The following is a 141,008-nucleotide window of genomic DNA, read 5'->3' on the forward strand; positions in this document are numbered from 1 at the left end:
GTTGTCAGTTAGTTACCTTAGTGTAAAACATTAGAACTTTTTCTTTCTCTCTCTCTCTTTTTTGGTAGGTTTAAACATATATATATATATATATATATATATATATATATATATATATATATATATGAATGTTTTGCTTGTATGTATGTCATGTGTGTGTCTGATACCCATGCAGGCCAAAAAATGGCATTGGATCCTCTGGAACTGGAGTTACAGATGATAATGAGCCCCTTGTGGGTTCTGGGAACAGAACCTAGCCAGTGCTCTAACCAATGGGCCACCTTTCCATCTCCCCCCTTGGTAGATTTTTGCTATTATTTTTATGAGACAGGGTTTCTCTGTGTAGTCCTGGCAGTCTTGGAACTCCCTCTGTAGACCAGGTTAGTCTCACAAGATCTGCCTGTCTCTGACTCCTGAGTGCTGGGATTGAGGTGTATGCCACCATGCTCAGTCCTTGGTAGACTTTTTTTTTTTTTTTTTTGAGGCAGGGTCTCATGTAGTAACTTCTAGAACCTTCCAGGCCAGCCTGAGCTGCTTTGGGTGAGGCTTTATCTCAAAGAAACAAACAGATTCAGGATGTGCGATTTCCGTGTCCTGTTCCTCACTGGCAGATTTTATCCATTCCTCCAACGAAGTCATGACACACATGTCCGCAATATTTCTGTGGCCACATAAGGCTTAGGGTTGATACAGCGTGGATAGGGCAAACATGGCTCCTGACTCCAGCAGACACCTGGGTTTCTCAGTGGTCACCCCACCACAGACATAGGTCACAGCAATCTTTAAAGCCAAGGGTGGGTGGAGGGACGCTAGGGCTGTGGGTCTGGTGTTGGCTTCACCTTGTGTAGTAAATGCCTGTGGTCGCCGGGGCCACCACAGGTTTCCTGGCTCCGTTCTTTTGTTCTTTTTTTTCTTTCCTGCATGTAGCTGAGGACTGTGGGTTGTTTTGACAGGTCCTGAAGCTCAAAGATACTTTGTTGTCCTCTGGAGTCACCCTGTTGGCACGGCTCTCCAGGGCAGGGCACCTGACAGGAAAGCGAGAGCAAATCAGTGCAAACTCCTCCACTCAGGGAAAAACAGCTCCAGGAAGTGGTGTTTCCCAGAGGATCCAGCCTCTTCAAAGGGATGGTTGCTGGGAACTTCAAGCACCATTTTCCATCAATACAGCAAGGAAGCTAGGTGATGGGTGCACACCATCTGCGGGTGTTACAGCATCATGCTGAATCATGCTCACACATACCGTGAATAAATACAAATAAGTGCATCACAAGGGAGCAAAGAGGGAAAACCGGGGACTTCCGGTTTCAAAGGTAGAATCCACTTCCTTAGTCCCACTTCCACTCCTTAAAGAAAGAAGAGATGGGGAACCCAAGGGGTGGGAAAAGGCTGGATTCTGGTCATGGTGATGGTGGTGGTGGTGTGTGTGTGTGTTTGTGTGTTTATGTGTGTTTGTGTGTGTGTGTTTGTGTGTTTATGTGTGTTTGTATGTATTTGTGTGTGTGTGTGAGTGAATGTGTGTGTGCATGTGTGTGTGAATGTGTGTGCATGTGTGTGTGTTTGTGTGTATGTGTTTATGTGTGTGCATGTGTGTGTGTGTGTGTGTGAGTGTGTGTGTTCATTCCTCAATAATAATTAGAAGCCAGATGCCTGGTGCACAGGTTCACAGGGAGTCTGGAGTCAGGCAGCCCCGGGGACAGCAGACAAAAGTAGGTTGCAAAGCTGAGTCGAAGGATGAGCAACGACAAGTCCAGACGAAACCCTGGCCCCGGGCCTAGTGTCTGTGATTATTGCAGAGGCTGGAGGACAACCTCTGTCTGTGTGTCCTTCCCTCTGTCTCCTCACCCACCACCTTTCCCTCTGTTCATTCCTCCACACTCGTATTCCTCAACTGTTCTGAGAACTCCTAGGAGCCAAGCTCTGTGCAGACAGAACTGATTTCTGACTCACGCTGGATAAGAAAGGTTGAGCAATTGGCTAACGTACCGAGTACAAGTATTGAACAGGAACCCGGGGACACAGTGATGCGTGGAATGGGGTGAGAGAGCCATCAGTCATACATAGGTGCCAGACCCTCTGCTTCCATTTTCTGTAAAGCTACTGAGTGTTTCAGTGGTAAACTAAGTTCCTGGAGAAAGGTACCCAATCGATCTGTTCTTCACTAACATGGGGAAAGATGCAGAGGAACAACCCGGATTAGTCAGCTCAAAGTGTGTAAGAAAATACTATAGAGTATGGTGTGTCTCATAGATGGATATCTCAACGAAGGTCTTGCTGGTGGGCCTTGGTCTCTGAAGGTTTCCCATCATGTCCTTTCTGTGTGGGCATCCCTGGTGTTTCTCTTAGTGTTCACATTTTCTCTTTCTTTAAAAAAAATGTTACAATGTTACTGTTACTCTTTTGAGAATTTCATACAATGCAGTCACTCCTAACTCCTCCTCCTACGGTCCCAGACCCACCTTCTCCTTCCTACCTCTACTTCCTGTCTTTTATAAAGAGACAAAGTAGCCATCCTGGTCCTTCGGCTGGTACAGTCTTTCTACCCCCTCTTTCTTCATGTTCCGTGAGCCTTGGTTGTAGGGATTGTGTTATAGATGTATCAGCTGGGGCTGGGTACCCTACAATCAGTTGTTCTCTTCATTTTCACAAGTTGTAGCTTCCTGTAATGGTCTCTGTCTGCTGCAAAAAGAACCTTCTTTGTTGAGGGATGAGACGACACTTACCTGTGGACATCAGGAGAAGAATCTAGGATGCAGTTAAGAAAGAGGCAGTAATAGTTCTCCTTTCGGCTCCACAGCCTACATACTTCCTCTTCTCATGAGGACATCACATTGTGGGAGGACCAACCCTCACAGCTTCATTTTAACAAAGGCCACCACCCCTAAACGGGGTCGAATTGTGAGATCTTGTGGGTTAAAGCCTCCACATAGGAATGTTGGGAAAGCACAATTTGTCCTGTAGCACAGATGATAGCTTTAAAACCAAGAACTCAACTACCACAAAAAACACACCCTTGATGGGTTCCCAGAGGGAAGGTGTGGCCTGCCTCTCCCACAGTGGAGCCAGAACTGACAGAAGCACATCAGAAGTGCGAAAACACAGGCTCACCACTGGGCAAACTCTGACTCCGAGGAGCCATGCTCATCTCTGAGAGGCAACCTTGTGATGATCCTTTGGGTCTCGGGAACCTGGTGACCTCTAACACACATCTCGGGGACTGTTGCCCTATGACATAAAGTTTCAGGCTTCCAATCTTCTGTCTCCCACAGTGGTACTGAGGTAAGGGTCTTCTCATTGCAGCGGACAGTCTAGCCACCCCAAATGGTGGTGGAAATGGGGAAATCCAATGTGGTGGGCAGGTCTTCCTCATCTGTGTACGTGGCAGTCCCACTGACCGACGTGAGGGAAGACACCTTAGGTAGACACACGCATGTGTCATTCCCTGAGTGAGAGGCTTTGGGACCCGAGGGACATTTGTGGACTAGCAGGAAGAGTGGCAGGTAAACTTGGGAGGACCCATGACTAAGGCTCTCTTGGGTAGGGGAGTGCCTACTATGTTGCATCACAGGTCCAGTGATAAATCTTCAGATCAAGGGGTATGGCCAGTCCTCCTTCATCCCTAGCCATTTGCCTAACTGCCACATCCACAGCTATGTTCTCAAGCTGGCTGGCTCTCACCCTCCTGGCTGTGCTGAGCTTGGATACCCAGGCCTTCAACAGCCAGCTCGTCAAGTGCTTTGAGGATCCCCAGTATGAGGAGCTGCTGCAGCTGGCCCGAAATGGCCTGGGGCAGACAGCAGAGAGGAAGCAAGTGGTGGTGATCGGGGCGGGCATGGCTGGACTCACCGCTGCCAAGATCTTGCAGGATGCTGGCCACCAGGTACGTGATGGGGCAGGGGAGAATCTCTTGTGGGAAGACTGAGCACTAAACAGGGAGGGAGAAGACCAAGCTGTGGACATCCCTGAGGAGCTGGGGCCAAAACGAAGCTCCAGGGCTCTAGGGCAGCTGGGGTAGGAGAGCAGGTAAGCTTACCCAGTGACAAAGAGCAAGTTTCAGAGGCAGGATGAAGCTAGGGCCATAGCTCAGTGATAGAGTGAGGAATGGCCTGTGGTTTCCATCTCCAGCACTGTAGAAGGAAGGAAGGGAGGGAGGAAGGGAGGGAGGGAGGGAGGGTGGGAGGGAGGGAAAGAGGATAGGAAGACTAGGGGGGGAGGTAAATCTGGGTCTGCCACAGGGGAGGAGGATGTTGTACGGAGGGTATGTGACAAGTCCCGTTGAGTTCATTAAAGAGCTGTTTGTCTTTCCAGGTGACTGTCCTGGAGGCCTCAGGGCGTGTAGGTGGCAGAATCGAAACCCACAGAGTTCCTGGAGCACACTGGTACATAGAGCTGGGTGCCATGAGGATCCCTATCAACCACAGGTACTCCTGAGAACAGCCGTAGCAAAGGAGGAAGGCCAGGATGAGAGCTATCACACCAAGAGGCCAATGCAGGGGACAGTGGATGGAGTTCTTTCCTGGAAGCCCAGGGGTTAGGGTCTGACTTAACTGATTTCCCAGCCCCAGGGCAGCCCAGGAGCATCTCCCAGCCTCAGAGTTTAATCCACGTATGGAGATAACTGTGCTAGGTTTGACTGCCAAGGAGGATGAGTTGAGGACATCACAGATGATAGGTGGTCCAAGATAAACCTGCTGGAAAGTCAAAAGCAGTCTACTGAGTTTGCAAACGATAAGGAGCCGGGTAGCCTTTCAGGAGATGCTTTCTGAAGGGATGAGAAGTTTGGAGAAGTTCGGGAGTGCTGAACACAGCCTCCAGGAAGGATGGCTCCACAGACACACTGGGCACACCACCTCTCCCTGTGCCTCCAGGAACTGGAATGTTCACACTTGACAGTGTGAAGGTGGCAGGTTCCACACAGAGTGGCAGAGAGCTCAGCCATCATAGAGGGCCGCCAGCAGGAAGTCCAGGTCCCTCTTGGAACTCAAGTTCTAGTCTAGTGTAACGACCAGGGTGCCTAGCATCCCTTTCATGGAGGAAGGCCAGGGGTGGTCTTGGTGAACCCAGGGGAGGCAGAAAGAAGGTCCAGGAAGCAAGAAGGGCTGTTTGGCTCTCAGAGCCTCAAGTCTCTGACTCCCTTCACAGGCTGTCTCACGAGCTCATCAGGAAATTTGGGCTGATGTTAAAGGAATTCTGTCCCTGCAACAACCAGACCTGGGTGCTGGTGAATGGAGTCCGGCAGCGCTCGGGGGCGGTGCAGGCTGACCCTGGCCTGCTGGGTTATGAAGTAAGAGCTGACGAGGTGGGAAAGACGGCAGAGCAGCTCTTTGATAAGTCTCTCAGGAAGGTAAGGCCGAGTGGAGAGCAGCTCACCTCTTCCCTCGGGGCCACCCTGCATGAACACCTTCAAGTTCCTCTGATTCCCCAGATCCTCGAGTGCAGGAAGCCTCCACCAGATTGACCGTTATTGGGCCCCACTCCCTCTCATGACTGTCCTGTGTCAGCCACTGGCTCTGCGGTCAGTATATTCTCAGACCCCAGGCGTCTGTGCGTGTACAGACATGTGCAAAGTCTGTGCATGTACAGACATGTGCAAAGTAGCTGCCATGAAACCATCGTGGTGAGACCAGGTTCATTAGAGAGAGAGCCCTACAAGCTCTAGGTTCGAATGTGCTGTGTGACTCCGGGTGAAATACTTACTGGCTCCCTTCTCTCTTCTCCATTAGTCCCAGAGCCTCTTGTGCCCGGGTTGCTGTGAGGATTAGGTGACAGGAAGGGTTAAAGCGATAAAATGGTGCCAGTTGTAATGATTGACAGTTTGTCGAAGAAGAACAGTAAGCACTCTGCCTCGACTGCCTGCCCACCTTTTCTACCTGGCCCAGCAGCGACAATGCCTTTGTCTTCTCTGACCCATGACCTGGAAGGACCTCACTGTGACAACTGAGCTCAGTGGGAACAGAGGGCATTCCCAGGAGGCCTCTTCCCAGTGTTGTCTTTCTGTGGCTCACTTGGGGTCAGCATACCCAGTCTCTCTCAGCAGCTCTGTGGGGACAGCCTCTGGCACCCGCGTGCTTCACAGTGGCTTAGAAGTCCACAGAAATGTCCTCAACACAGGACAAGAAGGTAGACTTCCCATATATAGCCTCAAGGCTGACAGGGGAGTCTGGATACCTACCTTTGTATACCTAGTGTCCATTCAAGAAGAGATGAAATTCCCACCATCCCAGATTTAGGACACAGTTTTGGAACCCAGGATTCATATAAAGTCATACACACACACACACACACACACACACACACACACACACACACACACACTGGTGAACAACTGAACAAGTGTGGTACATGTGGATGGATGGGCTAGCTTTGACAGTCTTTGTGGGCTGACCTTCACCACGTCCTCCCCGTCTTCTTCCCTCCCAAGATTGTGGAAGAGCTGAAGAACAGCAGCTGCCGTGAGGTCCTGGAGAAGTACGACTCCTTCTCCACCAAGGTCAGTTCTGAGACCTTCCGCCCTGAAACCACCCCGGCAGGACTGCTACCTGGGGCATATTGTGCTGCACTTTACTGTCTGCCCTGAGAGAATGCAAGCTCCATTAGGGGAGGGAGGGAAGAAAGGAAGGAAGGGAGGGAGGGAGGAACTAGACAGAGACCACTCTATGGAGGGCAATCAAGGCTACTTATTTCACCTTGCTGTATCAAGGGAGTCATCCATAATACCCACAGAGTCAAAGACAGACAGGTATAGGAAAGCCTTATGTAGGTGTGTGTTGCTTCACAAGGGGTTAATGTCTCAGAATGTATCTTTAGATGATTATATAGTTGTGCAAAAATCACAGCGTTTACTTGCCAAGATGGCTATGGTGTCACTTGGCCACACACTCCCTGGGAACCACTGGTATACGTGGGTCCCCACTGATGAAAACATCTTTTGTAACACATGACGACAGTGAAAAGTGGAAAAGCCTGGTCCTTCGGTACTATCCACTGGTGTAAGAATTGATGTGTCATGTGTGAGGCCCTGGGTTCAATACCCAGCACTGCAGATACAGGAACACAAGAAAGGTTCCAGATGTGGCCCGATAGGAGGCTGTTGGTTCCAGATGTGGCCTGATAGGAGGCTGTTGGCTCGTGGGTGCTGGGGCCGGCTCACCCATGGGCCTGGGGAGGGGAGGGTGGTAGGTATTCTTCGGCTGATTCTGAGAGAGAAGCTCATAGTCACTTCCAGGCCCTGACCATTCTAAGTAGGCTGTGGTTTGCCTCTGTGGGCAGCTTGCTTCAGATGTTGGGTGGATCAAAGCCTGTGGCCATGTGTGGTCTGACCACTGCTTACTCAAGGCCTTGGTGTGAAGAGAGAGATTAGAGAACAGACACAAGTCAGAGATCGCCAGGACCCACACCTGGTGAACACGCCCTCAGACTTGGGGCAGAGATAACCACTTTGAACCTTGAAGGTCCTAACCGATCCAGCGTGTCTTCGGGCACCCTGGTGTTGCTGTTCCTAGGATGTCATGGCCCTGTGGTTTAACCTCTGGTTTAAACAAGTGTGTTGAATAGTGGCATTTTACCCACCTGGCGGTGTCCGGACATGCGAACAGGCTCTTTTGGTGCCTGGCCTCTAGCCCTGCCTGTGCTAGTAACAGGCAGCAACACACCCCGGGGAAACTGGATGGTCACCCACGCTAACTAGTGAAGCCATTCCAGCCAGCTTTGTCACGTTCGTGCTGGCTTTATCTAAGAGGAGGAACAGAGACAGAAAGCACAGGGCACAATCAGGGTCACAGGTGCACCATGAGCCAGCTCTGAGGTCACTTGCTGATGGAGCGGCTGGGTCAGCAGGTGATGGGGCAGGAGTGGGAGGTCAGGATAGGATGAGAAGGTTTTTGGTCCTCAGATTCTTCCTAGCCTAGTCTTCTGGAGAAGCCGGGCTAGGTCCACATGGGCAGACACGGAGCCTGGGTCTCAGTTTCCCCATCTGCAAAGCAGGAATCCTTACCATTATTTAGAGGATTACATGAGTGAAAGTCTGCGAGTGTGTAGGCTGAAAACTATACCTAGTGTTAGCTATTTTCCCTATACAGGGGACCAAAGGGATCATGTCTGGACACGGTACAAGGCAGCCTTGGGGCCCAGAGGGTACACACTGGCCCTTCTACCCTGTCCAGGTCTGTTCCTTGCTGACCTTGGGTAGGAAGCGAGGCTCACATTAGCTCCTTATACATTCTCATCCACTTGCCTTATTTCCTCACGCACGAGGACAGGAGTACCTGATCAAGGTGGGGAACCTGAGCCGTGGGGCGGTGCAGATGATCGGTGACTTGTTGAATACAGATTCTGGCTACTACGAGGCCTTCACAGAGACCCTGCGTGGCATCATCTCCTTCTTCCAAGAGCCCCGGTGAGAAGTGGGGCAGGGACAGGGAGTCACTAGTTACTGATGAGGATAGAAGTGAAAGGAAGGACTAAGAAAGAAGGAGAAAATTCCTCCAAAATGGGAAGCTGAGTGTGGTGCTGTACACCACCTTTAATCCCAGTACTCAGAAGGCAGAGGCAGGTGGATCTCTGAGTTTAAGGCTAATCTCAAAAAAGCAGGGGAGGGAAGAAAGGAGAAAGGAAGGAATCCTGACTCCAAGAAATCCCAAAGTCACTGGAGTGGATGGGGGTGTTAAACACTTAAGGTGGAACCCGGAGACATGCCTTCTGATACACTGCCTACTTTGGCACCCCACTCTGAGAACCTCTTGATGAGCTAAAGGTCTACCAAGAGAGCGTGAGCCTCATCTGTGACAGGGACTGTGGCCTCAGCCCTGCTTCAAGGGACACTTGTCATCTTTCAGCCCAGGAAGACTTATCAGGGATGCAAACCTGAGGCTCCAGTCACCATTGGTCGCTGTGATCTGTAACTATAAAGATAAAAGGGCGCCAGGCAAGGTGGTGCACACCTTTAATGCCAGCACTCCCGAGGTAGGGTGGGAGGATCTGAAGTTCCAGACCCAACTTGTCTCAAAAAACAACAACAAAAAGATAAAGGCGAACTGGTTTTGTGAACAGCAACAGAACAGGCTACGGGAAGCTGAAGTGAAGCCTGGGCATTGATTTATTTAAACATTCTGGCCTTCTGGCACGGACTCCTGCCCTTCTTATCAATTTGAATCCAAGCCAAGAACTGCCTTTAGGGCGCATGGGAGGGAAGGAAGCTTTAGGACTGACCAAGTAACACAGCTCTGCAGTGTTTAGCTATTTTCCTTGAGTAGCCCCCGAGGGCATTACGGAAGGGGCTGTAAGGGCCCTGGACCGGGGCTGGGGTTCTGACTTAGTTGCTAGACTGCTTGTCTAGCACGCATGAAGTCCTGGGTTCCATCCCTAGTACCACATAAGACTGGGAGGAGCAGCAAACGCCTATAATTTCAGAACCTGGGAGGTAGAGGCAGGAGGACCACAAGTTCAATTCTGGGTGTTTGTCAGCTTATGACCAGGCATCCTGGGTGGCCATAGGAGGTAAGTGACCCAGAGGAGGGGATTGTATTAGCTCAGAGTAGATGCATGTTTCTGGTTTGGTCACTCCAAAGCAGTGTCTTTCTCTAGATCCCTGGCGCTAACGGACACTCCGCTTGCCTTTGGTTCTTTGCCGACTGTTTGTCCCTCTAAAACATGGCTGGCATATACCTGAGAAGGGACTGAGCCACTGTCCAGTTCCAACAGTCTGTCCTCCGAAGGCCCTGTCCATCAACCCACTCATTTTCCTCTCTTCTGGTTCACTCTCAGGTTTGATGAAATCGTTGGGGGCTTTGACCAGCTCCCCCAGGCCCTACACAATTCGCTCCTCCCGGGGACTGTCTGGTTCTACTCACCAGCAGAGGAAGTGGAGATGTCTGGAGACTGTGTCCACGTGACCTACAGGACACCTGACCCTCTGCAGCCCAGGGCACGGCTGACTGCAGATTTTGTGGTGGTAGCCATCACTGCCAAGGCTGCCCGGCTCCTCCGATTCCAGCCATCTCTCTCTCTAAACAAGCAGGATGCTCTGCGCTCTGTCCACTATAATAGTGCCACCAAAGTGATCCTGGCCTGCACACAGCGTTTCTGGGAACGAGATGGCATCTTTAGCGGAAAGTCGAGCACTGACCGGCCTTCCCGCTTCATCTACTATCCCAACCACGTCTTCCCCAATGGTGCGGGCGTCATCCTCGCTTCTTATACCCTGGATGATGACTCGGTGTTCTTCACAGCCCTGGACCACAATCGGGTAGTGGACATTGTTCTGGATGACCTCGCTGCTATTCACAGTCACAACAAAGAGGAACTCCGGACCCTCTGTCCCTACTTCACAGTCAAGAACTGGAGCCAGGACCCCTATTCCATGGGTGGCTTTGCCTTCTTCACCCCTTACCAATACGTGGACTATGCCCAGGAACTCAGCCAGCCGGAAGGGCCGGTCTTCTTCGCAGGTGAGCACACAGATATGCCCCACGGCTGGATTGACACTGCTATCAAGTCAGGGCTCAGGGTGGCAAAGAACATTCAGGAAGCTGTGGACTTGGCTTTGACAAGGAACCCCAGGAACACAAAAGAACACTTCTCCAAAAGCGAACTGTAAACAGCCATATGGGCGTCAGGAACTGGGGTGATTCCAAACAAGCTTGTCCCTCTCTCACCTATCTTCACCTTTGCTCAGAGATTTGACCCAAGACCCATGACTGGATCCCCAGGGTAACAGACCACGCATCACCCCTGCATTTATGACAATAGCTCAGGAAGCACGTGTGGCACGAGATAAAAAACAATAAAGCAACTGTTGAATTCGCCTATCACTGTTTTATTTTTATTTACAAATTTTTAAACTTAAATTTTATTTATTCAGTGTGGGGGGGGGGCACGCGCACGCACGCGCGTGCCAATGCCATGATTTGAGGCATGGAGGTCAGAGCATAACATTGGGGAGTCGGTTCTCTCCTTCCACCGTGTGGGTTCCAGGGATGGAGCTCAGACCACTGGCTTGGTGACAGACATCTTTAGCCCCTGAGCCCAAGTGTTTTATGACATTCTAGAGTCATCTAAATAAATTCAGAGTTGAGTCCTGAGGGTAGGAACCCTTGCCTTTCTCAGGCCTCTTCTTTTATCCTTTTTCTAGTCCTAACTCTCTGGCTTACCTTTGTATTGCTATGAAGACACCATGACCAAGATGACTTACAGAAAAAGGAATTTATTGGTGGCTTACAGTTTCAGAGGGTGTGGTAAGTAATCATCGTGGCAGATAGGCAGGTATGGTGCTGGAGCATATCTAAGAGTTCACATCCTTACCTGAAAGTAGGAGGGAAGGGAAAGCTAACTGGAAGTAGTGTTGGCTTTTGAAACCTCAGAGCCCACTGAAGTAATAAGACCACACCTCCTAGTCCTTCCCAAATAGTTCTACCAACTGGGAAATCAAGTGTTCAAACATAGGAGCTTATGGAGGCTGTTTTCATTCAAACCATACCTTCCCCTCCTCTTCTCCAGTTCTCTGCCTTCCATGACTGAATTTTTTTTTTCTAAAGCAAGATTTCTTTGTGTAGCCTTGCTGTCCTGGAACTCCCTCTGTAGACCAGGCTGGCCCCAAACTCATAGACATTCACCTGTCTCTGTCTCCAGAGTGCTGGGATTAAAGGCATGCACCACCACTGCCCAGCTCCATGACTGAATTTGAAGGGAAATTGAGATGTTGGTTACTTGAGGCTACTGTGGCCAGCAATGTGCTCCATGCTTTCCTGTGTTGTTCCAACAGCCTCAGTGGACAAATTCTAATAGTGTTGTTTCTGGGATTTTTCGGGGTCAAGACTTGGGTCCTGGAAGCCCCGATAAGTCAGACTTGTCCACCCATCCTTAATATACTGTTTAAGGGGACAAATAATGGGGCCAGCACGATGCCTCAACAGGCTAAGGCACTCACCATGAAGCCTGATGATTTGAGTTCAATCACCAGGTCCCAAGTGGCTGGAGAGAACTGACTCACAAGTTGTCCTCTGACCTCTGCACATGACCTTGGAACATACCCCCTTTCTCTCTCTCTCTCTCTCTCTCTCTCTCTCACACACACACACACACACACACACCCCTGTAACTCCAGGTTCAGAGGATAATCTTAGCTTAACACAGAAGAAGGAGATATAGTCAGTGCAGCCACACTAGGAAGAACAAAGTCAGTCCATCTTCAGGGTTGCTTACATAAGTGTAAATAGAAGGTACCAAGTTTTAATAACTAAGCAATCCTGTCAAGGTGTGGCCCTGCCCACACTGACCCATCAGTGTCTCAGCCCTTCCTGGGAGACAAGTTCCCTCTCTGCCTGGCCCCAGCTTTGGCTTTTCCCTCTCCCTGTAAGAGACTTCTAATTCCTTGGGGTCCATTGTCTCAATAGTCTATTGGCCAAAGGGAGGAAACAAGGGCCTCTCTGCAGAATACCTTCATTCTTAACAGAACCATATAGCTGTCATTCCAAATCCTCGGCTCTGTCTTATTTTTCTTTGTGCTCATATAACTAGTGATTCACACTGGGGACCTGTCACAATGAGTAGGTTGAGTGTTTGACGAATACAATGTCTCAGAAGGCACAGGGCTGAATTCTGACTTCTGTGCCTTACCCCTCCCTGTCCCCAGACCTACGTGTCCTGTAGACCCAAGAGGAGGAGTGTAGAGATGGCAGAGTTGACGCTGATGACGCCTTTTAATCAGAGAGATAACAAGATGAAAGGCATAGAGATGGATGCGTTCTAGAGGAGCCCATCATTTGGCAGTGACTTGGCCTGAATTTTGTCCTGAAGGGAACTCTTGGGGTTGTGAGTTAGTCACCCTGAGGGTCACAGGAAGAGATCAGGTGGCTATGTAGTGAGGTGACAGTTCAAAACCAAAGGGAACTAGGCACTGTCAAGAATCAGCTGAGCTGGGCAGTGGTGGCGCACGCCTTTAATCCCAGCACTCGGGAGGCAGAGCCAGGCGGATCTCTGTGAGTTCAAGGCCAGCCTGGTCTACAGAGTGAGTTCCATGATAAAATTTTCTTCAGAGATTAAGGAAGAGGGACAGGGAGAGAGAGAGAGAGAGAGAGAGAGAGAGAGAGAGAGAGAGAGAGAGAGAGAGAGAGAGAGAAATTTGGGCAGGGTAGGCATTATTTTATCCCCTGGAGTTGTTCATCAAACCACAACTCTAACAAACAGCTCCACCCAAAACTAGTCAGGACCTCACCTCCACAGCACACCCAGAGGCATGTGTAGAGACACTTGGACCACAGATCGTTTTTTCCCAGGACTGCTATAATCTCTCTCTCCCTGCAGAGAGCAGTGAGCTGCGTCCTCCCTGTGGTGATATTGTGTTCCCCAAAATATTGTGTACCCTAATAAATTTATCTGGGATAAGAGAACAGAACAGCCACTAGATATAGAGGCCAGAAAATGGTGGCACACACCTTTAATCCTAGCATTCCAGAGGCAGAAATCCATCTGGATCTCTGTGAGTTCAAGGCCACAATGGAAACAGCCAGGCATGATTACTCATGCCTTTAATCCCAGGAAGTGATGGCAGAAAGCAGAAAGGTATTTAAGGCATGAGGACGAGGAACTATAGCCTGGTTAAGCTTTTAGGCTTTCGAGCAGCACAGTTCACCTGAGAGGCATCCAGTCTGAGGAAACAGGATCACCTGAAGAATTGGCCAGGTGAGGAAGCTGGACTTGTCCTGCTTCTCTGATCTTCCAGCATTCACCCCAATACCTGGCTCTAAGATTTGATTTTATTAATAAGACCTTTTAAGATTCGTGCTACAGCAGTGAGCTGTGTCCTCCCACTTCCGTAGTTGGGTCAAAGCAGCTTAAGGAAGAGAGGGTACTTTAGCTCGGAAGTCTAAGTTACAGTCCATCACTGCAGGGGAGTCCAGGCAGGAACTTGAGCAGCTAGTCACAGTCAAGAGCAGAGACACGGCCTGGAGAGATGGCTCAGGGGTTAAGAGCTTGCTGCTTTCTCATGAAGACCAGAGTTTGCTTGCCAGGAACCATGCAAGGCAGCTCAGGCACATCTGGAACTCCAGCCCCGAGGGTCGGCACTCTTCCAGCTTCTTTGGGCTCCTGCACACACACGTGTGCATACATTCAAGAACACACACACACACACACACACACACACACACACACACACACCCCAAAACAAAACAACATGGGGCTGGAGACATGGCCCCAGTGGTTGTTCTTGCACAGGACGATGTTCTGTTCCCAGCACCCACATGGTGGCTCACAACCATCTATAATTCCAGCTTCAATGGATCCAATTCCTTCTTTTGTCCTCTGATGGCACCAGGAATGCACATAGTGGACATACCTACCTATCTATGGACATACGTGGAGACAAAACACTCATATAAATAAAATAAATAAATCTAAAAATTTTTAAATAAATAAATAAAAATTTTAAAAAAATCTTAAAAATAAAAGAGCAACAAGAGAATATATGAATGTATGCTTTGTGCTTAACAGCTTTCTCTATTCTTATAGAGTTCAGGGCCCCAAACTGGGGAGTGGTGCTACCCTCTTTCAGACTAGGTCTTTTCCAAATCAATTAAAGCAATGAAGATAATCTTCAGCAGACATGACCACATGTGTTGTTGTTCAGGGAGGCCTCAGAGTCTCTCACAATACAGCTTCCTGTTATTCCTCTTGGGTGCCCACCAGAACTAGTTGACAGGCTCCTGTTGCTGAAGACATAACACGCACTCAAGAAAAGTGACAGAGAAATCAAACTGGAACTGAGAAATCAAATCTGCTGGCCAGTTTTCATAGTGCAGGAAGGTGCAATGTAGGCTGCCAGGAAAGGAAAAGCATCAATGGTCTCACCTAGCTGAGAGCCCTATGAACTAAACTACCAACCTTCCAGCTAAGATGTGCCTACTAATGCAATAGTGGCATGACCATTACCGGGCAAACCAAACACTCTCTGATAGGTTTTGAGGCCTGCTCCACAAGAGGGAATTCATGCCTGGCATTGTAAACTTAGTTAAAAACCTATGGCCAAGGAGGTGACATGTCCTAGATGGGACTTACTACTACTGTTTAGCTAAATCAACATAACGCCAAGCTGTCTTCTATGTATTTACATTCACATTCATAGACAAATGCCACTCTCAGTCTTAGAGAATCGTCATAATGAGGTGGTGAAGGCAGAGACACATGGCTGCTCATGATGCTGAGATTAAGTGATAGTTGAATGCTCAGTTTAAACAGAACATGGACCCCACTCCTTCTAACAATGCAAAGAGAACAGTGCAGAAGAGGAAGCAGAAAGAATGTAAGACCACAAGACAGGGAGACGGGCTGTAGAATTCACTCTTCCGAGCATGACCGTTGCAACCATGACCTCAAAGCAGCAGTGCTGATTGCCAGGGGAATGCGTAAGGCTGGGTCTGCACTAGACGTCAGTCATAGGTAAGGGCGGGGCCATGTAGCTTTACCTCTTCCTATTGAACTATGGGGCTACTGCAGGATTCTAGGGGTGGGGCAGAATTGTCTTCAGTTGTGCACCTACTGGTAAACCCACCAGGCTCCAGTGAGCACTTTGAAACCCCTGGCCACTCAGCCCTAGTTAAATTCAGGGGTAACAACAAAACAGAAAGGCTTGAATGGGAAAGAGACTTGGGGTGGCAATAGGGGCGGGAAGGAAGAAAGAAAGGGCCAGGGAATCTTCAGAATGCATTATATGCACTATGAAATTATCAGAGAATTACATGAATAGACTACTTAAGAGGGAAATAGGGATTTTTTGGGTGTTTGTTTGTTTTTCAAGACAGGGTTTCTCTCTGTAGCTTTTGGAGCCTGTCTTGGAACTTGCTCTGTAGACCAGGCTGGCCTCGAACTCACAGAGTTCTGCCTCTCGAGTGCTGGGATTAAAGGCGCGCACCACCACTGCCCACTTTGGAAATAAGGAATTTTCAATCTCAGGACAGGGAGCTGCCTTCCGAAAGTCCACTCAAATACAACCACACTCAAACTGCCTGGGAGGCCAGGCCAGTGGATTCCTCTCAACTGCCGTGAAAAAAATCCCAGCCCCTCTCAAGGGAGTGATTATTTATTAAAACTTTTATATCAGTTCTCATCTGGTAAATTCTTTTGCCCTGATGCTCTGGGTCACTCCACCTACAACAGTCACCTGGGATTTCAGGCACAGCACTGCCTCCCAGACAGATTCCTGTGTCTGAGGTTACCCCCAAGTAGAAGTCATCATGAGGGAACCAGCTTGTTCCCTCAAGCAATAAGGACTTCTTTGAGCTGTCTTGCAGAGCCAGAGTGCATTAGGGATCAACTAGACTACACCTTGACCAAGAGCCATTATGCAGGCCTTGATCTCTGCCCAGTTCTCCTCTATTAAACTCTAAAGCTCACGTCAGTGCCACAGGGATGGGCTGGAATGCTCACCTTCCACCTTCCCCAGACTTGCACTGAAAAAATATTTTAGATTATTTTTATATGTAGTGTGTGTGTGTGTGTGTGTGTGTGTGTGTGTATGTGTGTGTATAGAACAGCAATAAATATGGCTGAGCAAGTATCTCTATTGTAGGATGTAGAGTCCTTTGGGAATATATCCAAGATATATTGGTGCGGCTGGGCCATGTGGAAGTTTTTTGGGAAATCTCCACACTGATTTCCGTAGTGGCTTATACCCCCACTAGCAGTGAGTAATAATGGCTGTCTCCCCACATTCTTGCCATCATTTGTATTTATTTTCTTGATAGCCATTCTGACTGGGGTGAGATGGAATCTCAAAGTAGTTTTAATTTGCAATTCCCTGATGGCTAAGGACGTTGAACACTTTTAAAAACATTTATTGGCTGTTTGTATTTCTTCTTTTGAGAACTCTGTTCAGTTCGTTAGCCCATTTTAAAAAATTGAGTTGTTTGTTTTCTGGTTTAGTTTTTTTTAATTCTTTGTATATTCTAGATATTGATCCTCTCTCAAACATATAGCTGGCAAGGTTTTCTCACACTTTGTAAGCTGGCTGACTGTAGAGAAGCTTTCCAATTTCACGAGGTTCCGTTTGTCAATTGCTGGCCTATTCCCTGAGCAACTGGAGTCCTGTTTAGAAAGTCCTTATTTCTGTCTAAGCCTTGAAATGTTTTCTTTTTCTTTTCCTCTATTTTCAGAATTTGATGTCTTAAATTGAGGGCTTTATTTCATTTGGAGTTGATTTTTGTGTAGGGTGAGAGGTAGGGGGTCTAGTTTCTTCTACAGGTAACACCCAGTTTTCGAAGTACCATTCATTAAAGAGACTGTCTTTCTCCAGTACAGACTCTTGGTATCTCTGTGAAAAATAAGGTGTGTGGGTTCTGTCTAGGTCTTCTATTCTGTTCCGTATATAAAGATCTAGTTTTTGTTTGTTTCAGTACCATGCTGTTTTGTTACGATGGCTCTGGATATTATATCAAATTACACTACAGTATAATTTGAAATTAGGTTTAGTAATGCCTCCAGCATTGAGAACAAAGAACTGAGGGGTATAAGGAGATTCAGAGGAGGAACTGGAGAGAGAGGACTTGAGGATGAGACAGAAAAGAGAAGAAAGAATGGAAGAACTAGATGGGTAACTGGAGAGGAATTAGATTGAAGGGCTAGAAGAGAGTACTAGAGGAATGAGATGGAAGGTGGAGAGCCAGATGGGGAAGAACAAGAAGAGAAAGAACAAGATGAGCACGAAGAGGGTCTGGAGAGATGGCCTAGCGGTTAAGAGCACTGGCTGCTCTTCCAGAGGACCCTGGTTCAATTCCCAGCACCCACATGGCAGCTCACAACTGTCTGTAACTCCAGTTCCAGGGGATGTGACACCTTCACACCAATGCGCATAAAATACAGTTTAAAAAAAATATGAGCTAAGATGGGAAAGAACCCAGATGGGGCAGAACTAATATGAGAGAGTTAACATAGAACTTTGAGAAGACAGCAAATGAATGTAAAGAGAAATCTGGCAAGAAGTGAGAGCAGAATAGAAGCTGTGTAGAGAGAGAACTGACTCAGAAGAATGAAGTGTATGGACTAAGGAGTTTTGTGTACGAAGATTCATTTCATCAAAGAGGAAATTGTCAGCTGGTTGTAGATGCTTCCTGGACCCTGGGTAGGGACTGTCAAGGGGCTGGGCCCCCATAGTCCCCGACAACGTTGCTGAGGATTTTTGCATCTATTTCCATCAGAGAGGTTTGTCTACAATATCTGTGTATTTGTCTGGTTTTAGCATCAGGGCAATAGTAGCCTATCAAAAAGAGCTTGGAGATGGAGCTTCCCTTCTGTTTTGTGTAGTAGCTTGAGAAGCACTGTTGTTAAATCTTTGAACTTCTGATATTAGCAAATTCTTTTTTTTTAGATAGGGAGCTCACTACATAGCCCTGGCTGGCTTGAAACTCACTATGATGTAGACCAGGCTGGCCTTCAACAGAGATTCAGCTGTCTCCACCTCTTGAGCACTGGGATTAAAGCGATGTGCCACCTTATTCAGCAGATTTTCTATTTTCTAGGCTAGTCAGGTGATCTCCTAAAGGCCTCTTGTATCTGAATTGCCACACTCCCTAATTTGGGAAAATTTCCACTATGATTTTATTGGAATGTTATTAAAAATGCTGTTAGATGAAATTGTGCTCCTTCCATGGCCATGAATCTTAGATTTGTCTTTTCAGTGTCCGTCCATCTAGGAAGCCCTGCTTCCCCTTTCCGGTTCTGCTACCCCATCTTCCAGCTCTCCTGTCCTTGATCCATTCTAGTGGCGAGGCTTCCTAAAAGCACCTTGTTTAATTTATTGTGGTTTTCAGTTCCAGTATTTCAGTTTGTTTTTTTCTTCAGTATTGCTATCTCTTTGTTGAATTCCTCTTTCTATATATTGTATTGAGTTACATTTTTTTTCCCCACTTAGTTGTTTGTGTTCTCTGGAATTCATTCAGGAGCTTATTTATGACTTCTTTCATTTCTTCAAACATACTTATAATCACTAATTTTTTTTAACCGGTACTCCATCTACTTCATTCTACCTGGAATCAGAACACAGGTGCTGTGTGCTATGTGCCACACCAGGCAGGGCCGCACCCAAGGCACAGGGCACAAGACAGAAGAGGCAAGCTTTAGGCCAGCAGGCGAACTCACTATGCAGCCCTGTCTGGCCTGGAATGCAAGAGGTAGACCAGGCTGGCCTCAAACTCAGAGAAAGCTGCTTGCTTCTGCCTCCCAAATGCTGGGATCAAAGGTGTGCACCACCACAACACCTGGTCCCTGGGAAGCCAGGTTTAAGTCCTGTTAATAATGAATTGGGAATGTTGGGTGGTGGTGGTGCACACCTTTAACACTAGCACTTGGGAGGCAGAGGCAGGCAGATCTCTGAGTTCAAGGCCAGCCTGGTCTACAGAGCTAGTTCTAGAATAGCCAATGCTACACAAAGAAACCCTATCTCAGCTGCCTTAGTGCCTGCCCTCCCCCAACCCCCAAAAAATAAAGAAAATAAATGGGTTTGAAGGTATCTTGGCAAGACAGAAGTTCTATTGTTGCAGAAGGGTGCACAGCTATGTCAGAGCAAGCCAGCAAGCTCACTCCAGGGACCCCCTGGATTTTTACTCCTCACACAAAGGGGTCAGAGCTGAGCTTCAAAATCTCATATAATCGGCTAACTGAAAGCAGGGGAGTTGATAAGCACACTGCGACCTTGACCATTGGAAGCTTTTCATTTCAGGACAGGGTTGACTCAGAAGGGATTATTGACAAATTTTTTTTTTTCATTGTTTTAAAATGATGTTTCTGGGGCTGGGAAGATGGCTCAGAATTTGCAGAGTTAATTTGCTAGCACAACACCCATGTCCGGTGGCTCACAATAGCTCCAGGGGGCTCTTGCCCTCACATGTACACACCCATACATGTGCACTTGCACACACATAGTTAAAAATAATTAAAAATTCTTAATGACAATCTCCCTTGTCATATTGAACTCTGGTAGAAAAGACAGCACAGGTCTGTTATAGTTCGCACAGTCCTGGGCACACAGAGTATACACGACGCAAACCTGGAGAGCTAGAGAAGGTGCCTAGGGAGAAATGAATACTTTGATTGAAAGCAACGGAAATTACTCATAGAGACTCCCGATCTTAGGAAGAGGTTAACGATGTTACGAACTTACCTCGTGAGGCCTGGAGACACAGCTCACCGAGAAGCACATGTCTGCTACCTGGGAGGCTTTGGGACTGAACTCCGCACTGAGGGCAGAAAAGGAGCCTGATATTTAGAACATAAATGCCATCTAAATACTTTCACTTGTTCATATGAATTCTTTCCCGCAGGCAGTGGGAATTCCTTGAATGAAAAGCATGAGCCCTGTAGAGGGCGCTCTGTACACGGCCAGGACGAGTTTGAAGGTGGCCTGGTTTTGACTGAAGTTTTGCACTAAAATCACAAAGAATGTAGGAGAACATGCTAATGTCAATGTTCTTAGGTGTCTGTGTGAAGTAGCAGTATGCAGCTTTCAAATGGTAGGACAGGGAGATGGACACCTGTGGATGTCTATCTATCTATCTATCTATCTATCTATCTATCTATCTATCTATCTATCTATCTATCTATCTATCTATCTTTTTGGTTTTTCGAGACAGGGTTTCTTTGTGTAGCCCTGGCCATCCTGGAATTCGCTCTGTAGACCAGGCTGACCTCGAACTCAGAGATTCACCTGCCTCTGCTTCTGCCTCCCAAGTAGTGGGATTAAAAGCATGCACCACCACCGCCCGGCTACATTTTATTTATTTTATTATTCATTTCTCATTTAGCTATCATTCATTTGCTAATCGATCTGTTCATGTATCATATCTATCTGTCTATCTATCTATCTATCTATCTATCTATCTATCTATCTATCTATCCATCCATCCATCCATCTATAGATATCTTCTGTTTGTCTATCATCTGTCTATGAATAATCTATCATCTGTCTACCTATCATTTATCTGTCTACCATCTGTTTGTCTATCTATCTTCAATAATCTATCCTCAGAGAGGCAAAGAATGTGACAAAATATTGACCAGCGTTGACTCTAGGGAAAGAGAACACCAGTGTCCGCAGCACTGTATGAATTACTTCTATTTATTTTCTAACTAGAAAGGCAAACGCTGGCGGAGCAGCTGCTGTGGGGCCACCCTGGGTGTAGCAAGGGGATGGGAATGGGAGTCGGGGAGGGTGGGGTTGGGGGTGCGGTGTGCTGCTTTGATTTGGTCTGAATACACTGTATTTCAGAGTCAATGCCTGGCTGACTTGTTTGCTGGTGTTCACAACCTCAGTACGGTTCTCTGTTAAAACAGAGTTACTGAACTCGGTTTCACTTTTATTTCTTAAGTGAAGTTAGTTTGACTTTTCCTAAATATTGGGAACTTTTGGAAAATAAGAAAACAAAAGCAAAACTGTCGCTTCCCTGACCGGGAATCGAACCCGGGCCGCGGCGGTGAGAGCGCCGAATCCTAACCACTAGACCACCAGGGAAGGCATGCCAAAGCGAGTCTAGCAGCACTACACTAGGTGAAGCCAGGGGTGACGGGCAACTACAGTTACGCCAGCGAACCGGCGACTAGGCAACCTGGCGACTCGTCGCCCTGGAGGACCCGACAACGCCTGCAGCTGAGAAAATCTTACAAGGGAGGGGCCGGCTCCTGAGTGGAGGAAAATTTAAATAATAACACACGAGAAAAAAAAAAAAAAAGGAATGTGTCAGAAGTGGGATTCGAACCCACGCCTCCATTCGGAGACCAGAACACCCGTAGGGAAGGCTGAATTACCTTGAGTCTGGCGCCTTAGACCACTCGGCCATCCTGACACTTCGAGAGCACTCCCTTTTCTGCTTCTCCTGAAGCCTGTGCTACGCGTGCTGCTACGTAGTCATTCTACAATGTCCCTCCCAGCTGGCTGCAGCGCCCAACAGTGAGCTGCACGCTGTCGCCGCCTGTAGACCCAGAAACGCAATGCCGGGAGAGACGCAGGCCGCATGGAGTGGCGGCCGCGGACCGAGCTGTCACCTTTGTTCCCCTGCAAACGCAGCCGGCGATCGGGATACAACCGGAGACCAGACTGGGAGCTCCGGGCTTCCCTCTGAGCGACCTGGGTTAGGTGAGGGTCGCTCCAGCAGCGGCGACACAACTCTCAGTGCTTTAGCTTGCAAAGCGAGGCTCAGGACCTCCCTGCAGAACAGTCCTGGATCAGCCGGCGGATGGCCGAGTGCTTTCCTCCCAGACCATCCTCTTCCCTTCCTCCCGTCCCCCGACTTCTTCCTCCATGCAACCCCAAAACTTCCCTTTGCCCTGGTGAGCTGATGAGGGAGATAATCAGTATAGCTATTCAACCTGCGAGAAAACCACCACCACCACCACCACCACCACCACCACCACCACCACCACCACCACCTCCACCACCACCACCTCCACCACCTCCACCACCACCACCTCCACCACCTCCACCACCACCACCTCCACCACCTCCACCACCACAACAACAACAAAAAACTACCACCAACAAAACCACACAAGCCTATGAAAGGTAGAGGGGTCACTGCTGGGGAAGATCTCATTAAAACAATTTCCTTTTGAAAAACTATTCTTCAAAAACTAATATACACAGATGGGATGTAGCCAACAATCCCATTACTCTGAGGTGGAGGCAGTGGGATTGGTTCAAGGTTATTATCCTCAGCTGTACAGTGAGTTCTGGAAACGTGAGACCTTGCTTCAAAAACAAAATGAAGCAAAACACTAACACACGACCCATTCAATCATGAGTTTTATATATATAGACATTCTATTCAATTAATGAATGATGCTAAGGAAAAACATCCTGCCCTTGTTCAAATGGAGAGGAAGATTATTCTATTCAGACTATCGCAGAAGCAGAGAGAAAGAGATTCTCTCTAATAAAACTAGCAAAGACAGCTGGGGTTTGTAGCCAGGGAAATGGTGGCCTGCATGAGTGAAACGTTTTTGTTTTTTTGTTTTTTCTTCCCGAGACATGGTTTCTCTGTTTAACAGCCCTAGCTATCCTGGAACTAGCTCTGTAGACCAGACAGGCCTCAGACTCACAGAGATCTGCCTGCCTCTGCCTCCACCACCGCCCGCGGGTGGAAAGTTCTTAAGGGCAGATGTCAAGGGCAAGGGAATTCCCACTAAACAGGCCCTATGGAATTCTTCCAAAAACCAAGCCAAAGACTTAGACATCAAAGGTGAGGGGTGCTGAACTTGACAGTGACAGAAGGCTATCTCTCAGAGCAGGGGCGAGGGAATTATCCATGCATGAATCCAGAAGGGTGGCTAATGCCAGATTCAGTTGGGGGTTAAGGTCCAGGCCTAATCAAATCAAGGGCTCAGAGGAGCTTAACTAAAAGTTGGTTAATGATGGATCTGTAGGACACTAAAACCACACTGAAGAAGAGTTTGAAGAGATTTTAAAAAGTAACCCATGTACCCAAATTAGTGAACGAATAAGTAAATACATGGTGTAAAGAGATTGCTTATAGATTCAGGTGAGTTCATGTCCTCATTGTATGTAATAAGTGATGCTTGATATTACTGCTTCTTCTTTGAAGCTGTCTTTTTTGTTTGTTTTGTTTTTAGAGACAGGGTTTCTTGTATAGCCTTGGCTGTCCTGGAACTAGCTTTTCAAACCAGGCTGGCCTCAAAATCATAGAGATCCTATTGCCTCTGCCTCCCCAGTGCTGGGATTAAAGGTGAGCACCACCACCACCAGGCAAAACTTTTGTTGTTGTTGTTGTTTGTTTGTTTGTTTTTAATGCCAGATCAAAAATTCTTTCATTATTATTATTGAGACAGGGTCTCTCTCTACATAGCCCTGGATATCCTGGAACTCACTATGCAGATGAGGCTTGTCTTGAACTCATAGAGATCTTCCTGCCTCTGTCTGTCTCCCCAGTGCTGGGATTAACGGTGTGCACCACTATGTCTGGTGACCATGCCTGGCTGCAGGAGATAAAAAACAAAACAAAACAACAAAAAAAAAAAAACCTAATTAAAAAAATTATATGGGGATGTGTCTGGGTGTGGGTTTGTGGACAGAAGTGCTGGTGCCCTCAGAGACCAGAAGAGAGTGTTGGGTCCCCAGGAGCTAGTTATGAGTGGTAGTGACCTGTCTGATGTGAGTGCATGGAACCAACTCTGGTCTTCTGCAAGAGCAGAAAGCACTTTTAACTACTAAGCCACTTTTCCAGCCCCATGAAGACAGTCTTTTAAAAAATTTTTGGAGACAGGGTCTCACTCTATAGCTCTGGTTGGTCTAGAACTTGATATGTTAGATCAGGCTGGCCTGCAACTCACAGAGAGCCATTTACCTCCACCTCCTAGGTGCTGGGATTAAGGTATGCATCACCACATGTGGTGATCATTTTTGGAAATAAAAATTAGTGTTTTGTATGTATGTAACATGTGTGGGCATATGTGCTATGGTTCATGTTTGTGGAGGTCTGAGGGCAACTCTGTGGAGTCCGTTTTCCCCTGTCACCCTTATGTAGGTTCTAGGGATTAAACTGAGGCCTCCAGACTTTCCTTGATGAGCTACCTCACAGTCTACGATGAGGGTCTTGTACACGGAGACAAGTCTCCCCAAACATTCATGTTCTCACTACTGGAATCTGTGAAAACTGCTTTCTGTAGCAAACACTTTGCAGAGAATTGTTTGAAGCATTGAGATGGGTTACCCAAGTGGAGTCTGTGTTTGGAAGAGGCAAAGGAAGGCTTGCCCTAAAAGGAGGCCATGTGACCTTGGAGTCAAGAACTGATGTGACATGGTTGGAAGTCAGGGAATGCTGAAGATAGAAAAGGAGAGGAGAAAATTCTCCCCTCCAGCTCTCACTTGACATGTGGCCTGTCAGCACTTTGGTGCTGGCCTTCTGACCTCCAAAACGGTAAGGAGTGAATGTCTGCAGTTGTGAGCTCTGAAGTGCATAGTGATTTGCCATAGAAAAGCAGTCAATAGCGCAGGTGGCTTGGAGTGAGGTTTGAGCTCAGTCCTGCAGCTGATCATAGTTGATATTGTACCAGGCACTACCCTACATTCTTTGTAAGCATGAAGTGTATTAACTCAGTTAATCATGGAGGGCCAACTAGGCAGTCAAAGGAGTCTGGAATCCAAAAAGGGTAGCCAGAAACATAAACCCGGGGCCATCAATGGGTGACCTAATTAGATCACCCCCAAAGAGCATATCTAAAAGAGAGGCTTGCCAGGGCCTGAGCCTGGAACACTCCAGCCTTTGGAGAGAGAAGAAAAGCCAGTTGAGGAGGGAGGAGACCGGGAGTAGGTGAAGTCAGAGAGCAGAGCTGAGGAGAAAGTGAGAGGAACACAGTAGCAGAGGAGGGAGAGTTAAAGTCTCCTGCAGTCTAGGGCAGAGAGGAAGCAGGATGGGCACTTCATTTAGCAATGCAGAGGTGCAGGCCCTGTAATCCTAGCACTTCAGATGTGGAGGCAGGAGTTCAAAGTCACCTTGGCTACATAGGAAGTTGGAGAATAGCCTAGACAACATGAAACTTTGTCTCAAGCAAAACAAAAAACAAAAAAGTGACCTTGGAAAGCCCCGTTGCAGTTGCTTGATGGAAATAACTCCATCAGAGCCATTTGTAGATAACGCGAAATGAAAGTCTGCATAGAATCTAGGCCACTTCTTGAAGGAATGTTGATAGCAGCAGGTTATGGGCTGCAGCTGGAGGGTGGTCTAGCGGTTCAGAAAGGGCTCTAGTTGACTTCTGGCGACGGATACTGCAGCTCGCTTTTGCTTGGTGGCAATTAATAGGCAGAGATGCTAGTAGAGAAAGGAGCGTTTACAGCAGGATCCCCTGACAAACATACAGGACCAGGGCTAACTACAATTCCCGGCAGGCTTTGCGTGGGGCGCACGGAGCGCAAGCGCAGGGCTCTGGCCTCCCGCTGCAAGTCCGGGTTGCAGCGACAGACGCCAAGGGGGACGGTTTCTTCTTAAAGGAGAAATAGCAGCGGCGCGCGCGCGGTGGGCCCCGGCCTTCCCGCGGCTCTCGGAGGGAGCACGCGGGACCGGGAGGCGCACGCGCAGTCTAGGCGAAGGCGGGTTGGGGTGCGCAGGTAAGACCCTGGCGTGGGCCAGCCTGGTGCCCAGGCAGTGCTGGGCGGGCCTCCCCTGCATTGGAAGCAGTTAAGAGGCCCAGGCGCGGCTGCACGCAGACCCCACCACCCATGGACAAGGAGGACAAGTTTCCCAGTGGAGGTCTCTTGCCCCTGTCTGTGACTTCCGTACCCCGAGTGCGCACCCTGGCTCTAAGAATGGGTGGCTGGATCCGAGAGCCGCGAGTGCTTTGGAGGCAGTGTGGTCTGGTTCCCATTCAGTGCAACTGGAGCTCAGGCTGTGTCTGTCCGGCACGCCCCGACGGCACTACGTCCTCCCGCAGGCCCGGGCGCGCATGGCCTCTCCGGTGGCAGAAGCATCCCGTCGGCGGCGGGAGAAGCGTAGGCAGCTGGACGCGCGCCGCAGCAAGTGCCGCATCCGCCTGGGCGGCCACATGGAGCAGTGGTGCCTCCTCAAGGAGCGGCTGGGCTTCTCCCTGCATTCACAGCTCGCCAAGTTCCTGTTGGACCGGTTAGGGGCCAGGAGGGACTGGGGTGGGCACCGAGGCAGAGCCCCCGACCTGTTCCTATAGCCTCGCGTGTCTCGCTTGGGCAGGGCAGGCTGCTCCTCCCCTCTCAGCCCAGCGAATGGGAGGTCCGTAGGGTTGGCCCCTAAGTGTGTGAGCGCCTGAGTGAGGGTGGTTGGCTTCCTGGGTTCTGAGCTGACCTCAAGCTCTTCTTTGGCAGGTATACTTCTTCAGGATGTGTCCTCTGTGCAGGTAGGTAAAAGATGGCAACAGGTAGTGGCAGCTCCCAGAAACTTATGCCCCAAGAGAAGGATCAGAGGCCTTTAATGTGTTTGGGAAGGGACGAGCCTGAAATAGCCTGGTGCAGCAGCCTTTGGGAAGGGAGCTTTGTCTCAGGACCTTGGGGCATGTGTGTCTAGGCTTAAAGCCAAACCAAAACAACAAGAGCAAAAAACAAACAAAACTCAAATTCTCCAGGGACTGGAGAAATGGTTGAGTGGTTAAGAGCGGGTGGGTGCTGCTCCGACAGAGGACCCAAGTACTTTTCCTAGCACTCATGGCAGGGGGGCTCACAACTGCCTATAACTACAGCTGCAGGGAGATCCAACACCTCTGGCCTCTAGGAGCATCTGTATTCATGTGCACCCTCCACACACACACATAAAGCTAATTAAAAATAAGATATTTTTTAAAAAGAACACTTTAAAAATGATAAACTAGATTTGGAATGAGGTTGCCCATGGGCTTTAGAGGATGAGGATGCTCTGAGTGGCTTTCTGGGTGAGAGGGGTTTCCAGCTTTGCATGACTGCATCATCTTACCCCCAGGTCCAGAGCCTCTGCCCCAAAAGGGTCTGCAGTACCTGGTGCTCCTGTCTCACAGGCACAGCCGGGAGTGCAGCCTAGTGCCTGGGCTTCGGGGGCCTGGAGGTGGAGATGGGGAGCTTGTGTGGGAGTGCTCAGCAGGCCACACATTCTCCTGGGAACCTTCTTTGATTCCTACACCTTCAGAGGTGCCTAAGCAGCACCCCCTTACACACACTACTGAGAGAACCTGGTGCTCAGAGGCCAGGAGGAAGCAGGAGCCTGAAGGTGAGTAGGGAAAAAAGGGTTGTGGAGAAGGAAAAGAGCTTTCCAATCTTCTTTAGCTTAGAACTGGTTTATAAAGATGATTGTTTTATTTGTTAATCTATTGGTTGACATAGGGTCTCATGTAGCCAAGTAGCCTTGAAGTCCTGGTCCTCTCTCTACCTCCCAAGTGCTGGAGTTACTAATAATGACCCTTTTATGCTAGCAAGGAAATCTATTCTCACATGCATTGTTAGGTATAGGAAGCAAAACCGAAGAGTGATGGTATGCTACCTTTGACAGAAACTAGAAATAAGGTTTAAAAGAGAATGCATTTGTAGAAAGTACCACCTAGTAAACCAGGTTACCACTGGGAAGAAACCATCCTCAATCTTTGAGCACAGGCCTCCTTCTCTTATGACCTGCTTCTGCCAACAGGTTTGGAATGTGAGCAGCATGAAAGAACTCAAGAAACCAGGCTGTCCAGGTGAGGATGGGAGGTGAGGGACAGGACAGACCTGCACTGGTAGTAGGGGTGAGGTGGCAGTTTCTCAGGATTGTCTTTCTTGAGCTTGCAGGGGAGTAGAATCCCCATTGGAGACCTTCCCACCCCCAGGAGAGGAACAGGATGTGGAAGAGGATGAGGATGAGGATGAGGATGAAGAGCTGCTCAGTGATGCCAGCCCATGGACCTACAGCTCCTCCCCAGATGAGCCAGTTGGGATTGAGGGAGGATGCTGAACAGATTGAGAAAGGGGAGAGGCAGCTGGCACCTTATAATTCAGAGATGTGTCAGCTGGAGGGATGGACTTGTAGGGTGGGCAGGGCAGATGCTGGGGAAAGGGAACTGTAGGCTTTGAATTGGGAAATGTGGAAAAGGGATGAAGTCAGGCTCTGAGGGACGCTGAGAGCATGAGAGCCTGCCGTGGGAGTTGGGATTTTTTTTCCCATTTAGGGGTTAGGACTTGGTTAGGGCTGATTGCCCAGAGGGATAATGCCCTCCTCCTCCTGCTTCTCTTTCCAGCAGTGAACCAGATGTCCCTAAGCCGCCTCCATCCCCTGTTACTCACACACCTAAGGAGGGAGAGGTCCTGCCAGCACCTGCGACTTTCCCCACCCCTTGTGCTGTTCTTGCCTCTTTGGGTTCCACAGCTGCACTGACAGCAGATGCTGAGGTGCAGCCGGAACTCAGCAGGACCCCCCAGATCTCTGCAGAGCTGCAAATGACCGAGTCTCTGGACAGGTAACCTGATGGCTGAGACAGAGAGGGCAGGGATGTCCTGGAATGTGTCACTCTTGAGGCCCTTGGCTACTTCTTTGCTACCCACAGTCCTGGGAGTCAGGCCCCATCTGCTCCAAACCCGACCTGGGATGAGGACACTGCCCAGATTGGGCCAAGGAGAATTAGGTAGGACTGGGGCGATGGGAACTCTGGGGAGAGTCAGGAGTGAGGCAGAGTAGACAAGAGTCCTCCCATTCTCCCCACAGGAAAGCTGCCAAAAGAGAGCTGATGCCCTGTGACTTCCCTGGCTGTGGAAGGATCTTCTCCAACCGGCAGTATTTGAATGTGAGGGACACAAGTTGAGGCTTGTGTGACCACTGGGGTTGGGGATGGGGGGAGGGGAAGGCACCCCTAGGCTGTGGTGTGAATATAGCTTAGTTGTAATGCAATTGTCTAGCATGTGCAAGGCAGCATACACAGCTTTTGGTGTAGAGGGAAAGGCCAATGCTCACAGTTAGTAAGAGCCTCTGGCCCCAAGTATAGAGAGGGCCAGAGAGATGGTGAGGTGTAGGTGGACAGGATGGACCTGAGAAGAGCATCTGCAGGTCAGATTTGAGCCCTTTATGTAGGAGACTGCAGCAACTGCTGCCATTAACTATGGGAACACAGGATTAGAATGCAGGAGGCATCCAAGAATGCATGATCATAACTAGATCACATAAGAAGGACTTGCTCATTGAGAAGTTCAGTTCGAAGCACCATCTGCCAGGTGGGGGTGTAGCTCCATGGTAGAGTACCTGCCTGCCATATGCCAGGTCCTGGATCAGAACCCCAAACTGAAAAAAGAAAAACAAACAAGAAAACCCCCCAAAAAACCCAAAAGAACCCTTTTCCCTCCATAGTGCTCTACTTTGAGAGCCTATGAGGCCTGAGTATTTCCAAAGCAGATTTAGGAGAAAACCCCACATTGGTATATATAAATAGCAGTAGCCAGGGCCTGCAGCACGTACTAATGTGGGTCATCATAGTCACCTAAACTACATTCTGTCCCTGACAGACAAGGTAGGATAAACCCCGCGTGTCACTTGGAGTGGCATTCTGTACAGGGAACTCTGTAGACATTGCAGTGATGGTGTGTAAGGAAGTGAGTTGGTGGGCATCCAGAGGGGACAGGTGAGGGCAGTTAGTGGTCAGAGTGGGAGGATAGTTGTGCTACTGAGGGCATGGGGGTGGGACAGGATGGTGGCCCAGACAGTGACAGAACTGTGGTGGGGAAACAAGGGTGGAAGAGGAGCCTGCCTGCTCACCCCGCTCAAGTCAGTCTCCCTGGGGAGGCAGCCATGCTCTTGCCCCTTCTCTCTCGTCTGTCACCCATTCTTAGCACCACAAGAAGTACCAGCACATCCACCAGAAGTCATTCTGCTGCCCCGAGCCAGCTTGTGGGAAGTCCTTCAACTTTAAAAAGCATCTGAAGGAGCATGTGAAGCTGCACAGTGGTGAGTGCTGGAAGCCCTCAGCTCCCCTGGGGAGGGCTGAATTCCTTAGTCCCTGGGTGCCTGATTAGCCCCTGCCTGCTTGAGCTTGAGATTGTTACTAGGTTCTGGGGAGCCTGACCCTTGTGAAATGTTTACTCTAGTCATGTAGGGCCATGAAGATATGGGAAAGAAGGGGAGGGTGGAGAGCAGGAAGGGCAGTTGCTTCTGTGGTCAAAGCCTTGCAGCAAGATGTGAGCGAAGTGAGGAACACAGGGCAGCACATGTGGAAAGAATCTATATGTTCCAGGAATGGAGAGGAGGCCTCTAAGGCCATAGTACGGATGATGTGGCTTCTACTTTGGGATGAGACCATTGTGAGGTCTTCCAGGGTGGTAAGATAGCTGACTTTCAGAGATGGCTGTAGCAGCTATGTGGAGAATCAGGGACTGTAGATGAGTAGAGGTGGGTGCACACTGAGGGTGATGGCCTGGGTTTGCCCATCATAGTTGGTGAGCAGTGGCTGAGGCGCCTATGAGAGTGCAAAAGGGCTGTGTGAGAAGGATGAGTGAGCCACAGATGGGACTGGCAGGGAGAGAGGGTGTCTAAGACAATACCAGCCTGGGCAGCTGGGTAAATGGTGATGAGTCCCTGAAAGCAAGGAAGGGGCTGGTGGGTAGGAATCTGAGTTAATACATGTTAATTCGATGTCAAGATGTGAGTATGGGATTTTTAGTGTTAGCAGAAATCTGTCATGAGCATGGGTAGTGTGCCTGCAGAGAGGGAGGGAGGGAGGGAGGTCTGACATGGTACACCTACCTTCAGAGGGTAGGCGCGGGGGGTGGGGGTGGGGTGGGGGTGGTGGCAGGGCGGGGTGTTGGCAAAGAAAGTGTGGCAATTGAGAAAGCAAGTGCAGAAACTGCTCCAGGAAGGAGGGAGAACAGGTTGACAGAAGCTGCAGGCCAAGGAAGGAGAGGGTACTAGATAACAAGACAGTGTGACAAGACTCTCTCTACTCTGGGGATGACAGCCAGAGTGGAGTGTGTTCAAGGCAAGCAGAGGTGAGGAAATGGGAGATGCTGGAGTTCTGCTGTGCAGATGAGCAGAGGAGTAAGGTCTCATATGGAAGGCTAAAAGCTTAAGGTGTAGAGTGGGAAAGGAAGGCTTACTGACTTTGATGAGAAGAGGTGAATTCTGAGAGACATGTGAAGGCATCCACATACTCGTATATATGGGCAGAGGGTACTAAATAACTGCTGGATTTGGGGGGCAAAGAATGGCACCAGGAGTGTTGGAGAGAGCTCTTCGGGATTCTGGGCAGTGGCCACGGCAGAGCCCATCAATGAGAGGAAAGACCATGGGGAGGGTTGAGTATTCATTCCCCATCTTACAGAGGCCAGGGGTTAGGTTGGCCAGAGTTGGACTTTCACCAACCAAGTACTACTAAGGGACAGGACAGATTGGTAATATGAAAGAAGGCCATAAAGACAGCTGTGAAAATGGGGCTGAAAGGGGAAGAGGCTATGAGAAGGTAGTAGGGACAATGAATGGTGGCCTGGAATCATCAGATTGTCACACTGAACAAGGCACAAGGATCTGGTTGGAGCCAGGATGCTGTTTGAGGTGGTATGGTGCTTGGTGATATCTGAGCAGAGTGGAGGATGAAGTGATGAGGAGACAGGAGTACAGTGCTGCCCTAAGATAGCAGATGGAGAGGAGAGGACTTGAAGCCAGAGCTTGTGGTGTGAGGATGGCCAGGTCTCCAGAGAGCTGGTGAGACAGTCTGAAGGGTACCACAAGAAGCAAGGACAGTGTTGCTGCTGTAGGCATTTAGCTTTAGTGGCACAGGAGAAGAACCACAGCAGCCTGAGAGCTGTTGATCAGCAATGAAGGTGACAGCAAGTGCTGCTGGAGTTAGTAGGTTCAGTAAAAGGAAGACTGGCCACTCGCAGACATGGTCCTGGGAGTGGCAGGATTTCTGGTTCTAGGGGTATCCTTGAAGCTTGGACTGAAACTGACTCCAGGCTTGTATGTGGTTGCTACTTGGTACTTCCTATCCACACAAGACTCCATCCAGCTCCCTATTCATTACTCCTTCCACAAAGATGCAGCCCAAGGCCCCAGATAGGGGAGGTATGCCTGTGCCCTAGGAGACAGTTGGAGCTAGGGACTAAAGGTGACGAGAGTGCAATTTTAGATGCCTGTCTATCTCACTTAGTTTTCAGGACCAGTCAGGTACAGGATGTCCAGATGCTTATTAGGACCCAAGACTCCTGAGCCCCAGTACTCACCTTCTGTTGGGGATGGTGGGCTAAAGCTTGAAGATGACTGAGTGTTCCTTGTGTGCCTACAGACACCCGGGACTACATCTGTGAATTCTGCGCTCGCTCTTTCCGCACTAGCAGCAACCTTGTCATCCACAGACGAATCCACACAGGAGAGAAGCCCCTGCAGTGAGTGCCAGGGGCCAAGGAGGGAGCTGGCGTCTGGCAGCCAGGAAGTGGGCAGCAGAACCTCCAGGGAGGTGAAGGTGGACCAAGGCTTCTTCCTGTCTCTGGCTGCAGGTGTGAGATATGTGGGTTCACTTGCCGTCAGAAGGCCTCTCTAAACTGGCACCGACGCAAGCATGCGGAGACGGCAGCTGCCTTGCGCTTTCCCTGTGAATTTTGTGGCAAACGCTTTGAGAAGCCAGACAGTGTGGCAGCTCACTGCAGCAAAAGCCACCCAACTCTGCTCCCTGCACACGAGTCACCTGGCTCTTTGGAGTCTAGTCCCAGCGCCTCTGCCACTGAACCCCTGCAATCTCCTGAAGGGGCTGGCCTCTTTTCCTCTTCTGACTCTAATCTTGCCCCCTCAACAGCCAGCTCTTCACAACCTGGTGAGCTAGACCCTAGGGATGCAGAGAGAAGTCAGATGGTGGTCCCCAGGAACTAGGTATTAGGAGTGAAGTGAAGGGTATGGCACAACTGGGCTCCAGATACCTTGTTTTAGCCTTCCTCAAGGAAACAATAAATGGTATTTTATACAAGTGTGGGCAGAACATATGCTTTGGTGCTACAGGTTTAAGAATCTGGGAATCTTTTGAAAAGAGGATGTTAGCTATGCCAGAATGTAGTATAAGACGACCCTGCTCACAAGCTCAACTTCTTTCTAGACCTTTCCTGTAGAGTGTAACATCTGCCTTGGTCTAGGGGCAGGCTGGTCCTGGAGGCAGATGACCTCTTGTCTAGCATTTGCCGGTGGTGGGCCATGCAGTCTGGCCTTCTGGTATAGAACCAAGCCCTACAGCAAAAGTTTGCACTAGTTTATAGTGGATGGGTTTTTGACAGGTAACTGGACTGTAGATCATGACTTGTCAAGGAGTTAATCCTTTGATAAGTTCATAGCTGAAGGCCTATTAGGTAGTGAGGCCACAGTCCTGGGGAAATGCCTTGAAGGGTAATCTTGTTCCTGTATACTTCTCATATTTCCTTGCCCTGAAGTGAGCGGCCTCCCATGCCTTTCGGCTTTGCTTCAGGCTCACAGAAGTGGAACCAGCTGACAATGGAATGACACTACAGAAACCACGAGCCAAAATAAATCTTTAAGTTGATTTTCTCAGGCATTTGTCACAGCAATGAAGAAACCACCACCAAAAGGGATGAGAACTTGGAACTCATTTTGACAAAGGGGTTCTTGGTGTCACAAACCCAAACAAATAGCAATGTTACCAGCTATAAGCAGTCATTGACCAATTCCAGGCTTTACATCCTGCCCTTGCCCAGGACTCCAGGGAACTTGTTTCCTCATGCCTTGAAGCTTCATCTGGAAAGAACATTCTTTTGTTTCACATGGTGTCACTGGGCTTTATGGACTTAGTCTTGGGCTGCATCCCAAGGCAAACATTTCTTACCTGGTTAGAGAAAATTGTTCTAAGAGGCATTTGTTGGGGGAGAGGAGGGTTAGTTCTGTGTGTGCACATGTGCCATGGATGGTACATGTGTGGGTTCAAGGGATCAAATTCAGGTTGTCAGCTGGTGCCTTTACCTGCTGAACCATTTTGCTGGGCCCTAAGAGGCATCTTGTACAAGGGCATATGGATGGCCAGGCTGATGAGTGCCTACTTTTGTGTTTTACCTCTTCAAGGGAGTAACTTGCCACAGATCTTGGTCCTTTCGTGAAGGGAGCCATTCCACCCTTCCATACTGCCTGTGTTTTACCTCTGCAACTACGTCTCAAGCAAGAGAAAGCAGTAGAGATTAACAGGCAGATAAGAAACAAGAGACCTAACTGACCAAATATGTCACCAAACAAGCCAAGAAAGAAGAGCTCAGGCCCAACACCAACAAGGGAGAGCAGAGTGGCAGAAACAGAACACAAAACACCTTGTCTGTCTTGCATAGGGCTGTGGTATTGATTCCTTGACTTTGAGCTGGGGAATACAAGAATGGATGATGGAAGAGCTGTTAGGGATCTTGGTTTAGAGACAAGGCAACCTAGGTGAGTACCTAGCAACAATGCAACAGCAGCAGTAGGTCTGGCTTCCAAACCATCTGAGCTGTCTTTTCCTCAGGGTTGAATGTGTTCACCCAGCCACCTTATGGGGCCTGCTTAGCAAGTTTCCTGAAATGGAGACACTAGGAGCCCTGATCTCTCCTGTTCCGTTGGCCCTGTGAGGGCAAGGGGAGGACCTACTGTCACCTCAGTGACTACAGCAGTGGTGGTAGTAGCTGCCATTGCAGCTGCTCTAGCACGTCTGTGGGACCGCTGGTGCTGTGACAGTGATCGGCCATGGCTAAAGAATTTGCCACACTCCGTGCATTCTGCTGTCCGCTCACCTAGGTGTGTTTTTCTGTGCAGTGCAAGCTTGGAAGCAACACTGAAGGACTTGCCACACTCTGGGCACTTGTGTGGTTTATGGCCAGCATGATTGCGCAAATGCACATTGAGGTTGGAGATGCAGGTGAATCGCTTGCCACACAGCTCACAGTGGTAAGGCTTTTCCCCAGTGTGTGTGCGCAGGTGTTTGGTGAGGTCTGAGCGGTCTGTGAAGCCCCGGCCGCACTCTGGGCACGGGAAAGGCCTCTCCCCCGTGTGGCTGCGCTGGTGCACCACAAGGTCATATCGCTGTCCAAAGCCCTTGCCACAAGTAGGGCACACGTGGGGCCTTTCACCCTGGTGGCTGCGCTGGTGGCGCAGCAGTGTGGAGCTCTCGCTAAAGCAGCGCCCGCAGTCGCTACATGCGTATGGCTTTTCTCCAGTGTGTGTTCGCTGGTGCCGCACCAGCGTGGCACTCTCCAAGAAGCCCTTGCCACATTCAGGGCACTTGTAGGGCTTCTCCCCTGAGTGCCTCTGGAGGTGTCGTGTGAGTGTGGAACTCTTGCTGAAGCTCTTACCACACACACCACACTGGTGGGCCTCAGCGCCAGGTTCGCTGAGGCTGAGGACCACGTGGATGCGGGAATGGTTCCGCAGCCCAGCACTGCTATGAAAGGCCCGTGGGCACTGTGTACAGTGGTGCAGCGGGCTGGGGGAAGGAGCGGTGGCAGTGGTGGTCTCTGGGGGGTGCACCCGTGCCAGGTGAAAAGGAAGAGCACTCTGCCGAAAGGAGCGGGCACACAGTGGGCAGCGGTGGGGCTTCTCAGGTGGGTGCTGTCGGACCCGATGCAGCAGTAGTGCAGGGATGTGAGGGAAGCGACGGCCACAGAGGCGGCAAGGGCAGGTGTGGCTACGCCTTCGGTGTGTCCCCAAGTGTAAGTCCAGCAGGCTGTTGTGACTGAAGCTCTGGCCACACTCACTGCAGACGTAGAGGGTCTGGCCAGCATGGGTCCGCCTGTGTGCACGCAAGTCTGAGGCTCGAGCACAGCGTTCACCACACTCAAGACAGCGGAAACGTTTGTCACCACCATGGGCACGTTCGTGCCGCAGCAGCACTGCACTGTACCGAAAGCTTTTGCCACACTCACTGCAGGAATAAGGCCTTCCGCCAACCGCCGCCACGCCAGGCGCTGTGAACATGATGTCCGCCTTTCTCAGTAATTTCTAGTTTTAAGGTCCGGAAAGTACCAGAGGGGGAAAGGCTGTGGCCTTGAAAACTGGTCTGCAGATTCCTGGGTTTCTTCTTTCAAGAGCAGATGTCCCTGCTGTTCCAATGGCAGGCAGCAGCTGGACTCATCATTGTGATCCCTGCAGGGAGGTCACCCTGAGTTCAGCACTGGCTGCAACAACTCTGGCTGGGGACACAGAAAGAACACCTTGAACTCTCTAGGCTTGTAACATATTAGCTAGTCTAGCTCTCGAGAGAAAAGCCATGAGACCCAGAAATTCAGAGGGGTGTCCCTGTAATGCTTGGAAAGGCAAAAGGGGCAGATCACAACTGTCCAGGAAACGAGCAGTTATAGATTCCAAGTGTGTGGGGTTCCTTGCTAGAACTAGGAACACTCAACACTGTTGGAGAGAGGAAGTGTCCAACCTGTTTTCTGGTGTGATTTAAGCCCCTAGGGAGTTCATTGCCTGCATTCCTCCTCTGTCCATTCCTAATGCATCCCGGGTGGGGGGGAGCCCCTATCTACCAGAAAATAGGTCTGGACAGTTGCCGATTCAATGGGTGACACAGCCACACTGACCTATGGATCATACCTCATACTGGGTGTCCTGGGCTAGTGACAGATCCCAGGCCCTGAGGGGAGTAGTCACTTGTAAAGTCAACCAGGTGAGAGGTCAGCCAGCCTGGTTTTATAGGCATGGGGCATCACACAACCTCTAGTTAAATGTGCTCTTCGATCATCGAAGAAAAGCAAACAAAATGGCCAACAGCCATTTTCTTGTGGGAAATGGAAATCTATCCTTAACGCCCAGCAGTGCTGGCTTGACTAAATAAACCCGACTGGGTGTCTACATCTGTATGTAAGTGGAGTCAAGCAGATGAAATGCTTGGCCAACAGCGCACCTGGGAGAACTCAGTATCTGCAGGTCCTCCATGCTGGGTGGAAGTATCACCAGGGATGTTATTTTTGTTCTTGTGTCTTTTTTTCTGAAGGACATTTTTTTGTTTTAATTTTTGAGGCATGGTCTGTGTACTTCTGGCTGTCCTCAAACTTACAGAGCTAAACCTGCCTCTGCCTCCAGAGTGCTGGGATTTCAGGAATGCACCACAATGCCCAGAGCGTCTGCCTCCCCAGTACTGGGATTAAAAGGGTGTATCACCATACCCAGCAGGAGGAAGGTATTTCTTAACATCAAAACAGGTTGGAGAGATGGCTCAGCAGTTAAGAGCACTGGCTGCCCTTCCAGAGGTCCTAGGTTCAATTCCCAGCACCCACATGGTGACTCACAACTATCTGTAGTGAGATCTGGTGCCTTCTCCTGGTATGCAGGCATATATGCAGGCAGAGCACTGTACACATAATAGATACATAAATCTTCAAAACCAAAACCAAAACCTGAGACTAGTACCACAAGCGATCATTTGCTACTCATCTTACCAGTGATACCACTTCACTTTTTATTATTTGTTGTTTCCCCTGCTGTAGCCCAATCTGGACTAGTCTAAACACCAGATACCTTATTCAAAGACAATTTTTAAACCCTGCAAAGCAGGGACACTTTCGCAGCCATAGAGCAGACTTCAGAGTAGCTAACTCTGAATCCTCTAGGGGTCTTGCTTCTATTTTTAACTTAATTTTAATATTTATCTTATTTTTATTTATGTGTATGCATATGTGTCTATGTAAGGATATATGCATGAGAGTGCAGGTACCCACAGAGACTAGAAGAGGGTATCAGATCCTCTGGAACTGGAGTGACAGGTAGTTCTGAGACATTTGAAGTGGGTGCTGGAAACTGAACTTGGATCTCATCAAAGAGCAGTATGTACTCTTAAATGCTGAGCCACCTCTCTAGCCTCTTAATTTTATTTTTGAGTCAGGGTCTCATTATGTTGCCTTGGCTGGCCTTGAACTCAGAGAGAACTGCCTGCCTCCCCCTCCCACGTACTGGTTATTTAAAGGAGTATCTGCCTTCATGAAACTAAAATCCAGTGCCTGGTATCTCTCAGCCCATGCTTCTGGGAGCTCATCCTCTCCCAGTCCAGTGCTTCCTAGGGAACATGTCCAAGGAAAGAAACCTAAATGCACAACACATACATGTGTACAAAAGGCAGATGAAAAAAACCATTCCATCTCTTCAATATAACAGACACGAGTGTAGGTTGTAAGCTTGCTGCTTGACCCTTTCACATCTCTTCCTTACCTCATCCCATTATATGAGCAAAGAGGTCTGTTCCTGGGGTAGAAACCTGTAAAAAAAAAAAAAAAAAAAAAAAAAAATTATAATGCTTAGATTAGAACACTTAGAAATCACCTAAATATCACTGATCTGAGTCTTTTTTTTATTCTGCTCACCTCCTAGTCCCTCCATATCCTCTCCTCACCCCTGCTGTGTCCCCCACAAAAGGAAACAAAACAAATAAGCAAGTAAACAAAAGCAGAAACAGAAAAACCTCTTTGCTTTTCCTTCTTTCCTGCCTCTCCAACACCTCTTCATCCATCCTGGTGGCATTGGGGGCTTCGGCGTGCCGTAGTAACCCATTTGTCCCATCAGCTTTACTAGCAATGTTCTTGGAGATCGTGTGGGTTATCATTCCACAGGACCAGTCCTTTCACAAGCTCCAGCAGGTCCTAAATGGGGTAGATGCTAGGGTAGGCCAACCCAAGGCCCAGCTGTGGGCCTGGCTGGTAATTGAGCTGGTCAGTCTGGGTCACCCAGGCCACCTGTCTTGGATGAAGGGGTGGAGTCAACTCTGCTACATGCATGCCCTCAGAGTCGGTTCAGCCATGCCTGTGGTAAGGGGTGTGGGCCATTTCTCCCAAGTGCTCTCTTGTTGTAGTGTTCAGCGAGGGGCAAGGGTAACTTTCCCATGGCCATTGATGGGTGGAGCTGGCTCAGCATGGCCCTCTGATTTCATCTCAAATGGTTTCTAAGCCCTCTTGAGGCAACACAGGACACAGACATCAACACAGACCCCAGGTGCAGCTGGACCACAGACCCAGACATGGCCCTTGGTGGCAGCTTGGGCCTGGACAACATCCTGGTTCTGGGTGGAAGGAATGGCCACTCAGGTGGACACCAGACACCACCAAGGCCTCAGGTTGTGGCCTCATCCCTGGGCCTCTATGTGACCTTTGGTGGCATTACAGGACCTGGACTTCAGCACAGACCACAGCCGAGGTAGGACCACAGATCCTGACATGCTCCTTGGCAGCAGCTGGGTCTGGATGTCACCACTGCCCCAGAGGCAGTATGGCCCATAGACACCAACATGGCCCTCCATCTCAGGTGTCTGCATGGCCTTTGATGGAGAGCATCAGACATCACCACAGACCCTGACATTGAGTAGCAGCACAGATCACTCAGTTCTTCATGTATCCTAGCCCTCAGACACCAACCTGTACTCAGGTGGCTGATCTGACCCTGGGAATACTCATGGCGCTCTGTGGTAACAGGAGCAACATTCATCAATCTGGCCCCTACAGGGCCATAGACCCAGACATGGCCCTCAGCAGCAGCCTGGAACCAGATGACACTATGGCCGTGGGGGGCAACACAGGACACCTATATCTGTATAACTCCTGCTGTGATGTGGTCCCCAGACTCCAATCAGTCCCAAGGCACTGGATCCTAGGCCTCTGTGTAGGCCCAAGTGGCAACCTGGGTCACAGACTTCAACAGACCCCAGCTGTAGCTGGGCCATGGACCCAGACATGGCTCCAGGAAGCAGCTAGGCCTAGTAGACATCCTAGCTCCAAGTGGTAGCCCCAGCCACTCAGATCAGGATGGCTCTGGCAGCAGCATAGCCCCTGTATACCATAGGTGGGAACGTGGGCCATGGACATCCCCATAGACCTTGGCTGCGGTAGGACTATGGATCCAGACATGGTCCTTGGCAGCAGCTGAAGTCTGGTTGTCACCATGACCCTAGGTGGTGGTAAAGGCCACCCAAATTGGCATGGTCCCAGTGTCAACGTGGCCTGTGGACCCAAACATTGCTCCAGGAGGTGGCCCAGCCCACTGGAATCAACATGGCACTCAAGGCAACAGGACCATGGACATCAACACTGACCCTGGCTTCTGTAGACTGGGGACTCAGACATGGCCCTTGGCAGCAGCCCGGCCTGGACATCACCATGGCCCTGGGTGGTGAGCAGACTTGCCCCCTCAGTTTACTCCTCACTGTCTTCACCATGGCCCCAGGTAGCAAGCAGGCCTCCAACATCTGCCCACTCTTCACCATCATCATTTCTTCCTTTCTGCATCTTTCCACAGTGTATGACCCATTCTGCTTCTCTATCTCTATCATTTCTCAACCACTTATTTCCTTATCATTATGAAGCCCACCTGCCCAGCACTGCAAGGCAGGCCTTGAGGACCCTGGCTGGCTAGTCCAAGACTGAGTGGAACTATATCAGGTGGGGGTGGCTGTCTTCCCGCCAGCCGAGGTGAGTCTTGAAGTGTTATATAACGAATATGTTTTGCTTTGGAAAAATGGTAAAAGGGTAATTACATAGGATGAACAACAAATCCTAACTGTTGAATATTTTACTATTTTAGTATCCTTCAAGCATACTTTATCATAACTGTAAGTGAGGAGTATGAAAATTAATCACAATTTAGTACATTTATTAACGATCCACTGTACAAATCCAGTCGGAATGGAGTTTCCGTCTGGGTTCATTCTGCCATACCAGTACTTCTTGGGTAGGCTGAGAGACCCAAGTTAGGAGTCATAGATGATATCTATCTTGAAGCCAGAGTTAAGTATAACTTGTTCGACCAAGTAGGAATGAAGCTGACGGTAACTGCTCAGAGCTGTGCTTTCTAAGAGCTGCATGTAGCTACAAGGCATTTCAAAGTGTTGTGATACTCAAATGCACTTATTTAAAAGTTTTAGCATGAAAATGACATGTAAAATCTCATCAACAAGGTTTAGGGATGGAGATCTAACTAGGTTGTTATATCATATGCATAAGGCCCTGGGTGCAATCCCTAGCATTTCATACACACGAAAAAAAATTTAACAATTGTCTACAACAGTCTCCATAGGCCCCCAACTCCACAGGTGCCTGGGCTCCAAATGCTGCTGGAGTTAGCAGCCCACTACCAGCTGGCTCTGCCTTCAGGCAGCTCTGTGCTCTCACTCCCTGCCCGTCACATGTACTGCGTCTACATGTTTCCTTGTGTTGCCCTTGAGATGACTGTCTTCTTGACTCCTTTTCCCCATGGGTTGAGGGCGTCCCCTGGACCCCCTCCTCAGGTGACTGCTGTCACACTAGGTCAGCTGCCTGGACACCAGCTCTGGCTTCTATTGTTGTTGCAATTACCACATACTCTCAGCTCACAACTCTGTGCAAGCAGCTGCAGCTGCACTCAGCCAAGCTGTGGATTGCCTGTGTTCTCTGGCCAGGCATGCTACACAGCTTGAGCCAGCCTCACACTTCACTGTCATCGTCCGCAGAACTGGGGAGACACCTGGGAATTCTTAAAGGGCGGAAATGGTTATAAAAAAACAAATTTAAAAAAAGAGAAGAGGTTTTTCACCCCCCAAGATAAAAATGGGAAACATTATGATGCATGGAGTTAGGTCTCTGTATAGTTCTGCAATGAATGGTCTGAAAATTGAACAATTAAATGAAGGGATAATTAATTAACTTAGCTGGGATTGACATAATGTCAATTATCATTTTAGCAATTCTTATTTTATTCCCCAAAAGTTGTTTGATATCAGTGCCAAATACGAAAAATTGACTGATAAGATAAAATCTCTATAAAGACAGACTAATGGAATTAAGAAAAATATTCACACACCGATAGAGGAGTTTAGAGCAGAAGTTACGACACCATGGCATTATGAAACCGAAGGGAAGCGGCCCAAGGTTATTAGAAAATAACCTTTATTTATCCAGTTACCATTCAAGAATGACCACCGGTGATAGGCATCCCCAAGGCTATTCAGAAGTTAACTGGGAACCCCTAGAAACTTTAGATTGAAGAGATTTAAGGAAGCAATAGTTTCATATGGTATGCATTCACCTTTTGTGTAGCAGATGTTAAATTCATGGTCCACTTAGAACAGAATTATTCCATAAGACTGGAAAGATTTATCTACAGCAATATTGGAATCTGGTCCTCAGTTACAGCGGACTACACAGTGGAGAGATGAAGCTAGAGCCATCAAACAGCAAGGTAGAGTTAAAGGTTATGAGATTTCCCAGGATCAAATCCTTGGGGAGGGCCGTTATGCCAGGTTACATTTAACAATCACATCTTATCCCCGTGCTGTACAGCAGCTTTGAATGCTTAGGACAAGATTGAACAAGCAGGAAAGAGAACTGAGCCATTTACTAAAATTATACAAGGCCCATAAGAAGCCTTCATCAGTTTTTGTTTTTTTTTTAAAAAAAAATAAAGATTGAGCCGGGTGGTGGTGGCACACGCCTTTAATCCCAGCACTCGGGAGGCAGAGGCAGGCGGATCTTTGTGAGTTCGAGGCCAGCCTGGTCTACAGAGCGAGATCCAGGAAAGGCGCAAAGCTACACAGAGAAATCCTGTCTCGAAAAACAAAACAACAACAAAAATAATAAATAAATAAAGGTTGACTTCAGCTGTAAATAGAATGCCATCAGATCCAGAAGTTAGAAGAATATTAATTGAATTGTTCTTTGGCTTTTGAAAATGCTAATTCAGAATGTAAAGCCAAGATCAGCATCCACAGATGAATGGATTAGAAATACAGCTAATATTGGATCTCACGCTTATCATGATACTTGGATAGAAGTGACTTCTAAAAACTTTAAGGAAAAACTTTAAGGTTGGATGTTTTAATTGTGGTAAACCAGGTCATCTGAAAAGGGTTTGCAGGCAAGGTGTTCCCAGGAACAATGTTTTTTCCTATAGAGATTCTAAACAGAAGGCCCTAGCCTTCTAGAATATGCAGAAGGTGTGGCAGAGGCTGACATTGGACCAATAAATGCAGATCAACAAGGGACAGGCAAGGTAACCCGTTGGCATTAGGGGCCTCTTGAAGTCCCCTGTATCAAATGTGGTTCAGTCATTCCCTGTCAGCATTTGGGAAACGCTTCCAGAGAGCAACTAGAAGACTTAATGCCTGTTACGAAAAACTATACTGCTCTGAATGACAGAACATCTTTAGAAGATAAAACAAAATTTTCAGGAAAAACCATAAAGCAAATATTTTGGCAAACTTATAAACTAACAAAGCAATGAATTTATGGGACATGATTGTTACAGCAATGGAATATCCAGATTAACATTCCTCCAGTCTCAGAAACAAACCATAAACTAACATGCTTCTGAGGAAAACATTAAAAGGTATAAAGAATAGTCACCGACAATTCAGATTGTATATAAACAGGGCACAACAGCTGCTGATCTTTCAGAGGTACCAAAAGCCCCATCTTTAAAATTGTTAACTGACAAACCTGTCTGGGTGGAACAATGGCCTTTGACATCAGAAAAATTACAGGCCTTAGAACAGCTGGTATAGGAACAGCTAAACGTTCAACACATTGAAGAATCCACTGGTCCTTGTAATTCTCCTGTATTTGTCATTAAAAAGAAATTTGGAAAATGGAGAACGGTAACAGATCCAAGAGCTATGAATAAGGTGATTCAGCCAAGGGGCTCTTTACAGCCTAGAATTCCCCTGCTTTTTCTATTTCCTAAAGGACAGCCTATTATAGTTAATAATTTAAAAGATTGCTTTTTTTGGGTTGAAGAGATGGCTCAGTGGTTAAGAGCACAAGCTGCTCTTCCAGAGGTCCTGAGTTCAATTCCCTGCACCCACATGGTGACTCACAACAATCTGTAATGAGACCTGGTACCCTCTTCTGGCCTGCAGGCATACATGCAGACAGAATACTATATACATAATAAATAAATAAATCTTAAAAAAAAAATGATTGCTTTTTTTTTTTTTTTTTTTAAAACTATACCTTTGTAAGAACAGGATAGAGAAAAATCTGCCTTCATAGTACCTACTTACAATAATTCCCAGCCTGCTAAAAGATATCTGTGGAAAATTCTCCCACAAGGAATGTTAGATAGTTCTACCTTGTGTCAATATTTTGTACAACAGCCACTAGAAATGGCTGTTTCTTCAATCTATAATTTAACATTATATGGGTGATATCTTACTAGCTGATTCAGATGCAGATACCTTAGATAAAATGAAGAAGTAAAGACAATTTTGCCTTGTTGCTCCTGAAACAAATTGCTCCTGAAAAAGTACAAAGAGGAGATTCTATTAGTTACCTAGGATATAAGATAAGTTTATAAAAAAACTCAACCACAGAAAGAACAAATCAGGAGAAATCAATTACGAGATCTTAATGCTTTTCAAAAATTTCTGGGAGATATTAACTGGCCATGGCCCACAATTGGATTGACAACTCAAGAACTAAGTAATTTATTCCAAACCTTACAAGGTAATAATGACTTAAATAGTCCAAGAAGATTATCAGCTGAGGCTGAGAGAGAACTGGCTTTGGTGCCAAGAAATTACAGGATGCACATGTGGATCATCTGGATCCACTGCTTGACAGTATTCTGGTTATTTTACCTTCTATGCATTCCCCTCCTGGAATTCAAATGCAGAGAGAAGATAATATCTTAGAATGGGTATTTTTACCACACAGAGTAAAAAATTAAAGACCTATGTAGAAAAGGTTTCTGAGTTGATTCTGAAACAAAAACTAAGATTTCATCAATTAGCAGGAATTTTACTAATGCTGAAATTTCCTCATTATGGACAGAAACTGAACACTGGCAAAGAGCTTGCAGTAATTTTTTTGAGAAGAAATTAACAACAAATATCCCCAAAGCAAGAGACTTCAGTTTACAAAGGGAACTGCCAGTGGCCATGAGGAGCAGCAGGTGGCAACTGAAGTTCAAGGTGTCAGCCCACTAGAAGGCTGTGGCGATATTTTGTGAATACTCTAACAAATGAAGCTTGCCTGAAGATCAGAGGGCAAGGCCAGCCACTAGCTAGCCATAGAGGCCAGGCAATTGTGGCACACATCTTTAATCCTAGCACTTGGGAGACACACACACCTTTAATCCTAGCACTTGGGAGGTTGAGACAGGAAATGATATGGGCAGGTGGAGAAATGTAAATTTCTAGTCCTTGAAAGTTATTATTACAAACTATTTAGGATAATAAAGAAATGCAGTTCAGTAGTTAGTCACTTATTACAATCAAACTTGTAGTCATGTTAGGTATGTTTTCAAAGTCAGAGACATATTTTAGGTAGACAGGTGGTCTTCAAATACCTCAGAGATCTACAGAATATGGCATTTAAGATGTTTTAATAACGTAAGTGGTTTTTTTATGATAATGAGACATGTCTGCTCCTGGCAGCACTAATCTACTTCAGAGATGATGGACATCAAAGAAACTCCATATGGAATTTACTTTCTTTGTGGCAGAAGTTAGCCACTGGGCAAGAAATTGTTCTTGCTTTGACTGGTGTCCAAAATGGACAAGCAGGACACAAAAGAAAGTGACCTGAACTCTGCCAAGACAAGGTGGGACAGTCCTTCAAAGTTCCTGCTTCACAGAAAAGTCTGTCAGATATTCTAGGCCGATAGGCTGAAGATGGATGCCCCAAAATTACAGTTATGTGCCTTGGGAGACTGTCCAGACAGCCAGCTGTTTCTGTCATTTCTTAGATTTGGAAGATGTTTGCTCTGCACTTTCTCTTTACTCAGGTAATATTATATCCTTCTCAGGTCTCTGATGGAGTTGAAGACTAGATAGTTATAGTTTTTCTTGTTACCAAATTCAGTAAAGAAACTCAGAAAAGAGGTGTAGAGTGTATAAAGTTGAGACATAAAAAGATAGTTTTGGCTTGGTAATACAAGTTAGGATAGAAAACAAATTAGGCACAACACTTTGGACTCACCAAAATAGGATAACGGAGCATTTTCTCTGAATTTGTCATATTCAAATGGACTGGACATTTTTAATGTAATTCTTACCTGTATATATTTGCATAAAGTTATTGTACTTATTATATATAGTTCTACTATGTTAGTTTAGTTTTTTTTTTTAGACAAAAAGGGAGAAAAATTCTGTGATATTCTAATAGTGTTCTGACAAATAAAAGTTGCTTGGAGTCTGAGGGCAGAGCTAGCCACTAACTGACCAAAATTAGCCACAGAGGTTCTGGAGGAATATGGACAGATAGTAGTAGTAGTAGTAAGGCAGGGCAGAGAGGGATCTCAGCCATTTTGGAGGAAGAAACAGAGCAGGTAGGAGAGGCCTGGTGGCTTCTCTGACCCTTCAGGTTCTTACCCTGATATCTGACTCCTAAATTTTTATTGATAAAGAATAATTAGGATAACCTTCACCCAAGATCAGCTACATTAATCTTAGGGCCCTGGCCCAGGAAATGGAACTCAAGTGATGGGACAGCAACTAGGACTAGTAATGTGGGCTGTGGCTCTCTCCAGGGAAAGTGACTCTTCTGTTGGATTCTTCCCACCCCTAGGAAGCTGAGACACTGTTGTCCTGGAGGTTCTGTGACCTTGACCCCTGAAATCAGGCAGAGGCCTATTACCCATTCCTTACTGGATGATATGTGAGTAGAAAGGTTTATGGCCAGTGTGACATATTCAAGGAGCTGGCAAAAATAGGAATGACAAAAGCTTCTACCTCAAGAACCAAGTCTGATCATGATCCAAATACAAACCCAAAGTTTTGCTTTTATAAAGATTGTGAATCTGGGAAGGTTAGAGATTAGTATGTAGGTAGGGAAAAAATATAGACAGCCAGAGCTTATCCTCTGTCTCTCTAACAAATGGGCAAAACTGAAGGCTAGAAATCTCAGAACAGGGAGAACACGAGAGAAGAGACTATTAGGTCTCTTGTACCTTCTCTGGGACTATCAATGAATTGGACATAAATAACATATTCTAGGGGGTAAAAAAAATGTGTAATCATTTGTCAATTAACAATGGGATGAGTCCAGAATATGTGGCCTTGTTACTGTGACTATCACACAATTTACTTACACAAATCCAATTATGACATTAAAAGGTGATTGAATCTTAAGGGATCACCAATATACAAACAGACTAAAATGTGTTTTGTGGCAAGTGGCTGTATTAGTTTAGTACCCAGCTCTTCCCAATCTGTTCTCTATGGTCCGGCTACCATATATATTATATATACTTTGCCTTGGATAACTGAGTTGGGATTGAAACCTGTGAAGTTCCCTGAAAAAGTGTACGTATGCAAACTGCATAGAACTTGCATTAACATGAAGACTTGGAATGCAGCAGATGGAGAGCCTATATCATCCTGTGTCATCTTTGGTCTTGTAATCGCCATTTGTCACCCACCTCTGCATCTGACCTAAGTTCTTTTAGAATTTATCAATTTAGGAGACTATTATCTTCTACCAACTTAGAAGCTAAGTATGTCACCAAGATAGTATCTAAAACCTATAGCCTGGGTAAGATGGCTCAGTGATTTTAAGAGAGCCTGCTCTTCTTACAAAAGACCAAACTTTGGTTGGTTCTGAGCACCCACGCAGGGTAGCTCACGTACCTTTAACTGTAGCTTTCTTCTGACCTCCAGGGTAGAGTTCATGCACATACATAACCAAACACATAAATAAAAATAAATCTTAAACCAAAACGAGTCTTCCCATCCCCTTTGCTTGCAGGTTTTTCTCATCTGCTACCTTTATGTTAAGTCATACTGTTTTTGGAGACAAGGTCTCATGTAGCAGAAAGCTGTCCTCAACTTGTTACCTGGATCATGGTGGCTAATAACATGATACAGGAACTTGTTTCTTACTTTTTTTGTTTTGTTTTGTTTTTAAACAAACAAAAAAACCAACTGTTACTCTGAGGCTGAAAGACTGGTAGGGGTGATAATCTTGGCTCCCCCCTCCCCCTTGAAATTCACTCTGTAAACTAGACTGACCTCTGACTCAGATCCAGCGTACTGGGATTAAAGGCATGCACCACCATTGCCCCGACATCTTCAGTCATCCTTAATAGTCATTTATCTCTCACCTCTGTATCTAACAGCCTTTGAAAGACATTAACTATACCATTAACTTCCACTAACCTGAAAGCTAAGACTATAATAATCACATAGCATCTAAAACTTACAGCAGGTATCTCCCCAATTCTGCTGTAGCCTGCCTACATCTCACGTTACCTTTGGGGAGTTTCGTTTTATGTTGACAAACCTGCTCAGAGAGAGCAGAAAGGCAAGCATCCAAATTCTGCTTCTTCCATGACTAATTATGCGACCTTGAGGACAGGACTTAGGTTACCTGTACCTACAGCCTGGGATAACTCAATACAGGAAACCATGATCGTTTTCTACGAAAAGAGAAAGGTCAGAGCAGTCATTAACCTGAGAACTCAAGTCGTGAGGCACTCGCGACTTACTCTTCAGGGCCGTCCTTATTTAAGCAGAGCCTGACTCGGGGGCCTACTGGCCGACTGCAGCCTGCCTGGTCTTTCTGGCTTTCCCGTTCGGCCCCCGGAACCCTTTCCCACCGCGTAGGCGCACGCGGCCCTTCCTTAGCCACAGGCGTGCGCCTGTGCCCCCCGAATGACGCCAAACTGCGGGGCGCGGAAGCACTGAGGCAACACGGCGCACAGCACCCGCTTCCTCGGGTCTCCCGAGGCCGTCCCTCCAGGCCCGAGGCTGTCGGCGCCCCGTGACCCGCTCCGTCGGGCGGACGACTCCGCGGGCGCGCGGCCGGACAGCCTAGCCGTCCTAAGCGGCCTGCGCAGGCGCACTGGCCCGCCGCGCCTGCGCCGTTCGTCGCCCTCCGGCCAGGCCGCTCGACCCCGGGTTGACGGGAGACGGCGGCCGTCGAGGGTCGCGGCCCCGCCCGCCCTGCCTTGAGGCCCTCAGTCCCCTCACCAGTCGCCGGAGGGCCGCTCCGAGCCGCGTTCACTTCAACGCGCTGCGGACGGCGCTGGGCTCGGCGTGCGGAGGAAGGGGCGGGCGCAGCGTGGGGGCGGGGCCAGAAGACAGCGTGCTGATTGGCCTGCTCTGCCCGCAGAGTCACCACTTCGCTGTGGCTGGTTGCTGGTGCAACGATCCCGCGCAAGCGCACTATTGACCTGACCGGGCTGAGTTGGAAGTTCATGTAGAGCGCCGACCTGGCGACAGGCTCACCTGCTATGCTCAACTAACCTGCCTCCCCTTTTGGATGTCCACACGTGGGCCCCTTCCTGCCACTCAGAGGAAAGAGCGCCATTCCCAGGGCCACCTGGAGACGGGTCAGGGCCGGAGTAGGATACCTGAGGGAGGCCAATCTCCCTAATCCGCTCCCAAGATAGTGTCTTCCTATACGGTGAGGCCAGACCGAATGTCCACTATCTTGATTAATCTTCCCCATAGACTAATGGCCTGCCCAAGAGCACTAACAGGGACAGCGGTACTCCTGTTCTGCTGGCCAGCTGCCTCAGGTTGAGACTAGGGTGAGTGGAGAAGGCTCCCAACACTGCAGAGCAAGGGCGTCCAACCCGCGGATGCACGCAGCCTGGGACGCCTAGGAGTTTATTTACCAGCACCACATAAAACGGATTGGTGGTACGCAGACCAAAAGTGGACGCGGGAGGATCAGAATTCAGTCATCCCTTGCCTCTGCAATTCCTAGCCAGCATAGGCTACCTGAGACTGTGTGATGGTTAGTTTTGTCAGTTCGATAGACTGTAGCATCACCTGAGAAGACAGTCTCAACTAGGAATTATATGGATTGGGTTGACCTGTGGACAAACCTGTGAGACATTTTCACCATTTCATGGATTGGGTTCTGCACTGTACAAGTGTTGAGAGGCGACTAAGAGAAAGCAAGAGGCATCCATTCGCTCTGTTCATGGCTGGATGTGGGTCAACCAGCTGCTGCTGTGACTCCTCCGCAATAGCGGACTATAACCTAGAGTTGTATGCGAAAATAAAATCTTGCTCCGTTTAGTTGCTCTTTGTCAGGGTGTTTTACTACAGCATCAGACATGAAACTAGGAAAGACCCTGTGTTGAAATAACAAAAGTGTAGCTTAAAAGTTGTTGTCGTGTGTGACTTATATTGTAACGACTCCACAGTTTACTCTTTAGACAACAAAGATTGAAATGTCCCACAAAATAAAAATATGACTTGTATGTAAGTATGGGTTCAGTTTTATGGTTGTTTCCAGGGTGTTATCTTTTAGGTACAGACAGTGAAACTGGCCACCACCGAATGTTACACATGCTTGTAGTGACTTGAGTGAAAGGCAGCGATTATTGAGGTATTAGCCTATTGTTGCAGAACAGGTAGGTTTTATTTGGGGATGGTCTCAGTAGGTAGCCCTGGCTGGCCTGGAACTGGCAACGTGGACTAGTGTGGCTCCAAACTCACAAGAGATCTACCTGCCTCTGCCACAGCAAATTAAGTAAAGATTAAACAGAACTCCAGAGACAAACTGCATATGAAGGATGGCTGTTCAGCAAAACATGGACAGACAGATGACTACGTTTTTGTCGAGGCACTCTGCTTAATTTGCAGAGAATTCATGCAAGTTTCCTAGGACTATGACTTGAAAGGCATTATATGCAAAGACACACTGCCAAATTAGGTGCTTATCAAGGGTTGTACTGTAAGGAAAAATAGAACTGGAAAACTTCATTTTGGTACACCTTGTCTCTTTTCAGTTACTACATTACCTGCCATTTTTCCAATGGAATGCAGAGTTGCAATCTGACATTCAAGTCAAAGGAAAATTTGATCATGTCTGACTTTTATAGGTTTTATCTTCCTAGATACGCATATCACTCACCTTAGGATCAAACCTTATTCATTTCAGCAGCTACATTTGAGCAACTAGTTTCAAGCATGAAGTACACTTAAGAGTAAAGTTAGACCCCAAATCTGATAAACACCTGAGTGTTGCTCGAATTTTAAAATAGTCTGATAATAAAAAACCCGGAGCCAGATACTGGGGTAAATGCTGGAAGATCGGAGAGACAAAGGAACAAGCCACTGCCACATCTCACCTCGCCAACTCCACAAATCCTGAGCCTCTGAATCCTCAGCCAAAAGGAGTCTAGCTGAAAAGGCAATCCTTTAGTTCCTGTCTCTGCACGCCTTATATACTTTTCTCTGCCCAGTCATATTACTTCCTTCCTAGTGCTGGGATTAAAGGCCTGTGTGCTTCCCAAAATACTGCTAGCAAAGGTATGAGATCTCAAGTACTGGGATTAAAGGTGTGTGCCACCATTGCCTGGCTCTGTTTCTCTCCTAGACTGAATCAGTCTCATGTAGTCCAGGGTGGCTTTGAACTGGCAGAGATCTTTAACCTTCCTGACTGCTAGGATTAAAGGTGTGTGCCACTACTGCCTGGCCTCTATGCTTAATCTAGTAGCTGATTCTGTTCTCTGATCCTCAGGCAAATTTTATTAGGGTACAACAAAATATCACCACACCTGAGAACTGAAACTACTTTCACTGAACCAAATACTATGTATTAGGTGTTCAAATATCCCACTATGCTTTAATTATTAGTGACTGCAAATCTGGGACCTGCCCAATGATTTTAAGACTCTGAACAGAGTGCTGCATAATTAGAATCATTATGCAAAACTTGTTTATATATGCTAGCAGAGATCATCAAAATTGTACATGGACACCCCCCTTTTTTGCTAGTGTTGTGTATTTACTGGGTGGCCCCAAATGATAGTTCCTGTCTAATGTGGACCAGAGAAGACAAAAGGTTAGATACCAGATATTAAGCATGCTGAGGGGAGCAGGGCAAGAGCTGTAGGAAGTGGAGTGGGTAAAGATTTTGGGAGAGTTAACAAATCATGGGATCCCTCTTTTCTAGTAGGCTAAGATGGGAACCCAGACCCTTAAATATAATTGGCAAATGCTCTATCTCAGAGCTACATGCTCAACTTTTCAGAAGTTTTCACTGGTGCCAAGGTGTCTGCAGATGGCTGGCTAATGGAATATAAATAGAACATCACATGCCCTATCCCATCCCCAAGAGTGTGAGCATCTCTCACTGGGGATGGCAGAACCAGCTGTATCACATGAGCCCTGTGAATGTAGAAGGCTTGCTGTTACTACTGTGTAAGGGTGAAGTCCAGTTTCATTCATCATGTTACTATATCACTAAATATGTTTTCCATTATGTGTTTCAATTTCAGTTCCACATGCGAAACATGTCTGCCTCCTGCTTCTAATTCTTTTTCAAATAACTTTATAGTGGTCAGCTGAGTTTCCAGTGGTGGGAAGGACCAAGCACAGCAAAGTGAAATGTTAACAATTTAGAACTAGAACAGAAAGACTGGGTTAACTAAGTCCTGAATTGCAGACCTCAGTTTTTTACAGAATGGTTTTAATTAATCTTGTTATTAATGGGAAAGCACATCAAAATAGATTTCAGGAAATTAAAGAAGCAAAAACTTACAAACAACATCAACCATACAAGTGATTCTAATTGCTTGACAATTATCTTTTAAAACATTAAGTTAGACAGGAGTCTTTTCAAGAAAAATATTTATTTTTAACTATGTGTGTGTGGGTATGAGTATGTGCGCTGACTCCCCTAAAGCTGTAATTGTGAGCTTCCTGACATGGGTCACTAGGAACTGAATTCATTCTGGAAGAGCCATCTCTCCAGCTCTTAGATAATAATAATCGAAAATGACTGGGGTTCCTGCTGCTTACAGGGTTTGGTCAACTTCAAGGTGTCAAACACTTATTCCAACAGAATGACTAATGTTTCTTTTCTAACACTTTTGTAAGTGAACTAACTGTGAAGAACCATCAATAAACCAGACAGGTAAGCGCCATGAATTTGGTACAGTGTGATGATGTAACGCTGGTAAGGTATTTAACGATCAGTCCTTTTGGAAACAAACTTCACTAGTTCATGATGGCTTAGTCTTTAAGGATGAAGTTGAGCAAATCATTAAGTTAGGGGGGAAATTGTGTCCCAAACTAATGTACACAGCAGTGCTTACAAAGCTGAGGCGGAGGGTCATGGCAGTTCCAGGCCTGGAGTACAGTGAAACCATCTCAAAAAGTTCCCAACAACCTGCTGCTGCGGCTGCTAGCCCTCTGGGGTCCTTTTTGCTACCTCTGGCCTGACACAGTTATGCGCCCCCTTCTCTCTTTAATGCTTTTAAACTTTATTTTTTTAATTTTTAAAAATTTATGTCTATATGCATGTGCACCACATGCACTCAGCGTCCACAGAGACCAGAAAAGGGTGTCGGATCCCCTAGAACTGGAGTTACAGATAGTTGTGAGCCACATGTGGCTTCTGGGAATTGGAGTCCTCTCCAAGAACAAATCAAGTTGTCAGGCTAGCACATCAATGCCTTTATCTGTTGGGCCTCTCCTCAGCCCAGACCTTTGTTGTCATCCTTTATTTCCCTCACAACATACCCTAAACTATCTTCATTAAAAACTAGTTTTTTTGCCAGGCGTGGTAGCTCATGCCTTTAATCCCAGCACTTGGGGAGGGGGCAGAGGCAGGCCAATCTCTGTGAGTTCCAGGGCAGTCAGAGCTACAAAGTGAGACCCTGTCTCAAAAAAAACAAATAAAATAATATTAATAACAATAACAACTACTTTTTTTGGGGGCTGGAGAAATGGCTCAGTGGTTAAGAGCACTTGCTCTTGTAGGGGACCTGAATTTAGTACCCAGTACCCACATGATGGCTAGCAACATCCCTACCTCCAATTCTAGGAGAGCCAATGTCTTCTTTTGACCTCTGAGGGCACCAGGCATGCATGTGGTACACATACATACATGCAGGCAAAACACTCATACACATAAACAAAATCTGAAAAGAATTTTAAAACTAAAACTTCCAACTTTTGTAGTGCCAGGGACTGAACTCAGAACCTAGGGCCTTCCACATGTAGACAAGTGCTGTACCACTGAGCTGTATTCCCACACGCCATTTTTACTTTCTTCTGGAGACAGTATCACACTGTTGCCCAGTGTGGCGATCTTCCTGCTTTAGTCTGCTTCACTGCTGGGATTACAGGTGTGTACAACTAACTTAGTTCTTTCTCCTTACAGTTGTGTGTATACTTGAATGTGCTGACGCACGCAGTCCGTTTTCTCCTCCACCATTTGGGTTCCAGGGATCCAACTCAGGTTGGCAAGTTTGGCAGAAGGGGCCTTTTAACTGCTGAGCTATCTCCCAGTCCATACCTTTTTACATTTTATTTCTGAAGGTATGTGTGTGTGGTGGTGGTGGTAGGGTTGAATCAAGGGTCTCGGGCACGCTAAGCAAATCTCCATCAGCGGATTACATCCCCAACTCTTAAGCTGTTATTTACAAGGTTAGAATGGAAGGAGAGAATTGAGAACTGAAGAACTCTTGGCAGCTTCCATCCAAACTTCTGTACTTCAGAGATAACCAAATCTGCCCAGGCAGTGGTGGCACAAACCTTTAATCCCAGCACTTGGGAGGCAGAGGCAGATGGATCTCTCTGAGTTGGAAGGCAGCTTGGTTGACAGAGTGAGTTCTAGGACATCCAGGGCTACACAGAGAAACACTGTCTTGAGAGATAGATAGATAGATAGATAGATAGATAGATAGATAGATAGAAACACCAAATCCTGCCATGGTTCTAGCACCAATAGTCCTGCCCCTAGGATGACCCAGCCCTTTACATTCCACTGAAGCGCCTGTTTGAGAAAGCTCAATGCTGCCAGGAAAAAGAATTGTTCATTTTGGGCAACACCTGGTTGCCAATAACAGGTTCCCAACTTACTTTTCTTAAAGACTTACTAAAAAGGGCCTAGAATTTTGAATCCTTCCTTTGTCCCTTTATGGTAGTGTTCATATTTCTTACACTTTAGGAGTGTACTTCTCAAAGAACCAAGGGCCATACATATCTTTGCAATGTAGTTATTAGGAAAGACAGGGCCTCCATCTCCTAGTCTTGGAGACACAAAAAAGATTCTTTGGTCTAACCTTAGACGGGCCTCTGTACACTATCTTGTAAAACCTAGTTTTAATAAAGAACTTTGTTTACCAAGACCACTCCTCTACCTGTCGTTCATGTCAGGCTCCTCAGTATAGACACAAGCCTTCCAGGATTGTCTTCACCAAGAATCCAGTTAGGCTGGCTTAACCAGTCCCGTTTTACCCTACTTTTTCCTCTTACCAATTTTCCATCCACTGACCCCAACATCGATCTTTGGCTATACATTTCCCTTTGTTCACGCTGTAGTGAGTCCCATCTCTCCCCTACTGTACTGGCCCCTATATCTCGTTCTACAATCCTTATACAGCCTTCCTTATCGTTCTTTAACAAACCACGGAATACTTTTTAACACGGAGCAGAATCCTAACGTCACTGCCAACTAGAAACACGCTGGCCTTATGGCATCGACAGTGACCAGCTCTGTAATTCCTTTCACTTCTCTGACTACAGAACCCCGTTCTCCCTCCTCACTCACATTCCCCTTAAAACACCTAAAGACCCTTACACAAATAGGAATGCAGCTCTCGACTAAACACAATCTTTTCTTAACCGCTTTACCAAACACGGGCTATGTTTGACAGAACCCAAAGGGAACTCGGCCCAGGTGCGGGCTTCATCTCCAGGGAAAAACTTGTCCGGGCTGACGCAGTCACGCTAGTGTAGTGACCAAACACCCCACCTCGCAACCCTTAGCCTCGGTCCTTCTTGCCTAAGTAGCAGGGGCACCCAGACCACCCATTTACGGAGTAGGGAGTGATGCACTGGGCGAAGTTCGAGCCTCCTCGTCCTCCTCCTGAAAGCGAGCAAACTCTGAGATCCTCGACATTCCCGGCGTAGCTGGCGTCCAGTGAGGCTCGCTACCTAGCGGGAGCGATGGCGCCGGCTACAGGTATCGGGAGAGGCTCCCTCACTTTCCCTGACCGCCGGTTTCACTGAATCGAGAGAAAGCACCTTTGGACAACGACTATTGTTTTCAGTAGCAATCCCCAAATCCGAAAGAGCTGAGGCCACCGAAACCAGAAGTTCACAACACCACTTCCAGGTCACGCCTGGAAGTGACTGTCCACAGCCACCGTCTCTATGCCGTAAAGCAAGATGGCCGCTCTCTCTTACGACACTACTGCGAGCACTTCCCTAGTCGGGAGGGGACTATAGGTCTCCATCACCCGCTGTAGTTTTCCTAGGAATCTATTATTCATGCATTCATTTCACTTAGACTTGGTGAGGGTGAACTGGAAGCTAGGAAAGGCAACGTTGGACATAGAGCGGCGCCATCTTGTACGGACGCTGAAGCCCAGCCCTCCGGGCGTTGAGCCTGCACAGGGCAATGCTTGTCAGTGAGGAAGGGAGGGATAGCGTGGTTACGTGATGGCGTATTTCCGTTTCCTCGCCGCCGGGGCGTTTTTGGTTGGACAGTCTTGTTGCGGGGAGGGAGGGGGAAGATTGTTTGCTCCCTAGACGCTCCCCGCACAACAAGGTAAACTGAGGTAAAGCCGGGAAGGGGGATTTTGGCTCTTGGTTATATGGGGTGGCTGGGACTCAGACCTTGGGACTGCGGAAGAGTGTGGGGTTGGAGCCTGGGGGCTCAGATGGTCCGCAGGACTGGTGAGGCGAGGTTGAGGGTTAGAAGGTGAATGGCTAAGCTGGAGAGGGCGGTGGGGCACCGGCTGAACAGAAAGAGAGTGTGGATGTGAGGGTGGGGGCTCAGAGGGAAGTCTGGAGAGTGCTGACTGGGGAGGGGCTGGAGTGAGGGACAGGGGCAGGAGCAGAGTCGGACCTAAAGTCCTTGAGGCCTGAGGAAAGAAGTTGAGGTGGGGACTGGTCGGACCACACGAGTGTGTGTTGTTGGTAGAGTGGTGTCTTTGGGAGACCCCGGACTTGGAGAAGGCTGCTGGCCAAGGTTCTGATGCTGACATCATATATAACTTGGCCTTTGTTTCTCCTGCAGCTCCCCAGAGGCTCATCTCTTAGCCTCTGCTCGGACTTAGCCTTCTCTCCATCTGCCACCACAGCCTGGAGGCGCTTGCCTCCACCCTCCCGAATGGTGCTCCTCTTCGCAGGCCTCGGCCCAGGATCCAGGCCCCCTTTGCTCCTTGATTTGGGGCTGTTGTTGCTGGGGTCTCTTGGTGGACTCCCTGTGGTGGGGTGTGAAGAACGTTTGCACAGACGAGGCTTTGGTTATAGGGACCTCACCAACACTTTGACTCTCAGCCTCTAACCGAGCGTGAGGCTCCTCCTGTGCCCACTGTTTTTCTGCCTTTGAGAAGAGAAACCCTTCTCTTTGACATCCAAAGCCCAGGAAGCCTCAAGCTGGGGCCCTGGTCCCAGCATGTCAGCCCTCTCCTGTGCATAGGGCTCTGCCCTCTTCCAGCCAGCATGGCTGATTTCAAAAAGGCTCCAGGGGGCCGAGAGACGCCACAGGGGGAACTGCGGCCCGAGATGGTAGAGGATGAAGTCCCTAGGAGCCCCGTCGCAGAGGAGCCTGGAGGAGGCGGGAGCAACAGCAGTGAGACCAAATTGTCCCCTAGAGAGGAGGAAGAACTGGACCCTAGGATACAGGTGAGAGGACCGGGTGGGAGGAGGGGAGGGAAGCCCAGATTCCAGACTCGCTGAAGAGCTGTCAGAGGAATGAGGCCTTAGACCTACTCTCTCTCAGTGGACTGGGAGGGAGAAGGAAACAAGTATGTCCACAGAACATCGCGGTTTATCATGACAAGTGCCCATGGGAGAGTGGGGACCCTGCCAGGGTGCTTGAGGTATGCTGGATGGTGGTACACTTTAGAGCACAGAACCCTTGTCCTTCTTTCTGAATAAGCAGAGGGGCCGGTCGCCCAGATAGCTTGCATGTATGTACTGGAGGCAAGAGGAGGTGACTGAGATTGGGAGGCAGTTTTGAGGCTGAGTGGAGGGATCTTTTCACTTTTTTTCTGCTTTCTCAGCAGTTTAGTTGGTAAGACAGGGAGATGGTTGTGTAAGAGACAGCAGGGAGGTGGCTGTGAGGGAGACTGGGATTGTGGGGGAGAGATGACTAGCTAGGTAAAGCGGAATTATCTGTAGTGTTTCAGGCTACTGTCTAAGGCGGATCACAGACAGCATGTGCCTGTGTGTTGGGGGCCCGGGAACGCCATTTGTGTAGGCTGCAGCTCTGAAGTTCTGTTATTTGGAGAAGTGATTTCTCTCCTTCTGGAGATAGCCAGAGCATCCTGGAGCTTGAATTCTTGGGCCTCTCTGTCAACAAACCTTACTGGGTAATGCCAATGAATTGCAAAGAAAGCAAACCTGGGCTTGGTGTGTGGGTCTGAGTGTGTGTGTGTGTGTGTGTGTGTGTGTGTGTGTGTAGTAAGGCTCCTCTTGGCTAATGGAGCATTGGTGAGCTATTCTTTTCTGGCATGAGTCAGTAATTTATTTCTGCTGTGCTTCTTGGTGCTGAATTGAAAACAACTCAGCTTCTCTTGCTCATTCTAAAGACTTGTCCTCCACTGAGAAAATACGTTTAAAAAAAAATCAGGATAGGTATTCAAGCCACTTCAGCCCCATGAGTTGTGATTTTTTTTTTTTTTAAGAAGGTTAACTTCTTTGAGCTTCAGTTTGTCTGTAAAGTGAGGGATTTGATTTGTCTGAGTTGCACAGCTCCCATTCACCGTACACAGAAGTCTAGAGTTCTTTACTTTTATAAATACATTTGTTTGTTTCTTTGGTAGAGTTTATAGATGGTTAAGAAGGAGCTCTCTCTGTTCCTTGAGGAGAAGGGCATATAATGCACTTCTTTTTTTGAGGGGGGGGTGGTTTCGAGACAGGGTTTCTCTGTAGCTTTGGAGCCTGTCCTGGACTAGCTCTGTAGACCAGGCTGGCCTCTAACTCACAGAGATCCACCTGCCTCTGCTTCCCCAGTGCTGGCATTACAGGCATGCGCCACCACCGCCAGGCATAATGCACTTCTTATACCTTCCTGAAATATCCCCTGTTCTACCTTGGAAAAGCCTCCTCTCCTGGCTTCTTCCACCAGCCTCTCGCTCTGTGTACTTTTCTAGTACTCGTGTAGGCAAAGGCAGTAGAATGAAGAGACACTTGTGCTGTGCTGCCCAGGAGGTGCCACCAGAGTCCCTATGTAAACAGAGTCAGATAAAATAAAAACCGAAGTTCTGTGCTGTAGTCATGGTGCTGATGGGAAATTTCTGCCATCACTGTTCTGACTGATGAGCTCTGGGAGTGCTGGAATGCCCTGAGGATGCGTAAGGTCTACTTTGCCTCTGGTGAGCTTGCGGTGTGGTACTGGAGGGGCAAACTAGACCCTTATTTCTCTTGCTAAGCTGTGTAAGCTGTATACTTGGTAGATTGTGGTAGGCTGCATGGGGAGGGAAGGTCTTACATTCTGCCTCGTTTAATGGCACAGGCACAGATAGGTCAGCTCTTCAGCCTCACCAGGGATTCAGAGTTTGCCATATGGAAAAAGCAGCCTGATGTGAGGAATACCACAGTTTTGAGGTGGAGGCCACAACATTCTGCCCTTCCGTATTTGTGTTCTTCTGGGTGCTGAGGAGGTGAGATAGTATGTGTTTGGAGTTGGTTTTAGTGTTGATGGTGGTCTGTATCACATGCCTTGAAAATGTGCTTCAGTTCTTTCAGGGAGTGTCTGTTTTTCTAGAGTCTCAACACATTTAATGTGTCTCCATTAACAGATCCATCAAAATCCACTAGGGAGTTTTAAAAAACATTTCATTTACTCTGTTGAATAGGATAAGATGTGAAATTAAAGCACACCCAGGGCTGAGTCCAATAGGCAAGGGGTGGCCCAGAGGCAGGGCTCTGATCTGTTTTGGAATTTTTAAAATTTCTTGGAAATGCCTATCCTTGGGTGAGGCTCCCTAATGTGGGGCTGTTTTTCCATGGCTGACAGGCAGGTAGCTCATGTGCATCATCTGGTGGGATGTCTCTAGAAGTAGACTGCAGACTAGCCTGTACCTGCCTGTAGTATGTGTTTACCTCTTCAGAAAAGGCTGTCTCCATCAAGGTTTCATTGGATCATTGGAGTTCCTCACGTCCTCCAGCTTTTGGAAAGAGGGTCTTAGTGGACAGAAGTGGGTTGGTGCTAGGATGGGCCTGGCCTCCGCTCTGGTTTTCTCTGCCTATTTTATTTTATTTTATTTTATTTTATTTTATTTTATTTTATTTTATTTTTTTATGAGATAGGGTTTCATGTAGTCTAGGATGGTCTTGAACTCACTATATAGCTCATGCTGCCTTTGAAGTCCTAATCCTTTTACCTCTGCATCCTGAGTGCTGGGATTATAGGTATGTGCCACCATGTTTGGCTCTACTTCCTTTTCGATGGATACATTTTTTTAAAGATATGTGGACACACTTGCTTTACTCCCAGTTCTTCAGGGTGACTTTGCAACCCCTTGTCCTCATCCTCAAGTGTTGGTTTAACTCTCAAAGTACAGTCATCATCACCCTGGCCCTGTTTACTCATCATCAGCCTGGGCCTTTGGTGGTTTGCGGAAGAGGACCAGGAGCATCCAAGGGTGGAGCAGAAACATTTGTAGTCAAGCACCCATGCTTTGACTCAGTGGCCTGGCATTCTGGGAATGCACCCAGAGTGCCCCAAGAAGGTCATCCTCCTGCTGGCTGCTGGCTTTCTGACAGATGATGCATGCTGACTCAGACCCTGTCCTCCCTGAATTCCATTTTCGCTGAGTGCCGGGAGTTCCTGGTGGAACAGGCCAAATGGAATGTGTTGCTGACTGTCCACAACAGCACTTAGCACTTTGGGTGCTCAGCGGCTTCCCACTGTGCTTTGCCATGATGCTTCAGATTGACTATTTCTCCCTGCTTGCCATGGCCATCTGTCTGTGGGGGGCTTCTCTTTGTTCTGTTTGAGCGTTGTGAGCACTAGTTAGACCTATCAGCAGGCATTTTCTTTTCTTTCTTTCCTTTTTTTTGGCGGGTGGGGTGGGGTTTGAGACAAGGTTTCTATATGTATCCCTGGCTGTCTTAGAACTTGTTCTGTGGACCAGGCTAGCCTTGAACTTTTAAGACAGGCTTTACCCTATAGTTCAGGCTGACCTTGAACTTAGGATCTCTTGGCCTCAGCTTTCCAAGTGTTGGGGTTATGGATGGGTGCCACTGTAGTTGGTAGCAGGTATTTAACTTTTTTCTTTTTAATTGCAAGGGGTGCCATTGATTTGCTAGTTCCTATATTTGAGCTCACAGATACCTGTCTGCCTCTGCCTTCCAAGTTCTGGGATTAAAAGCATAAGCCACCATGCCCAGCCCTGTTTTTCTTCTTAAAGGTGATGTTGATAGCTGAGTGTGGTGGTGTACGTTTTTAATCTCAGCACTAGGGATCCTGAGCCAGGAGGATCAAGAGTTTTGAAAAATAGCTTTTGGAAAATGAGCCATTCCATGTGAGTTCACAGCATTGTTCTGTGAGTGGCGCTATCAAGGACAGTCAGCTAGATCCATGGCTCTTTGGAGGTAGGCTATGCACAGTTTCATGTCCCTGTTCCTAGTTCCACTGTAGGTCTCCGCATTGTATTATTATTTTTATTTTAGAGGATGCATGGGAGCAATTTCCTGTACTTTTAGTTTTTCAGTATTCTTTCAAAGTGTGCACGTGTGTGTCTGTATTATAGAAATAAGTGAGCTCTTTCATTCCAGCCCAAACCCCCTCCCTGGGTTTCTGGAAGGGCCAAATGACGTGAATGGTAGCTGACATCACATCCATGCAGATGGGGCAAGATGGTGGTGTTGCTGTCTAATGCCTGTCATGGATAGGCAGCAGGCAGACCGCATGGGCTGGTGGAGTCAGAGCCTGGAGCTGAGCACCTGCCCTGTAGAACCTGTAGCTAAGTACCCGGCATTTCCAGATGTAGAGCCCTTGGAACAGCCCAGCACTCTAAGGAGTAGCTTCCGATCACCAGGATCTGGGATTAGATGTGTTTTCTTAGGCAAGGGAGAATGATTTGTGGCCAGCACTTTCCCAGCTCCCTACCACATCACTGAAAGATTCCATGCTTTTTTCTCAGGCCCAGGGACCAGTGAGACATTCAAACTACTAGATCTAGTGATTTTTCCCTGAGAATCCCCCTTGCCACTACAAGATCATTGTACTGGGGGCTTCTGAGATGACTTAGTGGTTAAGAGCATGTACTGCTGCTCTTACAAAGACCTGAGTTAAGTTCCCAGCACCCATGTTGGGTGGCTCATAACCACCTGTAACTCCAGGGGAATTTGATGCCTCGGGCCTCTGCAGACATCTGCACTCACATGCATACCCCTTCCCCCATACTCATAATTTTAAAAAAATAGATAAGAAAAGTTGTACTGTATTGGATGGGATCTTGTCAAAAAACCTCTTGGAACCCTTGGGTCTTGCCCATCCAACAAGCCCCGTGTTTCTGTGTCCTGCATTTCCTTGGTCTTTTCCTCTTCTTCCACTTGTAACACAGTAAATAGCTTTTACTTGTTTCTGTGGTCCCTCCAAGCTTCCCTTCCATTGCTCAGACCTGCCATCTTACATCATAGACTGAGCGGCCCCAGGCTCTGGGGGATTCACTTTGCCGTTGGGCCTCTATTTTCTGCTCTTCCTGTGGCACCCCATCTCACTGGTCTTTCTTCCTGCCTCTCAACTTGTCTCCCTGGAGCATTTGCTCTCCTTTGCCTTCTTGCTGGGAAGAGGTGCCTCAGGGGTCTTGCCCTGGGCCTTCTGCTCAGGTGGGTGAGCCTGCTGCCTAGGGGGCACCTGGGACCGTTCCCACACAGGTTTACTGTTGCCAAGAGCCTTTTGCTCACTGATGTGAGTCACCACCTCTGTGTGCGCTGTGTTCTACATTCTTTTTAAAGATTTGTTTATTTTATGTGTGTGTTTTGCCTGCATATATGTATGTGGACCATGTTCATGCAATGCCCTTGGAGGCCAGAAGAGGACACTGGATCCCCTGGAGCTGGAATTGCAGATGGTTGTGCACTGCCGTGTGGGTGCTGGGAACTGAACCTGGTACCTCTGCAAGAGCAACAAGTAGTCTTAAACCCTGAGCCGTCTCTCCAGGCCCCGTGTTCCACATTTTTCTCAAAGTATTGAGCAATAAGTATGCAGTAAGCATGTGCTGAGTGGCCCTCCTGGCCCAGGGAGGAGAATCCTTCATCTCCATCAAGAGGAAGTGGTGCATTCTGGTGACCAGTGAGGCTCACTGCCACTTGCTCTGTGTGTGGTAGCACTGCATTCCCTGCCCTGGGTTCCTCATCCTTGCGATGGGGGTCTGACTACTCAGTTAAGTGGAACTGTGAAGATTTCATGAGACTGTCCTCTGGCCTAGACAGGTGCTGTTGGAACGGTCCCTCCTGCATTTCTTAGCCCTTTTCCAAGTGACTCACTTCACTCCCCGGTCTGCTGGGACTTTCTCTCTGTTTTTCCTCCTGCCTAGTGTAGTTCACTTGAGGCTACTTGCATCTGTTCTAACTTGTACCCTTCTTTGGCAGGAGGAGCTGGAGCATCTGAACCAGGCTAGTGAGGAGATCAACCAGGTGGAGCTACAGCTAGACGTGAGTGCCTCATTCCTCACGCCCTTGGGCCGGTGTCTGGAGAGGTCTCTATCTGTGTTTCCCTAGATCTAGACGGTGGTAGAGGAGGGGGTGTGTCTGAGAAATGAGATTCTGAGACCTGTATGCCTGCTTTCTATCTTCCCGTCCAGGAGGCCAGGACCACTTACCGGAGGATCCTGCAGGAGTCTGCAAGAAAGCTTAACACCCAGGGCTCCCACTTGGGGAGCTGTATTGAGAAGGCCCGGCCCTACTATGAGGCACGACGGCTGGCGAAGGAGGTGTGCCTGTGTTTCTGCTACTGTTACAAATACTATAAGACCTTAGAGGAGGAAAGGGTTTATGTGACTTCCGGTCACAGTCATCATTGATGGAAGTCAGGGCAGCAGCCCAAGCAAGAACTGGGACAGAACCATGAGGAACCCTGCTTGCTGGCTCACTTGAAGGCTTATGCTCAGCTAGCTTTCTTGTATAGTCCAGGACCACCTGCTCAGAGAATGTACCACCCGTAGTGGGCTGGGCCTTTTTACATCAGTTAATAACCAAGATAATGTCTTATAGACATGCCCACAGGCCAATCTGATCTGGGCAATTCCTCAGCTGAGATTCCCTTTTCAGGTGACTCTAGGCTGTGTCTAGTTGACATAACTAAGTGATAGGGCAGTTTGAGCTACAGTCAGGGAGGACTTCCTGCAGGGTCTGTCTCTGGACTCTTCAGTCTCTGTTTGGAATGGAGAATAAAGCACCATACTTAAGGGCATGGGCATGCTCTGAATAGCCTGTGAGTTGAGGAGATTCTTACAGTTGTAGGGAATGGGTTCACGGGGCCAGTGAGATGGCTAAAGGCACCTCCTGCCAAGCCTGATGCCCTGAGTTCTCGCCGGGATCCACATGGTGAAAGGAGAGAACGGACTCCTGTGTATTGTCCTCTGACCTCCACATGCATGGTGTGCATTTGTGCTGACACACACACATACATGCACATGCACGCACATATAAATACATAAAATGTAAGAAAATGGGCTCATGGTCAAGAAATGGTTGTGTGGAGGCACTGGGTCTTGTCCAGAAAATTTTGTTCAGTCTCACCAATGGCTTCATTCTTTCTATCCTTCCTTCTCCCTTCTCTTCTCTTCCTCTTCACTCCCCTCCCCTGCCCTCCCCTCCCTTCTCTATTTCCTTGGGCTGGGATCAAACCCAGGGTCTTGGAAATACCAGACAAGAACACCCACCAGTCTACCTGCTGATGTTTAGAAGTCTTCTGTGTTGAAGTAGTTAGGATTCAGGGTGTATTTAGGATATCCACTCTGACATCCTACTGTTTTTCTTTGTTTCTCTCTGTCTCGTCCTTTCCTCCTCTCTTCCTCCTATCCCTTCCCCTCTTCCCCTCCTCCCCTCCATCCCCCCTCCTCTTCCCTCCCTCCCTCCCTCCCTCCCTCCCTCCTCCCCTCCCTCCTCCCCTCCCTTCCTTCCTTCCTTCCTTCCTTCCTTCCTTCCTTCCTTCCTTCCTTCCTTCCTTCCTTCCTTCGAGACAGGGTGTCTCTGTGTACCTCTGGCTGTCCTGGAATTCTCTGTGTAGACCAGACTGGTCTCAAACTCAGAGAGATTTACTTGCCTCTGCCTCCTGAGTGCTGGGATTAAAAGTGTGGGCCACCACACCTGGCTCAATAATTCTACTGGTTTTTTTTTTGTTATTTATTATATTAATATTTATTATTATTAATGGGAATAGATCTTTGTTTATCATAAAATATGTGACCAATATGGTATCTGCACTATATTATCCGCTTAGGTATATATTATCACCATACTATTGTCTGTAATTCAAATTTTATTACTACATTTTATCCAACCTACTCGTTTTACACTTAGATTTTGCATATGAGAGCCACTTCTTAGTAACTTGCATTTTTTCAGAGTTTTGTTTTTGAACCAAATTTACATTTGTGGACACAAGAGAGCTTCTAATTATGTGTGAATTAAACAAAATATAGAAATATTAAGGGGGAAAGCCGATGTTCTCCTTCTACTTCTCTCAGCAGCCTATTTTCTGCCCTCCAGATAGTTCTTAAATTTGCATATATGATAGATTTAGCAATATAAAATGATAATTAACATTCATTTGAAAACAAACACGAACAAACTCTTTGCTCAGAAATTTTTACAATGATTTCTTCTTGAGTTTGTACAATGTTATTGACACTGCCAAATTTGGTCAGTTGTATTTATTTATTTATTTATTTATTTATTTATTTATTTATTTATTTATTTATTTATTTATTTATTTATTACGTATACAGTATGTATGACTGCAGGCCAGAAGAGGGCACCAGATCTCGTTACAGATGGTTGTGAGCCACCATGTGGTTGCTGGGAATCGAACTCAGGACCTCTGGAAGAACTGTCAGTGCTCTTAACCTCTGAGCCATCTCTCCAGCCCGGTCAGTTGTCTTTTTACAATAATACTATTTATAAATCTCCTTATTCTACAACCTATAGCAAAATGTTTGACTTGGTAATTTATGCCATTCACTTTGTGAAATGTGCAACCCACTCCTGTTTTTAGAGAAGTGCAGGAGATTGATGGGGTTGTATGAGAAGTCTGAGTTTTGTTTGTTTGTTTGTTTGTTTTTTTGAGACAGGGTTTTTCTGTGTAGCTTTGGAGCCTGTCCTGGAACTAGCTCTGTAGACCAGGCTGGCCTCAAACTCAGAGATCCGCCTGCCTTTCCCTCCCGAGTGCGGGGACTACAGGCATGCGCCACCACTGCCTGGTGTGAGAAGTCTGATTTTTTTTTTTTTTAAAGTATATATGTGCAGAATTTGAAGAGCTGAAATCCTTGAACTGAATCCTGGACTCACGTGGCTGCTTCTCCCTGTTTGTGCCCAGTGTGTGTTATTCCAGTTCTAACAGCCAGTTAGTTGCTATGAACTGTTTCTTTGTGTGCTATAAGCAACTAAACATGCATTCTTCCCTTTACTATTACTTCTGTAGTATGCTTTTTTTTTGTTTTAAAAACTACTTTGTTGTATATTTTACAAAAATGCAATCATATAATATGTGCTGTCGTTGTTCCTTCATCTTACCTGTGTTACTGTGTTGTGACATAATACCAAAGCTGTAGACAGCACCTTCTGGTGATGAAGTGCTTTGTGGGGCTGAAGAAATGGCTCAGTTCTTAAGAAGTGTGTTGCTGCTGCGCCACACCCTAGCCCTGTGTCATACATTATTTATAAGCTCAATAGCTATTTTCTTTCTTGTTTAGGTTTTGGTTTTGAGACAGGATCTCTCCATGTAGTCCTGGCTGTCCTGGAGCTTATTATGTAGACCAGGCTGGCCTCAATCTTGAACTCACAGAGATCTGCCTGCCTCTGTCTTCTGAGTGCTAGGAGTAAAGGTGTGAGTGACCACGGCATATGAGAGTCACCTGCTGTGCTGTTTCCATTTGTAAGACATGCTCTTTTAGTCCGTTTCTTGTAAACCTGGAAGCTTGGGTTTGCTTCCAGGTTTTTGCTTGACTAGTATTGGTTGAATATCCCTTATCTTAATTTTGAATAGAGGAGGTATCAGATGTTAAACTGGTAACAGATGCTATGTTTGATCTTAGCCAGTGAGGTGAGAAGCAGTCTTTATCTTAATTTGGGGTTAAAAAGTATTTTAGTTTTTTTTCCAGATTTTGGAATATGTGCCTATGTATAATGACATACCTTGGAGATGGCAATCGAACTCAAACAGGGAATTCATGTAAATTTGATAAGCATCCTATACATATAACCTGATATATGCCAATGTTTTTATTTAAAGTATTTGTTTTTATTTATGTTGTGTATATGTGAGTCTGGCTAGATTTCATGTGGCCACCATGTGGCAGTATCTTTCTTCTGAATATTTCTACATTTCTTTTTCTAATCTGTAGAATGTTGCTTTGATGGCATCTATCCTGAGTGTGGTTTGGGAAATGAAGCTGACATTATAAGTGGGCCTTCCTCTTTCTCTTGTCCTCACCCCTTTGGGGGGGGGTCTCCTGGGTGACTGGGCTCCTTCAGGGCTCCCCATCCTGATGGCCGTGTCTCCACAGGCCCAGCAGGAGACACAGAAGGCAGCATTGCGCTATGAGCGGGCTGTGAGCATGCACAATGCTGCCCGGGAGATGGTCTTTGTGGCTGAGCAGGGGGTCATGGCTGACAAAAACCGACTGGACCCTACATGGCAGGAGATGCTCAACCATGCTACCTGTAAGGTAAGGGGCTGCTCCCTCCTCACGCCTTCCTCTCACTTTCCCACTCCGGCCTTCCCTCAGCTTTGGTTTCATTTAGGGCGGAACCTGCCCTACCTCTGCCCTGCTTAGCCTCCAGTGCTTCCATGATAACATTTCTCTTGTAGAGTGCCTTCTCTGCTCTCCTGTTTCCTCTGGGTGTGGCTCATCCATGAGCTGCTTCCAGGCGGTGGCTCTGGATTTAGTACTTACATGTTAGGTTCAGCCTTGTGACTCTCTGGTCCTGTTTCCAGGAAGTTTCCCTTCACTGGTCTTGTGCTCTGCCAGTGTATCTTGGAGATTTCATTTGTGTACCATTTCCAGGCTCCTAAAGTAGACTGGGGATGGGGGCACCCTGGCATGGGCTCATTCTGCCTCCTGCAGCTTGTTCATGTATCAGCTCCTGGGTAGTGACTGGGTCTTCCAGTTTTTGGAATGCATAGGGAAGACACTTTGTCCAGTTGTGGGCCTCATGAGTGAGTGTAGGTGTATTGGGTAGCCATAGGGATGGGAGCACCTATGAGGTTGGCTGCTTCTGGGAGACAAGATAGCTGACGCCGTCACCTGTCTCCTGGTTGCATGCTCTTCTGGGCTACACACAGGTAGGGAGGGTGTGGAAACTAGGAGAGCCCAGCATGCCTCTGACTTTCCACAGGCAATGCCTCAGGATTGTTTGGCTGCACAATTACAGTGTGCTTGAGGGTGTTCGGCCACTCTTAAGGAACGAGCTGGCTGTAGCACCCTCCCATGGTGTCAGCCAAGCTGAGTGGTAAGTCATATAGATGAGGACAGGCAAAGACAGTGGGGGAGAAGTGTTTACAGAGGCATGTGCTGGAGATATGTGTCCAAAAGAGATGGTAAGAAGCTCTAGCTGTCCCTGAACCCCTGTCCGTCTCACTTTGTAGACAGTGGGGATGGGGGAGCAGTTTGCAGGCATCTCTGTTCAGGGCTGATCCCAGAGATGTATGTATGCCAGCTCATTGATGGGTGTCCCCATCCCAACCTGGGCTAGGTAAACGAGGCAGAGGAAGAGCGTCTTCGAGGTGAACGGGAACATCAGCGTGTGACTCGGCTTTGCCAGCAGGCTGAGGCTCGGGTCCAGGCCCTGCAGAAGACCCTCCGACGGGCCATTGGCAAGAGCCGCCCCTACTTTGAACTCAAGGCCCAGTTCAGCCAAATCCTGGAGGTAGCTAAGTGGGGAGAATGGGCAGGGGGAGGGAGTGCGGTGTGCTTCTTTGGTCAGTGCTGGGGACGGATGGGGGTAAAACCTTGCCAGACCAACCAATACTCTAGCATGTGCTCAAAATGACCCTGCAGGAGTGGGAGGCCGGGGCGAGCAGTTTGTGCTGGTAGAGAACACTGATCAAGAGGCACAGGTAAATGAGGAGAGTAAGAATTGATGGAAGCTGGGAATGGGGGCAAACCAGCCAGATGGAGAGGAAGGGAGGAGGACGAGCCAGTGGGGTGAAGCCGTGGGAGAAAGGCTGGGTGGGGCTCAGGTCAAGAGGGACATTCGGAGGGTGTAGTCGGGCTGGAGAAAGCATTGCTGTTCAGAGGTGCTGAGGGCATCGGGGCCGGGATAGGAGGCCTGGCCTTAGGGAAGAGTGCTGAGTGGGTTCAGAAGCCATCTTACGGGTCACTTGTCCCCTCCACAGGAGCACAAGGCCAAGGTGACAGAGCTGGAGCAGCAGGTGGCACAGGCCAAGACCCGCTACTCGGTGGCCCTGCGTAACCTGGAGCAGATCAGCGAGCAGATTCACGCCCGGCGCCGGGGCTTGCCTCCTCACCCCCTGGGCCCACGGCGATCCTCCCCTGTGGGGGCCGAAGCTGGGCTTGAGAGCATTGAGGATGGGGACAGCGGGATTGAAGGGGCAGAGGGCGGGGGCCTGGAGGAGGGCAGCAGCCTTGGGCCTGGGCCAGGCCCAGATACAGACACGCTGAGCCTGTTAAGCCTGCGCACCGTGGCCTCTGACCTGCAGAAGTGTGACTCAGTGGAGCACCTGCGTGGCCTCTCAGACCATGCCAGTCTAGATGGCCAAGAGCTGGGACCCCAGAGCCGGGGACGCCGGGGGAGTGATGGTGGAGTCCGGGGGGGCCGGCACCAGCGCAGCGTCAGCCTGTAGCTTTGTGGCCAGGGTGCTGCCTTGACTTCTACTCTGGGCAATTGGGGCCCCCACAGGCCTTCTTCTCCTTGAGTCCTGTCTGCCCCAGATCTGGTCTGCAGCCTTCCCTGGGCGAGGTCAGCCGTGTCTCAGTCCTGTCTCCCTAGCTTTCTCACTGTTCCTTCTCTCAGGAGGCCGCTCTCTCTTTGCCTTACCCAGAAGGCTTGCGCTCTGGCCCGGCTCCTCTTCCCTCCTGGCACCTGAGTCTCTGTGATCTCCTCTTCTGACCCGACTTCTATCTGTCCGGCTTTTCCCCTCAGGGAACTTGGTCTAGAAGACACAGGAAGGTCACGGGAGCACACATGTCCTAGCCCAAGTGGTTGGACAGGCCCTCACCTGTTGGTTCTTGGCACTGTCTGCCCAGAAGGCAGCTCCCCAGGGTGCCCTAGATATGCTGCTGAGTCCCGGCAGCCTGTGCTCTTGTCTTTCTGTCCTAGCCTGCCTGTGAGCAACGTGTGAATGTCCACGTGCCTCTGGAAGACACCACCTTCTGTCAATGCACTTCTTGTGACCTTAGCTGCTATGCTGTGTGTCTGTAATTCAGTGTTGGGTCAGAGCCAAACCCTGTTATCAACGCCGCGATTAGGACCAACTCCAAATGGCCCCTGTCTGTGTGGTTTGTCTCCAGTTGGGCTGGGCCCTTCTCATTGCCAAGGTGCTAGTAGGCCCCTGATGGGGTCTATGCTGGAGGGTAGAGATGTGAGATTCTCAAGGCTGAGACCTTGCCATCCCCACCCGCTCCCTCATGTGTGGCTCTGGGCTTGCTTTTTCTCGTTGGAGGTTGAACTGGAGCTTGGCACCCTCCTACAGGGTGGCATCAGGGAATTTGGTGCTCAATCGCTCTCTATCGCTCTTCCTCACACCAGACAGTACCTACTCCAGGAACCTTTGGGGAGCGCTTTAAGCGTGGCTGCGGAGCCTCCCTTCTTGTGTCTGAGGAGCTGACCTGAATTGAGGGGTCCCAGCCTCAAAGAGCAGCTCTGGGTGCTGGTGCTCCTGGGTTGTGTGAGGGGAAACCACACCAGATCTGGGTGCCTTGAAGAGCTGACCTCCTGCCCCACCAGGAGGATGGGGAGAGTGCTTGCCCAGGGCTGGGAGAAGAGCGCCCATGTCTGGAATGGGCTCTCCCAGGTTTCAGGTTTGAGGATGGTCACAATGAGAACCTGTGGGGTTTGAGGTGGCTGTTGAGGAAGAGCAGAAATGAGGACGTGAGTGTGCGAGTGCATGTGCTGGTGTGTGTGGGAAAGGGTCGGTCCTGGTTTTATTTAAATAAAATAGTTTATGTAACCGTGATGATCACTGTCTGTTGAAAGAGAAGTGAGAGTGACAGAGGGTTCTTGAGGCCAGTCAAGAAGTCAAGATGGTGCACACCACCCGAGAAGAGGGGAACAGGTGCCAGCTTTGGGGTGGTCACACACAGGCTAGGTGGACAAGGCTGGGGGGCCAGTGCCCAGAAGGCTGTGTTGTGCAGTAGTGAGTGCTGGGGGTGGGCTTGCTGCAGAGGGCCTGCAGGGTTGGAGTGGTCAGTGTTGGGGCTAAGACTAGAGTGCTGGCATGGCACATAGTATTAAGGAAGGGAGGGATCAAAGTAGGGACACTTGATTATTAAATGTGGCATGGCACTGGATCTTGAATTTCCAGTAGACAGTGGTTTCTGTCCACTGCAATATCATGACATATTCACTCCTGAGTTGGAGCATGCCTGGTTATAGGTGGGAGAGGTCTGGGTGTATTTAGACAAGGATGGGAGACACCTGTGAAACACCCAGGAAGTCGGGTCCACAAGGAGCCTTGGAGGTGAAGATTGGGCTGGAGCTGAGCCTGGCCACATTTGTAGTCCCGTCATTCAGGAGAAGGAAGGAGAATCAGAAGTTCAAAGTCACCTTCAGCTACATAGTAAGTTTGAGGCCAGCCTATGCTACATGAGACCCTGTCTCAAAATCAAAGCCATGATCAAAAGGTTTTGGTCTCCATTACAGCTGGGGCATCTAGTCTTTAGAGCTGGATTGAGGTGATGGGTCAGCCCAGGAGAGAAAGAATTTCCAGTGTGGCAGGGCTTTAGATGGCAGGGTGGAGGCCAGAGGTGAGAGGTACAAGCAGAACAGTGATCCTGTGGACACTGGATACCCAGGGCCATCGGGAGCCAGCACAACTGAGCATTCACGGTACTTTTTGACAAGCACTGTTCAGGTCTTCCTTTCAGGCCACCTTCCCTGATCTGTCAGGAGTACTGTGAGTGCATGGCTTGCACCTTTGGGTGGACAGACTTAAAAATTAGTTGTCTACATTCAAAGTGTGGCATGGGATGTTCTGCTGGATGTAGTGAAATAGTTACTATAGTTAAGCTTAGTGGAGTAGTTATATTCTCTTTCATGTTAAAAAAAAACACTTAAAATGACTCTTAGCAAACTTAGAATAATATAATTATAGTTCTCAGGAGTGAGCTTTTGAATTGCTGGCCAGTCCCTGGCGACAGGCAGGGTCCTTAAGGCTCATCCTGGTGCACTGGAGCCTCAGAGGAGAATGCTTGGATTGTTTCCGTGCAGTTTCCTTGGCTTAGTCACGTGCCAGGTAAGGTAAGTGAGCAGAAACCAGGAAGGTCAGAAAATGGTGTTTCCTACAAATTGAAAAGACCAGCCTCTCCTGAGGTGCTCCCCCACAGCAAGCCTCCACAAAGGTGTGCTCCCACTTTGCTAACAACAGTGCTTTTTACATAACCAGTTCATCTCTGACCAGGCACACACCCCCATTTATGAGGTTCCCCCATTTCCACACTGTCATACCACATGTTCCCTGGGGGAGTTCTATACGGTGTCTTCTCTATTGAAGGGCTGGGGTTTCAGTCTCCCCTGTGCTCAGCACACACACACACTTGTACGTGGTAATCTGTAAAGGTGTTTTTGCTGTGTGTCCCTCTTGCAGCCCAAACTGCAGCAGCCGACTTGACCTTCACAGTGGTTAAGAGATCAATAATACCGAGCGGTACAAAGCCCCAGAGTCAAGGCTTCAGTCTTTTGGGGAAATCTCAAAATTTTATCACAGTGCAGCTGTGGGTAGCATGGATGCTACAGTGACTATTACCTGTGACTCTTGTTGAGTCTCTGCAGCTTCAGATGTTTAAATCCAGGCACCTGCCCTTGTGCACGACAAGAAAACGTTATAGAGGGATTGCATTTTCTTCTCTTGTGTGTAGTTGGCAGCTTAACAACTGGAACTTGGAGCAGGAGGCCGCTTCTCCGGCTGTCAGTCATGCTGTATAAGCAACAAGCAGAAGCCAGTCTTGTATACTGAACATGACTCTGCCCCGATGGTCTGTGGGCACATGGGCGAGTCACTCGGCTTCCAGTTCCCGTTCCTGTGTGCAGAGAGAGGGCTGGACTAGGTAGCAAGCCTCAGGTAGTCTAAGGCACCCAAGTGAAGACCAGGCCTTGTGGGGCGTTTGGTGGTGACGTAAGGTAGTGAATGTGGTCATACAGAGAATGGGGGCGGGGAGGGGTGTGAACTGGGAAGACAGAAAGTCCAGCGTAGAGTAGTAGCGGCTGCTGAAGGTTCAGCTTTCTGTGGGAGGCAATGCCTGTTGGTGTTGTGTTTCCTTCCCTGGGGTGGACAGGCAGTTCTCACCACATAGTATGAAAACAAAGTATAACTTGGAGGAAGGGGTTGTCAAGATGAGTTTCTTTCCTAAATAGGAAAGAAGAACATTCTAGACCTAGGATGCATTAAAGGAGCAGGGCCCTGGGGCTGAGAGAAGGGAGACCCACCTGCTGCCTCGTGAATGCTCTGTCTAGGCCGCAGTCTATCCTTTTTACTCTTTTGAAAATAGACACATTTATTTTGAAACAAGAAGATATTGTCTACTTGTTGGAAAAAAATACCACATAAATATTTTTCATCCATAAAGCTTAAAAAACATTCAAATTGCATATTGCTACTAAAAGGGCTAACTTCCTGGCTACCTTGGATTAAAAATAGAGCTGAGAGAAAAATAGTTTTGCAGGCACTGGAATATTCTTTTTTATAGTACTAGGGACTGAACCTACTGAATTCATGTTCTACTACTGAGCTACACTCCACCCCCACCACTGATGTACACCCCACCCCACCACTGATGTACACCCCACCCCCACCACTGATGTACACCCCACCCCCACCACTGATGTACACCCCACCCCACCACTGATGTACACCCCACCCCACCACTGATGTACACCCCACCCCACCACTGATGTACACCCCACCCCACCACTGATGTACACTCCACCCCCACCACTGATGTACACCCCACCCCACCACTGATGTACACCCCACCCCCACCACTGATGTACACCCCACCCCCGCCACTGATGTACACCTCATACCCCATCGTTGAGCTATACCCACATTCTGTCTAAGCCTTTACATTAGTAAAATACTAGGAATTCAGATTACAACAGTAACAACTGCTTAAAAAATCCAAACAGGACAAAATGAAATAAAGAGTGAAAGACCCCTGAGTCTCCTCTGTGACCCATCTCTCATCCTCACAAAAAGCCACGTCTTCGTGTGGTTTATTTGGGTCCTGTCTTTCCAGATCTTCTCTACAGATGCAAAACTCACTTCAATTTGGCTCATATCACACGGTTTTGTAACCTGCAGTTACACTTCATGTATCTTTGACATCGTTACCTAGTGGCTGGACAGTAGTCTGTCCTTAGGCAGCCCTTTAAGGTTGAGTGTGAGATCCCCGTACTGAAGCTGAAGCAGGAGGATGAGAGTTCAAGATCCACATGGGCTACATAGTGAGTTAGAGGTCGACCTGAGCTGCAGGAGAACTTGTCTTAAAAAAACCAAAACCTGCCGGGCGGTGGTGGCGCACGCCTTTAATCCCAGCACTCGGGAGGCAGAGGCAGGAGGATCTCTGTGAGTTCGAGGCCAGCCTGGGCTACCAGTGAGTTCCAGGAAAGGCGCAAAGCTACACAGAGAAACCTTGTCTCGAAAAACAAAAACAAAACAAAAAAAACAAAAAACAAAAAAACAAAACAAAACAAAAAAACAAAAACAAAACAAAAAAAACCCCCAAAACCTGGCTAGAGAGATGGTGTAGTGGTTAAGAGCACTGGCTACTCTTAAAGAGGACCCAAGTTTGGATCCCAGCATGACAGCTCACAACTGGAACTTATAGACATAAAATATAAATGAATAAATCTTAAAAAACCAAAAAACAAAAAACAAGGGGACTGGAGAGATGGCTCAGAGGCTAAGAGCACTGGCTGCTCTTCCAGAGGTCCTTAGTTCAATTCCCAACAACCATATACTGGCTTACAGCCATCTATAATGAGATCTGGTGCCCTCTTCTGGCCTGCAGGCAGACATGCAGGCAGAACACTATATACATAATAAATAAATAAATAAATCTTTAAAACAACCAACCAACCAAACAAAACAAAACCCAAAACCAGGGGCTGAAGAGATGGCTCAGCAGTAAGAGCACTGAGTGAGGTGTGTGTGTGTGTGTGTGTGTGTGTGTTGGGGGTGGGGTGGGGAAGCAGCATACATGCCACAGCCTGTGGGGAGTCAGAGGGCAACCTGTAGGAGTGGGCTGTCTCTTTCTACCATGTGGATCCAGTATATTGAACGCAGGTCTTCAGGTTTGGCGGCCAGTGTCTAACTGCGGAGCCATCTCACTGGCCCTCCTGGTAGGATGTTAATATACCTATGTGCATCTACAGTCTCAGTCACCCTGATAAATTTGTAGGTGGCACCCCTTTTGCTCCCAGGAATAATAAGTCATTTATCAGCCTGTGCTGTGTGGGTGGAGCTGGACAGATGGCTTCCTTGCTCAGTGCATCCTCGAATGGAATCAAAAGCTACTTACCCTCTCAGGGCAAGGCACAGCCTTGTATGGAGTGACTTACAGCAGGACACAGCCCGAAGTCAACACAGAGGATTTTTTGTGAGATTGCCAGAAATGGTCTGGGAGTGGTGAGACCTGCCTGACCTGAGGTCATACATATTCTGGCCTTAAGCCTAGTTAATGGTTCTTTAGCATTCTTATTTGAACATATTTTCATATAAGAGAAATATTAACTCTATGCCTTCAACTTCATGGTAGATGTTAATTGTGCTGCTGTCTTAGGAGGCTTCAACCAGATTCTAGAGTGAAGGGCTCTTTTTCTTCCCCATATCCCTATACGTTTCCCCGTCTTTCTATCCTGTCTTAGTGTCTCAGCTAGGGTTACTATTGCTGTAATGAAACACCATGACCAAAGAAACTTGGGGAGGAAACGTTTGGTTCAGCTTATGCTTCCACATCACAGTTCATCATCAAAGGAAGTCAGGACAGCAACTCGAGCATAGGAGGGACCTGGAGACCCTACCTGATGTAGAAGCCATGGAGGAATGCTGTTTACTGACTTGTAACTCAGCCTGCATTCTTACAGGACCCAGGACCCAAGGATGGCCCCATCCACAATGGCGGGGCCATCCCCCATCAATCACTAATTAAGAAAATGCCCTACAGCTCCATCTTATGGAGACATTTTCTTACTTGAGGTTCCCTCCTCTCAGAGGATTTTAGCTTCTGTCAAATCAACATAAATCTATCCAGTACACTTAGCTTATCTAATTTTTTTTATGTGTATGTTTCTGTGTGTGCCTGAGGAGGCCAGCAGAGGGCACCAGATCCCCTGGAACTGAAGTTACAGGTAATTGTGAGCTGCCCTGAGTGGGTGCTGGGAACTGAACTCACATCCTCTGGAAGAGCAGCACACACTCTTAACTGTGGAGCCATCTCTTTAGCCCCACGTTTGTCTTTTTAAATGACATATTGAGTTTGGGTGGCAGAGCCTAGCTTGTTGAGGCTGTCAGGTTCAGGCTTGATCGAACTCTTAAAAATAAACAAAAAACTCTGGTAACAATCTAAGAAAATGCAAAATATGTCTGCACAGCAGCAGAAAGGAAGTGAGCCCCAGGATATGTGTGATTAGCTTGTTGAAGGCTCCTTAGGGAAACGCCTAGTGACTTACAGCATAAATGTAAGTACAGAGGTGCCAGTACTGTACACAGCCACACTAGCTTTATTACCCTCGCTTATCTTGGCTTGCCTTAGGTTTCTAGGTGTGGGGCTGTTCCTAGGGCTCCCTGAATTCTTCAGCTGTTGACAGACAAGAGGTTTATGGATCTGGTGTCAGGGACATCACTGATAAATGGTGTTTTAGACAGGCCCCACCCTCTGCTGGCTCCAGTGGTGTTTGATGTCTAATACTGCAACAGGAAGCCAGACCCCACGAGGGAAACAGAGTATGCAAGAAGGCCCCACGAGGGAAATAGAGTATATAAGAAGGCAAGGGGGAGAGGAGTCACATTCCTGGAGCATCTTTAAAAATTTTCCTGGAGGGGCTGGAGAGATGGCTCAGTGGTTAAGAACACTGGCTGCTCTTCCAGAGGACCTGAGTTCAATTCCCAGCACCCACATGGCAGCTCATAACTGTCTGTAACTCCTGTTCCAGGGGATCTGACAACTTCTTACCAGTGTACATAGAATAAAGTTAAATAGATTATTTTAAAAAAAGAAATATGAATTCTTGTTTATACTCATAGGGCTTTTATAAAAATAGATTGCCCAAATTAAAAGAAAAAAAATTTCCTGGAAAGAACTCTCTTTTTGAAGAGGACCAGGAGAATGTGCCTGAGGATTTGCCTGTGGATTCCACAGGTCACATGCCTGGAACTCAGCTGGCTTGAAACATGCCATTTGCTAGTCAAAGTGCAGTTGCTTAGTATGGAACTTTTATGTTTTGTGGGTTTTTTATTTTTATTAACTATTTTATGTGTCTTTTGTCTGCATGTATATCTGTGCACCATGTGTGAGCAGTGCTCATGAGGCCAGGCCAGAAGAGGGTGTTGGATCCCCTGGAATTGGAGTTACAGATGGTTGCTCCCGTGCAGGTGATGGGAGCTGAACCCAGGTCCTCTGCAAAAGCAACCAGAGCTCTTAACTGATGAGCCATCTCTGCTTCACTTACTTTTTGTTTAATTAAGAAAGATAGATGTGTGTGTGTGTGTGTGTGTGTGTGTGTGTGTGTGTGTGTGTGTGTCTGTGTGTGTGTGTGTGTGTCTGTGTCTGTGTTGGGTATTTGTAAATGAGTGTGGGTGCTTTCAGAGGCCAGAAGAAGGCATTGGATGTCCTGGAGCTGGAATTAGAGGCAGTTATGAGGTGCCTGATAAGGGTTCTGAGGATCCAAGCAGGGTCCTCTGCAAGAACAGGTAATACTCTTAACAACTGAACTGTTGTGTTTTTTTTTTTTTTAATGGAATGTGTTGGATGTCTCCACAGTTATGTTCAGGTGACTGCAGACCCTAGAAACTGCTGCTGTTATTGATGCAGAACATACTAATATTATTGGTATTTTAACATATATACATATATGTACGCATACATATATACACATGCATATATTTTGAAGTTTTGGAAATTTGGCTGTGTGGTCATTGGTAAAAAAAGAAAAGTCTCCAATCTTGCTGTGTTGAGTTGGCACTATAGAGAAAATAACAGCTGTATTGGTTTAGACACGTTAAATTTACTTTCCACCCCCACTTGTACAGAGCTAATTCAAGGCCCTAAATATGTAAGTTCTTATCTATGTGGGTTTGACTACAGAAGCTATTATTCCATTCTCTAAATAATGAAGAAAACATTGCTGCTCTCTGGAAGACTCTCAGGCTGTGAGATGTCTGTGCTGTGTGTGTGGGATGCGCTTTTTCAGGCTTGAACTTCCAACGCCCACGGTGCAGTGAACACAGGAGAAGACCTATTTACCACCCAAATCTTAAACATGATTCAGAGTCTGCAGCCTAAAGAAGGAATTGAAATTTCCCCAAGAATCTCATGTTGGGAGAAGGAAAAAGCTGAAGCCTGGTGCCAGCCAGATGGGGAGCTTATCTCCTGGAAGATTCCACACAGTTCTGAGGATTGTCAGACCACCTTGCAAAAGATAATGATGGGCAGGACCACACCATGATCAGGAAGTGTTAGCAGTGCAGACCTCTGGCCCTCTAAACCTAAACCTCAGGTTAGGACTCCAAAGATGGACTTGAGGTAGAGGAGGGGGTCACTGAATTTTTTTATTTGTTCTTTTTCCTGTTGTGAGAAAGAATTGTTCTTTCTCTGCTCTTCGCTCAGGGTGGGTAGCCTGGCCTGCCAGGCTCTGCCCTAAAAGCTCTGACTGCACACACCACAGCCCTCAGTTGGGAGCCGCCAGGAACAGGGGCCCCACAAGCTTTCCTGCACCCACTTGGAGTTGTTTTCATTTTCCCAGGGCGTGGGATAAAACAAGTGGGTTTCACTCTAAGGGCTGCAGGTGCTTGCTGCGCTTACAATGTTCTAGAAGATTTTCTTGAACAAATACCTCTTCATCTGCACAATGTGTAAGTTCAGAGATGGCTGTTTGGTTGTTGGTCAAAACAGTTTCCCCAGACTCAGCTGACCCGCCTTGGGAAGTGTGTGCACAGACTCCTGACACTGCCGTTGCACCCATGGAGCCCACCTTTGCAAACAGGCTTTATCGCCGTGGAGTAGTTGTGCTGGATGCTTCGGATTCCTTTCATCCTTATGAGTGTTTTTGAGGACATTTGAACCACAAGATAACTTTGGAAAGGCCTTATGTAACAGTCCACTCATGTTCTACACAAGCCAGATGGACAGATTTGAGATCAGAAAAAAAGCCTTGAATTGGGTTGGAGTCGCTCTGAAGCCAGGCTGAACTCTGGACAGATCAGCGGCTTTACTGGTTCTGGATCAAAGTGACAGCCTACAAACATCAGATGTGAGAACCAGCTCTCTACTTCCTATGCCACCCACATCACATGGTGGTAGTTCACACGTAGTTCCTAAAATAGCACCATAGTCCAGAGGAAGTTATCCAGTGCTTCAGAAGGTACTGGAAGCCTGGGGAGCAGGTACAGGAGAGTCCCTCCCTGTTGTCTGCCCTCATTGGTTTTTCTGTTTATTGTGTCTTTTAGACTTGCTAGTCCTCCACAATTCTCCATTCTAGCTGTTGCCTTTATGACAAACCAAATAAAACAACAAAATGCCACATTTGTGGCCCCCAAATGAAATTGTTGAACTGTTGTAAAGTTTCTAGATTTATTTTCTTCCTCCCTCCCTCCCTTCCTCTCTTCCTTCCTTTCTCTCTTCTTTCCTTCTTCTCTTCCTTCCTCTTTCTTTCTTTCTTTCTTTCTTTCTTTCTTTCTTTCTTTCTTTCTTTCTTTCTTTCTTTCTCTCTCTCTTTCTTTCTTTCTCTCTTTTCTTCCCTCTTTCTTTCTTCTTTCTTTCTTTTTTTTTTTTTGAGTCAGGGTTTCTCTGTGTAACAGCCTCTGCAGAGGCAGTCAGATCTGAGTTCTAAATAGCCTGGTCTACAGAACAAGTTTCAGGACAGCCAAGGCTGGGATTAAAGGCATGTGCCACTATGCCTGGCTCTGGCTTTGGTTTTCTTTCTCAAAAAATTACTTATATTCTCTCTCTCTCTCTCTCTCTCTCTCTCTCTCTCTCTCTCTCTCTCTCTCTCTCTGTCTCTGTCTCTGTATGTGTGTGTGTGAGTGTGTGTATGTGAGTGTGTGTAAGTGTGTGTGAGTGTGTGTGTATGTGTGTGTGTATGTGTGTGTGTGTGTGTGAGAGAGAGAGAGAGAGTGGAGAATATTCACATCACAGCACATGTTCAGTGGTCAGAAGACAGCTTTCGGGAGTCAGTCTGGTCTCCTCTCCCACCTTTCTGAGGTGGGGTCTCTCATTGCTTGCTGCTGTGTTATGTACTCCAGGCCCGCTGACCTACGAGCTTCTGGGAGATCCTCCTGTCTCTGCCTCCCACCTTGCCATAGGAATTCTGGGAGGACAGATGCATGGCGTACATCCAGCTTTGTATGTGGGTTCTTAGGAATGAACTCAGGTTGTCACGCCTGCAGGACTAGCATTTTTACCTCCTAAACTGTTTCTCAGGCTCTATTTCTTGTTTTTTCTCATGTAGACCAGGCTGCCTCAAATTCATTATTGGGAGAGGCTAGTCTTGAACTCCTGACCCTTCTACATCCACTCCCAGTGCTGAGATCCCCAACATTTCAGCTCCTTTCCTTTCCTCCTCCTCCTCCTCCTCCTTCTCCTCCTCCTCCTCCTCCTCCTCCTCCTCTTTTTCTCTCACAGAATTTCTGTGTAGCCCAGGCTAACCTCAATTTCACAACCCTCTAGCCTCTGCCCCTGAGATGGAATTACAGGCATGGGCCATGAAATTTTTTTTTTCAATAAATTGTTTGTTTTATTTATTGTGTGTGTATTTGTTTGGGTGTGTACTTGAGTGCCACAGCACATGTGTGGTGGTTAATGGACACCTTACAAGAGTCTATTTTCTCTTTCTGCCATGTGGGGACTACGGATTGAACTCAGGGCATTAGGGTTGGCAGCAAGCACCTTTACCTGCTGAGCTATCTTGAGGGTCAATTCTTTCTTTTTTTTTTTTTTTAATATTCTTCTCTCATACGTTACATCCCAACTGCAGCTTCCCCTCCCTCCCCTCCCCTAGTCTCTCACCCTACCTCTCCTCTCCCCAGATCCACCCTCCTCCATCTCCCCTCAGAAAAGATCAGGTCTCCCATGGATATCAACCAAATACCGAATAATATGCTACTATAAGACCAGACACATAGCATCTCATCAAGGCTGCTGGATGCAACCCAGTAGGAGGAAAAGGATCCCACAAGTAGACAAAAGAGTCAGCGACTGTCCCCACTTCTACTGCTAGGAGTCCCACAAGAACACCAAGCCACTCAGCCGTAACATGTATGCAGAGGACATGGATCAGATTCCTACAGACTCCCTGATCTCTGTGAGCCCCCATGCGTCCCGGTCAGTTGATTCTGTGGGCAGTGTGCTCTTGGTGTTCCTGACTCTGCTGGTTCCTCCGATCCTCCCTCCCTCTCCTCTGCAGAACTCCCTGAGCTCTGCCTAGTGTTTGGCTGGGGGACTCTGTATCTGCTCCCATCAGTTGCTGGGTGAAGTCTCTCTGGTCTCTGATGACAGTTCTGCTAGGCTCCAGTCCCAGAACACCCTGCAGGCAGGACAAACCGCAGGTCAAAGGTTTTGTGTCTGGGCTGGGGTCCTAATCTTTCCACTTGAGGCCTTGCCTGGTTACAGAAGATGGCTGGTTGAGGCTCCGTGTCCCCCATTACTAGGAGTCTTTGCTAGGGTTGCTCTTGTAGATCCCACAGAGTTTCCCTTGCACTGGGTTTCCACCTTGTCCCTGAAATGCCCCCCAATTCCAGCTGTTTCTCCCAGTGTTTACTCCCCCACCACTTGAGCCCTCCTGTTCCCAACCCCACCCATCCCCAGTCCACCCACGAAATCTATTCTATTTTCCCTTCCCAGGGAGATCCTCTAATCCTCCCTTAAGGTAGGTGGCTCTCTGAGTTTGAGGCCAGCCTGGTCTACAGAGAGAGTTCCAGGATAGCCAGGACTATATATAGAAACACTGTCTTGGGAAAAAAAAAAAGAGAGAGGGGGAGGGGGCACTGTTTGAGGGCCACTTCGAAATTTCTTTTAAAGAAGTGTTGTTAAAGACAACACAAGTAAAAACAGCAGTGCTGGGGCTAGAGAGATGGCTCAGTGATTAAGAGCACTGACTGCTCTTCCAGAGGACCCAGGTTCAATTCCCGGCACCCACATGGCAGCTCACAACTGTCTGTAACTGCAGGGTCCAGCACCCTCACACAGACATACAGACAGGCAAAACACCGATAAACTTTAAAACAAAACAAAAGTCATTACCATTGGAGCAATAGGAAGGTAGTGTTGCTGGGAGACAGACCAGGCTCATCCACCTGCCCTTGATGGCCTCAGCCCACGTGACTCCCACACCGGGTGGTACAGAGGCACAGGAGGAAGAGAGGACTCAGAGCCCTCCTTCCTCCTTCTCACCCTCTGCCTCTCCATGCTCCTCCCTAGCTCCCCACCCCACCTCCCTCTATGAAGTCTTCCTTCTTCCCTTCCTTCTTTCCACTGCTCTGTGGCATCCCAAGGGACGAGAGCCCTCCCCTCCACTTTCCTTCTGGAATTTCTGATGCCTTGACCCTGGGATCCTGCCAGGTGCAAATGCAGCTGTTACCTGTCCACGCCTTCTGGGGTTGGAGGGTGGGTCTAGGTTGGGCTCCTCGGCAGTGGGGCACACACTTCCTGGGAAGGAGAGGTGAGTACTTATGGTCTTCTCAGCATGCTGTTGACTCTCATGTGAGGAAAACAAGCTCTTCCGGTTCTTTGACTTTGACTGGACCCCACATGGGAAGATTGCCCTGACAGAACCAGGAGAGGATAATGGACTTCCTCCTGGGCTCGGCTCACATGTCTTATTTGTGAGGTATGTGGGTCCACTGGCAAATTGTTTCCTGGACTATTTCATAAATGAGTGGGGTGAGGCACATCTCATTTCCTCCAGGTAAGATAACTGATGTTGAAACTCACCATTTTTACAGATTATGAAGATGTGACTCATAGGGAAGGGAGCACACAGCTCATAAACGTTGCGCACTGGATTCCAAACAAGCTCTTTGCACATCGTCTTAACTGCTTGTGAAAAGAAGTAACACAGAGTATTAAAGAGGGCTCAGCAGGTATAAATATTGACCCTGTGGCATCCCAGCAAGCTGGTTTTCCCTTGTCAGTGCCCTGAGCAGAAACCCTCGTCACCAATGGGACTTTTTAACATTTTATTTTATGTGTGTGCCTGAGAGTACGTATGTGCAGCACATGTGTGTAGCTGTCCATAGAAGCCAGAAGAGGGCGTCAAATCTCCTAGAACCAGAGTACACATTAATTATATCCACCCACAACTTACCCTTTCTTCCCCATAGACATCCCCCTGCCTCCTTTATGTCCTCTCTATTTATTTATGCATCCCCTTTTACGGCCTCTCATTTATTTGTTTATTTAGCCCACAGTGCAGTGAGAACCTGTTGATGGATATTGTTGATCTGGTGCAGGTCTTGGGGACTAACCATAACTCTAGTGAGTTGATGAGTGTGACAGTTATACCATGTCCAGCGCTGCTCCCCATCTTTATTTTTATTTTTATATTTATTTATTTATTTATTTGGTTTTTCGAGACAGGGTTTCTCTGTGTAGCTTTGCGCCTTTCCTGGAACTCACTTTGGAGACCAGGCTGGCCTCGAACTCACAGAGATCCGCCTGGCTCTGCCTCCCGAGTGCTGGGATTAAAGGCGTTTGCCACCACCGCCCGGCTTTATTTTTATTTTTTAAAGATTTAATTACTTTTACTTTGTGTGCATGAGTGTTTGGTCTGCAAGGATGTATGTGTACTGTGTGCACATCTGGTGTTCTTTGAGGCCAGAAGAGGACATTGGATCTCCTGGAACTGGAGCTATGGATGGTTGTGAGCCACTGTGTAGGTGGCTGGGAACTGCTGAGCCGTCTCTCCAGCCCCACGTCCCCGTTATTTTTAATTTTAATGGACACAAAACAATAGTTAGTAATTTGTATCATGTGGCCATCATTCAGTACTTTTATGCAATGTGTAATGGTCCACTTAGGGTCATTGCAATATATCATTTTAGACATTTATCATCTCTTTGTGTTGGAACATTCAAGATCCTGCGTAAGCCGGCCCTTGGTGTTGCTTATAAATTCCAGTACTCAGGACACTGAGGCAGGAGACTTGTGAGTTCTAAGCTAGCCTGAGCTACATAGCAAGATGAGACATTGTGTCAAAACAATTACAATAAAAAGAAATCCTCTCTATTGTTCACTTAGTTGTAACCATAGTTACGTGCAGTATTATAATTCTTTTGGTAACTATGGTTATACTCCGTACTATAGACAGTTGGTAACCATGGTTATACCCTGTACTATATTCTGTTAGAAATCATTCCTCCTAGTTTTTTTTCTTTCTTTGTGCCTAAATATGTAATTGATAATGAAAATGTAAAACCCTATGGGAAGCTCCATGGTTTCAGAACAGTCATTCCAACTGTGTAGAAAATGATCACCAAGATGCATAGAATTTGGGACTGGACAAGGGTTTGTTTGAGAAGCTGCCTTAATCTAGCCATGTGATACTTTGATTTGTGAGTTCATTAAAATAAAGAGATTTATCCTGATAGAGGTCATCCTGATCCTATAGGTGGGTATAGTGGTCTTTCCTCTTCAGAAAAACCTCCCTGGATTTTTTGGAATCCAGAAGTGAGTCTCCTAGGTGATTCTAAGCCCTGTCAAGCTGACAATGAAGACTGACTGTACCAACAGGGTGACAAGCAATGGAAGTTTGTTTCTCACAACCTGGGAGACTGGAAACTCGAGAGCAGGACACCTGCACAGACAGTCTATAGTGAGGCCTTTTCCACGTTGTGAACCATCCACTTCCTGTTGTGTGTCTACCCACAGGGAGAGTGCTTATCAGGGGTTGCTTTTGTAATGGTTCCACCTTCAATGACCTAATTACCTTCCAAGGACCCTACCTCCAAATACTATCACATTAGGGTTCCAATATATCAATTTGAGGTGATTATCTGCCATGAATCTACTACCAGTTTGCTTCCCAATGACTTTTCTCTACAACCTGCCCTGTTCCCCTGCCCATCTTTAGAGCATCCTTAAGTTCAACCATCTCTCAACTCTGCATGTAAGAGAAGTCTGTGCTTTAGAGGAACACCCACCTTCTGTTCCAAGAGAGTCTGACTCTGTTCCTATGGTTGGAGTCTTTCTCCTGTCTCTAGGACACATGAATGGGATTCCAGAGTTTGGTAGAGAGGCCTGGAGGTCAATGAGTATTCCTTTTCATGTGGTTTGTTTCTTTGTTTGTTTATTTATTTGTGAGCTGATGTGTGGGCACGTGGATGTTACAGTGTATATATGTGTGTGCCACATGTGTGCTGATGTCCTTGGAGTCCAGAAAACGGACTGGATCTCCTGGGGCTGGAGGTACAGGTGGTTGAGAGCTGCCCCATGGGTGCTGGGAACTAAACTCAGGTCCTCTTCAAGCTATTCCCTCAAGCCCTGCTACCTTTTATTTATGTTTTTATTTGCAGGCTCATCCTTTGTTCCTGAAAATTTCCATATTTCCTCCACTTCCCTGGCTTCTTCTTCTTATACTGGTTTACAAAAGGTCATTTGCATGCAAGTATATAATGTACTTTGAGCATATTCTCCACACACCTCAGTATCCTCTCCTTCTTATTCCACCCTACCCTTTTTTTTTTTTTTTTGAGATATAATTGAGTTCCCCACCCCACCCCACCCTGCTCCACCTCACCATGCGTGCGCTCGTGCAGGAGCTGGGAAGCTCTTTCTGGAAATGTGAATCGGTGAGTGGAAAACACAGCTTTGGGGCAAGAGATGAGGCAACTGGAATAACCTCCCCTTCAGCCCTTCCTTTCAGGTCCCCAAGGCACCTGCATCCTCTCTCCCGAGTTTCCTTGAGGGGTCACTTCAGGGAAGCTGCCTGGTGTTGCCAATCCTGTCATGCCCTGGAACTATGGTCTCCCCAGGTCACCTTCAGTGATGTCCTGCATGATGCATCAGGTCTGCAGCTGTACAGGCCATCACCAGGCTACCTGCGACTACCTCTCCATCTGGCTCCCCACACTGTGATTAGCAACTTCAGTTCTTCTGATGCACTTTGGTCCCGGACCTCTATGCTGTGGCACTCTCTGAGGCTCAGGTTTAGGCTCCCTAGACTTTGTTTGGTGGCTTCCCTCATCCAATAACCATCTCTTCATTTTTCAGGCTCTTGACAATGGGACTTCCACAGTGGTTTGTGGGCCCAGCTGAGTCTCGTGCATCTTCCTGGCCTCAGACCAGCCCTGACAGGTCAATCAGAAGCTCCACAGAAGTACTTGATAGCAACAGAATTGAGGCAGAAGCAGCTAGAACTGGTCCAGAATGAATTATACCAGGTATCTGGTTCTGCCCATAGGCATTCTGGAACTAGAGTTCATGTAAGAAAATCAATCGCTTTTATCTTCCCCTGTCTGTGCTCTTTTAAGTAGCTCCATGGGTTTGGCAAGCCCTCGGGGCTCCTGAAGCCAGGAGAAAGCCATACAGTTGATTGCTTATTCTCTGATGGGCCACACCAGGGCTTTGTCTCCCATCTGGCTCAGCTCTCCCACTTCCAGGCCTCATACTCTGGCTCATTTTTTTTCCAGGCCATTTCGTATGTCCAGGAAGGACAGATTCAGATGGCTTGGTTGGCTGCCAGGCATATGACTAGGTGTCATAAAGAGGGACTGAATGTTTGCAGAGTCTTATTTCCTCTTCCATCTTTGCACGACATAGGTCTGTCCTTGAAAGATGCCACCTATCCCTTATCCTTGTGAGACCTTAGACACCTCAAAAGATCTTGTTCTGCTGGGTGTCAGGCTGCTGTGAGCTGTAAAAGTGGTGAGTGAGCTGGGCGGTGATGATGCACGCCCAGCACTTGGGAGGCAGAGGCAGGTGGATTTCTGTGAGTTCGAGGCCAGCCTGGTCTACAGAGTGAGATCCAGGACAGGCACCAAAACTACAGAGAAACCCTGTCTCGAAACAAACAAACAAACAAACAAACAAACAAAGTGATAAGTGAGTCCAGGCCAGTGCGACACCAGCACAGCTCTGCATTTCATTGGCCTGTGTCTATCTGCATAGTATGAGGAGTGGGTACCAACAATGTTCCTCACTCAGGAGGACGATAATAAAGACTTCCAACCAATGTCTTTTCCTCTGTCTACTTCTCTTAAGGATGAGGAAGTTGGCTGTGACTCCCTTCACTTGACTAACCTATGTCAAAAGGGCTCCCTCATTAAGAAAAGCCTTCCTTCATAGCCCAGGGCATCAGGCCCTTGGCTTATGCCCCACACCAGTGAGTGCAGCTATGCTGCTGTCCTCTGCCTCTGCTTTTTAGCTCTTTCCACCTCAGGTCTGCATCCTGTGTCTTGAGGTTTTTGAATATAGAAACGCATCTCTTCCCTTTGCCTAAGGCAGATGCAATATTATGGACCCTTCATGGCTGTTGCCAGCAGTGTGGATAGCAAGGGAGAGACAATAGCTGTGTTATTTTGTGTATCAGTCATCATAGGTTATGTGAAGCTGCTGTAACAAGTCATCCCGAGGTACTAGAAGTTACAACATCAGCGATTTTTTTTTCTTGTTCACGTTATCTGAGCTTGTTGCATTTCTGTCCCATGTCATCTCAACCTAGATTAAGGGAAAAGATTCTAGACTGAGGACAGTGATGTATGCCTCTAATCCTGGCACATGAGAGTCAGAGGTAGGAGGGAGAAGGAAGGAAAAAAAATCTTCTACATGAAGAAAGCCAGGCGGTGGTGGCACATGCCTTTAATCCCAGCACTCAGGAGGCAGAGGCAGGCAGATCTCTAAATTCGAGACCAGTCTGGTATACATAGTGAGTTCCAGGACAGATAGGGCTATGTAGAGAGATCCTGTCTCAAAACAAATGACAAAAACCAAACAAACAAAAAACTACCAAACAACGTAAACAAAAAAGAATTGTTGATTGCCATGGAGGAGAAAAAAAGAGCAATGTAAGAGGCCTGGCAGAAATGAAGGTTTTCTAAAGAGACCCTTGTGTCCCTCAATCTATGAGACTATTGAATTAATAGACCCCCCAGAAACAGGGATCACCCTAGGAATTTCATCCTGGGAGAAACAAAAGGTGCTGGCCAGAGTGGGAACTCATCTCCCAGAAGGATATTTCACATGGCACCCACTTGTCCGGCCACCTTACAGGATGAGACTGCAGCCCAGATGGTAGTGGGTCAGTGGTGGGCAGAACCACACCTTGACAGGGACTGCTTAGGTGTGCGTACCCTTGGCTGTCTACTTCAATTTTAATTTTACTCCAGGACCTGAGAAGACAGACTTGAGGGCTTCATTAGATCTCTTTGTCCCTCTTTCCAGTGTGGCCGCATTGAATAAATCTCCCTTTTCAGCCTTTCACTTCTAATTTGGCCCTTTTCATTCACTTATTGAGGACAGGCAGCCCGACCTGATTTGGAGCACAGGTTGTGATCTCCAAATTCAATAACAGCATGAGAATCTGTCACTGGTGCTTTTATATACTGTATTATAACTTCTGCTAAGATTTCATTGGCCGAAGCAGATCATTAGACCAAGTTTGACATCAGTGAGACGGGACTGTACAATGTGCCCCAGGAAGGACCTCTGACTCTGGAAGCATGGTTCCTTGCTCTCAGCCTCTTCCTGGATCTGAGAGTATGGTATTCCTCTCGGAACTGGGAAGCGGATCCTGGAGTAAGGGTCACACTAGACCTTCTCTGGATCTTCTGATGTTGACAGGAGCTGATGGGAAAAAATGGGTAAATGAGAGAATCAGGACACCTGGGTTTTTACCAGAGTTGCCAGGGTCAGAGGCTGGGCCCTGTAGTCCCAACAAGTGAGAATTGATCATCCATCCTTAACAGGTCAATAAAGACACAAATCATAGTGACAAGCAGAGAAAAGATATTCAGTCAATGTGGCCATATGGGGAAGAACAGAGATGTCAAGATATCGTATTCTGATATGAGGCTGAAGTTTAAATAGAGGGCAAAGGGTGTGTATAGCTAAGCAGTGTTGGTCAAGGTGTGGTCCCGTCCATCACTGACCCATCATTGCCTCAGCTCCTGCAAGGTGGTCTGACAAGTCAGAACTATGTGGAACCTCTTTCTGGGGGACAGGTCCCACTCTGGCTGGCACCAGAATTCATTTTTTTCTTTCTTCTAGCATGAGACTCCTGGAGACACTCTAATTTCTTGGGTCCGTGGTTTCAATAATCCGATAGCCAAAGGGAGGGTATAAGCAACTCTTTAGTGCTGTCTTCATGCCTTCAAGTAGATTCTCATTTTGCTTCAGTCAAGCTTTGCATCTTCTCCGAACCTCTGACTCCTCATCCTCAAAGAGGGCCTTGAACTACACAAAGGGTGAGGTTGGTACTGGCTGGAGGTAATGATAGCTCCGTGGACACCCTTGACCTGTAAGGAAAGTGAGTCATGCATGTGTCCCAAGACCAGAATATCACAGAGGAGATGCAAGTCTTTTCTCCATGCTCTCACCAGACATGACTTGGGGACCTGATCCCTAGAATCTTCAATTTCAATTTCCTTTTATTGTTCTAAATTTGGCTCTGCCCCCCCCCCCATTGCTGTCCCCTTGTTCTCTGCTTCCTGGAAACCTGATTTTATTTTCCTCAGTTTCCTTATCAGGAGTAGTATCTTAGAGTTCAAACTTGACTTTCCCATCACCAGTTTCCTTCCTGAAAGTTGTGTCTACATTTTCAACGTGTTTCTTAAGTTACCTACCCTGTTTCTTCCCACCTCCTACCATGTCTTTCATAAAGTCTAGCTCAATTGCATTTGAAAGCAACAACCACTACTCAAATACCTATCTCATTAAATTACCATAAATTAGATACTGTATCTCCCAAGATAACATCTGTTTCATAGGTTTTCTGTCAATCCAATAGAACACCAAACATTTAGTATGGGCACAGAGTGATCAATAAACATTGACATGATACCTCAAGTGGTAAATTCAATTCCACATTTGATCTCTCAGGGATCGGTGTTCATGAATCTCTGTTTCATGCAGAATTATGAAAAAATGCAGAATGCTGCCTAAGTGTACCTAATGTACCTAATTGTACAAGATGCATATGAAACATAAGGACATTTTGTATTTAGAATCAGGTCCCATTTCTAAGGTGTCTCATCATATATGTGAATCTTCAAAAAAGGAAGAAATCCAAAATATGAAACCCTCTGGTCTAAGCACCCCCCAGGAAGGCTTTAGGGGTTGATAAATGTATTTCAAAGTCATTAAGTATCGACAGTGGCAGTGGTGAGCCGTGACATTTTGTGGACAGGGGACAGGAATGCTAAACACTCTGCTCATCAGCTTTCTGTCACTATGACAAAATACCTGAGAGAAATAATTAACAAGAAGCAGAAAAGGTGCACTCTGGCTCAAGGTCTCAGAGACACAGTCACTTGGCTCTATTGTTTTGGGCCTATGGAGGGGGAGTATCGGGTAAAAGCTGTGGTTGAGCAAAGCTCACCCGATCGAGAACATAATCAGAAGGACTGCAAGAACAGGGTGTTAGGGACAAAGTGTACCCTTCAAAAGCATGTCCCTAGTGACCCACTTCCTCCAAGGTCTCACCAGCTAATGATCAATCTGTTCAGTTATGGATTCATGAATGTGTTAACCCGTAGGTGAGGTCAGAGCTCCCATGATCCAGTCACTTCTCAAGGAACCACTCCTGAGCTCTGGTGTACTGTTTACCAACGTGAGAACCCTTAGGTGGCCGATTGATACTCTGTTTGAGCACTGGCTTCAGAAAGTCTAAGCTGGAGATCCTGGGGACAGTATGCTTGACTCTACCTACAACCACATTTCTCCTGGTCAAGCCTCCTCTTGGAACAGGTGCTTGTGACTGACCCACCCCTTAGACTGCAGTCAGAGTTCACCCCAGCACATCTTTGCCCTCCTCCAGGCTGGGCTCGGCGATGGGCTGCATTGACCCACAATACACAGTGAGAGTGATTCAAGAGGATGGAGCAGCCAACAGGTATGTGGAGGTCTCAAGTGGAGGCACAGACAGTAGGAAGAGATGACTTGGAAAGCCCTTCAGTGGAAGGATTCTTCAGTTTTGTCCTTAGCTATTTTTTATTGTGTTTGTCTTAACTTGCCTCTTAGCTTATTGGAAATGTGTAGCAAGCTGCTTGAGATGCTTACCTAGAGGGCTTAGTCGACTAGCTGCATCCTTGTGTGTGTTTATGTGACGGTTTATTGCAGGACACAGACAACAAAACCCACTCAAGAACAGCCTATGTCATGAGAGCTGGCAGTCTCTTACCTACCCTCACCCATTACCACACCCTTCCATGATGAAGCACCATTTCACTTAGGGCATCATAACTAGATGGCAGGGCTCTTGCTGGGAATTTCCAAAGGTGGCTCTCTGTGTGCTGGAGCCCTTGGTTACTATAGTAACTACATTATAAATCTAGAGAGAAATACAGTGAGTGATTAACCTCTTCTGTCAGTCCTTGCAATTGACTGTAAGCAAGTGCCACGCATACAGAGATTAGGGTTGGGAGGGTTAGGGAGCATGGGATGCTTCTTAAGCTCTCCATGGGAGCCTGTGGACTATGCCATGAGTTGCTGGCACATATGTTGGGGCCACTGTAGAAAATCTTGAGGACCCAAGCTGGGTCTGTCTATCGTGTAGTGGTGTTGATGGGTGTTGGGCAAGGGTTGTGGTATACAAGGCTGTGGTGTGCAGGCTGTGAAGTTCAGGCTGTGATATGCAAGCTATGATGTACAGGGCTGTGATATTCAGGTTGACTACAGTCTGAACACTATTCAACTTGTAGAACGCAGGGCTGTGGTGTTTAGTTTGTGTGTGCAGCTGTGGTGTGTAGGTTGTGGTATGCAGGGCTGTGGTGTTCAGGTTGTGGTGTGCAGGGCTGTGATGTGCAGGGCTGTGGCGTGCAGGGCTGTGGTGTTCAGGCTGTGGTGTGCAGGGTTGTGGTGTGCAGGGTTGTGGTGTGCAGGGTTGTGGTGTTCAGGTTGTGGTGTACAGGGTTGTGGTGTGCAGGGTTGTGGTGTTCAGGCTGTGGTGTGCAGGGCTGTGGTGTTCAGGCTGTGGTGTTCAGATTGTGGTATTCAGACTGTGGTGTTCAGGCTGTGGTGTTCAGGTTGTGGTGTGCAGGATTGTGGTGTTCAGGTTGTGGTGTTCAGGCTTGTGGTGTGCAGGGTTGTGGTGTTCAGGTTGTGGTGTATAGGGTTGTGTTGTTCAGGTTGTGGTGTTCAGGCTGTGGTGTTCAGGCTTGTGGTGTGCAGGCTGTGGTGTGCAGGGCTGTGGTGTTCAGGTTGTGGTGTGCAGGGTTGTGGTGTGCAGGGTTGTGGTGTGCAGGGTTGTGGTGTTCAGGTTGTGGTGTTCAGGCTGTGGTGTTCAGGTTGTGGTGTGCAGGGTTGTGGTGTTCAGGCTGTGGTGTGCAGGCTGTGGTGTGCAGGTCAGTGGTGGCTTGGAGTCAGAATCCTTGATTAGTATTTGAAGTTCTTACTCTTGATTTTTTTATGTACAAAGACTAGCATGACCTCTTTCACTGGGTAGATGGTCTGGAATAAACTGTTTAAGGAAGGTCTCTCAGTCTAACCTAGTGATGCTCACGTCCTTCCCGTCACCCTGGAAATACTGCCTGCACAAGTTCAGCCTGTGTTTCCAGGTCAGGCCATGAGCAGACGTGGCCAGAGTGAGAACCCGATTGAGCTTCTGCAGGTGACTCCAGAAGAGCTGCTAGAGACCCACCTTGTCCTTAGAAAGCTAAAGAGGGCTAAGGAAAAATCCTTGAAAGGACAGTGGTTCGGGGCCACCTGTCTCCAAACAGTCTTTCAGGATGAGCACTGGGTAACTGTGTGATGCCCTCAGGCAGGGAATGGGTTGAGTTCTTCCTGAGGATGAGCCTGGACATGTGAAGCCATGGGTTTTGGCCAACATCTATGACACCATGAAGGCTTTTCGGGGGAGAGGGTGGTGAATCCTAGGACATAGCATCTTCCCTTCTCCAGATTCCTGCTGCAGAGCAAAGATTTGAGGACAAATTAAAGAAATTGAGTGTCCACGTATGTTGTGATAATTTTTGTAAAGACTTAACTTTTAAAAAGATACACTTTTAAGTGTTTGTGTGCTTGCCTGTCTGTCTCTCTCTCTGTCTCTGTATGTCTCTTTCTGTCTTTTTGCCTTTCTCTGTCTTTGTCTCTGTCTCTCTGTCTCTGTCTCTCTGTCTCTGTCTCTGTCTCTCTCTCTCTTTGTGTGTGTGTGTGTGTGTGTGTGTGTGTGTGTGTGTGTGTGTGTGTGAGTGTGCAGGTACTCATAGAGGCCAGAAGTAGGTGTCAGAAGCCCTGGGGTGGAGCTACAGGCAGTTTTGACCTACCTGACATACTCAGCCACTGAGTCATCTCTCTATTCCCAGGAGTTAATGCATGGAAAAACATCAAGCAGAGAGTGCAAGGTTTCTTATATTCCTTGACCCACGGTTAACCTCCCCTTCAGAGGGGACAGTCACCACAGGTGACAGCCGTAGTACACAATACAGTGTATATTGTGTCTCCAGACTTCTTGTTGAACTGACAGTCCCCGAGAATGAAAGGCTGTGAATTCTCAGCTCTGGGTGACTCTGGAGTAGAATTTTAGAACGTGTGCACATCTTCCCTCAAAACAGAAAGGGTCGCTGGGAACCACTGGGACAATGATTTCAGCATACAGATCAAGAGTCTGAGGTCCAGAGAGGGTCAGCAGTGTTTCCAAGACCATGCAGTGAACCAGAGCCTGAACCTGGGGGGAAATGCTTTTCTTTGCATTTTCCTGAGTGCTGGTAAATTACTGCAGGGTGACCCCTGTGGTTACCTGCTTGGTAATGTCTAGAGGTGAGACGCTGGAGAATGACATGATGGAGAATGGCCAGGTGTTTTTGTTTGGGAGGGAGATGGAGGGCTGTTCACCAGTGAGGGAGTGGGGTGTGTGTGGGTTACCGGGCAATTCCAGAAACAAAGCTTATGGCCCATAGGTCTGAAAATCAGGCTGGCTTTTAAGGACCACCACTGCCCCACCCCATGCTGCCCAAATCTCCACCCCCTTGCCCTTTGACCTCTGACAATGCCTGTCTTTTCCTGCTCCAAGAAGAACCTGCCTTTGAGGAGTTGCCAAAGGCCATTTAAAGCTGGTGGCAGGTGGAGGAGCACCTCGTTCTGCCTTGAGAGAGAAATGAAACCAGTTTTCCTTCAGTTTCCCAGGCTGCAGAGACTGTCCCCACCCTGTCTCTTCTCGGGACTCTAGAATCTTCCAATCACCCTGTTTTCCAGAGAGAAGGAAAAGTGTAACACTGTGTGCCACATTTCCTATCTTCTGGAGTTCCTGAGTGGTGGTAGTTCTGTCATGCGTGAAATTTCATTCATGCTACATGACATCTGTTTCACTAACATATCAGACAACGGTCCAGTATGGCATCAAGGAACCTCCAAGTACCTGTGTGTGCATTTAATAAATGACTGGCCCCAAATATGTGAGCATAAGTTGTAAAATTATTATTATTAATACCTCCCAAGAATCCCCAGGCAAACCAGAAAATTCCCATTAGATACTGAGCCCACCCCCTCCACACACAGCGTACAGGGAAGGAAGGCCTCAAGCTTGTTAGCGGAGCCTGGTAGCGTGGGGGTGGAAATGTTTCCACCAGGTCCCAGGTTCCACACATGATAGATGACTTCCTGTTTTATCTTCTTTATAGTTTTACCATTTCTTAGGGTTTGCCCGCCTTGGGTCTTAGAATTTCACTCTTCTCTGTAGTTCCGTGAAGTTTTCCATGTAGCAACAGCACCCTGCCATCCACGGTCCTGCATCCTGGTGACGGGCTCAAAACTTCCTTTCTTTAGGTGACCACTACTAGACAAGTTAGTGAGACTTCGCAATCCACCCATCTCATGGGATCCGTGAGCTTCATCTACCCTAATTGTGCTATTTGGCGTCTAACTAGATCGGCCTGTGTTCCCAAAGCCTGGAGACCCGACCTGTCAGTGCATGAATGCCCAGCCTCCTCTTCAGTTGTTTGTTACAATCAGTGGGGACTGTGAGGGGGGTGTTCTTGGCAGGAGTTGGGGTGTGAAGCTTGCAGGGGCAGCTCTTAATCTCTGATACACTGTAGGAACCATAATGGGGTAAGAGCTGAATCAACTTCAATGTACACAGAGATGCTTATGTTTGAATCAAGTGCATTTCTTTTTAGGAGGTATGTGGTTGGGTTAAATGAGAGTGGCTCCCATAGGCTCATGTATTTGATTGCTTAGGCATCAGGGAGTGGCCCTATTTGAGGAGGATTAGAAGGATCAGGAGGTATGGCAGTTGTTTGAGTAGGTGTGGTCTTGTTGGAGGAAGAGGATAGCTGGGCTTTGAGGTTTCAAAAGCCCACACCAGCCCCAGCATCTCTGTCTCTCTCGTGGCCTGTGGATGAGGATGTGGATGAGGTACTTCTCCAGCGCTGTGATAATAATGGACTGCATCTCTGCAACTGTAAGCAAGCCCCCAGTTAAATGCTTTTTAAAATAAGAGTTGCCTTGGTCATGGTGTCTTTTCATAGCAATAGAAACATGACTAACACATAAATATTTTTAGGTGTGGGAGTTGTATTGTTACTACTCCCTCTCAAATTTATGACCTCTTCTTTATTACTGCTATTCTCATGCCCTGCCCCCCTCCCACACGTCATAATACATATGTGGAGGTCAGAGAACAACTTGCCAGAGTTGGTTTTCTCCTTTTGCCATGTGGGTCTCAGGGATTGAACTCAGGTTGTAAGTTTTGGCAGTCAGTACCTTTACTGGCTGAGCCATCTTAAAGATTTATTTTTAAGTGTATGTTTTAAATGCATGCATGTATGTACACCATGTGTGTGCCTGGAGGGCAGAAGACAGGGTTGGATGCAGCTGATGTGAGCCACCCAGCATGGGTACTGGGAACCAAACCCAGATCATCTGCAAGAGTAGCAAGTGCTCTTAACTACTGACTCATCTCTCCAGGCCTTCAGTGAGCCGTCTTGCTGGCCCTAGTCTGTGCCTCTTGATTGGTGTGTTTAATTCACTCATCCACACATCCGTTCTGGACACAGGTGGTATGCACATGGAAGAAGGGAGTGTCTTGTTTGCACTTCTCTGGAATTCAGCTTCTGCAGTGTGGGACGGGCTACATCTTCTGGTCCACAACTTGGTTGGATCTGGAGAAGCAGCAGCCATCTTGGATGTGCCCACCTGGAGTCAGGCTTCTAGCATGCAGAGAATGAGGAGCCGGGGTGAGGTGGGGGTGGGCTCAAGGCTGCAGGCACTGCTGCTCTTACAATGTTTTGTCAGACCTTCTTGAATAAATATTTTTAAAAAATTAATTGATTGATTGTGTATGTGTGTATGCTTGAGTGTATGTGTGTGTACCATCTGTGTGCAGGAGCCTGTCTGTGGCACCCAGAAGGTGTCAGAACCCCTTGGAACTGGAGTCAAGGACAGTTGTGGGTGCTGGGAACTGAACCCCAGTCCTCTATAAGAGCGATACGTGCTCTTAATCACTAAGCTATCTCTTTGTCCTGAATAAATACTTGTTCATTACAGAATTTTGCTTGGCTGGTTTTCAGTAGTTTGATTATTTCACAGGGGGTCTGTGCATTGATTCCTAAGACTACTGCTTCAGAAAGGGAATCTACTTTCTAAAATATTGGCTTCATTTGGAAATTGAATGTTTTATTATTTTATTATAGTGGGTTATATAAGGTATGTTGGTCACAGTTATCTAAAGGAACAGAACTGATAGAATAAATACATATGTTTGATGGGTGATATTGCTCTGTATGCTGTGAACGTGTTGTTCTGATTGATTGATAAATAAAATGCTGATTGGGCAGTAGCCAGGTAGGAAGTATAGGCAGGATATGTAGACAAGCGTAATTCTGGAAAGAGGAAGGCTGAGTCAGGAGTCAGCCAGACACAGAGGAAGCAAGATGTGAAGGCAGAACTGAGAAAAGGTACCAAGCCATGTGGCTAAACATAAATAAGAATTATGGGTTAATTTAAGTGTAAGAGCTAGTCAGTAATAAGCTTGAGCTAATGGCCATTAATATAAGCCTCTGTGTGTTTATTTGGGTCCGAGCGCCTGCAGGACCAGCAGGTCGGGTGAGAGAGATTTGTCCTGATTGCAGGCCAGGTGGGACACAGGAAAACTTCAGCTACACATATTAAAAGGGGATTATTAAGTTGGCTATATGATGGGACCCAGAGAGCCCAACAATGGCTGTCTCATGCTGGAGAGGCAATTGCTCAGTTCATGAGGCCAGCTGCCTCCACACTCCCAATCTGACACTGAGGCTGGAGGATTCCCAGAGAGATGCTGGACTTCAGTTTACTTTGGAGCTGAAGAGGATGGTTCTGACATTGGCGGAGTAATGCAGCAGCAACAGAGTAGATATACTTGCCAGCAAGAGTGAAGAGAAGCAGGCAAAAAGCAAGGTTTCCATGTCTTTTATTCTGGGCTACACAAGAGGCCCTGATTTAGTGTGGCTCTTCCTGCTTGAAATAATCTGACCAAGAAAATTCCCCACAGGTGTGCTCAGTGGCTTCGTCATATCCAGTCAAACTGACAACCGTGATTAGCCAACACATAGGCCATTTTCACAAAAGTATATGAAGTTCTTTGAGCATACGATACCCTTACCATTACTTCCCTCTCTCATTTCTCTCTCCTCTCCTTAGGGCCCCTGTTCCCTAAACAGTCTCCTTTCCACTTTGATGTGATGTGCACACACATGATTTTATGTAAAATCTAGGATCCACAAATGAGAGAATACATGTGATACTCATCTTTTTGAGACAGACTTAACTAAATCAGTATGGAGGTTCTTCAAATAACTAAAAATAGATGAAGGTGACCTGTCTACAGAACTGCTGCGTATCTACCCTAAGGACCTCAAGTCAACGTCACCGGCACCTGCACATCAGTGTTTACTGTAGCGCTATCCACAACAGCTTTGTTTCAGAACCAACTTAAGTGTCCAAAGGAAAGGAATGGGTAAAGAAAAGGTGGTGTATGCACACAATTGAGGCTTTTCCAGCCATAAAGAAGAATGAAGTTATGTTGTTTGTAGGAAAACAGACACAACTGGAGATGATCAAATTATATGTTATCTATCTATCTGTCTATCTATCTATCTATCTATCTATCTATCTATCTATCTATCTATTATCTATCTATCTACCTACCTACCTATCTATCATCTATCTATCTATCTGTCTGTCTATCTATCTATCTATCTATCTATCTATCTATCTATCTATCTACCTACCTACCTACCTACCTACCTACTTACCTACCTACCTACCTATCTATTTATCTGTCTATTTTACCTTTGCTTTTTCTCTGTGAACATTTCAAGAACCTTTAAACTCACTTATGGTGATATTTTATTTGTACTGAAATGTGATTTTATTTGTATGTTAATAAATAAAGTTGCCTGGGGGTCAGAGCTATTAGCAAGCCATAGCAAAAGTCGGGTGGTGGTGGTGCACGCCTTTAATCCCAGCACTTGGTAGGCAGAGCTAGGTAGATCTCTGTGTGTTCAAGGATTCATCCAGCATTGGAGACACATGCCTTTAATCTCAATACCAACCATAGAAGACCTGGAGGTCTGTACAGACAGGCAGTGATGAGGTGGTTATGTGGTTGGGTTTACAACCAATGAGAAGGCAGAACAGAAAGTCTTTATAAAGACAGACACACAGGAAGTAGGTCTCTTTCGGAGAGGTAGAACCACTGCAAGAGGAAGGGTAAGGTTTTTAGCTCTTAGCTCTGACCTCTTGGCTTTCTTCTTTGCATTGGTTCTGTGTTTCTTATTTAATAAGACGGTTGATTATATCTACACTCACTAAACAACTTTGAAAGACTTTACATGCTGGTGTCATGCATGTAAAAAAAATATCAAAACAAAACAAAAAAAACCCCACAAAACCAATATCCAAATTCAGTGGCCATATTTGGATTTATAGGAGAGAGACGAATAAATGATTGAAATGTCAAAGGAGATGCGGCTCTGCTGGAATAACATACCTAGACTAATAAAACCAGCAGCCCCATTGGTCATCACCCTCAGAGAGGCTAGGGGCAGTGTCTTGCTCTGAGACAGACCAGGCCGTGTACCTGCCTCTGATGTTGTACCCATGTGGCTCCTATCCTGGGTGGCATGGAAATGGTGAAATGAGGGAGGGCTTAGAGCCACCCTGTAGATGTAATTCTAAACGGTCTTATTAAATAAGAAACACAGAGCCAAATACAGAGTTAAAAGCCCAAGAGATCAGAGCATTAACGAATAGCCTTTAGCTTACCATTTGCTGCTGTCCTTCCCCTGAGAGAGAGAGACCTTCTTCCTGTGTCCTGTCTTTTTATTGCCTTTCTGTTCTGCTTTCTCATTGGCACTAAACCCAACCACATGATTTCCTCATCACTGCCTGTCTGTACAGACCTCCAGGTCTCTATGGTTGGTACTGGGATTAAAGGTTCGGGTCACTGCTTGGCTGTGTCCTTGAACACACTGAGACTCTGCCTGCCATGTGATCAGATTAAGGGTGTGTGCCACCACCGCTGGACTTCTGCTAAATGGCTTTCTTTTAGCTCTGATCCCCAGGCAACTTTATTAACATACAAATAAAATCACATTTCAGCACAAATAAAATATCACCATACCACCCTTCTTTCTTCTAATCATCTTTCTCTCCTTGCCCATTCCAGGCTTTCCTGCCTCTATCTTGTTCTATGAAGCCTTCACTCTTCTCTCCCTTCTTCTCACTTCCCCAGGAACCCATATGCCATCCCAAGTAACCCAGAACTCCATCCCTCACTTCCTTCTGGAGCCTCTGATGCCTTGACTCTGGGGTACAGCCAGGTGCCAGTACAGGCTGTCCTCTGTCCTCTGTCTTTGGCTTCTGAGTCTGAAGGGTAGAGAGTGAGTTAGAGGACAGCTGGATGCAGACCAGTCTCCTTGGCAGTGGGGAGTTTCTCACCTAGGAAGATTGTTCTTGACACACCATGAAAGGATGTTGGACTCCTGGGCCTGGCTCACATGTCCCATTGGTTAGGTTTGGTGGAGTCTGTGGCCAACCGATTGTTTTCCAATCCACTTCATAAATAAGGGGTGATGAGCTACTACATGTTTTCTCTCATAGATGCATTTTTTGATCTTACCTTTTCTGTTCCTCTTTATTATTGCCATTTGACATATAATAGCTATACATATTTATTGGTACAAATTGAGATTTTGCTGTATGTGTATAAAGTGTAACAATCAAAGGAAGGAGCCGAGAGGTGGTGGCGCACGCCTTTAATCCCAGTACTTGGGAGGCAGAGCCAGGCAGATCTCTGTGAGTTCGAGGCCAGCCTGGTCTACAGAGTGAGTTCCAGGAGAGGTGCAAAGCTACACAGAGAAACCCTGTCTCGAAAAACAAAACAAAACAAAAAAAATCAAAGGAAGGCAATTATTATGCCCATTAACTCAAACATTTATTATTTATTTCATTATTGTTATTTAATTTATGTGTTTGTGTGTATCTGTCTGTGGTATGATACTCTCAGAAGCCAGAAGAGGGTGGTCAGATGCCCTAGAGATGGAGTTACAAGTGGTTGTGAATTACCGTACCACTGCTGGGGACTGAACCCAGGTTCTCTGGAAGATGCTCTTAAGCACTGAAGCTACCTCTTCAGCTCTGATCATTTCTTTGTTTTGGGAACCTTTAAAACCCATTTGTTTAGCGATTTTGAGATATACAATAATCATGAACTCCAATATTCCCAAATGCCACTGTGCTCCAGGATTGATTCCATACCTAGCTGGAATTTTGTAGCTACAAACTGACTTTTCTAGTCTTACCTCCTTCGTCCCCTTTCTAGCCTCAGTAACCCATATTCTTGTAGATGAATTTCTAAATGGTCTTATTAAAATAAAAAGCACAGAGCCAAATATAGGGGTGAAAGCCTTAGATCAGGGAAACAGGGAAAGCCACCAGCCAACCTTACCTCACCAACTCTGCAGCTTCTAAATGCGAGTTACTTCCTGTCTACCCACGCCTCTATTGCCTTGCTGTTTTGCCCTCTCATTGGCTATCTTAGCCCAGCTACCTCACTTCCTCTTCCTATACAGCTCTGTCACTTTTGGTCTGTCTGTACAGACCTCCAGGCCTCTATGGTTGGTACTGGGATTAAAAGCATGTGTCCCCCACGCTTGGCTCTGTTCCCTAGTGTGGCCTTGAACACACAGAGATCCTGCCTGCTAAGAGATTAAGGGCATGTGCTGCCTGACTTTTTGTTTACTTAAAATGGCTTGCTATTTCCTCTGATCTCCAGGCAAACTTTATTAAAGCACAAATAAAATATCACCACATATTCTACTCTGTATTTCCTTTATTTTTCCTAAATAGCCAGTATGTTTATTTTTATTTATTTTTTTCCCCAACATAATTTTTTGTTGTTGTTTCGTTTTTTGAGACAGGGTTTCTCTGTGTAGCCTTGGCTGTCCTGGAACTCACTCTGTAGACCAGGTTCAGGCTGGCCTTGAACTTATAGAGATCTACCTACCTCTGCCTCCTGAGTGCTGGGATTAAAGGCATGCACCACCACCGCCTGGCCCAACACAATATTTTTATTGGTTATTTGAGAACTTCACAAATTGCACCCTGACCACATTTGCTTCCCAATCTTCTCAGGCTCACCTTTCCTCCCTTTTGCCCTCCCCCCAAAGAGAGAAAAAAATTGCCAAGTCCGAGTTGTATTGCCCTTTGCTCATAAACTCACTGGAGCACGGCCAAACTCTCAGTGGCCAGCCCCTTAAAGATAACTGAGTCCTCCACTCACCAGAAGCCACCACCTGTGAAGAGCTACACTTCAGCATCCCTATCATGATTTTAAAGAACTCTTTTCAATGGCTTCCTATCTAGACTGTTTCTTTTTGCAGGGTGGGGTGGGATGGGGAGAGATTTTCACAGATGTCTTCAATGCCTCTCATTCTCATTTCAATGAGTCTGCAGTCATTGAAAGCACTGTAAAAGACGCTTCTCTGCCTACAACAGCCAGCAGCAGCACAGAGTGTGGACTTCCACATGGTTTCCTCTGGCTGCAGCAAGGACCACGAACCTCAACATGGTTCCCAGTGGCAGCGTGGATCATGGACATCAACATGGTCTCCTGTGGCAGTCCTGATCATGGACCTCAACCTGGTCCCGGGTGGCAGCATGGATCATGGACATCAGCATAGCCTTGTGCTACTCTGCATTTCAATGAAACCAATTTGATAAGCTCCCATGCACTCATGAGTGAGAACATGTAGTGCTTCTTTTACTTAGTACAATGTCCTCCATCTAGGTTGCCATAAATAACCAGAATTCTGTTCTTTTTCATGGCTAATTATCATTCCATTGTGTATATACACCACCTTTTCTGAATCCATTCAACCATGAGTGACCACTGTTGGGGACTCTGTCTACTGGCTGAACAGTGCTGCAATGAGTATGAATGACCTGGCATTTTGTTTCCTTGGCAGATGTGCCTGGGGGCAAGACAGTTGGGTTACATGGCAGTTTTATTTCTAGTTTTCCAAGGAGCCTCCATGCAGTTTTCCATACTAACCACATTAATGTATGAGTTTTCCAACTCCTCACGGTGGGCAGCGTTTGCTATCTGTCTTATTATTTGTTTATTTATTGCTTACATGTTTTGTTACTTGTTATTAGCATTTGCTGTCTTTCATTTCCATGTCAGCTGGGGTGAGGCGATGTCTCATTGTGGTTTTGATTTGCATTTCCTCGGTTGGTCATGCTGATGGTGTTTTATAAATAATTCTTCACGGCTGTTTATACAGCATTTTTGTGAAAAGGGCACTCAGGTCATTTGCCTGGTTTTGGCTGGATTACTTTTTCAGCTGTTGACTATTTTAGTTCCTGTGTATTCTGGACACCAGTTCTTTCTCAGATGAACAAATTACACATCTTTCCCTTGTGTAAACTGTCTTCTCATTCTTCCTTTTCTTTGCTGACTAGACACTTTCCAGTTTGAAATAATTCCATTAGCCAATCTTTTGTTTTTTATTTTATTTTTTGTCTTTATTTTCTTCTTTTACTTTTATTTATTTATTTATTTATTTTTACTTTCTTTTTTTTTTTTTTTCTACATCAGACTGGTATTGTTCCGATGTGCTGACAAGGTTTGTGGGAGACACATGCCACTCAACGGTGTGAACATTCAAGCACCATGCTTATGCACCAAAGAAAGGATCCCCCTTTGTCAATTTTTTGCTTTTGTTTCCTGTGCTTTTGAAGTTTGTCATGCCTTGGGTAGGTGAGGCGGCTCTGCAGGTAAAGGTTCTTGCTTCCTGAGTGTCATTCCTGGGACCCATGTGATAGAAGGAGAGACCCGACGGCTGTCTTCTGACCTACACACACAGACACACACACACACACACACACACACACACACACACACACAAGATACACAAATGCAGTAAGAAGTTGCCTTTGCTAACATCCTGGAGCTACCGTTGGTAGCTTTGAGTTGAGTGGAGACAAGGCCTCCTTTCATTGTCTATGGATATCCAGCTTTCCTACCACTACTTACTGAAGAGATCATCCCTTCTCCAATACATATTTTGGCAATTGATCAGTTTTCAGGGGTAGATGCATGGGTTATTTCTAAGGTTTCAGTCATGCTCTATTGATCTATATGTTGATGTTTATGCTAGTGGTATTTTGGTTTTTATAGCTTTGCCCTAAGTTTTAAAATCAAATGCTCTCATTCTTCCAGACTTTGTTTCTGCCCAAGACTTATTTGGCTCTTTGGAGTCTGTTAGGCCTGAATATGAATGTTAGTATTATCTTCTCGAGCTCTGAGAAGTCGCATTGGTATTTTGATGGGGACTGCGTTTTGCATCACATCTGGAGTTGTTTTGAATCATGGCATTTTACCAATATCAGTTCCTCCAACTCAGGATCACCCATTTCTTGGGCTTTCTTTTAGTTTCTTTCATTGGTATTTCATAGTTGTATTATAAGGGTCTGGATTAGTTACTTTCTTCACTACTGTGACAAATGTCTGATGAAAGCCACTTAAGAGGTAAAGGTTCTCTTTCGGCTCACCGTTCAAGGGTACAGTCCATCATAATGGGGCAGTCATGCTGGCAGGGGCTTGGGATGTCTTGGAAGAAAATGGATCACAGGACTATATGGAAGACATGAAGCTTCTAGAAGAAAGTATAGGGGGACTGCTTCAAGCATCAGCAGGGGCGGTCAGGAAGCAGAAGGAGAGAGAGAGAGAAGGAGAGACAGGGAAAGAGAGGGAGAGAGAGGACAAGAGAGGGAGGGGGGGTGCCACCCACATTTAGGGTTGACTTTCGCACCTTAGTTAACTCAGTCTATAAACTCTCTCACTGATACACCCAGAGGCCTGCCTATTAGGTGATTCTAGAACCTGTCAAGTTGACAGCCAATATCAACCACCACAGAGTTCTTTACTCACTTGGTAAACTTTATCCTTAAGTATATTATCAATTTTTTTGGTGACATATGAATACAATTTCTTAAATTTTCTTCTGTGTATGCTTATTATTGGTGTGTAAAGATGCCAATTCTAAAACACACCATTTTATGGAGAAGGAAATTGTAACCTTGAATGGAACATTGACTCACAGACCATAAATTGCTCTAGTATGTTGCAAGCACCTCAGATACTCTTCGCCCATAATCTAAAGTGCTTATGAGGAGGGAGAACATAGAATATTATAATGAGCTCAGGAGGAAGGTGTGAGCACAGCCCTGTAAATTCTCCATAAACTGGTTTCTTTTGTGAACCAGTAATCTTGTAGTAAACTTGGTTCAATTCCTTAAGCAAGACACATTGTTCCAAAGCCAACAAGACTTTTTGGGCCCATCTTGCCTTTCTAACTCCCTCCCTGGTTTCTTCTCAGTTCTCGGAAGGGTCTTCCTTGCTGGAATTCTGTGTGTCTGCGGAGTCGGCCCTGTTACTTCCTGTGTTTGCTCCATTTTAATTCTTTGACGACACTGTAATTTGCATTGATCTGTACATGTCTGTCTGCTTGTAGCTGTTTTCATTAGATTTTTAAAAGGCTAGGGAGGGCAGGGAATTGATTTGTCTTCTTCGGCTTTCTGTTAGTGCCTTGTTGAATAAGTGAGTAAATTTGAAACTTGGTGGTGGGGATGTGTGGGGAAAAAAATAAAGGTTAATGGTTAGAGAAAGGGAAGGAAGGAGGGAGCTGCCACCTCTGAAATGCAAACTTTTATTTATGCGTGTGTGTGTGTGTGTGTGTGTGTGTGTGTGTGTGTGTGTGTTATATGTGTGCAGGAGCCCAAAGAGGCCAGAAGAGGCTGTCAAATCCCTTGGGGCTGGGGGTGGCTGTGAGCTAGCCTAACATGGGTGCTGGGATCTGGGCCTTCTGAAAGATCAGTGCGTGCTCCTAATAGCTGAGCCATCAGTTCAGTCTTGTTCACAGGTTTTGATTATACTGAGATTTTCCTGCGATGGTTGGCTGGTTTGCTCCCAGACGCATGCTCACCAGAAAGGGCTCCATTGGTGAGTTTGCCTGGGTCACTGACAGCACTGTGAAAATTTCCTCAGTCCAGCCTTATAGTCTTCTGTGTCTTGTGCAAAGATCATCACATGTTTCTCTCTTTACCTTTTGTTTGTTTGTTTTGCTTTTGATACTACTTTATTTTATTTGAAGGGCTGGTGCAAAGGACAAGACATCAGTGAGCACTTTGGCACAGCTTATAGAAATGATAAAGATAACTCCCAAATCTTCTTGATCTTTACAACCAATCAGATATTGCAGCTTCCATTTTCCTTTCAGGTGAAGAGCCAGAGATTCAAATAGTGCGCAAGCTTCTAAGCTTGCTTGACTGGTAGATGGCAGGGTGTACTCTGAGGCTTGCCTTTACTCAGATCATTATACTGTATGGCCTTGTGTGTCCCTCCAGTGTGAGCTCATGGCTACAGAGCTAGCCACTGCTCCTGTGACCCCTATGACCTGTATGTATGTATGCCAGTGCTACCTGAACTACGTGGGATGCAGGGAAAACTGGCTTTTGGTTTAGAGGAAAGACCTCTTTGGGCCTCAGTTTCCTCATCTGTCCAAGGAAATGTGGTACCCATCTGTACTATTCAGGATATCAAAGGCACTAAACCCAGGGTGGTGATGAGTAGTACAGAGCTGCCCATCCGAATCTAGGGGTTGCTGTTGCCTTCAATGTTGACACCGATGAGGGAGCATGGTTAAGATCATCTGTGTAACTCCAAAGGCTCAACCCCCCTCCAACATTCCTGATGGATGGCCTTGGAGAACATGGAGGAATGACATGTGCGTTTCAGGAGCAATAACCAGCAGCTCTTTTATTAGGGCTATTGCTGGGATTTCACACAGTGAGCTCAGATGGTGAACAAGGTTAATAAGTAACTTATGTGACATGAGGAGCAAAGTCTGGAATCAGACCATATCTTTTTGGTTGCTTTTGTCTCTCTAGCCTGGGTATCTGAGCCTCTTGAGGAGACTTGGCTTCGGTCAGTCTTGTTTTCCTGTACCTATCTTCATTCTAATACTGGATGAGGCTTCCCAGGACTGTCAAACAAATTCATGGGCATTTCAAGTTCTTCCATGTGCAGTTGGGGCAGCTACATGCTTGGGACTTTTCTTCTGCCCTCATCCCTGATCATTCTCCTGTATCCACCACCCCATCTCCTGCACCCTGCTAGCTAATTTTGTTGCATAAGTGGGAGTGTGGCTGGAAACAACAGGATTCTGTGAGACAGGGGACTGCTTTCATTCAGGGAACCTCCCTCATCAAACAGCCGGAAGGAGGGTGGGGCAGAGAGAAGAAGACTGGCCAGAGTCTCCGCTTAGAAACTAGACTCAGGTTGTGCCTTCTCTGCTAGATGATTCTGATGCTTCTACTTAAAGATCAGTCCTTCACTTCCATCTGGTTGATGCATTGACCCTGGTCTTTTTGCATGTTTATCATATTTGCTTGTGTTCTGACTTCCTCTCTAGAGAACAGGAGAGTAAAGGTCACAGGCCCTCCCAAATGCCTAGAGCCAGCTTGACATATGGAGGGTGCTTTGGGAGTGTCTAGGGAAGTGTATGTGTGTGTGTGTGTGTGTGTGTGTGTGTGTGTGTGTGCATGCATTATGTTGGTAGGACAACAGAAAGATGAGGAGAGCCACAGCATCACACGAAGGGGTGGGAGGGGTCTCAGTGCACCTGACCTGGGCTCTTGTTGATGCTGGCTGCGCAGACTGATTACAGGAAGCTGCCCTGGTTGTCAGAGAAGGCAGTAATCCCTGATGGGGGCCCTGACCCCTGTGGAGAGCCGCTGTGGGCAAGTTTCCCTTCACGGCCCACCCATCATCCCATGCAGCTGCACAATGAGTTTAGCTTTGTCTTGCCTAGACGACTCCGAAACTTAGCCAGGTGAAGCCATTTGCCAGAGAGACTTGAGCCTCATTTCAGAGGGGTGTGGTCCTCCTGTGATCTATCTGGCCCTGCCCAATGACCTGCCCTGGGCAAGCCTGTTACATTTTTCATTTCTGTAGCTGGGGTCCTCATCTATAAATGGGGGTTTTGCCAGACCAGGGAGTGGACTGTTTTTATCAAGCTACTACTGCAGAATACTATTTCCAGGCCATGGAAGTGAGTCAGTGCACTATGGCAGACACTGGAAGATGCCAGGAACACACTGTGTCCCCTCATACACTGTGGGAAAGGCAGGTACTTCCAATTCCTGCAGGTCTCAGAGAGAACACCACCTACATAAAGACCAAGGGTTAAGTAGTCTAGTCACTATGGTTGGGCAGGGCACTGTCTAACAGCCCTAAGCTGGGGCCTGGCTAACAAAGAGGCCCCTCCCCAGAAGGCAACTGGACTTTTGGAGCATACAACCTGCTATATAAGGCCTCTCCCCACACCTGCTCCAACACATTGCCAGGATCCACCTTCCTCGGGACAGTGTCCCTGACTGGACCCAGAAGGTGAGGGGACTGTGAGGATGGAGCCTGATCCTGGGAGAAGCTGAATCCTGTGGTGTGGAATTGGGGGAACTCAGGCCTGCTCTGGTTAGCGTTCAGGATGTTCTTGAGGTTCTTGTCTGCCAATGCCACCCACTGCTGCCCTGTTCTCGGGATGGGCAGGCTGGAGTAGAGGTTGAGGCCGGGGGTGTGTTTGCTTGGCATTCTGTTGTTCGTGTGGCACTGCGTCTCTGAGCTCTGGCTTCCCTGGCAGATGTCAGCTACTGTGGCCGCATGCTGCCAGGCTGCTGAAAGATTTAATAGTAGATTGTTGCAAGTCAGGGAGGAGACTGGAGATGTAGCTCAGTTGGCAGAGTGCTTGCCTAAGAAGCAGGAAGTGCTGGGTTCGATCCCTAGTGCCTCATAACCTGGGTATGGTGGCACATGTCTGTCATCCCAGTCCTCAGAAGGCAGAGGCAGGAGGACTGGAAGTTAAAGGTCATCCTTGACTATGTAGTCAGTTTTGAGGCTAGCCTGGGCTACATGAGACTTTTTTTTTTTTTTTTTTGGCAAAAAGAAGTGATTAACAGGCCTCGTGTCTCACCTCAGGATCATCTCTGCCTCTCCGCTGTCTGCTAGCCAGGTCCTGACTTCTCTGCATCTGAGAATAAGACTCACCATCAGGCTGCTGGGAGCTGAGGTGATCTGTGGAGTGAATGTCCATCTGTGATAGCTTTCCCCCCAACATTTATCTCCCTCCCTTCTTCCTTCACAGTAACAATTTTCTAGAAGTCTTTCCCAGCAGTTGGGGTTCCTGGAGAGGTGTCTTGTTATGGAGGAATACACAGTTGAGTGCAGAGCCCGTGTGTCTTATACCCTACACAGGGCATACTTGATTTGCCCTGTGGGTTTCTAAACCATGTGGCCACTGGGAAAGCATATGGGTTCTTTGTCCCTTGACTGGGGTAGTTTCCCTTCTTTTTACTAGTCCCTAGTAAGTCAACCAGGAGGCCATGCGGCTGTGTGTGCTGTGTGGTGGGATGTGTGTTTGATCTGTGGTACGGGGTGGAGCAGGAAGAGGGATGTTCTCCCTGAGAAAAGGCCAGCTCTGCTTCAGTCTGTGACAGCTGTCACGGGGCAGCCAAGCATCAGAGCGGGAAACACCTGGTGTGTGTCCTGCTTTGGACCCACTGGTGAGCCTGGCTGCTTCTGCTTCTGCCAGAAGTTGCATGTCTGTGGAGTGGAGACACCAGCCTGTCTTGAGGCAGCACTATTCACCGGGGCTCCACAGGACGTAAGTGTTCTGTCTGCCATGGTTAGGAGCAGCTGCTCAGCACATGTGGCTGCTGACCATCTGAACAGTGGTCCCTGTGCTGAGGGACAGATGTGTCACTACCTGCCGTGACTGAGCTCACCCAAGGAGCCCCATTTGGCTATGGCTGCCATAAATAAGGTTATGATCAAGGAGGGCTCTGTGCAAATGTTTGCTTCCTGTGCTCCACTGCTACTCAGGCAAAGAGAAACTCCTTGAGTTATGACTTAGGATCCTAACGAATGTGGCAAAAACCTACAAGAAATATCTAATTCAGACGATTTGCAGGTAAGGAATGCCAGGTACTGAGAAATGGGTGCCACTTTAATCTAACTCAGGAGCTTGGATGTGTTCAGGCCCCGGCTTCTGAGGTGTGTCACATGAGCTGGATGGCCGAACGGAGTGGGAGTGAAGGGTCGGCATCGTATCCCAGCTCAGACACCTCTCAGGAGTGAGATCTTGATTTTTGAGTGCATCATTTCTCCCTTCTAGGGCTCAATTTTGTCCAGGTGCTAAGACATTATTCAAATTAGTGCATGTAAAGGGCTTGGAGCCGAGCAGGGGCTCACGGGTAATGCATAGGAGGCGGCAGCAAAGCCCCTGAGCATCAAAGTGAATGGAGGAGACCCCAGCAGGGAGAGTAGACATTGCACTCTGGAGGGGTGGGGGTGGGGGACACAGATCCTGTGGCAGCGGAGTTGAGGGGACTACAGAACCTGAGGGAGGAGAGAAGAACACAAAACCCAGGGCCACTCTTTTTTGTTTGTTTTGTTTTTGGAGACAAGGTTTCTCTGTGTAGCTTTGTGCATTTTCCTGGAACTCGCTTTGTAGAGCAGGCTGGCCTCGAACTCACAAAGATCTGCCTGCCTCTGCCTCCCGAGTGCTGGGATTAAAGGCGTGTGCCACCATCACCTGGCTGGGCCACTCTTTTTATCTGGGACTCTGTTAGGATTTAGATCTCAAATATGCCACAAAAGCCCATGGCCTGGTCATCAGCCTGCAGCTCTATAGTGAGATGCTGGAACCTTTAGGAGGGTAGCTTGGGAGAAGGAAGTCAGCTCATTGAGGGAGACATGGGGACACTCTCCTCTTTCCTTGTTGTTTCCTAGCTGCCATTAGGTGAACAAACCTCCTTCATCATGAACTTCCACAAAGGGTCAAAATGACTGGCACCTTCGTATCCATGAGCCACAATTAATGAATCTTCTTTTCCTTGTAAATTGTTATCTCAGGTATTTTATCATAGTGACAGAAATCTGACAGACACATACCTTGGCCCCAGCATACCTAGAAATTGGTCTGTCTGCCCATTTGCACCTGAACTTAACCTTGAATCAGGACAGGACAGATAAGAGTCACAGTTCTGTCCACCCATGGAGGACTGATTTTTCTCCCCTAGAAACAAGGACAGACCCAGTAGTAAGCATGTTTTGATGTTTTTAAAACACTTTTTTGTTTTGTTTTGTTTTGTTTTTCGAGACAGGGTTTCTCCGTGTAGCTTTGCGCCTTTCCTGGAACTCACTTGGTAGCCCAGGCTGGCCTCGAACTCACTGAGATCCGCCTTGCTCTACCTCCCGAGTGCTGGGATTAAAGGGGTGCGCCACCACCACCTGGCTAAAACACTTTTGATGATAGGCATCCCTCCAAGATTCCGGGCTGCCCTCTTTGTGTCTTCCCAGGTTTGAGGCTCCGTGGCCCCATCCTTGGGAGAAGCCAGGCCCAGCATCATGAAAGGCATCCTCATCGCTGGCGTCTTTGTGGCATTTGCCATCACAGTTATAGGTGAGAGAAGCCCCCTTTTGGATTAAGTCTTCTTTTCCACCCCGTCAGAACGTCCTTGCTCTTGGCATCTTGGTACCCACCACCTGGCCCTTCAGAGAGACCACTCTGCTGTCGGCCAGGGTTGGCTCTTCCTCTTGGGGAATGGAGAATAATGGGGAGAAACTAATGGGCACAGCTCCATGTCACAGCATCCGTGTGGGGATCTTTAGAGAACAGTTGGGCGTCCATGCCCTCTGTTCGTTCTTCCTGGGGTGGGTGTGGTACTCTGTGAATGTCTACTGGTCTTTGACTCCCGTGAATCCTTTGTCCCCTCAGACTCCCTGAGTTGTAGACAGTGTTACTCACCCAACGAGAGCTGCAGCAACGAAGCCACTCCATGTAGCCAAGAGTCCTTCAGTTGTGTGGAATCCTTGGTCAATTCCACTCTAGGTGAGTGGGGCTGCCTCCATCTCTGGGACTTGTGGCGGGGGGAGCTAAAGAGGGTGGGCATAAGAAGGACCCCTGAGCTGGGGCCGGGCTGTGCAGTGAGACTAGTGGGTTATGAAGACGACTCCCCTGTGACTGAGGTGAGCAGGAGCTGCATGGCCGTACAGGTACAGACTCAAACAAGAGGATAAGCCCTGTGATGACTTGGAAATTGATCCCACTGATTAAAACCTCACTGTAGATACATTTTTTTTTTTTTTTTTTTTTTTTTTTAGATGTAAACAGCAAAAGCAACTCAGAGCTAAATGAGAGGCAAACATTTTGCCCGGGACATGTGCTTTTTCAGCCATCTTGTCTCTCATCCTCCTGGCTCCTTTCTCTTCTAGATCAAATATCTTCTCCTTGGTGAACTCCTCCCCAGGCATTCTGACTGACAGGAACCTCTGGGGCACTTAGAGTTCTTTTTTTTATTTTATAATTTAATTCCATTCCCATCTCCTCCAGGGCAAAGACTCCCCTGAGGATTGAGTTCAACCTGGTAGATTCAGTCCAGGCAGGTCCAGTCCCCTCCTCCCAGGCTGAGCCAAGCATCCCTGTATAAGCCCCAGGTTTCAGAGGCCCACAGAAATCCACAAAGATACCCCCACAATAGACTACTGGCAATGGTCGAGAGACAGCCCGAACTGATCTACTCTGGTGACAGGATGGCCAAACACCCTAGTTGTCCTGCTAGACTTCTTTCATGCACAAAAGCGGGAAGGACAACAAACTGACATCTAAACTGTGACCTTGGTCAACAAGGGCCTCAGGAGATGGGTCAATCATTAAAATGCTTGACACACCAACAGGAGGACCTGAGCTTGTCCCTCAGCATCTGCGGAAAAAGGCCAGGCATGGCCTGTAATCTCAGCACTGTGGCATCCAAGACAAGATGATTCCTGGAACTTGCCAGTCTAAAATTTGTGAGGTCCAGATCAGCTCAAGACGCTTTATCAAAAAACAAGTCGGAGAGCCATTGAGAAAGCCAGTGTTGATCTTCGATGCTGGGATTACGATTATACGCCAACATGGCCAGCTAAATTTACTTAACTTTTTAGTGTTTTTTTTTTTTTTTTTTTGTGTGTGTGTGTGGTGCTGGGGATTACATCCAGGGCTTTGTATGCACCAGATAAGCACTCTACCACAGAGCCACACTCCCAGTCCCTTAATTTATTTTGACCAATCCACATTTAATGTAACAGCCACATATGTGGATGTCTCCATATTGGGTGGCTCTGACTGGATTCTCAGGCAGTTTCTAGGAAGGAGCCCCAGCTAGTACTGTGATGTTGTATTATATACCAAATCCCACTGTGTTTGCTTTATTATATTTTGAGATGCTAAGAAAATTAGTGGTCTGGGAGGGCTGTATATGTGTTAGATTAAATCACCATTTTCTGGTGTCCCTCCTGCCTGGCATTTGTACCCAACATTTTGACATTATGAAACAACATTGTCACCCACAAAGTTCATGTTCAAGAACCAAGAGATGTAGTTAACAAAAAAATTATGAAAACTTTTAATAATATGTTAAGTAAGTTTACAACTTTGTGCTGGGTCTCATTTACATCTCTCCTGCCTGCATGTGACCACATGAGGCTCACAAGGTGTAGGTTAGCTAATGGCAGAGCTTAACCCATCTCTCTGCTAATCTGATGAAGGAAAGAGTTCTCTGATGGGGAAGGGTTTTCTTCTTGTTCTCCCCTCACACACCCCCACACCAAGACAAGTTATCACTATGTATGCCAGGCTGTCCTGGAACTCACTTTGTAGACCAGGCTGGCCTTGAACTCACAGATATCTGCCTGTCTCTATGTTCCAAGTGCTGGAATTAAAGGTGTGTACCACTATGTCCCACTGGGTTCTTCTCGTTTTAAGAAACCTGCAGTCTGTGGGGGACCTTCCCCCACTTTTCCCAGGGTTCTCTTGAGGAGAGAGGGATAAGAAATATTAGGTATAATGATAGGCCTAGTTGATGGGAAGAAAGACAGAGAGACAGGATAGCTTCGGAAGGACCTGAGTCAATACCCAACGGCCCAGAACTTTATTCAAAAAGGCTTTTTATAGCAATGCCAAGGGGCAAGGCAAAAGACCTCCCCCTTGCTAGACACAGCCAAGTGCAGACCCTTCTAAACACCTGGTAACCACGCCCGTGGTCAAATCATTCCCTTATGCAGCCCTGCTGGGTAAAGCAAGCTCAGATGGTCTGACCTTGAGTAATTTGGGCCTCCACACCAGTCTCTCCCAAGCTGTGCTGAGCAGAGGTTCAAGTCAACTGTCCCTGTATGAAGCACTGTTTCCTCACCCTGGAGCCTCTCCAGGTACTAACAGTCTGTGTTTGCCTTCATGTAGGAGGGTCCCACTATTTGTACCAGAACAGATCCTGCTCAGCAAGTAATTGCACCGAGGGCAGCACCCAAGTGGCCTTCACAGTGCATGTGTTTGATGACCAAAGATTCCATTTTGCAAGCCAGTGCTGCCAAGGAGAGGCATGCAACGACACCAGCCACGGTTTGTACTGGGTCCAACAGCCTGCCCTGTGTCACACCTCCGTGCTCCACCCTTGATTTTCTGTCTGGTTTGCTTGGCTGGGGGTGGATGTCTCAAGTCCGTGCACTTCAGTACACAGCTGGATGACATTAGCATCTGACTTATAGCAGTCCCACAAGAAACATGTGAGATGCTCAGCCATCCCAATACCATGCTTTCCTCTTCTACAGTGAAAATAGGGATCTCACGGTTCGTTTGTGTGGCCAGTGAAGCGAGTGCTCACTAGTCATTCTTAAACTTTGTGATCTCAGGGCCTCAACTAAGAGTTTCTTTTAGACAATGTTTTCTGTGGTCAAGGCTCACCTCAAACTTGCTATGGAGCCAAGGATGACCTTCACTCAGTCCTCCTGCCTCTGTTTTCTGAGTGTTGGGATCATAGGTGTGTGCCACCACACCTGGCAACATTCTAAGTCTCAGAACAAGTGAAGACTCCCCAAATCTTTTGTTTATAATGATCTCTACCTGCTAACACAAGGTTGGGAAATAAAGCTAAGCAAATTCACAAATCTTAATTCATTTACTCAAAAGCAAAAGTATTTAGCCAGGCATGGTGGCACATGCCTTTAAATCCTAGAACTTTGAGGTAGAGGAAGAGACAGGTGGATCTCTATTAGTTCGAGGCCAGCCTGGGCTACATAGTGAGACGCTGTCTCAGAAACCAAAAACAAATAAAAAGTTATGCATATTAATACTAATAGAGTTTTACATAGAAATAACTTCCAAAAACATTTATTGAAATGAATGGCATTGTTCCATATATATGTACATATATGTATACATATTAAAGATTTATTTATTTTTATTTTATGTGTGTGTGCTTGCATGTATGTGTACCATGCATGTGCAATGCCCACAGAGGCCAGAAGAGGGCATCAGATCCTCTGGAACTGGAGTTATAGAGGATTGTGATCTGCCACATGGTGGCTGGGAACCGAACCTGGGAATCAAGCCTGTGCTCTTAATCGCTGAGCCATCTCTCTAGCACCACACCCTCAAATATATATTTTGATAGAGCGTTTTAACTTCTGGTTTAGCAGGAAGCTGGGATCTCATATTTGCTTGTGTATTTAGTCTGTTTCAGTCTCACTCATTATGTGGGGCTTCTGGAAAATTCTGCTGCAAGCACACAAGGCAATAGGAGAAAAAGGAGCAGATAACACCTTGATGTTGTATAAAAATAATTTTAGCCTCTCGGAATCCCTGCAGGGCCTCAGGGACCCAGGAGTTCCTGACCACAATTTGAGAGGTCGTCAACGAGAAGTAATGTCAATCAGACACCCGTTGGCTAATACTTCAAACAGCTGGCTGGTGTTGGCATTGGTTACAGCTTGGATTCTTTCTTTTCTTGCTCCTGTCTACCCCAGGGCACTGTGGACTACCATTCTTGCAGACTGGCTGCCCCATAAGGGTGGCCTCAGGGGTTGTACATGGGAAACCTTTGGACAAAGCACGTGTCTTTGGGGCTAGATCTAAGGTTCCCTGATCGCAGACTCTCCAGCCACTTCTCTGCTTGCCTGTCGCCTCTTCCCCAGGGCAGTGTGAGAACATGATTCTAAGCAATGGCTTTCCTTTACCCAGGAACACAGGCTCTCACCAACACCCAGTGCTCTGCTTGCTATAGCTACAACACAACAACCTGCCAGGAGAAAACCCGGCAGTGTTTCCAAGGAGAACGATGTGTTCACATCACTGCTGAGTTTGTAAACGGTAAGTCTGGGACTTCAGTTCCTTCACCGGGCTGGAGCGGAAACACGTCGGGTCTTGATCCAAGTGCTGAGCTAAGAAGGGCAGACGGGCCGGGGAGGGTGGAAGCAGAGGGGGGATTAGCTCAGGATGCCTTTCAGCTAGAGACTGCCAGAGTCTTCTGCTGGTTGCTACTTGTTACTGCCGCTCTTAGTCCAGGGCTACTTCTGGTTGCCTTTCTCCTACCCTCCTGTGGTTACTTATAAGGCTCACTTATCTGACTGCATGACCCTCCGGCACTTGCTTTGGTCCTAGGCTGCCATTGCTCTGTGTAGCTGTGTGGTCGCTATGCGAGTGTGTGGGTTCATGCGGGTCCGTGGAATGAAGACACAGAGACATCTTAAGAATGAGTCTGGGCGGTGGTGGTGCACGCCTTTAATCCCAGAACTCGGGAGGCAGAGGCAGGCGGATCTCTGTGAGTTCGAGGCCAGCCTGGGCTACAAAGCTAGTTCCAGGAAAGGCGCAAAACTACACAGAGAAACCCTGTCTCGAAAAACAAAAACAAAAACAAAAACAAAAAGCAAAACAACAAAAAAAGAATGAATGTAGCCTTTCATGGCTGCAGGGGGGTCCAGCCTGGAAGGACTGAAGCACTAACCCTTTGCCTAGGGCATATTTATTTACTCTTTTTTACAGTTTAGATAGTTAATTTCCGTACCTTCCAAGCAACCCAAAAGGAGTTCCCAGAGACCAAATGCCAGGTGCAAATTACTTGAATTATCAGGTACCTCGGTTTTCCGGGTTTCCTGGACCAAGTTTTGCATAGGCCTTTGATCCTTGGGGGACTCTCTGATCCTTGACTCTCAAGACTCACATAGGGTGATAAGAGAAACAAAAGGTATGGTTAAACAAAGGAAGGATTAGGTCTAGGTGCTGCTCTCTGGAGCCAAGTCAGGAGCTCAGCAGAAATGCTGCCACAGCTCTGTAAGTGTGGATAGGTGTGACTTACTTGTTTTTATACCTATTTATACACATTTCTTCTACATCTTGAGAGGTGTTGGCTTGGGGCAGCTAGGGCCATCCGGTTATTTCTTTTTTCCTACAAAAGTAAGCTGATAGTGGCCATCATTTTGTCAGAGTATCCACCCTGCCTGATGGCAGCATGCAGAACACATTTGCTCCTTGCTAATGGAACAGCCCTGGGGCCTCTGCTGCCTGTATCTCTGTCCTTATTTTCCCAGGACAGAGTAGACCTTGGCTGGTCCACTGAGGTGGGAGGTGGGGGTGGGTGGGTGGGAGGAGGGCAGTGGAGCAAGGCTAGGGCCTTCTCAGCAGTCAGGTCTGGAAGTGAATGTGTAGTGTCCTCCTACACTACACTGAGGAGAACCAGTGTGTCCATCCTGGCTAAGGAAACCTTGGGAATGTGGTCTAGTGACTTCTAAGTAGGAAAAAAAAGAGGTGTAAACCAAAAATGAATAACCAGCCTGTCTCAGCTAACACACAGCTCAGACTAAAAGGGTTTAAGGCCTGCACCCAAATACAAATTTCATTTCAATTTTTTTTTTTTCCCTAACATCAACTTCAAAGCTTACCTATAATCCCAGAGTTTCCAGTGGATCCAAGCACCTTCTCTTTTAGGTGAAGTTAGAGACATAGATATTTCCCTTCTCTGAGTTAGAGACATAGATATTTCCCACATACCCTTGCTGCCTGGGTCAAGTGTAACTGTCCTCACTGTCAAAGTGCTCACCACAGTGGTAAGCCTACACACACACACACACACACACACACTCATTGTCACCCAAGCCCGCAGTTTACCTCAGGGTTCACTCCTGATATAGTCCATTCCAGCAGGACGGCGTCACATAGAGGAGGCCTTCTGCCCTGAAAGCCTTCTGGGTCCCACCTGCTCAGGCTTTTCTTCTTCCCCCAAGACTCTGGCAACCACTGGTCTTTTACACTTCCTCTACACATTTTCTTGTTCCGGAATATCCGCTCTCTCTCCCTCTCCCTTTCTGAGTCTCTCTGCGTTTCTCTATCTCTCTTTCTACTCTATCACCTAATGGAGGATATACAATGTATGCAAAACATACATTGTACCACTTTGGGAATGGTGGAGGTGCCCACACTGGCCTGGTTTTTAATTCTAAAATTGTGCTTAAAGGCAGCAAAAGACCTTCTCTGCTCATCTCATCCCCGTGTCTCCTGGTGGTGTCATCTCATTGACACCGAAAGCCGGTCAGGCCACAAATGGACCCTTGCTTGCTTGCTTTGTCCAACATCACTTTTAAAATCCCACTGAGGTGTGGTAACTTCCTGACTCAGGTTAGTTCAACTCTCAACGCTGATACCTGGGATGAAGCAAGAGCAATCTTTTCTTCCTGGGGTCTGGAGGTCTCTTTCACACATTATGCCCTGACAGCACCAAGTCCCTTCACACCCTCGAGTCCCTTCAGTCCTCTGGGAGCTCCCTGCTTCCCAGGGATGCTGGCAGACCTATAGGGGCGCAACCACTCAGAAGTAGCTGCTATTATAACTATATCTTTGAAAGTGCCATGGACCTTTTTTCTACAACGGGAATCAGAAACTGTTTAAACAGACAGAGCTTTGAGTCAAGACAGAGATGCTGAGCATTTCCTGTACACTTTCTGTTGGCTTTTCTTTTTTTTTTCTCAAGGAAAACTCAGGCAGGAAGAAGTCAGATCCAGAGGAGTGAGATGTGAAAGAAAATGGGTCGGGGGTGGGTGGGTGGGTGGAGCCCAGGGTGCCCACTGATTTATTCCTTTCTGAATGGAGAGTTGAAAGAAAGAACTGCCCCTGAGCCTGTTAACCACACTTGCCTTTTTCTTCTTTTCCTCCTCCCCTTCCTCTCCCTGTTCCTTCTTTTCCCATTCCCATCTCTCTGTGTTTTTCTTGATTGAGTCTTGCCATGTAGCTGAGGGTAGCCTTGAACTCAGGATCTTCCTGCTACAGTCTCCCAAGCACTGGGCTTGCAGGGCTGCACCATCACACCCAGTTTGTTTCTGGCGTTTTCGCCTGACAGCTCCACAGGAACACAAGAGATGGGGCATCCAAGATACAGCTCCCACCCTTTCTTTAGGCCTGGGTTTGCAGCCCACCTTTCTCAGCCTCAGTTGCTTTTGGGGTTGGGTGAGGAGGGGTCTGGCCTCTGACCTCCATAGTTCCTGTACTGCTGCTACTGTCTGGTACTCCTAATTCTGGACTTCTTCCTTAAGGTGGCTTTCAGAGCCAGAGGGGCTGTTGTATGCTGCTCAACTGCTTGCAGATAAATAACTGTGTGGGCTGGGGCTTGGCCGGTAGGGTTGTCTAGAGTTCTGACTGTCTCCTGTGCATCTTCAGGCACTGAACGGAACGCGGTGGAGCTGAAAGGCTGTTCCGATATCAGCGAGTCTACTTGTGAAAACTTGGCTCTTGGGAACAAAACAGTGGGAGAATTCTTTTTCCAGAGCGTCAAATGCGAAAATGCAACCATAATCCCAGTCACCACCAACACCCCTCCGGCCAGCACAGGCATCAAAGCTTCCTTCACCTCCTCTGTCTTCGGCAGCCTCCTGCTTCTGAAGCTGCTGTTCTGAGGTCCCTGGGCTCTGCCCCACCCAGTGTCCCATGGGCGTTAACACCCTTTCTGTTCACATTCTTTCCAGTTTTATTGCTCAGTGGGTTGGAAGTCACAGGACTCCAGGCAATGCTAGCAGCTACATTATGTCCTTTATTAAAGTGTTGTTTGACTTCTAGACAGCCTGTCCTGATGTGTTTGGGGCTGGGTGTGGTGGAGGTAGGTGGGTCTTTGCTTTGGAGGTAGGAGCTTATTTGCCTCAGGACTCAAAGATGTCCCCTCTTCTGGTCCATCTTGCTTCTGAGAGGCTGAACCTGTGGCCTGGCTGGCACCTTCTACTAGCATCCCTGTATTCCAGCGTTCTACTTGCTGCTGCTTGTACAGTCACATGCAGGAGGTGCCCCAGCTGAGCCCTGTCGTGCCCTGGGCTGCTCCTAGTACCAACACAGAAGTTCCGCAGCTTTTCAATCTGCTACGACATCTTGACATCTGGTTATTCAACAGTTGTCCCGAGGCCCACAGCAAAGGAAGAAAAAATTGTCATCCCAGAGGCCTGTCACTATGAAGGCCCAAGAAAGGCATGTGCAGGAAGACTGCCGAGGACCAGACTGCTCCCTCTGGCTGCATGATCAAGTCTCTAGGAAGAGAGAGGACGGAGGGGCTCAGAGCCTGGGATGAGGAGGTCTCCTGTAGCACTGTGCAGGATGGAGTGTGGCTGCAGAGCCCTGGTCCCTTCACTCAGAGAGTTGAACCTGGTCATGCATTCCACATCAGATAACCAAGGGGGCAAGACAGCCTCTCAGTCCCAAGCTTGCAGGGTTCAGGTTTAATAGTAAGGTGGGGCATTGGGCTAGTTTTGGATAAATGGGGTTTTCTGTAATAAAGCCACCATGAGGGCTAAGATGGTGTGCTGTATCACCATGTCCACTCTGACTTGCCTTAGTTCTTTAAAAAAACATTTATTCTTACTATTTCTGTGCACATGGTGTGTGTGTGTGTGTGTGTGTGTGTGTGTGTGTGTGTGTGTGTTTGTGTTCACACGAGTACAGTGCTCACAGAGGCTAGAAGAGGGTGCCAGATCCTCTGAAGCTGGAGTTATCGGTGATGTTACAGCCTGATGCGGCTGCTGGGAAGGGAATCCAGGTCCTCTGCAAGAGCAGCAAGTACTCTTAAGCGCTGAGCCATCTCTCCAGCCCCCCTTAGCTCTTTATTTTCCGTTTCAGGTTTATTGAAAAGTTACAAAACCCGGAGTGCTTGAGAATGCCTTCACCCAATGCTCCAGTTTCGTGTCTGCTGCTGTGATAACAGAATCTCACAAAAAACACAGCTTAGGAGACCAAGGGCTTATTTCAGCTCACCGTTCCAGGTTACAGTTCAGCACCCAGGAGAAGTCACAGCTGCAGGAGTATGATACAGCTGGTCACACGGCATCCACAGTTGAGATCAGAGAGAAACATACACACACAGCATCACTTGTTCACCTTGATTTCTTCCCATACAGTTCAGGACCCCCTGCCCAGGGAATGGCACCACCCATAGTGGAATGGGTTTTCCCATATCAATTACTTAATGAAGACAATCTCCCCCACCACAAGACATGCCTACAGGCCAACCTAATATAGACAAGCCCTGATTGAGACTCTCTTTCCAGGTGGTTCTAAGTCAAGTTGATAGTGAAGGCCAATCATCTTACCCCACCTCTTGCCAACTTGTCAAACAACACTTTTAAACCATAATCTTTCACTTTTTTTAATTTTTATTTTTATGTGTGTAGATGTTTTGCCTGCAAGCCTGCCTGTGCACCGTATGAATGCCCCCAGTGCCTCCTGAAGCCAGGGGAAGGCACTGGATTCTCTGGAACAGGAGTTATAGCTTCTTTGCTCCACTCTATACCTGCAGTTCTACATGGTCTTAGCATCTCCAGTACCCTGGGGTCTCCATGGCAACTGAGACCACCTTTACAGCTCCACACAGGGACTGACTCTGCCACACAATGCCAGCCCTCAGCTCTCCATGACCCCCTAAATCTTGCATCTTTTATGCTTTCAAACCCAGTGCCATGTGGATAACGCTTCTATCTATAAGCTCTGCTGTCAGCTGGAGATGCAGCCTGCCCCTCTTGGACCACAGCTGTATCAGGATCTATGTGCTGACCCGAGGAAATACTTCCCTTTTGTCTCACTGAAGCTTAGAACTTCATTTCAGTGGTGTTGACCTCTCTGACAATCACAGCTGCTTCTTCTGCCCCAGCCCAATCAGCACACACAGATTCTTATCCAAAATGCCACACAGAATGACCCCATTGATAAAGTCTTTGATATTCTCTAAAACCCCGTGAGCTGGGTCTCAATAATCTATATTTCTTACAGATTTTTCTATCTTCCAAGCTCCCACTGGAATGTCTCTCTACTCCATTTCCAGCATCCAGTGGCTTTTCTAGCCCAAATGCTCTCACGTCCTCCCTATAATGTAGTCCAAAGAGTAAAATGCCATATGGCCATGTCTATCACAACAGCAATGCCACTTCCGTAGTATCAATTTTTGTTCTAGCTTAATTTCTATTTCTGTGATAAAATACTCTGACAAAAAACAACTCAGGGGATAAAAAAATTAGTTTTAGATCCAATTCTAAGTTACAGTCCATCATTGCAAGGCAGGAGCTTGAGGCAGCTGGTCACACCATGTCCACAATCAAGAACAGGGAGAAATGTATACATACATCTCACTTTCTTGCTTGCTTGTACTCAGCTGATTTCTCCACTCTCAGTTCAGGACTCCCTTCCTAGGGTATGGTGCCACCCATGGTGGGATGGGTCCTCCCCCATGAATTGACTCAAGACAATCTCTCTTAGACACACTCCAAGGCCAACCTAATATAGATGATCCCTTACTGACATTCTCTTTCCAAGTGAATCTGTGTTGTGTCAAGTTGACAATTAAAGTTAACCATCATGCCTAGGTTCTCTTTAAGTCCACATCTCATATTACCTCAATACAGCCAGTGAAGGCAGGAAATATACATTGAAACAGTATCATTGGCTAACACACTTCATTTGTATTTTATGAAGTTTCTCTAGTATCCCCTCTCTGGTCTGCTTTCTAGTTCTTCACAATCAATCTTCATATTTCCTCAGTTTCTTCCAATCTATGATAGTTCTGGGATTGTTCAAGACCTTAATAGTTAAATGTATTAGTCAGGGTCCTCTGGAGTCACAGAACCTATGTATTGAATCTCTGTCTCTGTCTGTCTGTCTGTCTCTGTCTCTCTCTCTCTGTCTCTCTCTCTGTCTCTCTCTCTCTCTTCCTCCCTCTTTCTCTCCCATATATATATGAATTTAATGGAATGACTCAGAGGCTGTAGTTCAACAATGGCTAGTTGTGAATGGAAAGTCCATGAATCTAGAGTTTCTCAGTCCCAAAAGGCTGGGGATCTCAGCTGGTCTTCTGCATATTCTGGAATCCCAAGAAGTAGGCTCCAATGACAGTGAAGGAAATGGATGTGCTGACAAGGCGAGGGCAAGCAGGCAAAGGATGAACACACCCCTTTCCTTCTTCCATTGTCCTTCAGCAGAAGGTGTGGCCTGGATTAAATGCGTGCCTTCCAACCTCAAGATCTGGATTAAAGGCATGTTGTCTTCTTGCTTCAACGTCCAGATCACAAGTGTGTCCTCCATTTCTGAATTATAGTTCATTCCAGATACAGTCAAGTTGACAACCAAGAATAGCCATTACATTAAGAATGTTATTGTCCAACTGTTTTCTAGACTGTCTCTCAGTTTGAGCTTGTCTCTGGATTTTCTTATAGAAGTTATGCATTTGGCAATGCTGTGCCTTTAAGGAGGCATTTGATGCCAATGAGTTGTGTTGCTGGTGATGTTATCCTTGGCCAGTTGGTGAAGGTGCTACCTACTTGTGTTTTGTGAAGTTACTACTATATTTTAAACAATAGGTAAGTGTTGCTGATATAACAAGTAGATCTTAGTTAAAAACACCATGCGATATTTGTTCATTTCTAAGTTACTTTAAACTCTGTACGGATGGTCCTGGTTGGGCAGCTTCCCTGACCAGTTCTCTGAGATTAAAGAGGGCAAGATCTTTTTATCCCATCATCCCCTGTGACTTTTAAAATACTCAACAAATGTTATGCATGTAGTTCTCTGGAAAGAAAGAGACAGAAAGACAGAGAGAAGAGAGAGATACAGGGAGAGAGAGACAGAGACACACACACAGCGAGAGAGAGAGAGAGAGAGAGAGAGAGAGAGAGAGAGAGAGAGAGAGAGAGAGAGACTCTAAGAGACCATGCAGTATGCCTGAGGAGACAGAGTTGGCAATAACATCTGTAATTTGTGCTTATAAATCATTGGCCAGAACCAAGTCACATGGGGCAGTAACATCCATAATTTGTGCTCATACCTCATTGGCAGAACCCAGTCTCATGGCCTGTGGGAGTTTACCCACGAACTTCTCTTCAGGCTCTATGTCAGAGGCACTCTTGCTCAGTGGTGAAGCACAATCCTAATTAGTCTTAATAATAAAAACCCAGAGTCAGATATCAAGGGTGAAACCTGAAAGATCAGAGAAGCAAAGAAACAACCACAGTCACTTCTTACCTGTACAAATCCTCAGATCGAATGGGGCGCCGAGATCCTTTCTCCACCAGCCTTTGCTCCTGTCTCTACTGCCCTAGTGCTGAGATCAAAGGTGTGTGCCACCACTGCCTAGCCTCTATGGTCGACTAGTGGCTGGCCTTGCCCTCTGATCTCCAGGTAGGCTTTATTTGTCAGAACACAAAATATACAACACAGTGGTCAGGGGCAGGACCTCTGTGATGGTTTGAATGGGTATGGCCTCCACAGACTCATGTGTTTGAATGCTTGGCCTATAGAGAGTGGCACTATTAGGAGGTATGGCCTTGTTGGAGTAAGTGTGGCATTGTTGGAGGAAGTGTGTCACTGTGGGGGCAGGCTTTGAGGCCCCCTATGCTCAAGCTACCCTCAGTGTGGTATACAATCTCCTTCTGCTGCCTGTGGATCAAGATGCAGAACTTTCAGCTCCTTCTCCAGCACCATGTCTGCCTACATGCCACCATGCTTCTTGCCATGACAATAATGGACTAAAGTTCTGAAACTGTAAGCCAGCCCTAATTAAATGTTTTCCTTTATAAGAGTTGCTGCAGTCATGGTGTCTCTTCACAGCAATAGAAACCCTAACTAAGACAACCTCTAAAATCTGAAAGTACGGTTCCCAATTCCAAGCCTGGTTTAGGTGATCACCTCCTCAGGTCTTAGCTTTGCCACCTGTGCAGTGGGGACAATAGTCTTGCCTGCTGTACTGGGTTAGTGGAGGTGTGGACGGTTCTTGTGATGTGTCGGACACCGGGCTTGGCAAAGAATCAATGATAGTGGTTAGCGAGGACTGCTATTTGGAAGCTGGTCCTCTCAGGGACTTTCTTAGCATTTGTGATTATAAAATCAAAATTCAACTCTGAAAAATGTTGAAGATGGTATATGTCTTTCAGTACCAAATGTTCAGCCAAAATTTAATTCTTTATGTGAAAACTCTCAAGCACATCCACTTTCTTAGTATGTAAATCTGCTTTCCACATTAAGAAACAGCAAACATTGCTTGGTGTTTTGACAGCATGAGCAGGTCTTTGCCATTATTAAGGGAGAGTGCCGTGTGTGTATATCTGACAACTTGGGGAATATATCATCTCTTCTAGGTTTTTACACCTAAGTTAAATCTGCCAGACTTTCACTGCAGTCTTGATGATTCGTAAGCATCATCTGCAGGTCTTTATGATAGAAAAAGGTCCAATTTTTTATGTTAATCTTGGATCAAACATGAAAATCTGCTGTAAGCCTTACAGCTTCTGTAATTTGATGTCTCACTGATAAAATATTTTTCAAATTCTCATATAATTATCATGATCCTTTACTATCTAAGCTCAGGCCTTCTTGTGTCTCTTTAGATCAGGCAGATGGACTTTCAATCTTTGCACGAGCAGGATCCATGTCTCTCTTAAGCATGAGGAAGCCTTGGTGGACTAGAGAGATGGCTCAGCAGTTAAGAGCACTTGCTGCTTTTGTAGATAACTGGAGTAGGTTCCTGGTACCCACATATAGGGGCTCACAACTGTCTGTGACTCCAGTTCCAGGAGATCTGATTTCCTCTTCTGAACTCTGTGGGTACCTGCAAAATGTGGCACACACACACACACACACACACACACACATACAAACACACACACAAATGCATATACACACACAAATAAACATACATACACACAAACATATACACACAAACACACATATATACACACACATACTTGCATACATACACACATATACACTCACATACACACATGCATACATACACACACGTACACACACACACACACACACACACACACACACATACACGTAAATCTTTTTTTTTAAAAAAAGCCTCAGTGGCCGGGTGGTGGCGGCGGTGGCGCACGCCTTTAATCCCAGCACTTGAGAGGCAGAGCCAGGCGGATCTCTGTGAGTTCGAGGCCAGCCTGGACTACCAAGTGAGTTCCAGGAAAGGCGCAAAGCTACACAGAGAAACCCTGTCTCGAAAAACCAAAAAAAAAAAAAAAAAAAAAAAGCCTCAGAACAAGGGAGTTTCAGCCATCATCAACCTTAAGATTAGGAATCCATGTCTCAGAAGGAGAAACGGAGGCATTATAGAAAGACAGGGAAAACTAAGGGGATGTTGGAACAGGCTCTCATATATAAGATACAGACCACACTTACCATGAAAACATGTACCTTCACTTCCTTGTGACCTATGTACAGTAACAATGCTGTTGTTGACCTATGTTTTTATATCACCAGTCTATAAATCCATAGAATGCACCTCATAAACCCTGTGAGCTCATTTACTAACAAAATGTACTGTAGCTAAGAATAAGTCTACCAACACATTTTAATAGTCTAAGTCCTATGAACAGTGTACTTAAGAAGTCACGATGTCATATGTGTATAACTACTATTAAGGTGAGTCAGTACGACTTCCTTAGGCACCCACATCTATTATGGGTCACTGTGTGTCTCATAAAACTTTTCTTAATTAACTCTTTGCTTCAAAAGTAAGTGGGTGGGGAGTGTGTAAAAACCATTCTTGGTCTGTTGGAGATGCTGAAGATGAGTATCCTTCCTCCTTTCCTCCTCTTCCTCCATCCTTTCTCCATCCCTCCTCTCTTCCTCCCTCCCTCCCTTCTTCTCCTCCTTCCTCCCTCCTTCCTCCCTCCCTCCTCTCTCCTTGTCTCTCTTCCCTAATACCTTCTTTCTGGATTTAAGTGTTTTTCAAAACACACACCCATAGCCATACCTATTATTTTTTAGCCTTTCTTGGGCATCAAACCCTTCTGTTGATCACACCGAGTGAAACATCAATCTGAGATCCAACAGACCTACCTGGACTCTGACATTTTCAGACTTAAGGACTGACTTGGTCTTTTTGGGCGGTGGCTTCAGCACAATCCCAGTCTCCCTTGCTTTCCCCCACCAGCTTAGCCTGTCACAAAGCACATCACAAAGGATGGAGTGGGTCAGGGACAAGGCAATAGCAGATTTTGTCCTGAGATGTGATGGTTTTCTGTTTTAGTTTATAGTTGTCTGCAGCCCTGGCTCCACCTGCCTTCAAGTCATGCTGCGGTCATCACCCTGTAAATGCAATTTTTCCTTGTTCTTACATGAGCGTGGATGATTCACTGGGAGTCCTGCCTCTAGGGGGAGCTATTGAACTTATCAGTGCCAGGATGCAGTTTTGTTCTGTTTCCCTTTTGTCTTCCATTTGTTATTTATTTATTTTTATTCATTTATTTATTTTTTAAATTTTTTTTTATCAGAGCTGACGGCTGAACCCAGAGCCTTGTGCTTGCTAGGCAAGTGCTCTACCACTGAGCTAAATCCCCAACCTCCTCCATTTGTTTTTTAATGTTAACATTAAAGTCATATTTTCCATATGAGAAATCAAGATATCCAATCCCATGGTTCTTTGTGTGTGTGTGTGTGTGTGTGTGTGTGTGTGTGTGTGTGTGTGTGGACTTTCTGAGACAAGGTCTCATATAGCTCAGGTTTGTGGTGGTATTGTGTTCCCCAAAATATTGTGCACCCTAATAAACTTGTCTGGGGTCAGAGAACAGAACAGCCACTAGATAGACATAGAGACCAGAAAATGGTGGCACACATGCCTTTAATCCTATCACTTGGGAGGCAGAGATCCATCCAGATCTCTGTGAATTTAAAGCCACACTGGAAACAGCCAGGCATGGTGATTCACGCCTTTAATCCCAGGAAGTGAACCTTTAATCCCAGAAAGTGATGGTAGAAAGCAGAAAGGTATTTAAGGTGTAAGGACCAGGAACTAGAGCTGGTTAAGCTTTTAGGTTTTTGAGCAGCAGCTTAGCTGAGATCTGTTTGGATGAGAACTCAGAGGCTTCCAGTCTGAGGAAACAGGATCAGCTGAGGAATTGGTGAGGTGAGGAAGCTGTGGCTTGTTCTGCTTCTCTGATCTTCCAGCATTCACCCCAATAACTGGCCTCAGGTTTGATTTTATTAATAAGACCTGTTAAGATTCATGTTATACAGGCTAGCCTCAGACTCTGGGGGATGACCTTGAATTCTTGGTCCTCCTGCCTTTACTTCCTGAGTGCTGGGATCACGGATATGCTCTACCATAGCCAGCTCTTCAGTGGGGTTTAAATGTCATATGTCAAGACGTAAAGTGTTTCTGGACACCTTAGATAATGTTTTCATATGCCTTTCAGTGAATAATGCACTAAGATAGTCTTGATTTTTTTTTTTTTTGTGGACACTGTATATTAGAGGGTACAGCCTTGTGTTATTGACACTGGAGGCTGGATGCATCCCTGAGGTGCACACTATCTGGTGTGTTTTAGGACGTGGGCAACATCCCAGACCTTTCCTCTTTAGGTGCCAGACACACCCCTGGCTCTGACAACCTAAGGACAAAACCATCACAAGAGGGAGGACCACACAAAGTTTATTGGACATTGCTCTAATTTGCCTTCTATTGCCATGACGAACACCGAGACCAAAAGCAACTTGGGGAAAAAAGGGTTTGTTCCCTCTTACAGGTTAGAGTCTATTATCGAGGGAAATCAGGTAGGAGTTACAGCAGGGCAAGACTTGAAGCAGAACTTGTGGAGGAATGCTGCTTACTGGCTTGCTCCTCGTGGCTTGCTCTGCCTGCTTTTGTACACAACCCAGGTGGCATTGCTCACAGTGGCTGGGGCCTCCCATACAAATTGTATATCGTAAACACATGAAGTATGAACCAATGGCTGAGGGGCCCCCAACTGGATCAGGCTCTCTGAATGAGTGAGACAGTTGATTGGCTTGATCTGTTTGGGAGGCATCCAGGCAGTGGGACCGGGGCCTGTGCTCATTGCATGAGTTGGCTGTTTGAAACCTGGGGCTTATACAGGGTCGCTTGGCTCGGCCTGGGAGGAGGGGACTGGACCTGCCTGGACTGAGTCTACCAGGTTGATCTCACTCCGAGGGGGAGTCTTTGCCCTGGAGGAGGTGGGAATGGGGGGTGGGCTTGGGGGAAGGGGAGGGAGGCGGGAAGGGGGAGAACAAGGGAATCCGTGGCTGATATGTAGAACTGAATTGTATTGTAAAAACAACAACAACAACAACAAACCCAAAAAAACAAAAAACCAAATTGTATATCAAGAAAATGTACCACAGTCTTGACTACAGGTGAATCTAATGGAAGTATTTTCTCAATTGAGAAAATCTCCCTCTTCTTAGATGACTCCAGTTTGTGTAGAATTCTTCCTGCAGAGCAAAGTACCAATGTGCCCCTATAAAACAGAGTGTGCAGAACCCCATCATCACTACATGGTAGTTTCTAACATGTCACACATATACCCTGAGGTATAACTTCTAGGAAAATACCAGCTGGAGACACTGGGAATGTGTTACATGACTTTTCCTGAGGAGACCTGAATAATGTCTGTTCATCTAGAGAGTACAGTGAAGACAGACTAAAGAAACAGACCCACCCAAGTCTACCTGGGTGAACCAATGAGTTGACTGGGATTGCTCAACGTGGGGCATGGGTGACTCAAAGGCGTCACTAAAAACTTCACTGCAGTAGTAGTCACAGAATGAGAGCAAAGCAGAGTGTTCTCACTGAAAATGCCTGCTGTGGGTTCACAGGGTGACAAAGATGCCCATGAGCATTTGTGTTAGAGCCTTTAGAGCTGTGTGTGTGTGTGTGTGTGTGTGTGTGTGTGTGTGTGTGTGTGAGAGAGAGAGAGAGAGAGAGAGAGAGAGAGAGAGAGAGAGAGAGAGAGCAAGCAGAAGGTATTCTATTTGTCTATGGTTAAGTAGACCAGATCTGGGGTTGAGGAAATGGCTTGTTGGAGAAAGTACTTGCTCCACAAGCGTAAGGACCTGAGTCTGAATCCCCAGAACCTACATAAAAGCTGGACATGTATGGCACATGTATGCCTGCATATTCTCTCTTTCTCTCTCTCTCTCTCTCTCTCTCTCTCTCTCTCTCTCTCTCTCTCTCTATATATATATATATATATATATATATATATATATATATATATATATATATATACATATATATATATATATGTATTTGGTTTCTCAAGACAGGGTTTCTCTGTGTAGCTTTGGAGCCTGTGCTGAAACTCACTCTGTAGATCAGGCTAGCCTGAACTCACAGAGATCCACCTGCCTCTGCCTCTCAAGTTCTGGGATTAAAGGCATACACCTTTAATTAAATCACCACCACTTGGCTCAAAATATATTTTAATCTATTCAGCAAAGATTCAATTACTTCACTGCAAGCTAATGATTAACAACAGCATTGATTTTTAATTTTATGGTATACAAATATGCTCACATATAGCACTCATCATTACCATAATTCTCAAAGAAAAAGTAAAATATATCTGAAATCACAATATGAAAATGAGACTCTGCTCAAATCTGTTTTTCTTACTTCAAATTCCATTGCTAAATTGTAAAAACATTTAGCATGGAATCTCTCCTCAACAAATTCTCAGGTGTACATGCGGGATTATCAACAATAGACACTGCATTGTCTATCAGATCTCCAGAACGCATTCATCTTGCAAAAGATTCAAAATCAGGGTCTCAGAGAGAAACCTTCACTCCTGTGCTCAGTCAAGACTATTCATAACAGTCAAGTGTTGTCTGACTTTTCCTGGGGAGACGTGAACAATTCATGTCTAGGGAGTCCATTCATCCTAGACAGAAAATAATGACAGATGAAAGAAATGATCCCACACAAATCTGCCTTGTTGAACCAGTGAGTTTATTTGGGTTGCTTCCAGGCACCTGAATGAGGGATTGCTTACACCACTGGTTCTCAACCTTCCTAATGCTGTGACCCTTTAATACAGTTCCTCATGTTGTGGTGACCCCCAACCATAAAATTATTTTAGTTACTACTTTATAACTGTAACTTTGCTACTATTATGAATTGTGATGTAAATATCTGATATGCAGGATGTCTGATATGTGACCCCCCCAAAGGGGTTGTGACCCATAGATTGAGAACCACTGGTTTGTACCAATATGGGTGACTTAAAGGCAGCTGCATGGCTGAAAAACCCACCCTTGCATGGATAGGGCAGAACTGATATTGTGAAGAGGACGAGATTACTGAATATAACATTTCAACATTCTTCATAGAACTAACAAAGACTCCTAACACACATATGGAAGCACAAAGGACCCTGAACAGCCAAAGCATCCTGAGTAAAAAGCAATATTGGATATCAGAATACCCAATCTCCATCGAAATGAAATCAACATGGTACTGTCACAAAACAGACATGTCAACTAATGGAATAGAAAGCCTGGAGTAAATGCACGTACTTACAACCACATAATTTTTTTTTTTCGAGGCAGGGTCTCACTGTGTAACAGCCTTGGCTGTCCTGAAACTAGCTCTGCAGATCAGGCTGGCCTTGAACTCACAGAGATCCTCATGCCTCTGCCTCTTAAGATTAAAGGTGTGTGCCACCACAGCCTGGCTCAACCACATAATTTCTGACAAATCCTCAAAGGCACATATTGAAGAAAGACAGACTCTTTGACAAATGTTTTGGGGGAACATGGATTTCCATGTTGTCTCAGTCAATGTTCTGATGCTGTGAAGAGACGCCATGACCACAGCAAAGCATTTAACTGGGGCTTGCTTGCATTCAGAGGTTTTTAATTCATTATCATCACAGAAGGAAGCATGGCAGCATGTAGACAGATATGGTGCTGGAGAAGTAGCTGAGAGCTCTACATCCTGATCTACAGGTCACAGGAAGAGACAGAAAGCCACTGATCCTGGCTTGGGCTTCTGAAACCTCAAAACCCACCCCCAGTGACACACTTCTTCCAACAAGGCCATACCTCCTAATAGTGCCACTCCCTGGTGACCAAGCATTCAAATCTATGAGTCTGTGGGGTTCATTCTTATTCAAACTATAGCACACGTGTAGATGAATGAAACTTGATCCATATCTCTGACCACACACACGCACATGCATGTGCTCATGCACACACACACACACACACACACACACACACACACACACACACACACTTCAAAATTGGTGAAAGACATTAAGGTAAAAACCTGAGCCGAGCAGTGGTGGCGCACGCCTTTAATCCCAGCACTCAGGAGGCAGAGCCAGGCAGATCTCTGTGAGTTCGAGGCCAGCCTGGGCTACCAAGTGAGTTCAGGAAAGGCGCAAAGCTACACAGAGAAACCCTGTCTCAAAAAACCAAAACCAAACCAAAACAAAACAAAAACCTGAAACTTTGAAACTGATAGAGAAAAACACAGGAAAAACTTTCCAAGGTACAGACATAGGCAGAGTTTCTGGAAAAAACTCTAACAGCCCAGGAATGAACCCAAAGATTTAACAAATGGGATGGCATGCCATTAAGAAGCTTCTGCATAGCAAAGGAAACCATTGTGGAATATTAGTTTAACTATGTGAAGGTGTGTTATATTTGTTTATGCTGCATTTGTTTAATAAAGACGTGTTGTTTTTTTACTCTGCCTGCCTAAGGCACCTCATTGGTCTAATAAAAAGCCAAATGGCCAATATTTAGGGAGAAGAGGGATAGATGGGGCTGGTGGGCAGAGAGAATAAGGAAGAGGAGAGGAAGAGAAGGGGCCAGCCACAGAACCACCCATTTACCCAGCCAGCCAGCTAGCCAGCCACAGAGGAAGCAGAAAAGTAAGACATACAGAAGGAAGAAAAGAAAGGTAAAAAGCCCTAAGGCAAAACGTAGATGAAGAGAAATAGGTTAATTTAAGTAAGGAAAGCTGGTCAGACACAGGATTAAGCTAAGGCTGGGCACTCATAACTAATAATAAGCCTCCATGTCATGATTTGGGAGCTGGGTGGTGGCCCAAAAGAAGGCCTCTTACAGGAAACAACACCAGAGTGAAGAGATGGCTGAAGGCCCGGGGAAGCTTTGCCAGCTGCATATCAGGCAGGGGATTACTATGTGAAAAACTGCGAAAACCAGAAACTCCTCCAACCAACAAGTGGGCCAAAAATACAATAGTTCTAGAATAAGAAATAGAAATGGCCAATAAGTACTTTAAAAAGTATTCAACATCCTTAGCCATCAGGAAAATGAAAAGTCGAGCTGCTTTGAGGGGCCATCTTACCCCAGTCAGAATGGCCCTCATAGAGACAACAAAACCTGGTGTCCAGAGAGGAGAATCCTGACTTTCTGTTGGTGGGAAGGGAAACTAGTGTAGACCACAGGGAAACCAACATGAAGGCCCTCAAAAATAAATGAAACTAGCGCTACCATGTGAGCCAGCTATATCAAATCTAGGTACTTACCCAAAGGACTCTAAGTTACCTTATTTCAGAAACACTTGTACACCTGTGCTTGTCCATGCCGTACTCACAATAGCCATGAAACGGAAACAGTCCATATAACCATAAACAGATAAGCAGCCAATGAGAACGAGGTACATACACACAATGGAATTTTATTTGGTCATCAGGCAAGGCCACTTTCAGGAACAGGGTTATAGTTGGAAATAGTGTTAAGTGAAATGAGCCAGACTTGGGCAAACACAAGTCTTCTCTTCTACGTAAAACACAGGATCAATACTATGTGTGTGTTCATGTGCGTGTTTTTAGAGGTGTGTGGCTATGTAGGTCATTAGAAAGAGGATCATGAGTAGGAAGGAAGGGATCTTAAGAAGGTGGGAAACAGAGATGCTTATAAGATATGTGTAGTGGGAAAGCAGACAAGAACACTAACTAGGAAGAAAGGGAACTAGCTGGAGGGAGCGAAAGGGTCACAGAGAAGGGCAATGGGGAGGGAAATGGATGAGAACAAAAAAATCTGTACAAATAAAAGAATATGCCCTTGGTTGAGTTGGAACTTATTTACATAATGTAGGAGAAAGTTTACTACCTAAAGTGGCAGCTTTAGCCCAAATGTAAATTAACACAAACACCTGCATGTTCTCCCAGAAGAAGATGACCTCAGCCAGCGATGGAATTACTCCGTGCTCACAGGAGATTGGTGGCGTAGGATACCCTCAGTGTGCAGCGATGCTCAGGGAACAAAGTTAGGAACCAGGACATGAAACTATATGAAGTAGATTTCAAATAATTTGAAAATAGCTAGACAAGAGATTTTAAGTCTTAGTAAAGTGTCAAGAGTAATTATCTGATTAGATAGTTCCCTACAGGCCCGTAAGCTCTCCAGCTCTCAGGGAAAGCCTGCCTACTTCCTAGAGGATCTTGGGACAGAGTGCTGAGAACTGGCCTAGCCAATGAGCTGTGGTGACAGTCAACAAGGGTGGGCAGGGGCAACAGCTGCAGGCCTGTGGGCTCCTTCACTCCCACCCTTTGGTGGGCCAGTGTGATTTTAACATATGGATATGCCAATCATCCTGTTTCTGGATAATGTAACTTATGCTTTATAATGATTTCCCCCCTCAATAGACATATTCTGGCTTTATAATTTGCAACAGTTTAATCTAAGGCCTTCATTCTTGTGCTGTACATGAACAATCTCAGGTATAGGTTGGGAACAACTCCAGTCTGTACAACACAGACCTTGTGGTTATTTTTTTTTTTTTTTACCAAAGTGAGCGTCTATTTAGAGTACATAGCCTATTATTAATCATGACATTTTTGTCAACTAAAGCTGGCTTTTATGGTATGATGTGAATTCCTGCTGGGAGATTGGAAATTAGTCTAAACCATAACTTCTTAAGCCGTTAGTCATGACCCCAATGGAGCTGTGTAACTGAATGTGAGGGTTGTGAAAACATACAAACAAACAAACAAACACACAAGCACATTGGCGACCGTAAAGGCGTCTCATTATATAATGACCAAAAGCTAGTTCCAAATCTAAGACACCATGAATCTGAGCTCTTTGTAGGAGACCTTGCCTGTGTTGCACCCCACATCATCACTGCCGCCTTGGTTCTGAACACATATGTGCTCTGTTTCTGCCGTCATGCTATGACTCTAACACACTCTGCCTGAAACACATCAGCTCAGATTTGAGACTACTGCATGTTATGAATTGCAATGTTTTCTTTATACACATCAACTTCCCCACTCTTACAGAAACATAATTATTTAATTACAGAAATGAGACTTTATTTTCTAGCATCATTCATAAGCATGTAACTACTAAGCTAGTCAGTTGTTGGCTATGCTGTATTATAATGCTTGGATTAAAAAAATCACTGAGTCGGTGGCTTCTCTTTCATAGGGAAAAAAAGAATATCAAATGAACTTTGGTTTGGAGTAGGGCAGAATTTCTAATAATTTCTGAAATGCCTCTAAACATATGTATTTATGTAAGAAGCAGTCTTCTCAGAATTTGTGATTATAAAATCTGTCTATATATATTGAAGATGTTATTTGTCCTGCACTATCCATTGAAGATCTAATTCTTAAAAACAAAACAAAAAATTATTGTTGTATGCATGTTCATGTGAGTGTATGTATGCCATGATGCTTGTATGGAGTTCTGTGGTGGTTTGAATAAGAATGGCCCCCATAGGCTCCTGCATTTGAATGCTTAGTTAGTGGCACTATTTGAGAAGGATTAGGAGATGTGGCCTTGTTGGAGATGTGTGTTGCTTGGGGTGGGCTTTGAGGTTTCAAAAGCCCAAGTCAGGCCCTGTGTCTCTCTCTTCCTGCTGACAGCGGATCCAAAAGTAGAACTCTCAGCTGCTTCTCCAGCATCACATCTGCCTGATGTTATCATGCTTCCTGCCATAATGACCATGGACTCACTCTCTGAAACTGTAAGCCAGCCCCAGTTAAAGGCTGTCTTTTATAAGAGTTTCCTTGGTCATGGTGTCTCTTCACAGCAATAGAACACTGACTAAGACAAAGTCAGGGGGTAACTTTTGAAAATACCATCACGTTGAATCAGGGTCTCTCTTGTTTTTGATGCTGTGCTGAGTCCTCCATTAACTGGCCCATGAGGTTCTGGGTGACTCTCTTATCTCTGTTTCCCATCTTGCTTTTCAGAGTGCTGGGATTACAGACACAAATCACCATATCTGGCAATTTTCATTTTTCAAATGGGTTCTGGGGATTGAACTCAAGTCGTCAGGCTTGTGTGACACGCACTTTTATCCCACGAACATCTTGCCAGCCTTATTTATTTTTTTATATAAAAATAAACAAATTCATTGTTAGAACCCAGACTCTCCAGATGTAGCCTCTATCTCCTTCCAGAGGGCCAATGTGTTCTCCCTACTTGTCCTTCCAGATAGCAAAACCCTAAGTGGGGAAAGGCGACAGGTAACACAAGTGACCACTGTCAAATCTCACACTAACTAGGCCTTTTATTCTTCCAGATGCCCTTGTCTTTGGGACTTTTTGAACACTGACATTAATCAGAACTACAAGAAAACATAAATGTCTCTTAGTCTAGTGGGCAATGTCATCTGACTTTGGACCTATTTCCTTATGACACAATACCTATTCTCCCTCCCCGGCCCCTTCACAGATTCAGGAAGTTCCTTGTGCCTGATGGTACCTGCAGCAGCAATTTAAACAGTGGGACTTTGTCTGTTCTTCCCAGGCAGAGACCTGCCAACTCAGTCAGAGGTTTCTACTAGGTGCCCACGAAATTGCTGTAGTACACATAGCAAAAGATGACACTGGTCCCACCAAAGCTAAGTGCCCACCATAAAAACAGGTTCAATGAGGCAATATGCAAATCATCTCAGCAGCCACAAACTTAATCTTCAGTTCTTACAGGTTAAACATGAAAGTGCCCTGAAGCACCTGAGGCTATTGTAATCAGGAACATGTGACAGGTGACAGTGTGCTGACTGTCCTTTGGCTCCTTAGGAGAACATCTGGCATGTGCCTGGAAAAGATTCCATATCTCAGCTGACAGGAGTTTTTGCTCTACACAGTCTTATGAGCCATCTCCAGCTGCATGTGTAATTCCAATGATGTCTCCCATGGCCAAGAAAGAAAGAGAGAAATGGAGGCAGGACCTGAATGTGAAAAAGTAATGGGATTGAAAGTCAACTCTTAGCTCCTAGAAAATGACTGGAGCCACAGACATCAGAAGTTCTTGTCTCCAGGTCTTCAGTTGTCTTGTATGGTGGTCCATCCGTCTAATACATACAGTTCAGAGCCACAGCCTGGAGTTTATTTCAGGAGCCAAATTCACAAGTTCAAGGTTACTACAGTAGCTTTAGACCTAAATGCTCAGGGTGGACTGAAATACTTTTATATGTTTGCACATAGATGCTCTCCTTCCACCTGTTTAAGGGACTGTGGGGAACTTGGATACCTATTCTGCACAACTGTAGAGAGTGATGGGGCTGGCTGGCACCTCAATTTAACCCCATTCATTGCAGTGAGCCTGTCTACCTTCCCAACCTGGTCCACAGCCTCCTTATCCTACACTTAACCTAGCAGTCAGCATCCAACATTCTGTCCACATCTATCTGTCCATCACCCCATGGCCTGGACCATATCCACCATCTCATTCATCTGGGAGCTCACAATCCATTAACCAGTGCTAAACAGCACTAAACCAACCAACAAACTAACTAACCAATCAGCCCAACCAATCAAGCCGATTGATTTCAACGGCATCTGGACTTAGATCCTCCAGCATCTCCTCTTTAATTAGATCTTTCTAGAGCTCAGCCTGCTGCTGACACAGCTACCAGTCCCCAAATAGTGTTGAGGTGATGCTTCCTAGGGAACTCAAGTTCTTCAATTTAGCCAAAGCCATTGACAACTGAGCAGCTGTTGCAGAATCAGTCAACGCGAGATCTCAGAGTTCCAGCTTCTGGGGTCGTGAGATGATAAGTCCCACTCTTTTCACCATCCCTCTGTAGTACGTGGTTGTGGTAGTCCTGGAAAACTCATACTTTGATGGACCAGGAGACTAGAGTAGACCAACTCTAAACAAAAGCCAGAGTTCTTAGGAGGAGTTTTGGAAAAATATGACGTCAACAAAAGAGCCATAGGCTAGATCACAGCTTCCTGATGAATCCAGTTCTATACCATAAACGTCAATTCTTGGCCTTGTCTGCCTTGGTTGAAGCTTTGTGAGTCTCTTCCAGAGTGACAACTGAGGCCCAGCCAAAGAAATTGGGCTTTTTCAGACCCGATTGTCACAGTTTTGGAGGGAGTTTTATTTTCACACTGGGTTTTGTTATATAATCCTGTCAGCCCTGGTACTTGGCTAAGCAGCGTAGACAGACAAGGCCTTATACTTGTGACAATCCTCCTGCTTCAGTCTCTTGCCTTGAATTAAAGATGTATGTCATGATGCCCATGTGAGTGTCACATTTTTATCCTAATGATACATTTGAATAATTGGACCTGTTTTATTTTATCTTATAGGGTTACATAAGGTCATTTCCATGCAAGTGTATAGTGTACTTTTAGCATTCCCTCCTTACCACACTACCCACTTCTCATTAGTTCTTTGTTCCTCTACATACTTTCTCTTCTGCTGTCTTGTCAACTGTACATATATAGATACATACATAAGTATCTATAAAATTTGTGACCCACAATGAAGAAAATATGTGACATTTGTCATTCTGAGGCTGCTATCTCATTGAGTGTGATCATCTCCAGAAAATACATTTTTCCTGAAGGTAATATAACGTCATTCTTCTTGCTGACTGAAAAAAATTCCAGCTACATTTTCTTTATCCTTCCTTCTGTTTTGGGAAATCCAGGTTGGTTCTATGACTTAGCCGCTGTGAACAGTACTGCAACGAACATTGATGTGTAGATACCTTTGTGTCCCAAAGGAGTTCCATAGCCAGGCCATATGATAGATCTAGTTTTAGCTTTTTGAGGAATATCTGCACTGATGTCCATAGTGACTAGATTAGTTTATATTCCCCTCAGCACTCTAGAAGGATTCCTTTTGGTCCATATACTAGCCATCATTAGATACTATTTTCTTGATGACTCGCATTCTGACTGGGGTATGATGGCATCTCAATGTAGTTTCTTTGTGTGGACAGAGTTTAAAGTTTCCTTGCCAGATTCTGCCAAGTCAGTCAAGTCTCCACTAGACACCCTTAAAATCACATTGGGGTGTGTGCAGTCCCGAGGGCTGAGGCTGCTACTGCAGAGACCTGTCTGTCATCTTTTTTTCCAGCTAGGCAACCTGCCTCTCCCAGCCCAGTTTCCTAAATCTTGGGTGTGTTTCTCGAGAACATATGAGATTTTATGGTTCAAAACACCTTCACCGGTTACAGGGCTCACAGTGGTTGCTGTGAGGAGGCAGAGCAGTTGTGAGAGCTCTTGACAATCTTTGCACTCGGAGTTCTGCTGCTTGGATGGTGAGATCTTGGGACACAGACTTACAGACTCACACTCGCTGTTGGGATGAGAACGTTGACTCTCAGACTTGAAAAAGTCCAGTTTCTCTGACAAGGCCCTAACTTTCAGCTTCTCAAAGACAGTCTTGTTTGAGGACTCTGTTCATGACATAGGAGTTTATCAAGACCTTGTGAGCTAGCCTGTGGCTATTTATCCCACATCGTAGCATATCCAGAATTCTCTTTAAGAAAGCCAGTGTTCCTTTAAGGCTGTTCTCTTCGTCTTCTAGTCTACCCCAGCATGAGCTTGAAAGCACTGTCACAACAACGCACCACTGCGGGATGACACACAACACAGCCTGCTCCCATGATCCCGGAGGCTGGAAGTGTGACCTCCAGGGTCACTAGGTCTGCTTTCTCTGAGGCTCTGTTCGTGGACTGTAGCAAGCATCTTCCCCTTTATATGGCCTGAAGTTGGCATATGTTGTGTCCTGACCTCTTGTTCGATAAGGACCCACAGGAATGGCCTTGTCTTGACCCATTTCTAGGAAGATTGTGCTTTTAAATAAAGTTACATTCTGGGATGCAGTGATTCTGTCTTCTATATGTTAATTTTGGGGACTCTTTTTGTTGCTAACAACAAGTTGAACTCAGTCCCTCTTCTATTAGTTCACTCACATCAGCCCATGGGCTGGTGAATATGCCCTGTAAACAGATCAGGGAGGGTCAGAAGGTTTGAAAGTTCAGGACCGGGGACACCACCCTTGGGTCAGAACCTGTAATTGAGGAAGAGTTGGAGAGCTCTTGCCTGTTTCCTGACACGAG

General features: G+C 46.8%; 5 protein-coding genes and 3 non-coding genes across 12 annotated transcripts; 4 read left to right on the forward strand and 4 right to left on the reverse strand.

Moving 5' to 3' along the window:
* Positions 1–3,330: 3,330 nt before the first annotated feature.
* On the forward strand, positions 3,331–10,591 carry LOC131916968 (L-amino-acid oxidase-like). The gene is made up of 7 exons (XM_059270634.1): positions 3,331–3,415; positions 3,648–3,877; positions 4,306–4,418; positions 5,140–5,341; positions 6,419–6,487; positions 8,256–8,392; positions 9,760–10,591. Exons 1-7 carry the CDS (start codon positions 3,331–3,333, stop codon positions 10,589–10,591), a joined length of 1,668 nt encoding a protein of 555 aa, XP_059126617.1.
* A 10,827-nt stretch (positions 10,592–21,418) lies between these two features.
* On the reverse strand, positions 21,419–21,490 carry Trnae-cuc (transfer RNA glutamic acid (anticodon CUC)). The gene has a single exon. It is a non-coding gene; the product is annotated as a tRNA-Glu (tRNA).
* Positions 21,491–21,713: 223 nt separating this feature from the next.
* Trnal-caa (transfer RNA leucine (anticodon CAA)) lies at positions 21,714–21,821 on the reverse strand. Its single transcript has 2 exons — positions 21,784–21,821; positions 21,714–21,759 (listed from the first exon to the last, which is right to left on the reverse strand). It is a non-coding gene; the product is annotated as a tRNA-Leu (tRNA).
* Positions 21,822–25,707: 3,886 nt separating this feature from the next.
* Znf692 (zinc finger protein 692) lies at positions 25,708–34,084 on the forward strand. Its single transcript, XM_059270628.1, has 12 exons — positions 25,708–26,095; positions 26,419–26,606; positions 26,822–26,853; positions 27,429–27,692; positions 28,107–28,155; positions 28,247–28,381; positions 28,693–28,911; positions 28,999–29,076; positions 29,157–29,235; positions 30,272–30,386; positions 32,716–32,815; positions 32,927–34,084. Exons 2-12 carry the CDS (start codon positions 26,431–26,433, stop codon positions 33,294–33,296), a joined length of 1,617 nt encoding a protein of 538 aa, XP_059126611.1. The 5' UTR covers positions 25,708–26,095; positions 26,419–26,430; the 3' UTR covers positions 33,297–34,084.
* Positions 34,085–34,770: 686 nt separating this feature from the next.
* Positions 34,771–49,416, reverse strand: Znf672 (zinc finger protein 672). 4 transcript variants are annotated; one of them, XM_059270627.1, is made up of 4 exons: positions 48,825–49,129; positions 44,575–44,634; positions 38,592–38,637; positions 34,771–36,574 (listed from the first exon to the last, which is right to left on the reverse strand). In XM_059270627.1, the coding sequence occupies exon 4, from the start codon at positions 36,357–36,359 to the stop codon at positions 34,953–34,955; it is 1,407 nt and encodes a 468-aa protein (XP_059126610.1). In that variant the 5' UTR covers positions 36,360–36,574; positions 38,592–38,637; positions 44,575–44,634; positions 48,825–49,129; the 3' UTR covers positions 34,771–34,952. The 4 variants fall into 4 exon arrangements, with proteins under 4 accessions (XP_059126610.1, XP_059126607.1, XP_059126608.1 ...); XM_059270624.1 differs by lacking the exons at positions 44,575–44,634; positions 48,825–49,129 and adding an exon at positions 49,309–49,416; XM_059270625.1 differs by lacking the exon at positions 44,575–44,634.
* Positions 49,417–56,465: 7,049 nt separating this feature from the next.
* Sh3bp5l (SH3 binding domain protein 5 like) lies at positions 56,466–71,626 on the forward strand. 2 transcript variants are annotated; one of them, XM_059270630.1, is made up of 7 exons: positions 56,466–56,870; positions 57,332–57,942; positions 63,865–63,927; positions 64,077–64,205; positions 68,001–68,162; positions 69,190–69,363; positions 69,833–71,626. In XM_059270630.1, exons 2-7 carry the CDS (start codon positions 57,760–57,762, stop codon positions 70,298–70,300), a joined length of 1,179 nt encoding a protein of 392 aa, XP_059126613.1. In that variant the 5' UTR covers positions 56,466–56,870; positions 57,332–57,759; the 3' UTR covers positions 70,301–71,626. The 2 variants fall into 2 exon arrangements, with proteins under 2 accessions (XP_059126613.1, XP_059126612.1); XM_059270629.1 differs by having other exon boundaries at positions 56,466–56,860.
* A 32,483-nt stretch (positions 71,627–104,109) lies between these two features.
* Positions 104,110–104,214, reverse strand: LOC131918161 (small nucleolar RNA U13). Its single transcript, XR_009380897.1, has one exon. It is a non-coding gene; the product is annotated as a small nucleolar RNA U13 (small nucleolar RNA).
* A 7,770-nt stretch (positions 104,215–111,984) lies between these two features.
* On the forward strand, positions 111,985–120,333 carry LOC131916308 (ly6/PLAUR domain-containing protein 8-like). The gene is made up of 6 exons (XM_059269617.1): positions 111,985–112,039; positions 112,355–112,468; positions 114,857–115,015; positions 115,648–115,653; positions 116,633–116,761; positions 120,098–120,333. The coding sequence occupies exons 1-6, from the start codon at positions 111,985–111,987 to the stop codon at positions 120,331–120,333; spliced, it is 699 nt and encodes a 232-aa protein (XP_059125600.1).
* The last annotated feature ends 20,675 nt before the right edge of the window (positions 120,334–141,008 follow it).

The sequence above is a fragment of the Peromyscus eremicus genome, chromosome 8a (genome assembly GCF_949786415.1).
Source record: "Peromyscus eremicus chromosome 8a, PerEre_H2_v1, whole genome shotgun sequence".
In the NCBI taxonomy this organism is placed as follows: domain Eukaryota; kingdom Metazoa; phylum Chordata; class Mammalia; order Rodentia; family Cricetidae; genus Peromyscus; species Peromyscus eremicus.

Excerpts from the sequence above, each read along its gene's own strand:
- LOC131916968 (XM_059270634.1), top strand. The coding sequence starts at position 3,331 with ATGGGGAAATCCAATGTGGTGGGCAGGTCTTCCTCATCTGTGTACGTG. Across the intron at positions 5,342-6,418 it reads TTGATAAGTCTCTCAGGAAG|ATTGTGGAAGAGCTGAAGAA; the intron begins GTAAGGCCGAGT and ends TTCCCTCCCAAG. Across the intron at positions 6,488-8,255 it reads ACGACTCCTTCTCCACCAAG|GAGTACCTGATCAAGGTGGG; the intron begins GTCAGTTCTGAG and ends GCACGAGGACAG.
- Sh3bp5l (XM_059270630.1), top strand. The coding sequence starts at position 57,760 with ATGGCTGATTTCAAAAAGGCTCCAGGGGGCCGAGAGACGCCACAGGGG. Across the intron at positions 64,206-68,000 it reads CACGACGGCTGGCGAAGGAG|GCCCAGCAGGAGACACAGAA; the intron begins GTGTGCCTGTGT and ends GTGTCTCCACAG. Across the intron at positions 68,163-69,189 it reads TCAACCATGCTACCTGTAAG|GTAAACGAGGCAGAGGAAGA; the intron begins GTAAGGGGCTGC and ends AACCTGGGCTAG.
- LOC131916308 (XM_059269617.1), top strand. The coding sequence starts at position 111,985 with ATGAAAGGCATCCTCATCGCTGGCGTCTTTGTGGCATTTGCCATCACA. Across the intron at positions 112,040-112,354 it reads ATTTGCCATCACAGTTATAG|ACTCCCTGAGTTGTAGACAG; the intron begins GTGAGAGAAGCC and ends TTGTCCCCTCAG. Across the intron at positions 116,762-120,097 it reads CACTGCTGAGTTTGTAAACG|GCACTGAACGGAACGCGGTG; the intron begins GTAAGTCTGGGA and ends GTGCATCTTCAG.
- Znf672 (XM_059270624.1), bottom strand. The coding sequence starts at position 36,359 with ATGTTCACAGCGCCTGGCGTGGCGGCGGTTGGCGGAAGGCCTTATTCC.
- Znf692 (XM_059270628.1), top strand. The coding sequence starts at position 26,431 with ATGGCCTCTCCGGTGGCAGAAGCATCCCGTCGGCGGCGGGAGAAGCGT. Across the intron at positions 27,693-28,106 it reads GAGGAAGCAGGAGCCTGAAG|GTTTGGAATGTGAGCAGCAT; the intron begins GTGAGTAGGGAA and ends TTCTGCCAACAG. Across the intron at positions 28,156-28,246 it reads CAAGAAACCAGGCTGTCCAG|GGGAGTAGAATCCCCATTGG; the intron begins GTGAGGATGGGA and ends TTGAGCTTGCAG.